General features: G+C 44.7%; 2 protein-coding genes across 7 annotated transcripts; one reads left to right on the forward strand and one right to left on the reverse strand.

Annotated features, from left to right (window-relative positions):
* Positions 1-5,787: 5,787 nt before the first annotated feature.
* Positions 5,788-55,367, forward strand: LOC148048838 (merlin; the record flags this gene model as incomplete). 4 transcript variants are annotated; one of them, XM_087705610.1, is given in 12 exon segments in its annotated part: positions 5,788-5,870; positions 6,949-7,024; positions 9,121-9,255; positions 14,080-14,154; positions 17,725-17,838; positions 23,354-23,476; positions 24,359-24,576; positions 26,213-26,318; positions 30,792-30,922; positions 33,071-33,230; positions 39,844-39,904; positions 53,010-55,367. In XM_087705610.1, coding segments are annotated over 11 exon segments (1,257 nt in total), but the record flags the coding sequence as incomplete, so codon positions are not given.
* A 45,609-nt stretch (positions 55,368-100,976) lies between these two features.
* CIDEC (cell death inducing DFFA like effector c) lies at positions 100,977-114,762 on the reverse strand. Of its 3 annotated transcripts, none has more exons than XM_087705612.1 (6): positions 114,690-114,762; positions 109,836-109,916; positions 108,767-108,908; positions 107,320-107,469; positions 103,309-103,496; positions 100,977-101,567 (listed from the first exon to the last, which is right to left on the reverse strand). In XM_087705612.1, exons 2-6 carry the CDS (start codon positions 109,886-109,888, stop codon positions 101,387-101,389), a joined length of 714 nt encoding a protein of 237 aa, XP_087561738.1. In that variant the 5' UTR covers positions 109,889-109,916; positions 114,690-114,762; the 3' UTR covers positions 100,977-101,386. The 3 variants fall into 3 exon arrangements, with proteins under 3 accessions (XP_087561738.1, XP_087561741.1, XP_087561739.1); XM_087705615.1 differs by having other exon boundaries at positions 114,677-114,739; XM_087705613.1 differs by lacking the exon at positions 114,690-114,762 and adding an exon at positions 111,158-111,394.
* Between the last annotated feature and the right edge of the window lie 29,417 nt (positions 114,763-144,179).

The raw sequence follows: 144,179 nt of genomic DNA on the forward strand, positions 1-144,179 counted from the left end.
GTGGGTAAAATGAGGACCCAGATGTTGGGGGCAATATGCTGACTCTCTGTAAACGCTTAGAGAGGGCTGAAAGCCCTATGAAGCGGTATATAGTCTACTGCTATTGCTATATTGCTATGAGCATTTGTCTTCTGCTTTTTGCTACCTGCACATCGTGTCCTTGAGCGAGAAGGGGTGTCAAGCAGCTTTAATTGGCAAAAAGCCACTTCGAGGAAGGTGCGGGGGGGGGGGGGGGAGGCAGGCTTCCGTTGCCTCTACCTGTCGGATTCAGAAGTGATGATTTCTGAGTGTATAACAGCGTGCAAGTTACATAAGCTCCTCTTTTTTTCCTTTCTTTCTTTGTCCTTTTTATAACCACATCTTTTAACCAGCTAAAAACTCAGGTTATCACCATCCCTTTGTATTAACCTCTTGGCTGGGGGGGGGGGGGCGACCGGCGTGTTTCATTTGAACGGGGTGGGGTGGGGGGGTTTCCTGTGGCCCGGATGCTTTAATTTTTAATGAATGGAGCATCCCTTTCGCTGAAGGGTATCCGATCTTTTGATGACGGATCGTACGAACGCACCGGAATATTGATTCGGTACTACTCCGTAACCCAATTTAGGTAAAAGAGCTTTTGGCAGCCAGACAAATGGCTGTCGGAGGGGTTTCCGGCCTGCCCCCTCTAAATCTTGCGGTGGAAGACCTTCACACGGCATTCAAGTTAATTAAGCAGAATCCACCGCAGGAAAGGATGGAGAGTTGACCTCCGAAGCTGTAAAAGGGACCCCCGGAGAGGGTGTGGGGGGGGGGAGGCTTACTTCTTAATGCTTTCTGTTGGAAATGGAGAGAGAAACCAACATGAGGGCATCTTTGTGGTTCAGAGGAGGTAGGCTGCAGGATCTGACTCAGGAAGACAATGTTGTCAGCAGATTCGGAGAGTGAGGAGGGTTGGGGAGGAACCGGGGCCAGTCCTGGAGTCTGGGGAAGGCTCTGAGGAGGGCTCGGTGTCGGAGGCAGAGAGGGGGCCAGGGCCGTCCGACAGTTATCAGCTGCCTTCGGAGTCGGACATCAGTGAGGCAGAAGAATGTCTGGATTAGAACTCACTGTCTCCTAGTGATCGGCCCAAAGTCATCCAGCTACCTTTTGTGTCTAAGGCGGGACTAGAACTCCCCATCTCCCAGTCATTGGCTCAAAGTCACCCAGCTTCCGTGGCTAAGGCAGAACTAGAACTCACGGTTTCCTAGTGATTGGCCCAAAGTCACCCAGCTGGCTTCCGTGCCTAAGGCGGGACTAGAACTCCCTGTCTCCTAGTGATCGGCCCAAAGTCACCCAGCTGGCTTCCATGCCTAAGGTGGAACTAGAACTCCCCATCTCCTAGTGATTGGCCCAAAGTCACCCAGCTGGCTTCCGTGCCTAAGGTGGAACTAGAACTCCCCGTCTCCTAGTGATTGGCCCAAAGTCACGCAGCTGGCTTCCGTGCCTAAGGCGGAACTAGAACTCCCCGTCTCCTAGTGATTGGCCCAAAGTCACCCAGCTGGCTTCCATGCCTAAGGCGGGACTAGAACTCCCCGTCTCCTAGTGATTGACCCAGAGTCATGCAGCTGGCTTCCATGCCTAAGGCGGAACTAGAATTCCCCGTCTCCTAGTGATTGGCCCAAAGTCACCCAGCTGGCTTTCATGCCTAAGGCGGAACTAGAACTCCCCGTCTCCTAGTGATTGGCCCAAAATCACCCAGCTGGCTTCCATGCCTAAGGCGGGACTAGAAACTCACTGTCTCCTAGTGATTGGCCCAAAGTCACCCAGCGGGCTTCCATGCCTAAGGCGGAACTAGAACTCCCGTCTCCTAGTGATTGGCCCAAAGTCACCCAGCTGGCTTCCATGCCTAAGGCAGGACTAGAACTCACTGTCTCCTAGTGATTGGCCCAAAGTCACCCAGTCGACTTCCATGCCTAAGGCGGAACTAGAACTCCCGTCTCCTAGTGATTGGCCCAAAGTCCACCCAGCTGGCTTCCAAGCCTAAGGCGGAACTAGAAACTCACCATCTCCTGGTGATTTGGCCCCTAAGCCACCCAGCTGGCTTTCATGCCTAAGATGATACTAGAACTCACCGTCTCCTGGTTTCTAGCCTTTAACCACTACACCAAACCAGCTCATCGGATTGATCTTTTTTTAGGCGCCAGCAGGCTGGCAGGAGGAGTCATTATATATACATGGGTCCCCTGTTTGAGACCTAATGTGCTATCTGGTACAGCTTGCCCCTCCCTGAAGGAGAGGGAGAGGTTGGGGAAGGGCAGGGTGGGGTGGGGGTGGTACTTGGCAGCGAATTCAGCTCCTTTCCACTTTTGTCCCCCCTCATTCTGAATCCAGCCACGGTTATCTTTTCGTGTTAAATCAGGTCTTAGATGTTCGTTTTTTTCCCCGCAGATCCCATTAATTTTTTCCAAATCTTCCTCCTTTCCATAAGAAAACAAAAAAAGAAGAAAACGTCGGATCATTTCCTGGGCCGTTTTCTTTCGTGCTCCAGTTCCGCAGCCCTGCCATAAATATTGCCTTGACGGGAACGGTCCTACTTCTATTTTAATTCCCTTCCCAAAGATCTAAGGGTTATCCCAGGAATGTTTCACAGCTGGACCCGAGGAGCCTTGATAGAATTTCAAAGGATGGGGGTTTTCTCTCTCTCTTTCTCTCTCTCTCTTTCTCTCCCAATTGGAATTCGGTTACATAATAGAGATTTGCATGCCGAATTCATTCCGTGAACCGCTGAACGCAGCTATTTTTCCTCCCCTTCCCAATTTTAGTTAGCTGGATTAAGAGCCCAATGAAGCAGCATTAGCCTCTCTGCTTTTTGTCCATTGGTTTAAAAAAAAACAAAACCCCCGAATCCACGCACACTATGCTTTTAATGGCTGGCGTCCTTCAAATCGGATCTTGATTGTGGAAATGAGGAGTGTGTTCAGTTTTATAGCAATAGCCCTTGGACTTATATACCGCTTTACAGAGTTTCACAGCCCTCTCTAAGCGGTTTACAGAGTCAGCCTCTTTCCCCAACAATCTGGGTCCTCATTTGACCCACCTTGGAAGAATGGAAGGCTGAGTCAGGAGGAAGGAAGGAAGGAAGGAAGGAAGGAAGGAAGAAAGAAAGGAAGGAAAGCCAATAGCAATAGCCTTAGACTTATATACCACTTCATAGTGCTTTTAACAGCCCTCTCCAAGCGGTTTACAGAGTCAGCCTTTTGCCCCCAACAATCTGGGTCCTCATTTTACCCACTTTGGAAGAATGGAAAGGCTGAGTTAACCTTGAGATGGATAGGTGGATGGGTGATAGGTAGATAGAAGATAGATAGAAGATGGATGGATGGATGGATGGATGGATGGATGGATGGAAGGAAAGAAGGAAGGAAGGAAGGAAGGAAGGGAAAAGGAAGAGCAAAGCAATAATAATAGCACTTAGATTTATATACCGCTTCACAGTGCTTTCCATCTCTCTCTAAGCAGTTTACAGAGTCAGCCTCTTTCCCCCAACAATCTGGGTCCTCATTTTACCCACCTTGGAAGAATGGAAGGCTGAGTCAGGAGAAAGAAAGAAAGAAAGAAAGAAAGAAAGAAAGAAAGAAAGAAAGAAAGAAAGAAAGGGAAAGGAAAGAAAGAAAGAGGAAGGAAGGAAGGAAGCAAGCAAGGAAAGCCAATAGCAATATCCCTTAGACTTTATATACCACTTCATAGTGCTTTTACAGCCTTCTCTAAGCAGTTTACAAAGTCAGCTCTTTCCCCCAACAACCTGGGTCCTCATTTGATCCACATTGGAAGGAAGAAAAGCTGAGTCAACCTTGAGCCTGGTGAGATTCGAACTGCCAAATTGCAGTCAGCTGGCAGTCAGCAGAGGTAGCCTGCAGTACTGCCCTCTAACCACTGCGCCACCAGGACAGATAGATGAGTGGATGGATGGATGGACGTTGTCAGGGTTCCAAATAGCATCCAAAATTAAATCAGAGTCCAAGGCAAAGTATTGCTCAAAGTTCCAATTTATTAAGAGAGCCATGTTGGCACATCTGGGAAAAAACCGAATCTGAAAGCTTCCCGATCCCGTCCCCCCCAGTTGAGCGTTCAAGATCTTGCCTGCCCTCCCACACACCCACAAGTCCATCCCATGGTCCAATCTTCCATTGCCTATATAAATACTATAGCCCTGGAGTCTTAAGATTTTTTTTCACCTTATAATGTGTTTCCCCTTCTATAATAGAGGGATGGATGGATTGATGGATGAATAGGTAGGTAGATAGAGCAATAGCAATTAGTAATAGCAATAGCAATAGCATTTATTTATTTATTTATTTATTTATTTATTTATTTATTTATTTATTTATTTATTTATTTATTTGACTTATATACCGCTTCATAGGGCTTTCAGCCCTCTCTAAGCGGTTTACAAATTTTTTTTAGCAAATTGAGTCAGCAACTTGCCCCCACAGTCCGGGTCCTCATTTCACCCACCTCGGAAGGATGGAAGGCTGAGTGGAACCTTGAGCCGGTGAGATTAGAACCGCTGAACTGCAGATCACAGTCAGCTGAAGTGGCCTGCAGTACTGCACCCTAACCACTGCGCCACCTCGGCTCCTACTTAGTATATACTTAGGCTTATATACCACTTCACAGGGCTTTATAGCCCTCTCTTAAGAGTTTACTCCTCCTCTTCCTCCTCCTCTCTATTCTAGCCCTGATGATGTTACCTAGTTGGGTAATGGAACGTCTGTAAGAAAACAAGCAAGCTTAGGGAGCACTAAGGATCCCACAGATGCCGCCCTTTTCCTCCCTCCTCCTCCTCCTCCTCCTCCTCCTCCTCCTCCTCCTCCTCCTCCTCCTCCTCCTCCTCCTCCTCCTCCTCCTCCTCCTCCTCCCCATTCCATAACAGAGAAGACAAAAGTGGTCCACAAGGATTTGGCAGCTATCTCGGGCTTTCAATTTCACAATTGTTCTAACTCCAGAAATTCCCTCTCTTTTCCCTCCGCAGTATGGAGATTATGATCCCAGTGTTCATAAACGCGGCTTCTTGGCTCAAGAGGAGTTGCTTCCAAAAACGGGTAAGGACGATGGGTTTCCCCGCTCCCTTCCAGCTTGACTGGGTCTTAGTCCAAGGGGTCTGCCCTTGCTGGGAAAGCAGGAGGCTTTTTTCCCCCCAAAGCACCAGAAGGCAAGGCAAGAAACTACTCAAAAAGAGAAAAGTAACTTGGAATTAAAGAGAAACTTCCTAACATCGAGTGCAATTAACTGGTGGAACAACTGGCCACCAGAAACTGTGTGCTATATCAGTGGAGATTTTCAAGAAGAGATCGGAGAACCGTTTGTCTGAAATGGTACGGGGAGTTTCCTGCCTAAGCAGGGGGTTGGCCTAGAACAGTGTTTCTCAACCTTGTCAACTTGAAGATGTCTGGACTTCAACTCCCAGAATTCCCCAGCCAGCGAATGCTGGCTGGGGAATTCTGGGAGTTGAAATCCAGACATCTTCAAGTTGACAAGGTTGAGAAACATTGGCCTAGAAGACCTCCAAGGTCCCTTCCAACTCTCTTGTTATTCCGACTCTATTCTGATTCTGGAGGTGGGATTTTCTAAACTTCATCCAGCTTTGATTGTGGCGCTGTGTCTCCACTTTAAGGCGTGAGGACTTCCAACTCCTAGGATTCTGGGAATTGAAGTCCACACGTTCCCAAGAAACGTTAGATTATATGGGACTGCAACAGCAGAGAGGAACTCACCACCAATCAAGGTTGGGCTGTGAATTAAAGTTATTTTTTTTAAAAAAAATCCTAGGTGATAAATCTCTACCAGATGACTCCAGAAATGTGGGAAGAAAGGATCACCGCGTGGTATGGGCAACATCGAGGCAGAGCCAGGTGAGTGACTTAAAAGGGACAGGTAAACACAGGTAGCCCTTGGTTTGCCACCATTATTTTAGCAACTGTTTGAAATTAACAGTCACCGAAATAAGTGACCCATGGCCGAGGTGGCGCAGTGGTTAAATGCAGCACTGCAGGCTACTTCAGCTGACTGCAGTTCTGCAGTTCGGCTGTTCAAATCTCACCGGCTCAAGGTTGACTCAGCCTTCCATCCTTCCGAGGTGGGTAAAATGAGGACCCGGATTGTTGTTGGGAGCAATATGCTGACTCTGTAAACCGCTTAGAGAGGGCTGAAAGCCCTATGAAGCGGTATATAAGTCTAACTGCTATTGCTATTGCTATTTAAAGAAATAATAATTTTATTTATAGTGTCAGGCCTGCAGCCATCTTTTCTTTTGGGTCTTTGGCCTGCCACACTTTGTACTATTCTACTATGCATTTTCTGTTGTGGGAAAATGGGATTGTACGGAGTTAGATGATACGCAGCCATAACAACATTCTTTCTAGAAAGCCAAGGTCACCCTTTGTTCTCTGCACCTCAGCACCTGACCGGAATTGGATGGGTGGAAGCTGCCAGCATGGCAGTGGGAGATTGGACCATGGGATGGACTTGTGGGTGTGGGTGTGGGCGACAAGATCTCGAACTTTCAACTAGGAGGGGAAAACCGGGAAGCTTTCAGATTCGGGTTTCCCCAGATGTGCCAACATGTCTCTCTTAATCAATTGGAACTTTGAGGAATGCTTTGCCTTGGACTCTGATTTACTTTTGGATGCTCTAAAGATAACCTTCCATGAATTGGGTTTGGAATGAAGGATGATAGTGAGGGGAAATTATTTGGGGTGGGGATTAGTCATTTTTCAGTTTTAGACGCTGGGCTTAGCATAAACCCGCCGCTTGAACTTTCGCTGCAAAGCTTTGTCACCTTGGCAGGGGAAAAAAATATATCAATCTTCGGAGAGATTATTGGATCTGCTACACCTTGTTTGATTTCTGTTCTTGGGTGCCTGCCAGATGCTTTCTCTAAACCGTCGCCTAAACTTCCTTCCCACACACCCCTCTCCCTTTGCTTTGCAGGGATGAGGCAGAAATGGAGTACTTGAAAATAGCGCAGGATCTAGAGATGTATGGCGTGAATTACTTTGCCATCCGGGTAAGTACATTTAGAAATTCACAGTGGGAATCACTCTGCGGTTCGGGGTGTTTTTTTTGGGGGGGGGGCATGGCAGTGGTAAATGTTTTTTACTACTGGTTCTGTGGACGTGGCTTGGTGGGTATGGCAGGGGAAAGATACTGCAAAATCCCCATTCCCTCTCCACTCCTGGGGGAAGGATACTGGAAAATCCCCATTCCTCTCCACTCCAGGAGAAGGATACTGCAAAATCCCCATTCCTCTCCACTCCAGGGGAAGGATACTGCAAAATCCCCATTCTTCTCCACTCCAGGGGAAGGATACTGCGAAATCCCCATTCCTGTCCACTCCAAGGGAAGGATACTGCGAAATCCCCATTCCTGTCCACTCCAGTGGAAGGATACTGCGAAATCCCCATTCCCTCCCCACTCCAGGGAAAGGATACTGCGAAATCCCCATTCTTCTCCACTCCAGGGGAAGGATACTGCGAAATCCCCATTCTTCTCCACTCCAGGGGAAGGATACTGCGAAATCCCCATTCCTGTCCACTCCAGTGGAAGGATACTGCGAAATCCCCATTCCCTCCCCACTCCAGGGAAAGGATGCTGCAAAATCCCCATTCCCACCCCACTCTGGGGCCAGCCTTAGGCGTTATTTGCTGATTCTCTGAGCTACTGAAAATTTCCGCTACCGGTTCTCCAGAACCTGCTGGATTTCACCCCTGGGGGGACGGGACGAAGCATGCAGACCGAACCGTGATCCCATTCGTGGAGAAGCATTCTGTGGCTTTTCGAGTAGCATTTCCCTTGTCGCTTCACCTGCGGGCCAGAAGGAGATTTCTGAAGGGGAACAAATGAGTCATTTGGCACTGCGGTCCACACGCCGATTTGGAAAGCTTCTCTATCTCTCTCCTTCCTCCCCCCCCCCCCCCCCCCAGCTCCTCCTTTCAACCAGGTTATTGCAGCAGAACCTCCGGGCCAAAGTGGGAGAGAGTTCAGGTGCAAATCCGTGGGGCTGATTTGCTGTACGGCTCTGAGTGGAATTAATTCTCTCCATCCCACTCCCCATTTCCCCCCCCCAAAAAAAAGAATTTGTATTTTTTTAAATTCTCTTACGTAGCATTTTAAGCATACATTCACATAATTGTTTTTCTTCTTTACATTTATCATTCTTATACATTTATTATTTCATTTAATAAGTTATAATTCACCATCCCTTCCTCCTTTTGTAACACCTCCTTCTTTTCTCCCTCCCTTCTCTACTTTCTTCCTTCCTCCTCTCCTTCCCCTTCCTTCTTCCCTGACCTTTCTCCTAATCCTGCTCTTCCTCTTCCCCTTCCTACCCCCTCTCCTTCTCTTCCTCTCCCTTCCATCCTCCTCTCCTTTCCCTTTGCTTTTCCCTCCCTCCCTTCCTTCCTCCTCTCCTTCTCCTTCCTTCTTCCCTTGCCTCTCCCCTACTCCTACTCTTCCCCTTCCTACCCTCTCTCCTTTTCTTTCTCTCCCTTCCACCCGCTTCTCCCTTTCCTTTTTCCCTCCCTCCCTTCTCTACTTCCTTCCTTCCTCCTCTCCTTCCCCTTCCTTCTTCCCTGACCTTTCTCCTACTCCTGCTCTTCCTCTTCCCCTTCCTACCCTCTCTCCTTCTCTTCCTCTCCCTTCCATCCTCCTCTCCTTACCTCTCTCTTCTTTCCCCCATCTTCCTTTCTTTCTCTCCCCCTCTCTCCCTTTCTTTTTCTATTATTGGTATATATTTCAAAACTCAGTTTATATTTCCTTGGGATGATATTTCCGTCAGCCCAAATATAGTTTAATATCATTTCTTATTCCCTTACCTTCACTAGTCTACCCTTAATATGTCTCCCCCCTTTATATCTCATTCTTGAATATATACATATATGTTTAATATTTTCTTTTCTGTTTTCCCCTTCTCCCCCTCCCTCTTTTCCATTTAATAGTGCGTCATCTGGGTACTTTATCTTCTCCTTACTTACTTTCTTTTTTAATTTGCTTTCTCTAGCCAGTCATAGAACTTTCCCCACAACTTGAAGTACTCTGATTCCTCTTTCTCCTTTATTTTCATTGTCAACCTAACCACTCCTCGTTTTCTTCTTCTTCTTTTAGAACAAGAAGGGGACAGAGCTGCTTCTGGGAGTTGATGCGTTGGGCCTCCACATATACGATCCAGAAAACAGGCTGACCCCCAAAATCTCCTTCCCTTGGAACGAGATCCGCAATGTCTCTTACAGCGATAAGGAGGTAGGCTTAAGCTATGTAAGCACAGAGAAAGCAACAGTAGTTTAGGCCGTTGTTTGAACACCTGCCACGTGGTGGTCTAGAGGTGGGTGCTCTCGCATCACCATCAGGAGGCTGTGAGTTCGATCCTAGCTAGAGGCAGAGATTCCGTTCTCTTTGGGCATGGTGAGAATATATCTGCTGAATGTAACTCCGTACTGGCAACAGGAAGGGCAGTAAACACTCAGCTCCATTCAGTTGCTCAAGACTCCATCCCGCTACGGAGCCTTTAAAAGATGATGATGTGCTTTGAACATCTGCCTGGCTAAAATTTATCAGAAGCCTCCTCTGGGGTTGGCGCCATCGAGACGAGCAATAATACAGGTAATCCTCAACTTATGATCACAATTGAGCCCAGAAGCTGTGTTGCTAAGTGAGGAATTGGTTAAGTGAGCCTTGCCTCTTTTTTACTTTTTTCTTGCCACGTCTGTTAAGTGAATCACTGCAGTTGTTAAATCAATCACACCGTTGCTAAGTGAACCTGGCTTCCCTGTTACCTTGGCTTGTCGAGGAGGTCGCAAAAAGGGATCACATGATCACCCCCTCATGATCAAAAAAGGGATCACATGATCACGGGGATGCTGTGACGGTCGTAAGTGTGAAAAAATGGTCCTAAGTCACTTTTTTCCAGTGCCATTGTCACTTCAAATGGTCACTAACCAGATGTCAACTCGCAAAGCATCCCTGGCCTGCTCTCGAGTTGCCATAGGCAAGAGGGGGGGGGGAAACTGACGGAGTAGCACCAGCCACAAACAGAAACACATTCCACACGTATCTTTCTCAAGGCTGTCTCCCAGGTTACCTGCAACAGCCGGAGGGGCATGATCTCTACAGCCCGGAGAATTGTGATTTATGACATACCCTGGGGGGAGGGGTGGGAAACAGGGTCATAGTTGGGCCCTAAATTACGTGGGGGGTCAGAGCTGGCTTCACTTGGGTACTGCCGATACGTTGCTTCTAATAAATAATTGGGCTTCTTTTGAAGCTTGGCTCGAGGCTCATGATTTAATTAGGGCATCCGTCGGAACCCTGACACCTGGCTGTTATAGTCAAGGACTACCTGTGTTTGTGTTAGGTTGAAATCCCACCACGGGGGGGCACTTTGAATGAAAAGAGTTTTAATCCAAAACTTAAAAGTGTATAAAGGAAATTCAGAAGCTCTCTCTCTCTCTCTGCTGGAGGTATTCTCGATTTTGGGTCACTGTGAATTTTGTTCTCTTTGTCTGTATTTAAATAAGCCTTGGGCTTCTCGTTTGGAACTGATGAACTGTTTCCTGGCTGTGCTTAAATGAAGTTGACCTCCATTTTCCCAGGTCTCCCCTCGAGTTTCTAATTGCCCTTTCTGCTGTGTTTATGGACAACGGCACCATTGGAGTCCTGCCTGTCCGGCAGCCCTTAAGTGAAATTTCTAAGTGCTGCATTTAAAGGCACTGACTGAGTGTTAGGAATGTGAATAGGAGCCTCCATGTGCTGGGTTGAGCCTTTTAAGATAAGCCGAATCACTAATTTGTAGCAGGACTTGTTCCCTTAGCCATAGGAAAAGGATAAAGAGGACTGTGAGAGATAAAGGGCATCTAAATAGGGTTGTTGTGAGTTGCGAAGTTGTGTCCGACCCATCGCGACCCCCATTGACCACGTTCCTCCAGGCCTTCCTGTCCTCCACCATCCCCTGGAGTCCCTTAAAGCTCATGGCAACTGCTTGGGTGACTCGATCCAGCCACCTCCTTCTCTGCCGTCCCCTTCTAATTTTGCCCTCAATCTTTCCCAGCATGAGGCTCTTCTCCAGGGAGTCCTTCTTCCTTCTCATCAGGTGGCCAAAGCATTTGAGTTTCCTCTTCAGGATCTGGCCTTCTAAAGAGCAGTCAGGGTTGATCTCCCCTAGGATGGCCCAGTTGGATCGCCTTGCAGTCCATCTTTATCTATCTATCTATCTATCTATCTATCTATCTATCTATCTATCTATCTATCATCTATCATCTATCCATCCATCCATCCATCCATCCATCCCATCCCATCCCATCCCATCTTTTCTATGTTGTTGTTGTTGTTGTTAGTTGCGAAGTTGTGTCCAACCCATCGTGACCCCATGGACAACATTCCTCCAGGCCTTCCTGTCCTCCACCATCCTCTGGAGTCCATTGAAGCTCACGGCAATTGCTTGGGTGACTCCATCCAGCCACCTCCTTCTCTGCTGTCCCCTTCTTCTTCTTTTGCCCTCCATCATTCCCAGCATGAGGCTCTTCTCCAGGGAGTCCTTCCTCCTTCTTAGGTGGCCAAAGTCTTTGAGTTTCCTCTTCAGGATCCGGCCCTCTAAAGAGCAGCCAGGGTGGATCTCCTCTAGGACTGACCGGTTGGATGGCCTTGCAGTCCAAGGGACTCAATGCAGGAGTCTTCTCCAGCACCAGAGTTCAAAGGCCTCCATTCTTTGGCTTCCTTCCTTCTCATTAGGCGGCCAAAGTCTTTGAGTTTCCTCTTCAGGATCTGGCCTTCTAAAGAGCAGCCAGGGTTGATCTCCTCTAGGACTGACTGGTTGGATGGCCTTGCAGTCCAAGGGACTCAATGCAGGAGTCTTCTCCAGCACCAGAGCTCAAAGGCCTCCATTCTTTGGCTTCCTTCCTTCTCATTAGGCGGCCAAAGTCTTCAGGATCTGGCCTTCTAAAGAGCAGCCAGGGTGGATCTCCTCTAGGACTGACTGGTTGGGTGGCTTTGCAGTCCAAGGGACTCAATGCAGGAGTCTTCTCCAGCACCAGAGCTCAAAGGCCTCCATTCTTTGGCACTCAGCCTTCCTTATGGTCCAACCTTCACAGCCATCCATTGCAACTGGGGAAACCATAACCTTGACTAGATACACTTTTGTTGGCAGGGTGATGTCTCTGCTTTTTAGTCTGCTGTCTAGATTTGCCATCGTTTTCCTCCCCAGGAGCAAGCGCGAATGCTTTAAGCACTGAATGTGTGCATTTTCCCCACCCCCTCTTTGAAAGAGATTTTTGCATCTCACCGTAATATGTCCTTGACTTAACAGCCACAACTGGGCTCCAAATTTTCCATTGCTAAGTAAAAAAACCAAAACCACTTACTAAATGTCTCACTTAGCAGCAGAAATGTCAGGATCCAATTGGGGGGGGGGTCGTAAGTCAAGGACTGCCTGTATAATACCTGTTTCACATGCGTGCATAATTGTAAAAGGCTAAAACGAAGCCAATCAGACCTGGGTCTCCTTCATTTCCGAAAGATAATAGAAAGCTGAATGTCTCTCCCACAGCACTTAACAGAAAACCCATCTTTTGAGTGACGCTGCTGTCACCTTTGATCATGACAATGAAGCCTGGTGATGAGATGATGGGCAGATCGGACATGATGGGATGTACAACCTTAAGAAGGGCCCCCTTGACGCAGGGGAGGTGTTTAATCTAGTATAGGCAATACTGAACGCTTGGCCGGAATTGAAATATCCTTTCTCTGCCCATTGTTGGCAGAAAATTCAAGAGGTGGGATTAGTTTGGGGGCCGAAGGGGGGGGGGGATTTCCTCTCAAGGGAGCCAGAATCGAAGGCAGCATCTCATTCTTCAACTGCCAGCTAAATGACAAAGCGTCACTCTTTTTTCCCCCCCGCCCTGTAAAATGAACCATTGCTGATCCTTTCTCTAAGCGCTAACAATTGGAGCATTTTCTTTGCCCCTGGCAAAACCTTTGTCAGTGGCAGAGGGATTTTTTGGGTGTGGGAGAGAGAGGGGGGGGAGAGAGAGAGAAGTGGGGGAAAGGGAGGGAGAAAGTGACAGTGAGAGAAAGAGAAGAGAAAAATAACAGAGAGAGAAAAAGAAAGAAAAACAGAGTGAGAAAGAAAAGGAAAAAGAAAGAAAAACAGAGAGAGGGTAAGAGAAAAGAGAAAAAATAAGGGGCAGAGAAAAAGAAAGAAAAACAGAGAGAAAGGGAGAAACAGGAGAAAGAGGGAGAAAGGAACAGTGAGAGAGAGAGAAAAAAGAGGAGAGAGAGAAAAAGAAAGAAACAGAGAAAGGGAGAAAGAGGAGAAAGAGGGAGAAAGGGACAGTGAGAGAGAGAGAAAAAAAAAGAAGAGAGAGAAAAAGAAAGAAACAGAGAAAGGGAGAAAGAGGAGAAAGGGACAGTGAGAGAAAAAGAAGAAAAAAGAAGAGAGAGAAAAAGAAAGAAAAATAGTGAGAAAGAAAAAGACAGATAGAAAGAAAGAAAAACAGAGGGAGAGAGAGGGAAGGAGAAAGGGATAGAGTGAGACAGAGAGAGAAAGAGAAGGGAAAAATAAGAGTGAGAAAAAGAAAAAGACAGAAAGAGAAAGAAAAACAGAGGAAGAAAGAGAGAGAGAGAGAGAGATAAATGAAGTAAGGATTTTTTCCCCACTGTTGTTGGTTTCTTCAATTAAATGAATTCCCTCGTTGGGCCTTTGCTTCCCTTTCTGTACGTTTCCAGCATCAACGTGGTAGGAACAGGCATCTCCCTACATCTCAGCATTTGCGACGCTTAATTTTCGCAGTGTGGCCCAGGAGGAAAAAAATAAATAAAGGCAATTCAGGCTGATTCTTTTTTTTTTTTAATGGACCAGCGCCCAATATTTTGGAAGGAACGGGAAACGTTTCCCGTCTGAGGTCCTGGAAAGTTAGTCCCAGTTGGAAATTTCTCAGCCAGATGAATCAATGATTTAACTCGAGATTGAGCTTCCCATTTTCTGTCTAATCCTTACGCCTTGGTTAACGCCTTTATCTCTTGTGGCTCTAAAAAAAAATAATGTACACAAAGCTACTTTTGTTTTCCACCTAGTTTACAATCAAGCCTCTGGACAAGAAGATTGACGTCTTCAAATTCAACTCCTCAAAGCTGCGGGTCAATAAACTGGTAAGGTACCGCGTCCTTATTACATGGGAGAAATTTCACCTGAGCAGAGAAAGGTACTCATTTCCCTTTCCTGCTACTGAGGCATGCTTGTATGCTGTGAGAGCCGAGGTGGCGCAGTGGTTAGGGTGCAGTACTGCAGACCACTTCAGCTGACTGTTATCTGCAGTCCAGCGGTTCAAATCTCACCGGCTCAAGGTTGACTCAGCCTTCCATCCTTCCGAGGTGGGTGAAATGAGGACCCAGACTGTGGGGGCGATATGCTGACTCTGTAAACCGCTTAGAGAGGGCTGAAAGCCCTATGAAGCAGTATATAAGTCTAACTGCTATTGCTATTGCTGCAGGTACAAACAGGTACACCTGTGGTAGGATCCAGAGGTTAGCAAGTGATCTGGCAAGCTACAGCCAAAACTCAGCGGCGTAGGGAGTCTTTCTCATATGCCAGCTCAGGGTTGGACTCACAGGTGGGTTCCTACCGGTTCGTCAAATCTACCGAACCGGTTAGAAGAGATTCCACCAGTGGACCCGGAAAGCAGGCCACACCTACAGAAGAGGTTCCAAAAAATTTTGAAACCCACCACTGGTTGGACTAGAAAATCTCGTGAGATCCCTTTCCAGCTCTTATGATTCTGGGCTGTATGTTCATAACAAACCACCCCACCCACACGTTGTTTTCCCCTTGGTGTCAGACCTGCCCCAGTCTGATCTCCTAGGAAAGTGAAACCCTCGACTCCATTCGATGGGAGTGAAAAGGCACTTACACTAAGAGATGCTCATTGCAGCAGAGTGGGGCGGGATCTGAAGTCCCTGCACGGCAATACAAAACTAACCCCTTCGTTGCCCCAGCCCTACCCCCCATAGTCCATCTGGGTGTAACAAATTTGGCGCCCCTGAGATTTTTTGGGGGAAGCGCTGAGGTGTTACAGGCTGGTGAAATTCCAGTCCCAGGGTAAGTGGCCTCGAAGATTGAACAGGTTAACAGAGTTGGAAGGGACCTTATAGGTCATCTAATCCAACGCACAGACCCCTTCTCAAGCAGGAGACCTTACACCTGTGATGGCAAACATATGACATGCGTGAGCCTCTTTGTGGGCAAACACACCGTTGCCAGCTGCTCTTCTGGTTTCCAATGCGCCAGCCATCTGGTCTTCGCTGGCCCCGGACCACCAGAAAAACGGTCTAGAAATGGCTATGATATTATTTTTTCTGGCGGATTAGGGAGAGCGAGCGAGAGACAGGACAGGGTCTGTTTGGATTTTGGGTAAAGTGGCTCTAAATCTTGAGCGAAAGGCCAACTTGACAAGGCGTAATCCACTGTTGGTTGAAGCAGCAGGGCTTTGTTTGAGAATCCTTTCCGAAATTGGTCTCTTGGAGAGCTGAGAAAACAACAGGCTTTTCGATGAAAGATTTCTAATAGCGGCTGCTTTATTTCTCTCGCTCTTGGCTCCCGGCTAGCGTCGTTAGACACCCACCGGTGACCTTTTGTTTTAAGCCCGTGCCTTTTTAGCCAAGGTTTTTTGCAGGGTCTCCTCGCCTGTTGATGGATTGAAGACTTTACAGGAGGTGTTGACCAGTCTCGGCTCGTCAATTTTATCTTCTTCTTCTTTTTTACCTGTGCAGTTTGAATCCCGGTGTGCAAAAGCCGGAGGGGTTATTCAGAACACAATCTCCAATCGCTCCTTCTGTCCTTCTCTTGCCAGCTTACCTGGGGAATTCAGTGGCGTTCCTCCACTGTCTATGATTTCTAACATTTATCCTGAAAGCGGGTAGCTGAAGATTATTATTATTATAATAATAATTATAATAATAATAATTATTCCAGTCGTAATTGGCACACTGGGTGCTATTCCAAAAGCACTGGAATTACATTTAAAACAGTTAAAAATTGACAAAATCACCATCAGTCAAATGCAAAAAGCCGCACTGCTTGGATCTGCACCCATATTACGAAAATACGTTAGGACGTCCTAGGCCCCTGGGTGGGGCCTGACTAGTAACCAATGCCAAATCCGGCGAAACAACTGGCCGCTGTAATACAATTGTATAATAATAATAATAATAATTGCAGCACAATTCAGTAGCACAAATGATCCATTGGAATTTGTGCAAAAATTATAATATTAAAACACCAGCAAACTGGTGGGAACATCAGCCTGAAAAAGTCACCGAAAATCAGATGGTCAAGATCTTGTGGGACTTCCGTATACAAACGGACAAAATACTGGCGCATAATACACCAGACATCACACTGGTTGAGAAAAATAAGGTCACAATCATAGACATCGCAATACCAGGTGACAGCAGGGTTGACGAGAAGGAACATGAAAAAATCGCAAAATACCCGACTTAAAAATCGAAATTCAACGACTATGGCACAAACCAGCAGTGGTAATTCCAGTGGTAGTCGGCACACTGGGTGCTATTCCAAAAGCACTGGAATTACATTTAAAACAGTTAAAAATTGACAAAATCACCATCAGTCAAATGCAAAAAGCCGCACTGCTTGGATCTGCACGCATATTACGAAAATACGTTATGACGTCCTAAGCCCCTGGGTGGGGCCCGACTAGTAACCAATGCTAAATCCGGTGAAACAACTGGCCGCTGTGATACAATTGTTATAATAATAATAATAATAATAATAATAATAATAATAATAATAATAATAAAAAATTTATATGCCGCCCAATCCCGAAGGACTCCGGGTGGCATATAAAGAGGGAAAGAAAAAAAATAAAATAAAATAAAAAGGATAGTTTAAAATACACAACACGCATACGATCTAATCGGGGCTGGGCCTTAACAATAAGGTCAACAGCCCCAGGCCTGCCGGAATAGCCAGGTTTTTACAGCTTTCCTGAAGGCCATGAGAGTGGGTAAAGTCCGGACCTCTGGGGGTAGCTGATTCCACAGGGTCGGAGCAGCCACAGAGAAGGCCCTTCTCCGGGGAGCCGCCAGCCGACATTGTCTGGCTGACGGCATCCGAAGGAGGCCCATCCTGTGGGATCTTACCGGCCGTTGGGAGGTATGTGGCAGTAGGCGGTCTCGCAGATACGCTGGCCCTAAGCCATGTAGGGCTTTAAAGGTAATAACCAACACCTTGAATTGCATCCGGAGACCAATTGGTAGCCAAGATTCAGGAAAAAGAATTGGGAATGTTGTTAGTTGCGAAACCTAGCAGGTCGAAAGCATGTTAAAAAAAAATGCAAGTAGAAAAATAGGGACCACCTTTGGTGGGAAGGGAACAGTGTTCCGTGCGCCTTCGGCGTTGAGTCATGCCGACCACATGACCACGGAGACGTCTTCGGACAGCGCTGGCTCTTCGGCTTTGAAACGGAGATGAGCACCGCCCCCTAGAGTCGGGAACGACTAGCAAGGAGGGGAATCTTTACCTATACTATAGAATTCGATATAGCTACTGCCCTGGGATAGAAGCTGTTTTTCAATGTATGGCTCCTTGTTTTTATTGTCCTGTACCGGCTGCCGGATGGTAATAGTTTTTAAAAAAATAACATGGTGTGGTGTTTAACAAGGACTTAGCCTGCTTTCTCCCTTTCTTGTTGGCTGCAACAGATCCTTCAGCTCTGCATTGGCAACCACGACCTATTCATGAGGAGACGGAAGGCCGATTCCCTCGAAGTCCAGCAAATGAAAGCCCAGGCGAGGGAGGAAAAAGCCAGGAAGCAGGTGAGAATATTCCCAGTTCCAAACACATGAGGTCTGCATTCACAAGACATCCTAGGCAAGAAAAGCGAAATGCACAGGTACAGTATAAGTGGTACGTGGCTCAATAGTAGTAACTGTGAGAGGGATCTTGGAGTCCTAGTGGGCAACCGTTTAAATAGGAGCCAGCCGTGTGCAGCAGCTGCCAAAAAAGCCAACACAGTTCTAGGCTGCATCAACAGAGGGATAGAACCAAGATCGCGTGAAGGGTTGATACCACTTTACAAGGCCTTGGTAAGGCCACACTTGGAATACGGCATTCAGTTTTGGTTGCCACGATGTAGAAAAGATGCTGAGACTCTAGAAAGGGTGCAGAGAAGAGCAACAAAGATGGTTAGGGGACTGGAGACTAAAACATATGAAGAACAGTTGCAGTCCTGAAAATTCTCTTCTTTCTCTTTCACACAATGATTTTTCTTTTTGATTGAAAAACAAAGCTAAAATATAAAGCTCTCCAAAAGGTAAAAGACCATTCATGGGAATTAACAAACAACAACATCCTCCAAAAACATTTACCACTTTATGAGGCCTTGGTAAGGCCACCCTTGGAATACGAGATCCAGTTTTGGTCGTTACGATGTAAAAAAAAAGATGTGGAGACTCTAGAAAGAGTGCAGAGAAGAGCAACAAAGAGGATTAGGGGACTGGAGGCTAAAACATATGAAGAACAGTTGCAGGAACTGGGTATGTCTAGTTTAATGAAAAAAAGGACTAGGGGAGACATGATACAGTCTTCCAATATCTCAGGGGCTGCCCCAAAGAAGAGGGAGTCAAGCTATTCTCCAAAGCAGCTGAGTGTAGAACAAGAAGCAATGGGTGGAAACTAATCAAGGAGAGAAGCAACTTAGAACTGAGGAGAAATTTCCTGACAGTGAGAACAATTAATCAGTGGAAAACTAGCCGAACACTAGAATTTGGGTCTGCTTTTGTCACCCTTGGTTTTCATACGCAGGTATCCCTCAAACGGAGGAGGAAATGCTCTCTTGACCAACCCTGGTTTCCTTCTTTCCTGCTGAATAGAATAGAATAGAATAGAATAGAATAAAGGGATAGAATAGAAACAGAATAGAACACAACAGGAATAGAATAGAAATAAAGTAGAATAGAATTATAATAGCAATAGAACAGATACAGAATAGAATAGAATAATAAAAGGAGTAGAATTCGAACAGAACTGGAATAGAATAGAAACAGAATAGAATCGAAAAAAGGAATAGAATAGAATAATGAAAAGGAATAAAATAGAAACAGAACAGAACAGAAATAGAACAGATATAGAATAGAATAATAAAAGGAATAGAATAGAAACAGAAACAGAATAGAACAGGAATAGAATAGAAATAGAACAGAACAGAACAGAAATAGAACAGATACAGAATAGAATAGCATAGAATAACAGAGTTGGAGGGGACCTTGGAGGTCTTCTAGTCCAACCCCCTGCCTAGGCAGGAAACCCTATTCCATTCCAGACAAATGGTTATCCAACCTCTTCTTAAAGACTTCCAGTGTTGGGGCATTCACAACTTCTGGAGGCAACTTCTGTTCCACTGGTTAATTGTTCTAACTGTCAGGAAATTTCTCCTGAGTTCTAGGTTGCTGCTCTCCTTGATTAGTTTCCACCCATTGCTTCTTGTCCCTTTGTCTTGTCTCTTTGCTGACACGTCCCTTCCACCTGCTTTCGGGCTAAAGGTTTTGAGTATATGCGTTTGCGTCCAGGCAAGCATGTGCTACAGTGTGCTCTCTAAATGGGTCTCCTCTTTCTGTTACTCTTCTCCAGATTTTGGAGTGTGTGTGTGTGTGTGTGTGTGTGTGAGCGGCAGGGAATCAGTTACCAGGAAAACGGGACCGAGAAGGAGGAGGAGGAGGAGGGAGGAGCTGTGCCCTCCTCTCTCCTAATTAAACCATAACGAACTGTGTGCCGATGTGCGGCTTGCATGCTGCCTGCATGCTAATGCGTGGCTTGGCCTCCTTTCTCCCATCTGGCCGACGCAGCGCATCGCAGTCTGCAGCAGGGAGCCAGGGAGTGCATCTCTGCAAATTGGATTGTATGAATCATGCGCGGAGAGCTTTCCTCGTGGCCGAAACCCATACAGCTAATCTGTAGGGTGACAAGCGGAATATTGATGGCCACTTCTGGATGCGCTGCTAGAGAGCGGGAAAAGAAGAGCCTCTTGGGTCAAGGGGGGTCCCCCCAAGCTGTGGGCTGCAGTCCACTAGCCGCCTGTGAAAGATTTGCCACTGGGCCCTGGAAATGGCCAGTGAGTGCGCGCACGTATGTATCCTCACAGCACACAGGCGGGCACACATGCTGCTTGCGAAAACGGAGCTGCACACGCTTCCCAGCCGCTTGCACGAACCATCCCTCCCGCCTCCGGCCAGTCCGCGAAGCCAAAAATGCTGGGGAACTCCGCATTGGGTTTTAGAGATGCCCCAAAAGGTTACAGAAGTCTTATATCCTGGATTTCCTTAGGCGAAGTCCTTAAACTCGTCTGGCCTGAGAACCTAACTCAGCAGGCACCGGTTAGGTCCTTCTAGCAGGTCTGATTGGGCTATAAAGGTAAAGCAATAGCAATAGCAGTTAGACTTATATACCGCTTCATAGGGCTTTCAGCCCTCTCTAAGCAGTTTACAGAGTCAGCATATTGCCCCCCAACAATCTGGGTCATCATTTGACCCACCTCAGAAGGATGGAAGGCTGAATCAACCCTGAGCCGGTGAGATTTGAACCGCTGAACTGCTGATAGCAGTCAGCTGAAGTGCCCTGCAGTACTGCACTCTACCCACTGCGCCACCTCGACTCTCTAAAGGTTCCCCTGGCACCTATGTGCTAGTCGTTCCCAACTCTAGGGGGCGCTGCTCATCTCTGTTTCAAAGCCGAAGAGCCAGCTCTGTCTGAAAATGTCTCCGTGGTCATGTGGCCGGCATGACTCAACGCCAAAGGCGCACGGAACGCTGTTCCCTTCCCACCAAAGGTGGTTCCTATTTTTCTACTTCCATTTTTTGGGGCGTGCTTTCAAATTGCTAGGCTGGCCGAAGAGTTGGGTTTAAACAATCCCTTTGATCAACTGTTGTAGGAGTTCAACTCCTTCAACGCCTGTTGTGAAAATCTTTTGTTCTACTTCCTATCGACAGAAGCAGGCTTCCTTCTTCTCAAAGACCATTGGGCGAGGTTCTTGCCAATAATTTGCTCCTCGTGAGACCTACCTTAAGTTCAAGGGAGGTTTGAAAGCATCCTCGGGGTTCATAATTGAGCCGCAAATTACCTGGGGTCAGAGTTGGCTTGCTGCCAGGGTTCCAAGGGATGCCCCCACAAGCTAAGCTTCAAAACAAAATCCAGTTATTTATTAGGAGCAACATGTCGGCACATACCCAAGCGAAGCCAGCTCTGACCCCACATAATTTACGGCCCAATTATGACATTGTTCCCACGCCTCCCACCCCCCGCAACAGTTTGTGTCATAAATCACATTCTCCAATGGAGCACTTTCCCGGGCTGTAGAGGTCGCTCCCCTCCGGCTGCTGCAGGTAACCTGGGAGACATCCTTGAGAAAGATATGCTTGGAATGTGCTGCTGTTTGTGGCTGCTGTGCTGCTTTGTCAGTGTCCCATCCCCCTTGCCTAGGGCAACCCGGGAGCAGGCCAGGGATGCTTTGCGAGTTGGCAAGCATCTTGATAACTTGTCTCGGGTGTCTTTGCCAGCCTGGCAACCTGATTGAAGATGAGCACAATTCTCCTTCCAGGATCCAATCTGAGTCGGTCCCTGGGATCAGAGGTTTAGTCTTCCGAGCTCTTGGATTCGTGCCAGAGCTCATCCTCAGATAGCTTCTCTTTCTTTCTCTCTCTCTCTCTCTCACCAGAATGATTTAATATGACTTAATAGCCGACCATTAACACCCTAATTAAAAAGCCACAACACAACCAAGCACCACATAAATACTACGCACCGAACAACTCAGTGCAGACATGCTGGAGAGGGAGAGAGAGAATGAGGATGGGCTTCAGCACCAGTCCGAAAGCTGGGAAGATTAAATCTCTTGATCCCTGCGATCGACTCAGATTGGACCTTGGAAGGAGGAGTGTGCTCATCTTGAGCCCAGGTTGCCAGGCTGGCAAGGACACCCGAGACAAAGCTCTTGAGATGCTTTCAAACCTCCCTTGAACTTAAGGTGGGTTTCGCGAGGAGCAAATTATTCGCCAAAGAACTCGGCCAATGGTCTTTGAGAAGAAGGAAGCCTGTTTTCTGTCGATAGGAAGCAGAACAAAAGCTTTGGGAACGAATGAATTTGGCAACGGCGCTGTTGGCTGGCTCCTCGGAAAGCCCCTGGAGATCCTCCCCCTCTTCGTGCCATGTTGCAAAGAAGGAAGAAGGCCTCTCAAATTCTTGAAAACATTGGACGCCCTGCAATTTTAACTCTTTTAACAAAAATACCGTATTTTTCGGAGTATAAGACGCACCTTTTCTTCCCCTAAAAGAGGGTGAAAATGTGGATGCGTCTTATACACTGAATGTAGCCCCACTCACCTACCGGCCCCAACCCTTTGGCCTCTGCCTCCCAGCCATTTACCTCTTTGCAGCAAACGGGGGCTTGCGGAGGCTTCGATAAACTATAGTAATCCCTGCAGCCTGAAACAACTGACGATCGGGAGAAATTGAAAGTGAAACTTGCTGTTTGCTCCACATGGCAAATTGCTGGGAGGCAGATTTTTTTCCCTTGTGCTAATCAGGCTGTTTACTGCAAGGAGGTAAGTCAACAACTATAAATGCCTATAGAATGTTCAAATTATTAGACTTATTTTTTTAAAGGCTGCTTTATTATTGTTCTAGACAACGACAAAATGAAGAAGCTTTTTAAAATAGCAGTAGACTTAGCAATAGCAGTAGACTTATATACCGCTTCATAGGGCTTTCAGCCCACTCTAAGCGGTTTACAGAGAGTCAGCATATTGCCCCCAACAATCTGGGTCCTCATTTTACCCACCTCGGAAGGATGGAAGGCTGAGTCAACCCTGAGCCGGTGAGATTTGAACCGCTGAACTGCTGATCTAGCAGTAGCCTGCAGTGCTGCATTTAACCACTGCGCCACCTTGGCTCTAAATAAATGCTTGATCTGAAGAGGCCCAGTGCGATTGTTTTAAAAAGTGCTATTCTTTTAGAATAACTATACTCCCAGAAAGTACATCAATTTTAACAGCATCTGTACAAGTGTAGTCTGAAATATAACACTACAAACGGTGTATATCATCGGTACTGTTTACTGCAAGGAGGCAAATTTCTGAGAAGCAGAGGCAGATATTTTTCCCTTGTTTTCCTCCTCAAAATCTAGGTGAGTCTTATACTTCGGAGCGTCTTATACTCCGAAAAATGCAGTCATCAAAAAAGTTGCTGCTATTACGGAGAAATGCTTCCCCTGTGGAAGCAAAAGAGGTAGCCATTTTTTAAAATTCTTCTTTCCCCACCCTATCGCTTGCTTCCTCCTAGATGGAGCGCCAGCGTTTAGCCCGAGAGAAACAGATGAGAGAGGAGGCTGAGCGCACGAGGGATGAGCTGGAGAGGAGACTTCTGCAGTTGAAAGAGGAGGCCACCATGGCGAATGAAGCTCTGGTAGGTCCTTCAGATGCTCTTCTACAGGTAGAAAGAACACGAGTGCCTCTCGGTGGAAGGAATGTTTCATCCAGGATAGTTGGTGGAGGTGCATTGCTCATCTGAGGCTCCATCACTGTTGTAACATCGAACGGTCCGTAAATGAACTGTTGTAAGTCCAGAACTACCGTGTTTCCCCCCAAAATAAGACCGGGCCTTAATTTTTGCTCGAAAAGTTGCATTAAGGCTTATTTTCCATTTAAGTCAGTGATGGCGAACCTGTGGCATGCGTGCCCGAGGTGGCACATAGAGCCCTCTCTATGGGCACACATGCCATCGCCGGCTGGTATTCGCGGGTCCTGGAGCGCTGGAAAATGGCCTGAAAATACCCCAAAAAATGCCCCCAAAACAGGCCGTTTGGGGGGCTGTTTTCAAGCCATTTTCAGACCAAAAAACCAGACATGCGCATGCCGAGTTTCCAGTGCTTCTGCACATGTGAAGACCAGTGGCTGGTGTGCATGCGCATGCCGGAAACACCAGGTGGCCGATGTATGCATGCACACCGGCCAGCTGGTTTTTGGGGTTTTGGCACTCCTGCGCATATGGACATGCATTCCAATGTGGGCACTCAGTGCCAAAATGTTGGCCATCACTGGTTTAGGTCTTATTTTTGGGGAAATACGGTACTGAACGCATCCATCTGGTTGGCTGGGTCTTATTTTTGGAGTGGGGCTCATATTATAAGCATCACGCTGGGGGTTATTTCCCAGTTGAGTCTTATTTTGAGGGAAAACAGAGTATCAATCTGCTAAACCTTTGGAACCCATTCACGGTTCCCCAGCTTTGGGGTTCATCCAAACGTCCATTTAAACTGTGTCTTAATTCTCCATCCTTCTCGCCCAGATGAGATCGGAGGAAACCGCCGACTTGCTAGCTGAAAAAGCTCAGATCACCGAAGAGGAAGCCAAGCTCCTGGCGCAAAAGGCCGCTGAGGCGGAGCAGGAAATGCAACGGATTAAAGCCACGGCGATACGGACGGAGGAAGAGAAGCGGTTGATGGAACAAAAGGTGTTGGAGGCTGAGATGCTGGCGCTGAAAATGGCGGAGGAGTCTGAACGAAGGTGGTACCCTAGGAGGAGCTTGGATCTGCTTGGTTTAACCCAGGGATCAGCAACCTGCAGCTCTGGAGCCGCATGTGGCTCTTTCATCCCTCTGCTGCGGCTCCCTGTCACCAGTCGAAACCACAATTGATAGGGCTTTCAGTTAGGACAGGTAGAGGAAAAAGGACGCCGTGCTAGGAAGAGACTCTATGGTGGGGGAACTGGGCTTCCGGTCAGCTCCGAAATTGAACGGGGGACTTCCAGTTAGGACTTTTGTGGCTCTTTCAGTGTTTAAGGTTGCTGACCCCTGGTTTAACCTCCCTGATATGCCCCCATGGGCTTCTTATGTAGGGGATACTTACTGGTCTGTTTAACTTCAGGGATGGCACAATCTACCCCGTTTCCTTAGAGCAGTATTTCTCAGCCTTGGCAGCTTGAAAACACGTGGAATTTCAACTCCCAGAATTCCCCAGCCAGCATGTAGCATTTATATAGTATTGCTTAGTTAGTATCCATGCCTATCACGAAGTGTTGTTTGTAATGTTTCAGGTTGCAGGGATTGCCATTGCCTATTGCCGCCTCCGTGCCCGTTTTTGGCCTCCGCATCTTGTTTTTGACATCTGCGCGGCCTGTTTTCTGCCTCCGTGTGCCCCATTTTCCACCCATTCTGATCCCCGCCTCCCAGAACAGGCGGAAAATGAGGCGCCCGGAGGCCGAAAACAGGGCATGCGGAGGCCAAAAATGGGGTGTTCTGAGGCGGCAATAGGCTATGGCAATCCCTGCAGCCTGAAACAGCTGATCCAACCAACAATCAGCTGCTTGTGCTAATCAGGCTGTGTTGAAACTGAAACTGAAACGGGCTGTTTGCTGCAAGGCAAGGGAAATTGCTGGGAGGCAGAGCCAGATTTTTCCCCCCTTGTGCTAATCAGGCTGTGCTGAAACTGAAACGGGCTGTTTGCTGTTTGCTGCTTGCTGCAAGGAGGCAAATTGCTGGGAAGCAGAGGCAGATTTTTTTCCCCTTGTGCTAATCAGCCTGTGCTGAAATTGAAATGAGCTGTTTTCTGTTTGCTGCAAGGAGGCAAATTGCTGGGAAGCAGAGGCAGATTTTTTCCCCCTTGTGCTAATCAGGCTGTGCTGAAATTGAAATGAGCTGTTTGCTGTTTGCTGCAAGGAGGCAAATTGCTGGGAAGCAGAGGCAGATTTTTTTCCCCTTGTGCTAATCAGGCTGTGCTGAAATTGAAATGAGCTGTTTGCTGTTTGCTGCAAGGAGGCAAATTGCTGGGAAGCAGAGGCAGATTTTTTCCCCCTTGTGCTAATCAGGCTGTGCTGAAACTGAAACGGGCTGTTGGCTGTTTGCTGCAAGGAGGCAAATTGCTGGGAAGCAGAGGCAGATTTTTCTTCTTGTTTTCCTCCCCAAAAGCGGGGTGTGCCTTATACTTTGGAGCGTCTTGTACTCTGAAAAATACGGTACTTTTCAAAATCAGCTACCAGAGAAAACAATACTCCCCCTTTGCTGGCTTTTTTTATGATATTGATAGGACGTGGACATCATTTAGCCTTCGGAGGGTTGACGCCTTGCCCCCCTTTCGTCTTTTTGGGGAGGATAAACACTGGTTTGGGTCTGACTGTGGATTCTTCTCTTCTTGACGGCCTGCAGGGCAAAGGAGGCCGATCAGCTGAAGAACGACCTGCAAGAATCTCGTGACTCTGAAAGGAGAGCCAAGCAGAAACTTCTAGAAATCACCAGCAAGTCATCCTACACCGTAAGGAAATTCTGAATTACTGCATTTTATTTTCCTATTGAGGACTCCACAGACTTTTCAGTCTTATGGATAAGCCTCCGGATCAGTGTTTCCCAACCTTGGCTACTTTAAGATGGGTGGACTTCCAATTCCCAGAATTCCCCAGCCAGCTACTTTAAAGTTCCCAAGCGTGAGAAACACTGTTTGAGATGAGTGGACTTTTAGTTCCCCAAAATTCTTAGCAGTGACCATGTTGGCTATGTTGGCTAAGAAATCCTGGGAGTTAAAGTCCACCCATCTTAAATAACAATAACACTTACGGTAGACTTATATACTGCTTCTCTGGCAGCGTTTCGATAAAGGTGGGTGCTTATCAGACTTATCGCGAAAGACTTTGGCAGACCTCTGTTAGACTCTTCACAAACTATTTGTGACTCATTACAGGCTGTGAATGAACCCACAGCTGTTGAAATAAAAAGAGAGGTTTTTTGGGGACTAAGCGTGTGCTTTTTACTGTCTCAAGAAGCCTAGCTCAGAACAGCAACGGACTTTAAAGAGGAGCAAAAAAAGACTCCCAAACACCCCAGTTTCCCGTCTTGAAAAGTATTGTATTTTATTAGCTCGGAGAGTCCCTCGTTGTGGAACGGTTTCGTGCTGCCTTTTGCAATTCTCACTCTCCGTTTTGTTCTGGCGCATGAATCATTCCGGGTCTCGCTTTAAACAGCCAGAGTGCGATCGCCCAGGGACTGCGTTCTCTCATAAAAGAACATCTCATCTGAGTAGGAGAGGAAAGATGAGTGCAAAAAGGGAAGGAGGGTAAAATAAAATTAAGAAAATGAAAAACAGTAAGAGTGCCGTAAAATTAATGTTCTTTGGTAACTGCTGGCAGGAGAGGGAGAGCTTCCCAGGGTGGAATTCCTGGGCCGAGAACATGTAAACAAAGTTTTTAAAAAAAATCTGGAAAAGCTTGTTAAAGAAAGGTATTTATTTATTCATTGATTCATTCAGAATCGCTCTTGCCTCCAGAGGTTTAGACTGGATTTGGCCATTTTTATCCACCCGCCGATTCCTCCCCACCAACCTGGGAGAGGCAGGTGGGGATGGTTTGAAGGGCGGTTGTGGATATTGTGGCAGAATGTAAGCGGTGCCGAGGGAAGCGGCCTTTCACAATTGACCGATGGGGATTTTGTCAGTGCCGATGGTGTTCAAAGGGGGCTCCAGAGGTTTGGGGATTGCATCCCAGATGCCTATTCCCATTGGCACTTCCTTTGCTTTCTTATTATTGTGGTTCTTTGCACTGTCCGCCAGATGTTTAGACTGGATTTGGCATTTTTGTCTACCTGTCAAGTCCTTCCCAAACTCTAACCTTAACCCCTCCCTCTCTAACTCTCTATCTCCATCTATCATATCCTTTATCTACCATCTATATCATCCATCTATTTATCTGTCTGTCTGTCTGTCTATCTATCATCTATCTATCTATCATCCATCTATATTTATCTCTGTCTGTCTTTCTGTTTATCTATCATCTATCATATTATTTATCTACCATCTATATCATCTATCTATTTGTCTGTCTGTCTGTCTGCCTGCCTGCCTGCCTGCCTGTCTACCTACCTATCTTCCTATCTATCTATCTATCTATCTATCTATCTATCTATCTATCTATCTATCTATCTATCTCCATCCATCCATCCATCCATCCATCCATCCATCCATCCATATCTATCATCTAGATTATCCATCTATATTTATCTCTGTCTGTCTGTCTGTCTGTCTATCTATCTCCATCCATCCATCCATCCATCCATATTTGTCATCTATATTATCCATCTATATTTATCTTTGTCTGTCTGTCTGTCTGTCTGTCTATCTATCATCCATCTATATTTATCTCTGTCTGTCTGCTTGCCTATCTGTCTTTCTATCTCCATATCTATCTATCTATCTATCTATCTATCTATCTATCTATCTATCTATCTATCTATCTATCTATCTATCATCTCCATCCATCCATCCATCCATCCATCCATATCTATCTATCATCTAGATTATCCATCTATATTTATCTCTGTCTGTCTGTTTGTCTGTCTGTCTGTCTATCTATCTCCATTCATCCATCCATCCATCCATCCATATCTATCATCTATATTATCCATCTATATTTATCTTTGTCTGTCTGTCTGTCTGTCTGTCTATCTATCTATCTATCTATCTCCATCCATCCATCCATCCATCCATATCTATGTATCATCTATATTATCCATCTATATTTATCTTTGTCTATCTGTCTAATCTATATCATCCATCTATTTGTCTCTCTGTCTACCTACCTACCTACCTACCATCTATATCATACATCTATTTCTCTCTATCTATCATCTACATCATCTATCTATGTATCTCTCTGTCCATCCATCCATCCATCCATCCATCTCTGTCTATCCATCTGTCCATCCGTCTGTTGATCATCTCAGTCTCTCTGTCCATCTATTCATCCATCTATCCATCTGTTGATCCTGTCTGTCTGTCTGTCTTGGGAGCTTGGTGACCCCCTTAAGATTGTCCTCCATTTCCCCATTTCATCTTCTCCGGGTGGACACGTTCATCCTGAAGGCTGATTTCCGACGATGGGTGTTGCCGATACGAAGATGTGTCTGACAGTGACAAAAAAAAACAACCCCAAACCCCAGCTAAGTCTTCCTGATCGAAAGGCGGAAGAGTTTTTCAAATGGGGGATCAAGCTCACTTCAATCAGGAGCCATCAAATGCTACACGCCCTTTGCCCCTCGCTTGCCCTCCATTTAATCAAGATTTTGAGGAGCCATTTATCAACTCCTGTTATGGGGAGGTGCGGGGAGATCTCTCTTGGTTAAATAAGATCTGTAAGCACTTTTACAGCTGTTTCCCAGCCCCTCCTGCTCTTACCATTCGTCCTCCGTGCTGCATCACCCTGAGCAAACGTTTAAACAAGCCGGGCCCAAAGTGGCTGGAATTTAATGGGTTTTTCCCCGCTTCCAGATTCCTCCCCCCCCCCCACAGCTCCATTTTAGCTGGCAGAGAGCTAGCAAAAGAAACTAAAAGCAAAACAAAAGGAGAAACGGGTTTTTTCCCTTTTGCATTTGAGCACGCAAGGAGGGACAGGAAAGGAGAAAAAGAAAGATGGAATAAAAAGGAAAAAGAGGGGAAGAGGGCAAGGAAGGAAAGAGGGCAAGGAAGAAGAAAGGAGAAGGAAAGAAAAAGAAGAGAAGGAAAAAGAAGGAAAGAGGGGAAGGAAGAAGAAAGGAGAAGGAAAAAGAAGAAAAGGGAAGGAAGAAGAAAGGAGAAGGGAAAAGAAAAGAAGGAAAAAGAAGAAAAGGGAAGGAAGAAGAAAGGAGAAGGGAAAAGAAGAGAAGGAAGGAAGAAGGAAAGAGGAAGGAAGAAGGAAAGAGGGGAAGGAAGAAGAAAGGAGAAGGGAAAAGAAGAGAAGGAAAGAAGAAGGAAAGAGGGGAAGAAAGAAGAAAGGAGAAGAAAAAAGAAGAGAAGGAAGGAAAAAAGGAATGAGGGGAAGGAAGAAGAAAGGAGAAGGAAAGAAAAAGAAGAGAAGGAAGGAAGAAGGAAAGAGGGGAAGGGAGAAGGAAAAAGGGGAAGGAAGAAGAAAGGAGAAGGGAAAAGAAGAGAAGGAAGGAAGAAGGAAAGAGGGGAAGGAAGAAGAAAGGAGAAGGAAAGAAAAAGAAGAGAAGGAAGGAAAAAGAAGGAACGAGGGGAAGGAAGAAGAAAGGAGAAGGGAAAAGAAGAGAAGGAAAATAGGGAAGGAAGGAAGGAGATTATAATGTGAGGGAGGGTCTGAGAGACGTCCTGCCTTAGCACTTGGCCCCCACATTTGCCCCCAATACAAGTGGAGCTGGCCACGCCCACCCAGGTCAAACACAACCCTGATGTGGCCCTCAATGAAACCGAGTTTGACACCCCCGCTCTGAGTCGCAGCTTCTTAGCAGCTTTCACAGAGCAAGCCCGGATGCGCCATTCACAGGGCCAGCCGCGGGGAGCAAATTGCTCTCCCCCCAATAGGTGAGCCAGCCACTTTCTCCAAAGGGGGTGTGAGCCAGCAGCTGACGTGCGATCTTCCCCTTGTGCGACAAATTGGCCGGGCGCGTTCCCTTGGCTTCCAAAAGCAGCTTTGCCTGCCGTAACAAGTCCTCCTTTGTCCAAGCTGTCAGGGAAATTTTGGCCTTTGTTCTAAGTACAGGGTACTTAGACAGCACATCTGTCCTTTGCCAGTTGGAAATGCTTCCATGTTGCTTTTTAAAAAAATAAACTTGTCTCCTTGATGGAAACTACCGTATTTTTCGGAGTATAAGACGCACCTAAAAGAAGGTGAAAATTTGGGTGCGTCTTATACACTGAATGTAGCCCCACCCACCCGCCGGCCCCAACCCTTTGGCCTCTGCCTCCTACACCCGGAGCTACAGATATTTGCCCCCTATGGTGATTAATCTCTTCTTTTGTCCTCAGCAGCCCATGAACGCCAGCACAACCGCCTTACCGGCTGACATGTCAGCGTTTGGCGTAATTAGCGAAAGCCTCTCCTTCGACTTCAAGGATAACGACATGAAGAGGCTGTCCATGGAGATCGAGAAGGAGAAGTGAGTCCTCTTATTACTTCGTCCCAGGTGGGAAGGATGAAGGAAGGTTTCCACCCGTGTTCAGAGGGTATGCGGGAAGTTGAAAAGCCAAAGATTTGCAGAGCAGCTGCGTGACGAATCCCGCCTCTTGATTTTGATGTTAGCTTCAAATTATTGGCTTTCTCGGATCGTTTGTCCCTCTGCTCAGTCACTCACGCCTGGGTCATCTGGTGTTTGGACTACTGCAATGCGCTCCACATGGGGCTACCATGAGGCAGACAGACAGACAGAGAGAGATGACAAAAGATACATAGATGATGGATGGATAGATGGATTAGATGGATGGATGGATTAGATCTAGAGATGGATAGATGAATTAGATATAAAGATGGAAGATGGAATAGATAGATGGATAGGTAGGTAGGTAGGTAGGTAGGTAGGTAGGTAGGTAGGTAGGTAGATGATAGGTAGGTAGGTAGGTAGGTAGATTAGATAGATAGATAGATAGATAGATAGATAGATAGATAGATAGATAGATAGATGATAGATAGATAGATTAGAAATAAAGATGGATAGATGGATTAGATATAAAGATGGATGGGTAGATGGGATGGATGGATGGATAGATAGAGATAGATAGATAGATAGATAGATAGATAGATAGATAGATAGATAGATATAGATAGATGGATTAGATATAAAGATAGAGGGATGGATTAGATAAATGGATGGAAGGCTGGATGGAGAGAGAGGGGGATGATAGGTAGATGATAGATATTGATAGATGGTGGATGGATGGATTAGATAGCTGGATTGGATGGATGGATGAGATATAAAAATGATTAGATGGATAGGTGGATTAGATACAAAGAAGGATGGATGGATGGATGGATGGATGGATGGATGGATGGATATAGGAAGATGATAGATATTGATAGATGATGGATGGATGGATTAAATAGATGGATAGCTGATGGGTTAGATATAGATGGATAAGATATAAAGATGAATGGATTAGATGTGAAGATGGATGGTTGGATTAGATGGATGGATGGAGAGAGATGATAGGGAGATGATAGATATTGATAGATGATGGATGGATGGATTAAATAGATGGATAGCTGATGGATTAGATATAGATGGATAAGATATAAAGATAGATGGATAGATGGATTAGATATAGATAGATGGATTAGATATAAAGATGGATGGTTGGATTAGATGGATGGAGAGAGAGAGAGATGATAGGAAGATGATAGATACTGATAGATGATGAATGGATGGATTAAATAGATGGATAGCTGATGGATTAGATATAGATGGATAAGATATAAAGATAGATGGATAGATGGATTAGATATAGATAGATGGATTAGATATAAAGATGGATGGTTGGATTAGATGGATGGAGAGAGAGAGAGATGATAGGAAGATGATAGATACTGATAGATGATGGATGGATGATGGAAGGATGGATGGATGGAGAGAGAGAGATGATAGGAAGATGATAGATACTGATAGATGATGGATGGATGGATTAAATAGATGGATAGCTGATGGATTAGATATAGATGGATAAGATATAAAGATGAATGGATAGATGTATTAGATATAAAGATGGATGGTTGGATTAGATGGATGGAGAGAGAGAGACAGATGATAGGAAAGATGATAGATATTGATAGATGATGAATGGATGGAGGGGTGAGTTCTGATATTTCACATCCTAGAATTTGGCATTCAGGTATGTGGTAGAGCTGAAGATCTCCAGGGCCAATCGTCGTTTCCTGCCCATCACATCATTGGTTCCAATGCTCTCATTCTCAGCAGGTGAGAGACATGAGTGAACTGCTCCCGACCTTCACTAACCCTGTAAAGACACACACACATAAAACACCCTGTGGCTGACCATGGCTGATGTCCTCCTGTCTTACCCACCCCGTGTTGCTTTTAAGGCCATTGCCCAAAACAGACTTACAAAATAAATATTAAAAAATAAACTGGACAGCCGTTGGACTGGGATGGTAGAAGGCGGGTGCCTTGAGCAGGGGGTTGGACTAGGAGACCTCCAGAGGTCCCCTTCCAGCCCTTGGATTCTACCTCTGCCGCCTAGTTTTATCAAAGTCCTGCAAAAATCACTTCACGGCGGTTCCTTTGCCCTCTGCCCAGGGTGGAATACATGGAGAAGAGCAAGCATCTCCAGGAGCAGCTGAATGAGCTGAAGACCGAGATCGAAGCTCTGAAGCTGAAGGAGAGAGAGACCACCATGGACATCCTGCACAGCGAGAACCACGACCGGGGGAATAGCAAGCACAACACCATTAAGAAGGTAACGGCTCACCTGGCTCTTTCGAAATGCCCAATCACCGTACTGCCACACTCCTCCCAACGGCCGGTGAGATCCCACAGGGTTGGCCTCCTTCAGATGCCGTCAGCCAGACAATGTCGGCTGGCGGCTCCCCGGAGGAGAGCCTTCTCTGTGGCGGCCCCGACCCTTTGGAACGAGCTACCCCCAGAAATCTGGACCTCACCCACTCTCATGGCCTTCAGAAAAGCTGTCAAGACTTGGCTTTTTCGGCAGGCCTGGGGCTGTTGACCTCACTGTTGAGGTCCAGCCCCGACTGAAATGAATGTATCTGTGTTCTTTTTAACTTGTCTTATTTTATTTTTATTTTCTTTTACTTTTCTTTCTTTCCTCTGTCTGTAAGCCGCCCGGAGTCCTTCCAGGATTGGGCGGTTCTATAAATAAAATTAAACTTGCAAACTTGCAAACTAGCCTTTTCCGATGTGGTGTCCCCAAGCTGGGTAGGAAAACCCCTTTCAGGCTAGCTGGGAATTCTGAGGATTGCACGCAGGAAGGAGGATATTCCGCGACCCCCCCTTGGCAATTCTGACTAGCCTGGAGCTTTTCCATCATCCAGGCCAAGGTTGTCCCCAAAGGTGCTTTTTGCAAGAGGCCACTGGACTTTCTGGGTTTTTCTTTTTCCTTCCTTTAATTTCTTTTTTGTTGCATATTTAAAATTCTTTTGTAAACAGAATGCTGTCCGGTTTCCCCCCTTTAACATTTTCACATATATACATAATTCATTTTACGTTATATTTCCATTCCCCATTTTAGCCGTGTTGTTTTCTTCCCATGTTTCCCCAACTTTAAAAAAAAATTTTTTTTACATAAAACATTTCGTTTTCATCCCTTTAGAAATAAACCACATTTCTCATTTCCATCTATTTTCTATAAGTAACACATACCTTCAAATTCAGTATTGCATATAATCAACATTTTACTTAATAATTTGCACACTTAATAACATTAGTATAGCTCAATCACATCTTACTTAGCTACATACCATTATCATGATTAGCATATTTCAGTTAAAAAAAACGACAACACTGGTTCGGTGTATTTTAAAACCCTGGTGCCAGAAGCGTGTGTAATCAGGTTCCATGTCCTTTTGCCTCTTAACTTTCCTGTTTAGAATCATCATTCCGTTAGGAGCTCCCTCCTTCCCACCAAGATGAAATCATGTTTGCAATCTATCTATCTATCTATCTATCTATCTATCTATCTATCTATCTATCTATCTATCTATCTATCTATATCTATCTATCTATCTATCTATCTATCTATCTATCTATCTATCATCTATCTATCTATCTATCTATCATCTATCATCTATCATCTATCTATCTATCTATCTATCTATCTATCTATCTATCTATCTATCATCTATCTATCTATCTATCTATCTATATCTATATCTATATCTATCTATCTATCTATCTATCATCTATCTATCTATCTATCTATCATCTATCTATCTATCTATATCTCTATCTCTATATCTATCTATCTATCATCTATCTATCTATCTATCTATCTATCTATCTATCATCTATCTATCTATATCTATATCTATATCTATATCTATCTATCTATCTATCTATCTATCTATCTATCTATCTATCTATCTATCTATCTATCTATCTATCTATCTGCTGGAATAGAGAAATTCAAGGGTGGCTTTCAGGATCTCAAAAATCTCCCAGGAATTTTGTCCCTTTTAGCAGGTAGCTATGCCTTTTGTGAAACGAATCCCGTAAAAATCCAGTGGAAAATGGTTATCTATGAAGAAGGAGAAGAATTTCATTTTATTTCTTTTCTTTTCTTAAGGAAAACCACTTTCCCCTCTAAAGAGCTTGGGGCTTGTGATGTAGCTTATTGATATTTCATGTATTATCCCCAGAGGCCAGGGATGTAGGTCAGGCCCACCATCTCAGCCTTTTCATAATCGGGAACCAGAGGATTTTCATCTGGTTTTTATTGCAATTATAACCAGGTGACCCCTGCAAAAGGAGAGGGCTTTGGATGGTTTATTTGCTAGAGTGGGGGGATATTAAGAGGCCGTATTGTCATGCAGATATGAAGGAAGATAGATATGCCATTTTTTCCGTCTGCCTTTTCATTTGCTTGTATATGTATATATGCATGCTTTGGTAAGTGCTTTGTGTGTTTGCGTGTGTGAGAGAGAGAGGGAGGGAGAAAGAGGGGGAGAGGGGAGGAAACAGAAGAGATAGAGAAAGACAGAAAGAGAGGGAGAGAAAGAGAGATGAGACAGAGATAGAAGAAATAAAGAGAGAAGAAATATAGGAGAGAAAGAGAGAGAGATGAAACAGAAGAGATAAAGACAGAAGGAGGGAGAGAAAGAGATAGAAGAGATTAAAGAGAGAGAGAAAAAGACAGATGAGAGAGAAGAAATATAGGAGAGAAAGAGAGAGAGATGAAACAGAAGAGAAAGACAAAGAGAGGGAGAGATGAGACAGAGAGGAGATAAGAGAGAGAGAAGATAGATAGGAGAAAAAGACACAGAGGGAGAGAGAAAAAGAGAGATGAGACAGAAGAAAGAGAAATGCAGACAGAGATAGGAGAGGAAGAAGTGATAGGAGAGAAAGATACAGAGAGAGAGATGAAACAGACGAGATAAAGACAGAAGGAGGGAGAGATAGAAGAGATTAAAGAGAGAGAAAAAGACAGATGAGATAGAAGAAATATAGGAGAGAAAGAAAGAGAGATGAAACAGAAGAGAAAGACAAAGAGAGGGAGAGAGAGATGAGACAGAGAGGAGGTAAGAGAGATAGAAGATAGGAAAGACACAGAGGGAGAGAGAAAAAGAGATGAGACAGAAGAAAGAGAGAGAAATACAGACAGATAGGAAAGGAAGAAGTGATAGGAGAGAAAGACACAGAGAGAGAGAGATGAAACAGACGAGATAAAGACAGAAAGAGAGGGAGAGAAAGAGATAGAAGAGATTAAAGAGAGAGAGAAAAGACATGAGATGGAAGAAATATAGGAGAGAAAGAAAGATGAAAGAAGAGAAAGACAAAGAGAGGGAGGGAGAGATGAGACAGAGAGGAAATAAGAGATTAGAGAGATAGAAGATAGGAGAGAAAGACACAGGGGGAGAGAGAAAAAGAGAGATGAGACAGAAGAAAGGGAGAGAAATACAGACAGAGATAGGAGATGAAGAAGTGATAGAAGAGAAAGAAAGATGAAAGAAGAGAAAGACAAAGAGAGGGAGGGAGAGTTGAGAGAGAGAGGAGATAAGAGATTAGAGAGATAGAAGATAGATAGGAGAGAAAGACACAGAGGGAGAGAGAAAAAGAGAGATGAGACAGAAGAAAGAGAAATACAGAGATAGGAGAGGAAGAAGTGATAGAAGAGAAAGACACAGAGAGAGATGAAACAGAAGAGATTAAAGAGAGAGAAAGACAAATGAGATAGAAGAAATATAGGAGAGAAAGAGAGAGAGATGAAACAGAAGAGAAAGACAAAGAGAGGGAGAGAGAGGAGACAGAAAGGAGATAGAGACAGAAAAAGACAGAGATAAGAGAGATAGAAGATAGATAGGAGAGAAAGACACACACAGAGAGAGAAAGAGAGAGATGAGACAGAAGATAGAGAGAGAAGTACAGACAGAGATAGGAGAGGAAGAAGTGTTAGATAGAGAAAGAGAGAGATGAGATAGACAGAGGGAAATATATATATATATATATATATATATATATATATATATAGAGAGAGAGAGAGAGAGAGAGAGAGAGAGAGAGAGAGAGAGAGAGAGAGAGAGAGAGAGAATATTTTCTCTTCTTTTAAGAAAATAAAGTTACCAAGGCAGAGATCACCCCACCACCACCTCAGTTGGGGCAAGGTCCCCCGTTGAAGACAGAGGAGTGCAGTTAATTTCTTTATTGGATTTAAAAGTATTTTTAAACTGCAGGGTTTGCGCCAAAGAGCTCAGGAAGCATATTAGCACCGAGACTTCCCCTGCCCTTCAGGCTTACGGTCTTAAGGACGTGATGCACTTGGGCGAAAGGGACGAAGGGAAGGGAGAAGACGGCAGATTTAAAACAATACAAGTAATGCCCACCTTTATCAAAGATGGATTCCTCCCCCCCCCCAAAAAACCCATTGATGAAAAAGGGGACTTAAAAGAAGGGGGTGGCTCCTAAAAACCACACAGACGCCATATTTCCCAAGGAAACTCGCTTCCGACGGGCAGTTTGTGAGAAGTCTTCGGGATTTCGGGCCTGGCTTCCCCCCCCAGTGGTTGGCTAGATTTTATTTTTTATTTTTGTATTTCTCACCCACCTAAGAGCCTCAGTGGCGCAGTGGTCAGAGTGCAGTACTGCAGGCTACTTCTGCTGACTGCCGGCTGCCTGCAATTTGGCAATTTGAATCTCACCAGGCTCAAGGTTGACTCAGACTTCCAGCCTTCCGAGGTGGGTCAAATGAGGACCCGGATTGTTGGGGGAAAAAACGGAATATAAGTACTATTGCTATTACTCTATCTATCTATCTATCTGTCTATCTATCTATCTATCTATCTATCTATCTATCTATCTATCTATCTATCTATCTATCTATCTATCTATCTATCTATCTATCTATCTATCTATCTATATTATCCATCTATATTTCTCTCTGTCCATCTAGCAATAGCAGTAGCAATAGCAGTTAGACTTATATACCGCTTCATAGGGCTTTCAGCCCTCTCTAAGTGGTTTACAGAGTCAGCATATCGCCCCCACAGTTTGGGTCCTCATTTCACCCACCTTTGAGCCGGTGAGATTTGAACTGCCGAACTGCAGTTAGCAGTCAGCTGAAGTGGCCTGCAGTACTGCACTCTAACCACTGCGCAACCTCAGCTCATTTTAGCCGTCTGTCTGTCTGTCTGTCTATCATCTATCTATCTATCTATCTATCTATCTATCTATCTATCTATCTATCTATCTATCTATCTATCTATCTATCTAATCCATCTATATTTATCTCTGTCCATCTGTCTGTCTGGCTGGCTATCTATCGATCTATCTATCTATCATCTCTCTCTCTCTCTCTCTCTCTCTCTCTCATCTATCTATCATCTATCTATCTATCTATCTATCTAGCATCTATCTATCATCTAGCATCTATCTGTCTGTCTATCTATCTATCTATCTATCTATCTATCATCTTATCCATTTATATTTATTTATGTCTGTCTGTCTGTCTATCTATCATCTATCATCTATCTATCTATCTATCTATCTATCTATCTATCTATCTATCTATCTATCTAATCTAATCTATATCATCCATCTATTTATCTATCTATTCTTCCATCCATCCATCTATTCTGTGCGCCTGCCTATCTATCTGTCTGTCTGTCTGTCTGTCATGGTGGCACAGTGGTCAGAGTGCAGTACTGCAGGTTATTTCTGCCGACTGCCGGCTGCCTGCAATTTGGCAGTTCGAATCTCACCAGGCTCCAGGTTGGCTCAGCCTTCCGTCCTTCCGAGGTGGGTCAAGGGAGGACCCAGATTGTTGGGGGTAAATAGGCTGACTCCGTAAACCGCTTAGTAAAAGCACTAAGAAAGCGGTATATAAGTCTTAAGGGCTGTTTAAAAAAAACAAAACAACTCTCACAAATTATACTTTTAATCACTTTTTTTCCCTTCTCCCCCTTTCTCCTAACTTCTTCTTTCCCTTCTTCCTGTTGTTATTATGGTTGTGGTATCTTTTCTTCAAGGTGTTCATTTTTATTATTCTGGTATAAAATGTTATGTCCCCCCCCCCCAACCTGAATCGAAAGAAACACCCCCAGCATCGCTCAGCAATAGCAGTAGCAGTTAGACTTATATACCGCTTCATAGGGCTTTCAGCCCTCTCTAAGTGGTTTACAGAGTCAGCATATCGCCCCCACAGTCTGGGTCCTCATTTCACCCACCTCGGTAGGATGGAAGGCTGAGTCAACCTTTGAGCCGGTGAGATTTGAACCGCCGAACTGCAGCTAGCAGTCAGCTGAAGTGGCCTGCAGTACTGCACCCTAACCACTGCGCCACCTCGGCTCTTAGATAGATAGATAGATAGATAGATAGATAGATAGATAGATAGATAGATAGATAGATAGATAGATAGATAGATAGATAGATAGATAGATAGATAGGTAGATAGGTAGATAGGTAGATAGGTAGATTAGATAGATAGATTAGATAGATAGATGATAGATAGATGATAGATAGATAGATAGATAGATAGATAGATAGATAGATAGATAGATAGATGATAGATAGCAATAGCAATAGCAATTAGACTTATATACCGCTTCATAGGGCTTTCAGCCCTCTCTAAGCGGTTTACAGAGTCAGCATATCGCCCCAACAATCCGGGTCCTCATTTCACCCACCTCGGAAGGATGGAAGGCTGAGTCAACCTTTGAGCCGGTGAGATTTGAACCGCCGAATTGCAGCTAGCAGTCAGCTGAAGTGGCCTGCAGTACTGCACCCTAACCACTGCGCCACCTCGGCTCAGCATTTAATTAATGCACAAAACCGTAGTTTTGAGCCACCGATGCTGCCTTGAATTCACGGAGGACTTTTCTGTTTCTTATCGTTGCCGATTTTAGCCTCAAGCCCAAGGCAGAAGACCTATCTGCATTTGAGACTTCCCAAGTAGCTTGTTGCAAGGTATTTCGTGTCGGGTGTCGGGGATGGGTGTCTCCCTTACTAACGTCTGCATGGCCTTGCGGGTGAGCAGATTGCGACTACTACGCCAGCTTTCCGCCTTGCACCACACAACGGTGTGTGCGCGCGTGTGTTTATGTGTGTGTTTGTGTGTGTAAAGGCTGAGCCACTCTGGTGGACAGTTGGACCCCGGGACTCGCTAAGAACCTCACCGTTTCGAGAGGGCTGCTCCTTCTCACGCAGCACCCTCAGTGTCAAAGCAGCATCGATTGTCGAATTTGAACACAACAGAATATTCTTTTGTTGGCCACTAAGTGTGTGATTTGGAACAGCCAAGGAATTCGTCTCCCGGGGCACAAACTCTTCAGTTGCACAGGCAAACAAGAGTGATAGATCGTAGACCCTGAATCATAGTTACAAGCATTCGTCGTAAGAGAACGGGAAGCTTTCCCCCAATTGGTGGGGAAATCTAGAATGCGGCAGACTACTCACAATCCTGCATTTCTATTTCTCTCTCTCTCTTTTTTTTCTCTTTCTCCCTTTCCCGCCTTCTCTCTCTTTCTCTCTCTTTCTCTCTCTCCCTTTCCCCCCCTTCTCTCTCTCTCTCTCACACGCACACACACACACACATACTTCTGCAAAACTTTCATAAGATTAAAGGCTGCAGAAATCAATGCAATAGCAATAGCAGTTAGACTTATATACCGCTTCATAGGGCTTTCAGCCCTCTCTAAGCGGTTTACAGAGTCAGCATATTGCCCCCAACAACAATCCGGGTCCTCATTTTACCCACCTCGGAAGGATAGAAGGCTGAGTCAACCTTGAGCCTAGTGGGATTTGAACAGCCGAACTGCAGAACTGCAGTCAGCTGAAGTAGCCTGCAGTGCTACATTTAACCACTGCGCCACCTTGGCTCTATGCCTCTGTACCTCCCTCTCTCCCTCTCTTTTTTCTCTCTCTCCCTTTCCCCCCTTCTCTTTCTCTCTTTCTCTATCTCACTCCCCCTTTCCCTCTTTTCTCTCTCCCTCTCTCTTTCTCTCTCCCTTTCCCCCTTCTCTCTCTTTCTCTCCCTTTCCCCCTTCTCTCTCTCTCTCTCTCTCTTTTCTCTCTCCCTTTCCCCCTTCTCTCTCTCTCTTTCTCTCTCTCTCCCTTTCTCTTGCTCTCTTTTTTCTCTCCCTTTCTCTCTTTCTCTCTCTTCTCTACCCCTTCTCTCTCTTTTTTTCTCTTTCTCTTTCTCCCTCTCTCTCTCTCTTTTCTCTCTCCCTTTCCCCTTTTCTCTCTCTTTCTCTCTCCCTTTCTCTCTCTCTCTCTTCTCTCCCCCTTCTCTCTCTTTTTTCTCTTTCTCTTTCTCCCTTTCTCTCTCTCTCTTTTCTCTCTCCCTTTCCCCTTCTCTCTCTCTTTCTCTCTCACTTTCTCTCTCTCTATCTCTCCCCCCCTCCCTCCCTCCCTCTCTCTCTCATGCACACACACACACACTCCCTCCTCTGAACCAGTAAAAAAAGGCTTTAAAAAAGTTTTCGAAATGGTTCCGATGATCGCGCGGCACAGCTGATTGTGACAGCTGAACTTTAAAAAAAAACTTTTAAATCATTTTTTTTTTTTACTACTGGTTCGGGTGAACGGGTAATTTAAAAAATGCTTTAAAAAAGTTTTTTAAAAAGTTCCGACGATCAGCTGTGCCGCGCGATTTCTGTTCGCTAGAAAGCAGGAAATCCACTTTACCTCTGCAGACTCAGAAAAGGCTTCTCGGCACCTGTGCGGAAAGCACACCTTCGATGCCCATGCATGAGGTAGGCGTGCGCGGTTCCACCACAAAACCGCGTTTGACTAAAGCGCGCTCGAAACCGCGTAGCTGACGTCATCACAGCGCGAAAACAGCGCGGAGAAAAAAGCACGCTGTAAACGCTAAACCTAAAATTAACACCTAAACCTAAACCTAACCCCCCTAAACCTAATCCTAAACCTAACCCTAAACCTAACCCTTAACCTAACCCTAAACCTAACCCTTAACCTAACCCTAAACCTAACCCTAAACCTTAACCTAACCTAACCCTTAACCTAACCCTAAACCTAACCCTAAACCTAACCCTAAACCTAACCCTTACCTTAACTTGAATCGGCTTGCTTTCAAAGCGCTATTTAAAGCGCCCTTCTTTCTCCGCGCTGGCTGTTGTCGCCCTGCTGATGACGTCAGCGACGCAGTTTAATCGGGCGCGCTTTAGTCGAGCGCGGTTTTGTCGTGCCACGGTTTCGCGTGCTCGAAGCAAACCAGTATGACTTCAGAGCATTTCACTGCTCTGGAAACACCCCCCCCCTCTCTCTCTCACACACACACACACACTTCTGCAAAACTCATGACGAACGGCTCACGAAGTTAGCTTCCCTGTGTCGATTTTAATATTTTGCTTTGTTTAAGAGATCTTTTTTGTCTCGGTTTCCGCAACCTACGAGCTGTTTTAGATTCCATCATCCACAAAACTGCATCGAATCCCCCTCCCTCCCTTCTAGATATTAATTTCAGCCCTGCGTTGCGCTGATTAACCTACTGGGATTCAATAATTCAATATGCATCTCAGTGGAAGCCACACTGAAGTTCACCATCGAAAGAGGGGGGAGGGAGGGGGAAACCTATTGTATTAGCCATAAAGGTTCCCTTCTCTCTCTCTTGACACCAAAGTCAGCATCAGTAATGAGTTTGGAGTACTTGATGGGAATCTGCATGGAGCTTTTGCGGTTAACCTCCGAGCAACAATTAAATAGTGGAAATTGTAAATGGCCTGAAGCCACTCCGTTCTTTGAGATTAAAAAGAAGGAGGGGGAAAAAAACCCATCTTGCCATGCTAACCTTTAGACTAGAATAAGAGAGTTGGAAGGGACCTTGGAGGTCTTCTAGTCCAACCCCCTCCGCTTAGGCAGGAAACCCTATACTGTTTCAGACAGATGGCTATCCAACATCATCTTAAAGACTTCCAGTGTTGGAGCATTCACAACTTCTGGAGGCAATTTGTTCCACTGATTAATTGTCCTAACTGTGAGGAAATTTCTTCTGAGTTCTAAGTTGCTTCTCTCCTTGATTAGTTTCCACCCATTGCTTCTTGTCCTGCCCTCAGGTGCCTTGGAGAATAGCTTGACTCCCTCTTCTTTGGGGCAACCCCTGAGATATTGGAACACTGGTATCATGTCTCCCCTAGTCCTTCTTTTCATTAAACTAGACCTACCCAGTTCCTGCAACCGTTCTTCCTATGTTTTAGCCTCCAGTCCCCTAATCCTCTTTGTTGCTCTTCTCTGCACTCTTTCCAGAGTCTCCCCTACTCCTTCTTTTCATTAAACTGGACATGGAAGGAAGAAAGGAGAGAAAGAAAGAAAGAAAAAAGAAAGAAAGAAAAAGAGAAGGAAGGAGCATGAGAAAGGGAAAAGGAAGGAAAGAAGGGAAGGAAGGAAAGAACAAAAGAAAGAAAGGGAAGGAAGGAGCATGAGAAAGGGGGAAGGAAGGAAAGAAGGGAAGGAAAGAAAGAAAGGGAAGGAAGGAGCATGAGAAAGGGAGAAGGAAGGAAAGAAGGGAAGGAAGGAAAGAACGAAAGAAAGGGAAGGAAGGAGCATGAGAAAGGGGGAAGGAAGAAGGGAAGGAAGGAAAGAATGAAAGAAAGAAAGGGAAGGAAGGAGCATGAAAAAGGGGGAAGGAAGGAAGGAAGGGAGGAAGGAAGGAAGGAAGGAAGGAAAGAGGAAAAAGAAGAGCAAAGTAAAAGCACATAGATTTATATACCGCTTTGCTTCACAGCCCTCTCTAAGCAGTTTACAGAGTCAGCCTCTTGCCCCCCAACAATCTGGGTCCTCGTTTTACTGACCTTGGAAGGACGGAAGGCTGAGTCAACCTTGAGCCTGGTGAGACTCGAACTGCTCACATATTTACTAATCTCACCGATATCCTATTATTATTATTATTACTTCCTCCCTCTAGGGAAAGGCCAAGGAGAAATAGAATCCGCTCTGATGCTACCCACCCCTCCAAGGTTTCCCCTGTGTTGAATTTTGGAGGCCCACAAGCAGAGCCTCTCTCAGTCGAGCTGGCCTTGAGGTGTCTCGAACCCAAAACTTCAGCCTCTCTCGGGCCAAGCCCTGCGACCCCCACTCCCCCGAGACAACCAGCTGTCTTGGCGTCCTTTTGAATTTCCAATCCCTGCCTTGGGATGGCTCCTTTGAAGTTCTCCGCGTTTAATGATGTGGTTAACATGCTAATCCCTTTTTATGAGCTCTGTGGGTTCATCGCAGGTATCTCTTCCTTAAAAAATGATCTCTCTCTCTCTCTCTCTCTCTCTCTCTCTCTCTCTCTCTCTCTCTGTCTGTCTCTCTGTCTCTCTGTCTCTCCTCTCTCTCTCTGTCTCTCCTCTCTCTCTCCTCTCTCTCCTCTCTCTCCTCTCTTCCCCCTTCCCACTCTGCCAGCTGCACTAATTTCATCTGATTTGAACTCCAAGTAATCTCATTGTTCTTGCTTCAGTCAAAGAGATGGGACTGGCTTGTTATGTGGTTCGGTTTTGTTTTGAACACTGTCTTCTTCCTGCCTCTGATTTCAGGGTTTCTCCTAGGCCAGCAGTCACCAACTGGGGAGTCCGTGGACCACTGGTGGCCCGCGAAAAAGTTTTGGTGCTCCGCAGAAAAATTATTGGCGTTTTTTATATTGCACTAAATCAGGAGGTCCTCAAACTACGGCCCCTGGGACGGATACGTGCAATGAACGCTTGTGTTGCTGCAGGGAGTCTCCCCCTTCGGGGTCTTTTGGGGGGGTCAGAAATTCCCACTTGGGGTCTGCTTTGGCCTCCTGGTGGGGGGCTTTGGGCGAAGGCTGGAGGGACGCACCGCTGGTGGGGAAGAGCCAGAGGGCCTCGTTCCAGTGGGACTGCATCCTGGCCTGGAACTGGCTGACCATCTCAGCCCGCTGAGCTTCCAGGCGCCGGCACCTGGCCTTGCACTCCCGCAGGTCTTCCCTCTGCTTGGAAAGCCCATGCTCCTAGTCCTCAGTGAGGTGCTTCTGCTGAGCCTCCTTCTCGGCCAGATCCAATTTGAACTGAGCTGTTTTGCCAAGTCTTTCTCCTGGGGGCTGCTTCGCTCCAGCAACTGCTTCCTATTGGGGCCCTAAGGAGCCCGGGCGGGCAGGCGAGGAGGGGCTGGGAGGGGAGGGGCCAGTAGAGGCTGGCGAGGCACCCCTTGACATGAGTGACATTGAGTTGGTCACGCCCTCCCAGTCACATGACCACCTAGCCACGCCCAGCCAGCCGGTCATTAGGCAGATCATATTAGTGGTCCGCGGGATTTAGAACTATGAATTTATTGGTCCCTGAGGTCCGAAAGGTTGTGTCCGAAACCCTGTCCCAGGCCTAGTTGAAACTCACACATCTGAGAGTCATCTGAGCTGGGAAGCACCCACAATTTAGGAAGGGAAGCCGTTCCACTGAGAAAAATGAACCAGTGGAACGACTTGCCACCAGAAGTTGTGGGAAAACCTGGAGGTTTTCAAGAAGAGGCTGGACAGCCGTTTGTCTGGCCTGGGGATAGGGTCTCCTGCTTGAGCAGGGGGTTGGACTAGAAGACCTCCAAGGTCTCTTCCAATCCTGTTTTCTGTATTATGATCATTGGAAATGTTTCTCCTCCCTTATTTGCAGGGATAAATGCAGATAAATTTCCGGAGAGTACAATCCCTTAAAGCAGTGTCCCCCCCCAACGAGCCTTTTGGGCACCTGGGACCAATTCCTTTTTATTTTTATTTTTAACTTTCATAACTTTCAAATAAGGGAAAAAAGAAAAAAGAGAAAGAGAACCAGGTCATCCCCTGAAGAGGAGAATATGTAAACACAACAACGGTTAGAGTGGATGGAGGGAGGAGTAGAAGGAAAGATAGGAAGGAAAGGAGAAAGGAGAGGAATAGGAGAAAGGGAAAGGCAGAGGAAGAAGGGGAGGGAATGTAAGAGTAGGAAAGAGGGGAGGAAGGGGAAGAAGAGGGGAAGGGTAAAGGGGAGGAAGGGAGGAAGGAGAGAAGAAAGAGAAGAAAGGGGTAGGAAGGAGGGAGGGAAGGAGGGAGGGAAGGAAGGAGGGAAGGAAGGAGAGGAGGGAAGGAAGGAGAGAAGAAAGGAGGGAAGGAAGGAGGGAGGGAAGGAAGGGGGGAAGGAAGGAGGAAAGGAAGGGGAAAGGAAGGAGAGAAGGAGAAAAGAAAGGAGGGAAGGAGAGAAGGAGGGAAGGGGAAGGAGGGAGGGAAGGGGAGTAGGAGAGAAGAAACGAGGGAAGGAAAGAGGGAGGGAGGGAAGAAGAAGTAGGACCGTTGTAAAATAAGATGGATCTATGGGATGATAAAAAAGCAATCTTCAAGGATATTGTCAACAGTAGGGAAAAATTGTTATAAATACATATTATTAATAACAGTTGTATATGAATGTATATATGAAATTGATAAAATAAATTTAAAAAAAACAAAACCTGGGACCAATTCCGTAGAGGGAGGGGTTTTTTCCCCCACTGACCGGAGGGGGGTGGAGGCTGGTTTTGCATGCTGCCTGCCTCCCTTCGCTTGTTTGCACAGCCCGGTTTCTGCTGTGTCTCGGATAAAGGTTTCCCATCGAAAGATAAACAGGGATTTTAAATCATACGCCCTGTTAGATAAGATGAGGCAGACTATATCATGTTACCTGCAGAGGTGGATTTCCCCCCTCCAGGCTCACCTGCATTTTGCTGATAAGATGGCTCCGTTTCGCACGCAGAAAGAGGTTAATAAAACACAATGCAGGCGAGCGTTTCCAGATATAGTGGCGGAAGCAGGACAACCTGTTGAGGGCAGGCTAGAGGCCATTTGAAAATAAGCCCTCCCCGGATAATAAGCCCAATCAACAAGCTTTTTTGAGCTAAAATAAGCCCTCCCCAAAAATATTGCAACACAGCAGCAGCCATGAGCTGACCACGCTCGCCGCTTCCTGCACCTCAAAAGTAATAAGACCTCCCCAAAAAAATAAGTCCTAGCGCTTATTTCAGGGGGTCAAAAGAAAATAAGACCCGGTCTTATTTTCAGGGAAACACGATATTTCTAAGAGGACAAAAATAAGACCATCTTGTTTTAGAGAACTGTTTTTTAAAATAAAAAAAAATCCAGGGGCCATAATTCCTCAAATCCATAGTTACTTTAGACAGGGTCAATCAAGAGTTTTGCCCTCGAGGTGGCTTAATTAGGGTGCCAGCGTTCCAAATATCCAGAATTAAATCAGAGTCCAAGGCAAAGTGTTCCTCTAAGTTCCAATTGATGAAGAGAGACATGTTGGCACAACTGTGGAAAACCCGAATCTGAAAGCTTCCTGGGTTTTCCCACCCAGTTGAAAGTTCATGATCTTGCCCCCACATACCCACAAGTCCAATCTTCCGTTGCCACGCTGGCAGCTTCTACCCATCCAGTTCCGGTCAGGTGCAGAGGTGCCGAGACGAAGGATGACCTTGGCTTTCTAAAAGGAATGTTGTTATGGCTGCCTATCATCTAACGCCGTACAATCCCACCTCCCAATTACCCCACTAATGAAACCGCATAGTAAAATAATAGCGTGTGTGGCAGGCCAAAGATTCTAAAAGGGATATGACTGCAGGCCTGACAGGGAATAACACAGGGGCGAAGCATCTGAGCGTGTTTCCCCAACGAGGGATTTTGCATGGATGCCTTTCAAGGACAAGAGATCTTGCTTTCTTCCCAATTATATTTCAGAAGGCAACCTTAACCAAAAGCTTGCTTTGAAGGGGAGGACCCGTCGAAAACGTTGGCGGGCGAGCGAGCTTTTTGTGAGTGTCACGGTGACTTTGTCTCTGCAGTGCCCTCCCTTCTTTCCGTTTCTTAGCGTGCCAGGCCCAATTTATCATTTTTATGCTGCCGAAAATCTAAAGGCAAGAGGGGAGCAGCGCCGATAACGGATGTTATTCATCTTATATATATATATATATATATATATATTCCCACTTGGCGTTTTGCGAGGCCGATCTAAATTGTTTCCGCGCCAATCTAAATGGCGTGGCTTCGCTTTTTTGGGAAGAGATGCGGCGGCTCGGGGGCTAAGACGCTGAGCTTGTCGATCAGAAAGAGGGTCGGCAGTTTGGCGGTTCGAATCCCCAGCGCCGCGTAACGGAGTGAGCTCCCGTGACTTGTCCCAGCTTCCGCCAACTGAGCAGTTCGAAAGCACGTTAAAAATGCAAGTAGAAAAACAGGGACCACCTTTGGTGGGAAGGGAACAGCATTCCGTGCGCCTTTGGCGTTGAGTCATGCCGGCCACATGACCACGGAGACGTCTTTGGACAGCACTGGCTCTTCGGCTTTGAAACAGAGATGAGCATCGCCCTCTAGAGTCGGGAACAACTAGCAACCTATGTGCCAGGAGAACATTTACTGAGACCTGCTGGAAGGACCTAACAGCTGCCTGCTGAGCTAGGTTCTAAGCCCTAAGGAAATCCATCCCTGCATCCGTGCTTTTCCTCCTCCTGTTTTTAAAACCCAGGACCTTATTGGGAAAGGCACAGAAAAATCCATTTAGCGGGTCGCTTCAATTCTACCAGAGTTTGCGAAGGCAGCAGAAGTTGCTCGCCTCCAGTTATTGAGTTAGCAGCTGCAAAACTGATTTGGCTGCAATGGAGTTTTCAGGTAGTGGGGAAAAAAAATCTAATAACCATCCAGTTCATGGGAAGAATGCAGAACATCTGGCGGGAGGAACGTTCTCCTTGTCGCTCTTCCTCATCTCCAGATTTCCTTTGAGGTCTGGCTGCTTAATTATCACCATCTGCCTTTTTTTCTCTCCCCACCCACTCTTTCTCTCTGTCTTTCTTCTCCTCATCTCTCTCTTTCTTTCTCTCTCATCCCTTTCTCTCCTCTCCTTTCTGTCTTCTCTTTCTTCTTCCCCTCCCCCTTTTCTCTCTGTCTTTCTGTTTCTCTCTTCTCTCTTTTTCTTTCCCACTCTATTCACTCTTTCTCCTCTCTTTCTCTTTTTTCTTTTTGTCTCTTCTCTCTCTCTTTAGCTCTCTCTGTCTCTCCCTTCATCATTTATCTCCTCTCTCTCTTCCTCTCTTTCTATTTCTCCCTTCATCTTCCTTCTTTCCTTCCTTTCTTTCTTTCCTCTTTCTTTCCTTTTCTTTCTTTCCTTCTTTCTGTCCTTCCTTCCTAATTTCCTTCTTTCTTTCTCTTTCTTTCTCTCTCTCTTTCCTTCTTTCCTTCCTTCTTTCCTTCCTTTCCTTATTTCCTTCCTTCTTTCCTTCCTTTCCTTATTTCCTTCCTTCTTTCCTTCCTTTCTTTCTTTCCTCTTTCTTTCCTTTTTTCTTTCCTTCTTTCTGTCCTTCCTTCCTTCTTCCTTTTTTATTTCTTTCTCTCTCTCTTTCCTTCCTTCTTTCTTTCCTTCCTTCCTCCCTCCCCCCTCCTTCCTTCTTTCCTTCCTTTCTCTCCTTCCTTTCTTTCCTCTTTCTTTCCTTTTTTCTTTCCTTCTTTCTGTCCTTCCTTCCTTCTTCCTTTTTATTTCTTTCTTTCCTTCCTTCCTTCCTTCTTTCCTTCCTTCCTCCCTCCCCCCTCCTTCCTTCCTTTCTTCCCCGTATCTAACATCAGGTTTACAGAGTAGCGCAGGTTGTGTGCCGAAATCTACCTAACAGATTTTTTTCTTTTCTTCAAGTGGCAGTGGGGGACACAGGCATTGTGTGTCTTTAGGCAATTTCCTCACTTCACACCTAGCAAAAGCCACATGCTTTATGGGCAATGGCGCTGCGGAACCTTATTGCTTTTTAACAAACTGCTGGGATAAAATTAAAAGCTGGCTGAATTATGCAAAAAGCCAGTGAAATCATGCAAATTTATTTATAATTATATCCATAATTTACAGAGACAGGAGAATTCCACTGCTCTGGGGGTGGCAGGATTTGGATCCGCGTAGGACTTTTCTCGCTGCAGAACAAAAAGGGAAAACAGTGTTGGAGCATTCACAATTTCTGAAACCCAAGTTGTCCCACTTATGAATTGTTCTCACTTTCAGGAAATTCCTCCTTAGTTCTAGGTCGCTTCTCTTCTTGATTAGTTTCCATCCATTGTTTCTTGTCCTCTGACCTCTGGTGCTTTTGGAGGAGGGGTCCCCAACCTTTCGGACCTCAGGGACCACCAAATTCATCATTTTAAATCTCGCGCACCATTAATATGATCTGCCTAATGACCGGCTGGGTGGGCGTGGCTAGGTGGTCATGTCACTGGGTGGGCATGGTCAACTCAATGTCACTCACGTCGAGGGGCGACTTGCCAGCCTCTACTGGCCCCTCCCCTCCCAGCCCCTCCTCGCCTGCCCGCCCGGGCTCCTTAGGGCCCCAACAGGAAGCAGTTGCTGGAGCTAAGCAGCCCCCAGGAGAAAGAGTTGGCAAAACAGCTCGGTTCAAATAGGATCTGGCCGAGAAGGAGGCTCAGCAGAAGCACCTCACTGAGGACCAGGAGCATGGGCTTTCCAAGCAGAGGGAAGACCTGCGGGAGTGCAAGGCCAGGTGCCGGCGCCTGGAGGCTCAGTGGGCTGAGATGGTCAGCCAGTTCCAGGCCATGGTGCCGTCCCACTGGAACGAGGCCCTCCGGTGTTCCCCACCAGCGGCTCTTCCCTCCAGCCTTCGCCCAAAGCCCCCCACCTGGAAGCTGAAGCAGACCCCAAGTGGGAATTTCTGCCCCCCTCCAGCCCCCACAAAAAGACCCCAAAGGGGGAGACTCCCTGCAGCAACACAAGCGTTCATTGCACGTATCCATCCCAGGGGCCGCAGTTTCAAGGAGCCCTGATTTAGTGCAATATAAAAAACGTAAATAACTTTTCTGCGGACCACCAAAATTTTCTCGTAGACCCCCAGTGGTCCACGGACTCCCCAGTTGGTGACCTCTCCTTTGGAGAAACAAGTTGACCCCCTTTGCCCCTCAAACATTGGAACACTGTTATCATGTCAGGCCCTTTGTTTCATTAAACTAGACATCCCCAGCTCCTGCAATCGTTCGTCGAAGATTTTCGCCCTCTGGCTTCTTAAATCGGGGAAAGACCACCGAGCTCTTATTTGCGGTTTGATTGCTTTTGTACTTTTTATTGTGGGGTTTTTTTTTTTGAGGGGGGGAGTGGGGGAAGCTTAGCCTCTGATGTCGCCAAGCACTTGGGTGGTTTCCGGCCTGTGCAGCTGCAGGAAAAACTAGACCCCTTAATATTGGCAGCTGTTCGTTTCTGAAGGGGCCGGCGCGAGCCGATTTGAAAGCCCCTCTTCCTTTAGCTTCCCTGTCAAGGATGGTGTGTGCACTGTGCGTGTTGCGTGCCTGTTGCGGGTCCAACCAAAGCTGGCCGAATGAAGATGAGTTTCTCTGGCTCGGCTCCCCGGTGAGCCTCTGCAGCTCGGAGCGCTTGGCTGTTCTGTCCTGTCCCTCTAGGGTTCGGTAACCATAAATATTTCAGCGAATTGCCCATCCAGGGATGATTCATTGTCTTTTTAGACAGCAGAGAGGGAGAGGAGGGGGCCCGGCCACAGAAAAGGAGAGAGGAAACTGGAGGGGCCGGGGGTGGGTGGGTGGGAGGTGTTGGCTGTTATCTGGCTGGCTGGAGGATCTCAAACAGCTTTGCAGAAGCTGGAATGCGCCGGTAGAGCTCTATCTCTTTAGGTGTGTGTGTGTGTGTGTGTGTGTGTGTGTGTGTGTGGCGAGGGGGGGACTAAAGATAAGCCCCACTGGGTCTGGGGTATGCTGGGGGGTTCTTCACTTGCTCTTCATTCTTGACAGGGCCACATATTTAATTATGGATTTGGTTTTTATCCTGCCTGTCTTGCTTTGACTGCATGAGTACTTCGAGGCAGGAAACAGACACAAGATTTACCCACCACAACAACCCTGGGAGGTGGGCTGAGAGAGAAGGATTGGCCTAAAGTCACCCTGCTGGCTTTCCTGCCTAAGGCGAGACTAGAACTCACCGTCTTCCTGGTGATTGGCCCAAAGTCCCCCCAGCCATCTTCCATGTCGAAGGCGGGACTAGAATTCCCCATCTCCTGGTGATTGGCCCAAAGTCCCCCCAGCCATCTTCCATGTCAAAGGAGGGACTAGAACTCACTGTCTCCTGGTGATTGGCCCAAAGTCCCCCCCCAGCCATCTTCCATGTCGAAGGCGGGACTAGAATTCCCCATCTCCTGGCGATTGGCCCAAAGTCCCCCAGCCATCTTCCATGTCGAAGGCGGGACTAGAACTCACTGTCTCCTGGCGATTGGCCCAAAGTCCCCCAGCCATCTTCCATGTCGACGGCGGGACTAGAACTCACAGTCTCCTGGTGATTGGCCCAAAGTCCCCCAGCCATCTTCCATGTCGAAGGCGGGACTAGAACTCACTGTCTCCTGGTGATTGGCCCAAAGTCCCCCCAGCCATCTTCCATGTCGAAGGCAGGACTAGAACTCACTGTCTCCTGGTGATTGGCCCAAAGTCCCCCCAGCCATCTTCCATGTCGACGGCGGGACTAGAACTCACTGTCTCCTGGTGATTGGCCCAAAGTCCCCCCAGCCATCTTCCACGTCAAAGGCGGGACTAGAACTCACAGTCTCCTGTTGATTGGCCCCAAGTCCCCCCAGCCATCTTCTATGTCGAAGGCGGGACTAGAACTCACCGTCTCCTGTTGATTGGCCCAAAGTCCCCCCAGCCATCTTCCATGTCAAAGGCGGGACTAGAACTCACTGTCTCCTGGCGATTGGCCCCAAGTTCCCCCAGGTATCTTCCATGCCTAAGGCGGGACTAGAACTCACTATCTCCATCTCCTCCTCTTCCTCTCCCTCTTCCTCCTCAAACCCCATTCACTTCTAACACTGATGATGTTGCCTAGTTGGGTCGTGAAACTTCCGCAAGAAAACAACCAAGTTCAGAGAGCAAGGACCCCTCACCTATCCATGGCCTTTTTTTTTATGGCAGCACATTTCTCCATAAACCATAGTTTGCCCCAAGCAAGCTTTTCAGCCGGACTTTCTCTCTCTCGTTCTTCGGAAGGCCCGAAGGAGCCCTGACGACGGAAGCCGTCCTTCAGCAAAGTCGCCGAGATGAGCCACCGTCGTCCCCCTAACCCTCTCTTTCCTTTTGTCTTCTCAGCTCACCTTACAGAGCACCAAATCCCGCGTGGCCTTCTTCGAAGAACTGTAGGAGAAGACCGCCAAGTCGCTCCTGGGATGGCCTTTTTTTTTGCCTTGGGAGGACCAGCCATAAACCGAGTCACATTGCTTCTTCCCGAGCCAAGAGTTTGCAAGAGCGACTTCCCCTCAAACGCGTTGCAGTGACTCGAGCCGGAAGACTTCGGTGTGAAACTTTGTAGATCTTTATAACCTCTCTAGAGCCAATAATTACCGTATTTTTTGGAGCATAAGACGCATCCTCCCTACCCCTAAAAGAGGGTGAAAATTTGGGTGTGTCTTATACACTGAATGTAGCTCCCTTGCCCCACAAGACCAAAAATGCCAGGCATGGAGGCAGCGATGGTCTGTGGCAATCCCTGCAGCCTGGAACAGCTGATCGGAGGGTGTTCCGGCAGCCCAATTCCCCCCGCCGATCAGCTGTTCATGCTGAACCAGCCTGCAATAACTGCTCTGAAGCTGAGCTGGCTGGTCAGAGTCTGCAGCAGCGATCACATTCAGAAAGCACAGTAACTGATTCCGCAGGGTTCAAAATCAGAATCATATACCAATGATGGCGAACCTTTTTAGCACTTAATTGTGGAAACTGGGACTTCCGTGCATGCCCAGTTTCCTAAACAGCTGGCCGGTGCTCATGCGTACGCTGGCCAGTTGGTCTTTGGGTTTCCTGCGCGGGCTTGTGGGCCATAGGTTCACCCACAGTAATATACAATACATTACCAAAAGCAGGTTTTCCAAGGTAGCAGTCAATACAAGCAAAACACAAGCAGTTTCACTTTCAGTTCTCGGCTAAGCCAGGCTTCTTCCTGTCTCCTTGTTGCTCACACAGCAAAGACTGTTTCAGAGTCCAAATAGCCCTCACTGGCTGACTTAGTTGCTGTGCCTATTCATTGGCTGACCTTGTTACCATCTGTCAGCTGTGTTACCATGGATGCTGGTAGGCAGAGGCGGAATTTGTTTTCTTCTCATTTTCCTCCCCCCAAAAAACTAAGGTGCGTCTTATACTCCGGAGCGTCTTATACTCCGAAAAATACGGTGCCTTTTCGCTTTCCCCTTTTTTTCTCCTCCTCTCCGTGTTTGTATGGGTTGCGGGAGGACGGATTCCCTAATTTTTTTTAATTCCTTCTCTCTCCCCCTCCCCCTGGGTCTTTGAACATGGCTTTCTGCGCGAGACCAAGAGCAAAAGTTCCTTTCCCGATCGCCCACAAAACGTTTGCCGTTTTTCAAGCACTTCTGGAAAGCATGCGGTCTGCTTCCACGGCACAATTTTAAGGGCTCACGAAATTCCTCGCCGAACCGTATTAACCTTCGTTAAGTTTCAGCGGGAGTTTTGGTGGACTTTGAAGGGTTTTTTTCCCCTTCATCCCGGAAACGAAGCAGGAGATCGCTTAAGGATTCCGGCTTAGTGTATCCAAAACTTTTTGTTTTTAAAAATATCACATTTTTAGGCCTATCGTTTTAATTTTGGGAGGTTGGTAAAGTGAGGATCGAGGGAATTTTAAACGGGCGGGTGGAGTTTAAAGGCCTAGAGTAGGGATGTCTCTCTATATTGAGGGGTACTGGTCTATTTAGACGATATCCTTATATATACCAAGACAATGGAGGAACGTGTCTTAGCAACTTTTAAAGACTTGTGGACTTCAACTCAGGTGGCGCAGTGGTTAAATGCAGCACTGCAGGCTACTTCAGCTGACTGCAGTTCGGCTGTTCAAATCTCACCGGCTCAGGGTTGACTCAGCCTTCCATCCTTCCGAGGTGGGTAAAATGAGGACCCGGATTGTTGTTGGGGGCAATATGCTGACTCTGTAAAACCGCTTAAAGAGGGCTGAAAGCCCTATGAAGTGGTATATAAGTCTAACTATTACTAGCAATAGCAATAGCAATTGAAAGGAGTTGAAAGTCCACAGATCTTCAAAGTCGGACACCCCGCCTAGCCTAAAACGAATCCCACCCCTCAGAGGCCATATCTTCACTTCCCTCTGGGATTTTAAACATTTTGATAGCTTTGGCATGCCTTTATACATTTTTCTATCCCACCTCAACGGTTGGAAATACTGCTTTTTCAAGAACCAAATTGAGCACAATACTGTATTGGCTTCATACTGCCTGGGAAAAAAGAACATACATATATACAGTATATCTTATCATGCGGGGCATACACGTGCCATTCTAACTACAGGGAGGATCTTTGCATACGGTCCATTTCTGTACGGCTTCTCCTCGCCCTTCGAACTTTGGTCGTTTTGAAATGTAATATTTGTACAATACTGCTGCCAGGCGTTTTCTCTTTTTATTAAAGTCTCCGCTATTTTTAAAACTGCCCAACGTTTATCATTTTCTTTTTAGGGGGAGGGAATAATTGTTTGCTTTCTTTCTGCCTCTGCCTTTCTGTTTGTTTTTTTTCCTCCTATGATTAGCAAGGACTACACAGGTCATCCCTGACTTACAATCATTTGTGACCATTTGAACGGCACCAAAAAAAAAAAAAAGGGACTTACGAACATTTTTCACACTTAATGACCTTTGCAGCATCCCGTCATCCAAATTCGGACAATGCTTGGCAACTGACTCATATTTATGATGCTATCCCTTTTGGCAACCTTTTGACAAGTAAAGCCAATGGGGGAGGCCAGGAGAATAGAATAGGAGTTGAGTAGAGTAGAGGAGTAGAGTAGAGTAGATTGATCTGATAAGAATTGAGTAGAATACAACAAAATAGAATTAGAATAGAAATTAAGAATAGAATAGAATGGAATAGATTGATCTGATTAGAATAGAATACAACAGTAGAATTAGAACATAATAGAATTGGAATAGAATAGAAATTAAGAATAGAAATGGAATGGAGTAGAGTAGATTGATCTGATAAGAATTGAGTAGAATACAACAAAATAGAATTAGAATAGAAATGAAGAATAGAATAGAATGGAGTGGAATAGATTGATCTGATTAGAATAGAATAGAATAAAACAGTAGAATTAGAACACAATAGAATTGGAATAGAATAGAAATTAAGAATAGAAATGGAATGTAATGGAATAGATTAATCTGATTAGAATAGAATACAACAGTAGAATTAGAACAGAATAGAATTGGAATAGAATAGAAATTAAGAATAGAAATAGAATAGAATGGAATGGAATAGATTGATCTGATTAGAATAGAATACAACAATAGAATTAGAACATAATAGAATTGGAATAGAATAGAAATTAAGAATAGAAATGGAATGGAATGGAATAGATTAATCTGATTAGAATAGAATACAACAATAGAATTAGAACATAATAGAATTGGAATAGAATAGAAATTAAGAATAGAAATGGAATGGAATAGAATAGATTAATCTGATTAGAATAGAATAGAATACAACAGTAGAATTAGAACAGAATAGAATTGGAATGGAATATAAATTAAGAATAGAATGGAATAGATTGATCTAATAAGAATAGAATACAACAATAGAATTAGAATGGAATGTAATAGAAAATAAAAATGGAATGGAATGTAATAGATTGATCTAATAAGAATGGAATAGAATACAACAATAGAATCAGAATAGGATTGGAAAGGAATGGAATAGAATAGAAATTAAGAATGGAATGTAATAGATTGATCTAATAAGACTACAATAGAATACAACAATAGAAAGAACAGAATAGAAATTAATAATAGAATATAACAGAACAGAACAACAGATCAGAACAGAATAAGGAAAGAAGGAAGGGGAATGGAATAATAGAACAACTGCAGTGATTCACTTAATGGCTGTGGCAAGAAACGTCGTATACGTGGGGTAAAGCTCACTTAGCAAGTGTCACACTTAGCCACAATTGTGTTCTTAAGTTAAGGGACTGCCCATAATAATCTAAAGCAGGGGTGTCCATTTTTGGCAACTATACGATCTGTGGACTTCAACTCCCAGAACTCCCATAGCTGGCTGGGGAATTCTGGGAATTGAAGTCCACAGATCTTAACAGTTGCCAGGGATGGACACCCTCTACAAGATTGGCAGTTCTGAGGATGGATTTATTGATCCAGAGTCTTGTTCCCATTACATCCTGGCCTTGTTCCCAGATGCGGCTACTCTTCCTACTGCCCTTTTAATCTCTTCTCCATTTTGATGGGATTCATGTACCAAATTTATGCCTTTACGGCGGTTGGGGGGGGGGGAGAAAGCATCAGATAAATGAAGGACGCAGGAAAGAAATCATGGCTGAAAAGAGGATGATAGGGGCAGGATTAGCCGCATCCATGTGACGCCGTTTAAAACCTGGACGGTGTAATGTTCTCATCGTGGACTCTCTGAAACTCCCGCTGAGTTCAAACACCACCTTCGCTTCTGTCCTGTGTCCTCCGGCTCTCTTGTCTCCATCCCTTCATCCGCCCACCTGCCTTTTATCAAAAGGCTTCAGTGGCAGCGATGTGAGATTTCGGAATAGCATTAAAAAGAAGAAAAAACAAAACACCGCAGTGGAGATGTTTGTATGAGACATATATAATTTTTCAGGTAGTCCTCAACGTACAGCCACAATTCAGGCCCAGGTTTCTGTCGTTGCAGGAGACCCTTCCTTGGTACGTTTGTTTATAGTAACAGCTCTTATATACCGCTTCACAGTGCTTTCCTGCCCTCTCTAAGCGGTTTATAGAGTCAGCCTGTCGTCCCTGTCCCCCCCCCTAGCAATCTGGGTCCTCATTTCACCGACCTCGGAAGGATGGAAGGCTGAGTCAACCTTGAGCCGGTCAAGATTTAACTGTTGGCAGTGTCACTCTGCAATAGCAATAGCACTTAGCACTTAGCACTTATAAACCGCTTCACAATGCTTTATAGTCCTCTCTAAGCACTTTACAGAGCCTGCAATACTGCATTCTAACCACTGCACATCTGGGAAGGATGGATGGATGGATGGATGGATGGAAGGAAGGAAGGAAGGAAGGAAGGAAGGAAAAGCACTTACACTAGCAATAGCTTTTAGACTTATATACTGCTTCATAGTGTTTTACAGCCCTCTTTAAGCAGTTTACAGAGTCAGCTCTTGCCCCCAACAATCTGGGTTCTCATTTTATCCACCTCGGAAGGATGGAAGGCTGAGTCAACCTTGAGCTGGTCAGGATCGAACTCCTGGCAGTTAGCAGAGTTAGCCTGCAATACTGCTTTCTAACTACTGGGAAGGAAGGAAGGAAGGAAGGAAGGAAGGAAGGAAGGAAGGAAGGAAGGAAGGAAGGAAGGAGAGAAATAGCAATAGCAGATTTATATACCACTTCATAATGCTTTTATCTATTTCAAGCTATTTAGCTCTCATCAGCTAGCCATACCCTTACTGGGATTAGAACCTGTGCTGTATTGCATCTTAGGCAGATGTGTTAACCACTAAGCCACAAGGTCCTTCTTGAGAGACCGCCTCCTGCCAATTACCTCCCTGCGACCAATTAGATCACATAGATTAGGCCTCCTCCGAGTTCCATCTGCCAGTCAGTGCCGACTGGCAACTACGCGGAGGAGAGCCTTTTCAGTAGTAGCTCCGACCCTCTGGAACGATCTCCCCGTGGAGATTCGTACCCTCACCACCGTCCAGACCTTCCGCACAGCCCTCAAGACCTGGCTATCCCGTCAGGCCTGGGGACAAAGATAATTGCCCCCACCCGAATGATGAATGAATGTTGCTTATTATTTTACTTCTATGTATTGTGTGTGTCTAATGTTTGTATACCCCCTCCCCTCATTTTATGTAAGCCGCCCTGAGTCCCCTCAGGGAAAAGGGCGGCCTATAAGTATTAATAAATACTCAAATACTCAAATACTCCTTATCAGCTGAGCCAGGGAAATAGGTATGTATTTAAAGTCACAACCCCTGGTATGCCCAAATCTGGGAGGAAGTTTACTGCTTCCAAATATATATATATTTCCCCGTCCTCCTGTCTCCTCATCCCAACCTCCAGGACCAGGCAGGTAAGAGGCCAGGATTTTCCTGAGCCAGCAAAAACGCCGTAAGTGGCTCCTCTCCTAATATTTACACTTTAATGAGCCGTGAGACAAACCGAGCAGCTTGTTTGCCCTGCTGCTCTGCGAAAACCCAGACTCCCAGATTTCCATGTGGGTCACTGGACGAAGGCACCCGCCACCGACAACTGTTGTTTACCTTCTCTTTGGTGAGTCGGCTGTCTTTCCCGCCGACTCCTCTTACCATTCCACTTTGGGGGGGGGGAGAAGAGGGAGGTGGAGGGAATCTCCGACGCACGATCTGCCCTCCCGGGAATTCAATTCATTAGAAGTGAACAGCTGGACTTCCCCCCCTTTGCCGGAGAGAGATGGGAGGTTTTGAAGCAAAGCAACCCAAAGCCAAAATTCACTTTTGTGTGTGTACGTGTGTGTGTGTACGTGTGTGTGTGTGTGGGTATGTGTGTGTTTTGATGCTGGCGAACGACGGGGAGAGGCGAGAGCGACGTCTGTGGGCTTCTGAGAACAAGCAAGGGGGGAGGGAAGGAGACAAAGAGTCCAAGAAGAAGAAAATCCTGACCTAATTTCATCTGAGCTGCCAGAGAGAAGAGAGAAGGTATCTGTGAACAAAATGCCACAGGTTTTGCTGCGGTCGTCTTGCGGTGGGAAGCGTGCACCTAGTGGGGTTAAGGCGCCAGGCTAAAACTGGAAGAGGGTGACTTAGGAATGGTGAAAGTCGGTGACTTTGGGCCAATTGCCAGAAGACAGTGAGTTCTGGTCTCCCCTTAGCATGAAAGCCAGCTGGGTGACTGTGGGAACAATCACCAGGAGATGGTGAGTTCTAGTCCCATGTTAGGCAGGACTGAGTTTTAGGTATCCTTTTTATACACTCTGAGCATGGTTGAGAATAGAAATAGTCCTCCGGGATTGGGCGGCCTATAAATCCATTAAACAATAATAACAATAATAATAGTCCCGTCTTAGATATGGAAGCCAGCTGGGTAACTTTGGGCCAAACACCAAGCGGTGGTGAGTTCTAGTCCCGTGTCAGGTAGGGCTGAGTTTTAAGTATCCTTTTTATACACTCTGAGCATGGTTGAGAATAGAAATAGAAATTGAATAAATATTAGAATAGAATAAATATTAGAGTGGACTGGACTGGAATAAATATTAGAATAGAATAGATAGAATAAATATTGGAATAGAATATTAGAATAAATATTAGAATAGAATAAATTTTAGAATAGAACTAGACTAGACTAGATCAGAGTAGAATAGATAAGGAAGGAGAATAGAATAGAATAGACCAGAATAAAATAGAATAGACCAGAATAGAATAGAATAGAATAAGGAAGGAGAATAGAATAGAATAGACCAGAATATAATAGAATAGACCAGAATAGAATAGAATAAGGAAGGAGAATAGAAGAGAATAGAACAGAATAGAATAGACAAGAATAGAATAGAATAGAATAAAGAAGAATAGAATAGGGAAGGAGAATAGAATAGAATAGACCAGAATAGAATAGAATAAGGAAGAATAACAGAATAGAATAGATGAGAATAGACCAGAATAGAATAGAATAGACCAGAATAGAATAGACAAGAATAGAATAGAATAGAATAAGGAAGGAGAATAGAATAGAATAGAATAGGGAAGGAGAAAGAGACTAGAATAGAATAGGGGATAATAGAATAGACCAGAATAGAATAGAATAAGGAAGGATAATAGAATAGAATAGACGAGAATAGAATAGACCAGAATAGAATAGAATAGATGAGAATAGAATAGAATAAGGAAGGAGAATAGAATAGGGAAGGAGAAAGAGAATAGAATAGAATAGAATAGGGAAGGACAGTGTTTTTCAACCACTGTGCCGCGGCACACTAGTGTGCCGTGACATAGTGTAAGGTGTGCCGTGGGAAAAACACTTTATATATAGTCAATATAGGCACAGAGTAATTTTTTTTTAACATTTTCTAATGGTGGTGTGCCTCGTGATTTTTTTCATGAAAAAAGTGTGCCTTTGCACAAAAAAGGTTGAAAAACACTGGGGAAGGAGAATAGAATAGACCGGAATAGAATAGGGAAGGAGAATAGAATAGACAAGAATAGAATAGAACAAGGAAGGAGAATAGAATAGAAGAGAATAGAATAGAATAAGGAAGGAGAATAGAATAGACGAGAATAGAATAGAATAGACGAGAATAGAATAGAATAGACGAGAATAGAATAGAATAGACCAGAATATAATAGAATAAGGAAGGAGAATATAATAGAATAGGGAAGGAGAAAGAGAATAGAATGGACGAGAATATAATAGAATAAGGAAGGAGAATATTAATAGAATAGGGAAGGAGAAAGAGAATAGAATAGAATAGAATAGACGAGAATAGAATAGAATAGACCAGAATATAATAGAATAAGGAAGGAGAATATAATAGAATAGGGAAGGAGAAAGAGAATAGAATGGACGAGAATATAATAGAATAGGGAAGGAGAAAGAGAATAGAATAGAATAGAATAGGGAAGGAGAATAGAATAGAATAGACCAGAATAGAATAGAACAGAATAGAATAAAATAGAATAAGGAAGGAGAATAGAATAGACGAGAATAGAATAGACGAGAATAGAATAGAATAGACCAGAATAGACTAGACTAGAATAGAATAAGGAAGGAGAATAGAATAGAATAGGGAAGGAGAAAGAGAATAGAATAGACTAGAATAGAATAGGGAAGGAGAATAGAATAGAATCTTTATTGCCACTTTAAATGTACACATTAAAGTGAAATTGCGTTGCATTCAGCTCTCAAAAGATACCCATTAGACATATCCCCACGTACCCACACGTATATTACACAGGGAAACAACACAGTCTAGTTCAAATGTACAAATATCCGTGGCGGGGAGAAGGAAAAAAAAGAATCCTGGGAGTTGAGAAACCCTGGGGAAACCTGCCGGGAGAGAACTCTTTCCCCAGAGTTTTGGAGTCTGCTTCTCAGGTCGGCAGATCCAGCAACCGGACCTAAAGATTCACCTCTGTCTGCGGTGACAAAGGAGCCGGAGACGATCTTTGGAGCTCTGCCTATTCATGACATTAATCCTAATTGAGGCTGCGCTGTTCATTTACTCAGCAATTTACACCCTCGGATTAAGCTGAGCCCTTCACGAAGGAGGTTTTGTATTGCAGATAAAGCGAAAACAAATATTTTCCCAGGTTGAAGACGAAAAGGAGGAGGCCAGGGGATTCACCTGCAGGAGTCTGGTTTTCTCGTTGTGCTTGCCTGGATAGCCTCTCGGGTTATTCTTCCTTCCCGTAGTTCCAAAGGTGGGTTTTTTTTCAGAAGGCAACTGGACTTTTCGTGCGATCAATTTTTGCTCATGGGATGCTGTAACGGCCATAAGTGTGAAAAATGGTCCTAAGTCACTTTTTTTTAGTGCTATTGTAACTTCAAATGGGCACTAAATAAACTAGTATAAGTTGGGGACTACCATGTTGTAAAATGTTATCTAAATCTATCTCTATCTCTATCATCTCTATATCTATCTATCTATCTATCTATCTATCTATCTCTATCTATCTATCTATCTATCTATCTATCTATCTATCTATCTATCTATCTATCTATCTATCTCTCTTATCTCTCTCTCTTATCTATCTATCTCTACCCCCCCCTCTCTCTACCTCTCTCTCTATTATCCATCTATCCATCCATCTATCTCTACCTCTCTCTCTCTCACTATCTATCTATCTAATCTATCTATCTATCTATCATCTATCTATCTATCTATCTATCTATCTATCTCTCTTATCTCTCTCTCTTATCTATCTATCTCTACCCCCCCTCTCTCTCTACCTCTCTCTCTATTATCCATCTATCCATCCATCTATCTCTACCTCTCTCTCTCTCACTATCTATCTATCTATCTAATCTATCTATCTATCATCTATCTATCTATCTATCTATCTATCTATCTATCTATCTCTACCTACCTCTCTCTATCCTATCTATCTATCTATCTATCTATCTATCTATCTATCTATCTATCTATCTATCTATCTATCTATCTATCTATCTATCTATCTATCTATCTCTACCTACCTCTCTCTATCCTATCTATCTATCTATCTATCTATCTATCTATCTATCTATCTATCTATCTATCTATCTATCTCTACCTACCTCTCTCTATCCTATCTATCTATCTATCTATCTATCTATCTATCTATCTATCTATCTATCTATCTATCTATCTATCTATCTAACCTATATCTATCTCTATCTACCTCTCCCTATTATCTATCTATCCATCTATCTCTCCCTCTCTCTCTCTCTACCTCTCTCTCTCTCACTATCTATCTATCTAATCTATCTATCTATCTATCATCTATCTATCTATCTATCTATCTATCTATCTATCTATCTATCTATCTATCTATCTATCTATCTATCTATCTATCTCTACCTACCTCTCTCTATCCTATCTATCTATCTATCTATCTATCTATCTATCTATCTATCTATCTATCTATCTATCTATCTATCTATCTATCTCTACCTACCTCTCTCTATCCTATCTATCTATCTATCTATCTATCTATCTATCTATCTATCTATCTATCTATCTATCTATCTATCTATCTATCTATCTATCTAACCTATATCTATCTCTATCTACCTCTCCCTATTATCTATCTATCCATCTATCTCTCCCTCTCTCTCTCTCTACCTCTCTCTCTCTCCATCTACCTACCTCTCTCTCCTATCTATCTATCTATCTATCTATCTATCTATCTATCTATCTATCTATCTATCTATCTATCTATCTATCACATATAATATGAGTGGTGTGGTGGCCTAGAGGTGGAGCTCTCGCCTCACCATCAGGAGGCTGTAGTTCAATCCTAGGTAGAGGCAGATATTTCTCTCTCTGGGCACAATCTGCTGAACAAAATTCCTCATTGGCGACAGGGAAGGGCATCCGGCCAGTAAACACTCAGCTCCATTCAGTTGCCCAGACTCCACCCTGCAAGGGGTTTACGGGGTCGTTACAAGAAGAAGATTTATAATCCATATAGTCAGAGGTGGGTTGCTACCTGTTCGCACTGGTTCGGCCGAGTGGGTAGTGGAAAATTGCAACTGGGTCGCCGAACCAATAGGGATGGCAGGCCTGCCACGCCCCCACGAATCGGTTCCCCGGTTGCTGTATTTTTTTTGACACTTCTAATGTTCTGCGCATGTGTAGACCTATTTACAGACAACTCTGCATGCATGCAGAGCGCACGTCAGGTGCGCAGGCAAATCACACCACACCGAACCGGCAGTAACACTGGCAGAAACCCACCCCTGCATATAATATGTATGTGTGTGCATATGTGTGTCTCTCTCTCTATCTCTATCCCTCTCTGTGTGTATAAATCTATGGCCTAGTGGGTCTCCTGCTTGAGCAGGAGTGGGTTGGACTAGAAGACCTCCAAGGTCCCATCCAATTTTGTCCCTCTGTTATTCGGTATTCTGCTGGTCTCTAGATCTTTGGACCTCCAAATCCAATCATCCTTAGCCAGGACAGGCTGGCTTAAATCTTGCTGTTCTCCCGCTTTGTGATGAGCACAGATGAACACATTTTATTATGTGCACAGAGCAAGGATGGGTTTTGCGCAGCACAATTAACCGCTCCCCCCCCCCAAAGCCTGCAGCCGAGTTGTCCAACAGGTATTTCTCACCTTGGAATTTTCCGATCTGGTTTTGTGCCAAAGGGGATGAGTTTCTACTCTGCCATATGATGCAAATCCAAAATAATGGTTGGTTCAGTTCCGGGATGATGTGTGTTTTGCTAAACAGGGTTTAGCATTTAGCATGCTCTGTTAACTTGGTTAATTGCGTTCTGGGTGAATCCGGTGACATTCATAGACAGGCCTTATAGTCAACGCATTACGGGACCATCTGCTCAAAAAGGACCATCGCCTTCCCAAACCTTAATACGCTCTTCTGTCTCCATAAACCCGTAAGCCAATGGGCAGAAAGAATGAGAAACATGCAGAATTTAGATAGTCAAGAATCCTTTCCTATCCTATCCTATCCTTCCCCGTTCCTCCTTTCCTTTCCTTCTTCCTTTTTTTCCTTTTCTTTTTTCTTTTCCTTTCCTTCTTCCTTTCCTATCCTATCCTTCCCCATTCCTCCTTTCCTTCTTCCTTTCTTTTCCTTTCCTTTCCTTCTTCCTTTCCTATCCTATCCTTCCCCCTTCCCTGTTTGTCCTTTCCTATCCTATCTTTCCCCATTCCTCCTTTCCTTTCTTTCCTTCTTTCTTTTCCTTCTTCCTTTCCTATCCTATCCTTCCCCCTTCCCCACTCCTTTCCTTTCCCTTCCCTTCTCTTCCTATCCTATCCTTCCCCATTCCTCCTTTCCTTTCCTTTCCTTCTTCCTTTTTTTCCTTTTCTTTTTTCTTTTCCTTTCCTTCTTCCTTTCCTATCCTATCCTTCCCCATTCCTCCTTTCCTTCTTCCTTTCTTTTCCTTTCCTTTCCTTCTTCCTTTCCTATCCTTCCCCCTTCCCTGTTTGTCCTTTCCTATCCTATCTTTCCCCATTCCTCCTTTCCTTTCTTTCCTTCTTTTCCTTCTTCCTTTCCTATCCTATCCTTCCCCCTTCCCCACTCCTTTTCTTTCCCTTCTCTTCCTATCCTATCCTTCCCCCTTCCTCCTTTCCTTTCCTTCCTCCTTTCCTTTCCTTTCTTTCCCTACCCTATCCTATCCTTCCCCCTTCCTTTCCTTTCCTTTCCCTTCTCTTTTTCTCTTTTCCTCCCTCCCTTCATTCCCAGTGTTTAAATTGCACTATTGCAGGCTAATTCCTCCCAGTGCCAGGAGTTAATCCCCCACTCCTCCCACCCAAAAAAATCTTAATTGTTTATAAATATTCCTGGGGAAAATAAGCTCACTTGTAGAAGCTCCAACGACTGACATTTTGTCCCAGCAGGCTGTGGCTAGCCCTCTGCCGCCCACCATTTCTGTAATTTCTAGGATGAAAGTGGTCCACAGAGGGTTTTTTTCCCCTCTGTAAAATAAAAAAATGAAATAAAAATGCTGCCTACTTCATCAAGGGACAGGGTTTTTTTTTTGGGGGGGGGGTGTTGAGACCAAAAGGTTTCAAATCAGTGAATGTAACAGATCTGATTAATTTGTTGCAGCCCATTTAAGCATCCATCAGTCTAGAGACCAATTAGCAAGCTGTGTTGGTTGTTCAGAGGCTCTGTGTGTGTGTGTGTGTGCGTGTGTGTGTGTGTGTGTGAGAGAGAGAGAGAGAGAGGGGGGGGGAAGAAAAACAGAAAAAAAGAAAGAAAGAATGAAAGAAAAAGAAATAAGGATGGATGGATGGATGGATGGATGGATGGATGGATGGATGGATGGATGGATGGATGGATGGATGGATGGATGGATAGATAGATGATAGACAGACAGACAAACAGACAGACAGACAGACAGACAGACAGACAGACAGATAGATTTCTTTATGCAAAAAGCTTGTAAATTATTAAAAGCATTTATGGAAAAATATAAACGAAGAATCTGAATAATTCCGGGAGCTGAAGTCCACGGATTTCAAAGAACAGAAGAAGCTAAGCTTCTTGGATGAGAAGCAAAACATTTTCAAGGAAGAAAAAAACCTCAAGGAAGTCCATTTGCTTTTTGGAAAAGCACCTTCAGGGCAACCATGAAGGCCTGAAGGGTCGGACATGACTTCACAACTAACAACAATACAGAGAGGAGGGGGCCAAGCTATTCTCCAAAGCACCCAAAGGCCAGACAAGGAAGAATGGATGGAAGCTGACCAAGGAGAGATTCAACCTGGAAATAAGGAGGGACTTTCTGACATTGAGAACAATCAACCCATGGGACAGAAGTTGCCTTCGGAAGTTGTGGGAGCTTCATCACTGGAGGCTTTCAAGAAATAGTGTGAGGTCTCCTGCTTGGGCAGTGGGTTGGACTAGATCAGTGTTTCTCAACCTTGGCAACTTGAAGATGTCCAGACATCTTCAAGTTGCTAAGGTTGAGAAACACTGGACTAGATGACCCCCAAGGTCCCTTTTAACTCTGTTAATTTAATCTGAATCCCGCCCATCCAAGAAACCCTAATCTTGCAGAAATATGCGTGTGAGTTTGAGTTTTATTTCATTTGTATGCCACCCTTTTCCCTAAGGGGACTCAGGGCGGCTCACAACTCAAAAAGGGAAGGGGGGGGATACAAACAGTTTAACAAGAACACAAAACTATACATAGTTAAAAAGCACAACAATCATGCCATTCGAGATAGGGACAGCGAATCTTTAGCCCCAGGCCTGAGGGCTTTGCGGAAGGCCTGGAGGGTGGTGAGGGTTCGAATCTCCACGGGGAGTTCGTTCGAGAGGGTTGGAGCAGCCACAGAGAAGGCTCTCCTCCGGGTAGTCGCCAGTCGACACTGGCCGGCGGATGGAATTCGGAGGAGGCCTAATCTGTGGGATCTAATCGGTCTAGTGGGGGTAATTGGTAGCAGGCGGTCTCTCAAGTACCCAGGTCCACTACTATGAAGGGCAAACTTGGTCCAAACGGCTTTCCAGCACTTGATGAGAGGAACTGATTCAAGGCTGGGTGTAAAATCGGCAGCCCCCTCCCTCCGCGCGGAACAAAAAAAAAATATTCAAGGTGCATTGTGTCCGCATGTCGCAAACCTTGTGCCAACTGTGTTTCCTTTTGGATATTGTTGCCTATCGATTTCTCCTTGCCCTTGAGTGGCAGGACGAAAGTCTTTGAAGAGTGGAGGTCACGAGATAAATTCTCGAGTTAGAAAAGTCCCAGCCAAGGAGAAAAGCTTCTGCATGAAACTTTACAGGCTGATCAAACAAAAAGAGAAGCTCAAATGTTTTTATAGAGACTTCAGAAGTGACAGAGGAGAAATGGGGTCAAACAGAAAGCTGCTTTTCCAGAAAAAGACAGCCTGGAAAATAGAATCACAGGCTTGGGAGGGATCTTGGAGGTCTTCTAGTCCAGCCCCCCTGCTCAGGCTGGAGACTGTCTATCATTTCAGACTAAATCAAGGAGAGAAGCAACTTAAAACTAAGGAGAAATTTCCTGACAGTGAGAACAATTAATCAGTGGAACGACTTGCCTCCAGAGGTTGTGAATGCCCCAACACTGGAAGTTTTTAAGAAGATGTTAGATATCTATTTGTCTGAAGTGGTGTAGGGTTTCCTGCCTGGGCAGGGGGTTGGACTAGAAGACCTCCAAGGTCCCTTCCAACTCTGTTATTCTATTCTATTCTAAATATGGCAAAAAGAAAGTCGCAAGGGGGGTGTTGGATTTCTCAATTAAGCAATTTTGGGCTCAATCTAAGTTGAGAGCTACTTCTAGTTTGTTCTAAGAGGAGACCTGATTGGAGATACTCAATTCTGAAAGGGCTGTCACAGGGAGAGGATGTATAGTTACTCTCCGTAGTAACCAAGGATAGGACAAGAAGCAACGGAAATGGAAACTAATCAAGGAGAGAAGCAACTTAGAACTGAGGAGGAATTTCCTGACTGTGAGAACAATTAATCAGTGGAACTCCTTGCCTCCAGAAGTTGTGAATGCCCCAACACTGGAAGTCTTTAAGATGTTGGATAGCCATTTGTCTGAAACGATATAGGGTTTCCTGCCTAGGCAGGGGGTTGGACTAAAAGACCACCAAGGTCCCTTCCAACTCTGTTATTCTATTCTATTCTATTCTATTCTATTCTATTCTATTCTAAGAACCCAAAAAATGGAAGCTTTGCAGGAGATTCAGAGTCAAACTCAAAACCAGAAAAAAAATAAATGTTATTAATAACAATAACAATAAAAACAGCAAAATTAGACACATCTAAGTTTTAACTAATAGGGGGAAAATGTTATGATATAGGATATAGTTAAATAAAGAAAGGATAATGATAATAAATTATATACATGGAGGATTAGAAAATTTAGGTATTAAATATTATGGATGTTTAGCTAGAATAGGATATGAGGATTGAATGTTAATGGAGGATTTTATAAATAAGTAAATGAAATGCCAGTAGGTGGTTATGTATTAAATCTTGGTATGTTTTATGATGAAGGACGTTTAAATAATCATAGTCAAATAAAAGTGGAGGTATGATGAGGGTAATATAATAAATATCCGAGTTAAGATATTAGAGTTAATATGAATTATATTTGATGACGGTGGAAGAGATGCACAAAAGCCTTTTTGTAACCAACTGATACACTTTCTACAGTATGTAAAGAAGGAGGATTTGTATGTTTGTTTTGAAAAAAAATTTTTTTTTAAAAAACCCAGAAAAATCTCTTCATTAAGCAGAGAAACTCCTAGAGAGGTGAGCCCTCATCACCGGAGGTCTGCAAGCCAAGATTGGACATCCAAAGATCTGGGAAGGACAAGGATTACAACTCTATGATTCTACACAAAGAGAAAGTTATTTGCTCACAACCTCCAAGTGCTGAAGATTCAGCCATAACCAGGCTCATAATGAGACCAAAAATAGAGATTTCTAGCTTATAGCTGCCGGCTTTAAACCGGCGCTTTCAAATTTGCACGCAGGCCTTTTCTCTTTCATCCCACCTTATTAGTTTGGTTCCATGTGGCTGCCGATCAAGAGACTGGGGTCTCCTTCTAATCTTACGAGCCCGAAGACGGAGCGTTCCATTTCTTTGCGGATAATGGCGGGCGACGTTTGATAAATGAGCTTCAGCCATCACTTGAGAGGGCGAGTGTCACATTGTGGTTGTCTACTTTGAAAAATGGGACGGACCGATCTGAAACTGCCGAATGTGTCGAGCTACCAAATTATCACATTGCGTTGGAAGCCGAGGAAGGAAAAGGATGAGGCCAGAGGCAGCAGATGGCTTCATTTGAAGGACGCTAACCTTGGTGATACCACTCTTAATGGCAGAAAGCGAAGAGGAACGAAAGAGCCTCTTAGTGTGGGTGAAGGAGGATAGTGCAAAAGTTGCAGAGGTGGGTTCCTACCAGTTCGCACCTATTCGGTAGAACCGGTTCGTCAAATCTACCGGTTAGAAGAGGTTCCACCAGTGGCCCCGGAAAGCAGGCCACACCTACAGAAGAGGTTCCAAAATTTTTTGAAACCCACCACTGGTCCTTGGATATGATTATTCTACACTATCATGCTCCTATTTATAAAACTCAGTGCCTCTGTGAAAGGTAAGGATGACGATTGCGTTTGTGGTGCAATCAGAACATTGCGTGTGTTGAAGTTGTTTTAACGCAAACCAAAGATGCCTTTTAAAAAACAAGTTTACATCCTATTCTTATGTATGCCAGTGCTGTGTGAGAGGTAATTTAAGGTGGTTCTGACAAGTGTCGTCGGCATCTTCATATCTGGTCACATGGGCGGCAAGCCACTCCCACAAAGGAGGCCATACCGACAGAGTAGGTTCGAACAATTTTTGAAACCCACCACTGAAAAGTTGTCTTGAAACTCAACATTAAGAAAACTTAAGATCGTGGCATCCGGCCCTCTCAATTCCTGGCCAATAGATGGGGAAAGAAATGGAGGTAGGGACAGATTTTACTTTCCTGGGCTCCAAGATCACCGCAGATGGGGACGGCAAGAAATTAAAAGACGCTTGTTCCTGGAGAGAAAAACAATGGCAAATTTAGACCTGGTTATGTTTCAGGCGTCATTTGCCAGCAATACATCATTTTATCAACATTATTTTAAAATTATGGTGGGGCATTTGATCCCTTCAAGCACGTGTTTGACCACTGTTCCAGCAATACGTTGTAACCTTAGTTCTTGGTCCATTTTATTATATATTCTTTCACTTGTTCTTCCGCGGTTTCAAGTTTCAACAAGAGCTTATGCGTTTTAGCAATTCTGTGTTCGTTGAGTATATATTAATCAATTATTAATCGAACTTATATAACTGCCCATCTGTACCAAAGACTCAGAAACAATTAAAAAGCAGTATTAAAAAAAAGCAATCCAACACAGCAAACCAAAGCAATAAAAGCCGTATCAAATCATAAAGCAATAATTATTTATTAATCACATTTAATTATACAATATACAATCCTGGCTCTAGCTGCATGGCTTTGTTCTTCATTTATGATTTTTCTTTTTGTGTTTATTTTTCTATTCTATTTGTTAAATAAATAAAAGCCCTCATGAAGAACTGCACTGTGGAATAGATGTTGACAAAACTCCAGATGATGAATATTAGATGTCTATGGAGAATCTCCAGGTCATGGTTCTCCCGAAGGAGCTTTTTTCAAAAGGCAACTGGACTTTCTTTCTTTCTTTCTTTCTTTCTTTCTTTCTTTCTTTCTTTCTTTTTCTTTCTTTCTTTCTTTCTTCTTTCTTTCTTTCTTCTTTCTTCCTTCCTTTCTCTTTCTTTCTCTCTCTTTCTCTTCCTTCTTCCTCCTTTCTTTCTCTTTCTCTTTTTCTTTCTTTCTCACTTTCTCTCTCTTCCTTCTTCCTCTTTCCTCCTTCCTCCTTTCTTTCTCTCTCTTTCTCTCTCTCTTCCTTCTTCCTCCTTCCTTCTTTTTTCTTTCTTTTTCTTTCTTTCTCTCTCTTCCTTCTTCCTCCTTCCTTCTTTCTTTCTCTCTCTCTTCCTCCTCCTTCCTCCTTTTTTCTCTTTCTCTTTCTTTCTCTTTCTTTCCCACTCTCTTTCTCTCTCTCTTCCTTCTTCCTCCTTCCTCCTTTCTTTCTCTTTCTTTCTCTCTTTCTCTCTCTCTTCCTTTTTCCTCCTTCCTCCTTCCTTCTCCATTCTTTCTCTTTATCTGTTTCTTTCTCTTTCTTTCTTTTTCTTTCTCTTTCTTTTTCTTTCTCTTTCTTTCTCTCTTTCTCTCTCTCTTCCTTCTTCCTCCTTCTTTCTTTCTCTTTCTCTCTTTTATACTTTCTTCCTTCCTTTCTCTCTCTCTCTCTTTCCTTGAAGACATTTAGCTTGTCAACCAAGAAGCTTCTTCAGTTCTGTGTCGGTTCCAACGGATGCCCTAATTAAATCATGAACCTCGAGCCAAGCTTCAAAAGAAATCCAGTTATTTATTAGGAGCAACATGTTGACACCTGCCCAAGTGAAGCCAGCTCTGACCCCATGTAATTTATGGCCCAATTATGACCCTGTTTACCCCTCCCCCCAGGGTGTGTCATAAAGCACATTCTCCAATGGAGTACTTTCCTGGGCTGTAGAGATCACACCCCTCTGGCTGCTGTGGGTAACCTGGGAGACAGCCTTGAGAAAGATATGCCTGGAATGTGCTTCTGTTTGTGGCTGCTTCGTCAGTTTCCCATCCCCCTTGCCGATGGCAACTCGAGAGCAGTTATTCCGAACGTCCTGTTGGAAGAAACAATTCTCCAATTGCGGTCTGGCTAAGAATAGGTTGAATTTGTCTTCCCTGAATCCTCCACTTTAAGGACCAGTTGACATAAGAGCACAAACCGTTTTCATGATAGGCTCCATCCATAAAGCTTCTCTTCGGCTCATTTTCCCTGGCTTGAATCATTAACCTCCATCCAAAAGAAACATGACCGGAGAGGAGAGGATGCTGTCCCTGCTCATCCATCTCAACTAGGAGAAACAGGCGCATTTTAAAGGCAATTAATACCCCTTCTGAAAAATTGTTAACTTTTGACTATCCAGAAAAAACCGAGGACAGCCCGAGAAGTATTAGGATGTTTTGCCACCTCTGTCTTTCTTGTTCTCCTTTTTTTTTCACAGCAGGAGGAAGCTGGTATGGAGAATACAAGAAAGGGCAGAAGGGAAAGGAGGCCGTGAAAAATTGGGCGGGGCTGTTTAACTCTGTACACAAACTCCGGGCGTGCCTCGTTTAACCGTTGTCGAATCCGCTGCTCTTTCTCCTGTCTGCCAAGGTCATTCCACCACTCATTGTAACATATCTCAGTGGTCACCAACTGGTCGTCATCCATGAGAAAATGTTGGTGGTCGTCAGAAAAATTATTTGCATTTTTTAAATCAGGGGTCCTCATTTTTTTCCCCAACGGGCTATAGGAAGCTGACGGCGACGTCAATTAATTGCCTTTGCAATCGATTCCGCTGTTTTACATTGGTTTTTATCGGGTGCCTCTCGTTGCATTGAAAATCGCCTTGGGTCTTGCAAAAGTGGAGCTGCGTACGAATCTCTCCAGAAATAAATGAACAGGGGTTTCCCTCTCCCTGACTGATTTATGGGGGCGATCAGCCAATGATCCTTCGATTCGCATCTCATCGCTAGCACCCGAAAGGGGCGATCACACATTGGGCTAATAATAATAATAATAATAATAATAATAATAATAATAATAATAATAATAATAATAATAATAATCCACAAGCGAAGTGTTTTATTATTTTGCACGTTATGCTTTTCTGGCCTCTCTTGACGGTTATATATTTGGAGTTTTTGCACTGCAGGACCGGGAGAAAGAGTCTTGTTTTCTTGCTCAGTCATTCCGTTTGATGGGGAAAGGAGTTGTTGTACGCGTTTGTTCCTGGGGGGGAGGACGTTTTGCCGAGTGTCAGGGCAGTGATCAGACGTCTCAGCGATTGGTTCCTTTGGATCCAGAGACAATGTGCACACCGGTGAATAAAAAGGATTTTCAGCTTCATGATTAGCTCAAGCAAACAGATTTAAAGGCATAACATTAAAAAAAAAAAGCAGAGGGGTACCAAACAAGATAAGGCTCAAACCTCTTACAGGCTGTCAGGACCTCCTTAACGACAGCAAGAAAAATATCCCAAGGGCAGCCAGTTTCCCACAATAAATGTTGTGGCCCGCCAGCGGCCCACGGAGCTGGCAGCAGATTCAGACAGTGAGGAGGGTTGGGGAGGAAGATGGGCCAGTCCTGGAGTCTGGGGAAGGCTCTGAGGAGGGCTCTGTGTCGGAGGCAGAGAGGGGGCCAGGGCCGTATGCCAGTTATCAGCTGCCTTCGGAGTCAGACATCAGTGAGGCAGAAGAACAGCTGGAGCCTGTTCCCGAGGTGGGCACGCGCAGAATTGCCAGGAGAAGGGAACAGCTAAGGGACAAGGGTCGACTCGGTTGTAAAGGCACAGGCACAGTGAATGGCCCCTCCCATAGGGAATAAAGAGGAGCGAAAGGGGAGGGGAGTTTTCAGGAGACAATTACCGTATTTTTCAGTGTATGAGATGCAAGGTTTTGAAGAGGCAAATTTTTTAAAAAAATGTTTGCACTCTGCGAACCTCCCAGAAACGGGTCCGTGTTTTTTTTTTTCTTCAAAAAAGGGGCATGAATAGCCTTTAGGCGGCTTGTAGAGTGCTCCTGGGTGGGGGTGGGGGTATCCACCATCTTCTTAAAGACTTCCAGTGTTGGGGCATTCACAACTTCTGGAGGCAACTTCTGTTCCACTGATTAATTGTTCTCACTGTCAGGAAATTTCTCCATGGTTCTAAGTTGCTTCTCTCCTTGATTAGTTTCCACCAGTTGCTTCTTGTTCTACCCTCAGGTGCCTTGGAGAATAGCTTGACTCCCTCTTCTTTGGGGCAGCCCCTGAGACCCCTTATACTTGTTATGTTAAATAGTTAAATGCCACGTCACCTGTTTTTCACCCCAACTCACCTGTATCTTGCAAAGTGTGCCAACTCTGTGGGTTTTGGGGTTTTTCTTATAACCGAGCTATTCTTGTTCCTAATATCCCGGCTAGTGGTTTTAAGGTGCTAACTTCTGCCTAGCTGTTAATGTGCAGCCCCCGCTTCCTATTGCAGAGCAGAATAAAAGAACAGTTTTATCTGAGGCAGCTCCCCCCGCGACCCCCTTCCCCTTCCTCAGTGATGAGCAAAGCTCTTAATTGCCAAGGCAAAGAAATGGAGACAAAAGAAAAATGTTTTACCAGAATTCATATTCCTCACTCTCACGTCCATTCCAGCCACACCTGGATCCAGAGGTGGGTTCCTACCAGTTCGCACCTATTCGGTAGAACCGGTTCGTCAAATCTACCGAACCTGTTAGAAGAGGTTCCACCAGTGGACCCAGAAAGCAGGCCACACCTACAGAAGAGGTTCCAAAATATTTTGAAACCCACCACTGCCACACACAGACAGACAGACAGACTGACTGACACAGAGAGAGGGAGAAAGAGAAAGAAAGGAAGAAAGAAAGAAAGAAAGAAAGAAAGAAAGAAGAAAGAAAAAGAGTGAGAGAGATGAAAGAAAAAAGAAAAAAGAAAAAAGGGACAGAGACAAAAGGAAGGAGAGAGAGAGAGAAAGAAAGAAAGAAAGAGAAAGAAAGAAAGAAAGAAAGAAAGAAAGAAAGAAACACATGGCCGACAAGCCACTCCCACCAGGTCACATGGCCGGAAAGCCACTCCCACAAAGGCCACACCTACAGAGTAGGTTCCAAAAATTTTTGAAACCCACCACTGCCACACACAGACAGACAGACAGACAGACTGACACAGAGAGAGGGAGAAAGAGAAAGAAAGAAAGAAAGAAAGAAAGAAAGAAAGAAAGAAAGAAAGAAAGAAAGAAAGAAAAGAAAAAGAGTGAGAGAGATGAAAGAAAAAAGAAAAAAGGGACAGAGACAAAAGGAAGGAGAGAGAGAGAGAGAGAGAGAGAAAGAAAGAAAGAGAAAGAAAGAAAGAAACACATGGCCAACAAGCCACTCCCACCAGGTCACATGACCGGCAAGCCACTCCCACAAAGGAGGCCACATCCACAGAGTAGGTTCCAAAATTTTTTGAAACCCACCACTGCCACACACACACACACACAGAGAAAGAGAAAGAAAGGAAGAAATAAATAAATAAAAAAGAAAAAAGAAAAAGAGTGAGAGAGATGAAAGAAAAAAGAAAAAAGGGACAGAGAGACAAAAGGAAGGAGAGAGAGAGAGAGAGAGACAGAGAAAGAAAGAAAGAAAGAAAGAAAGAAAGAAAACACATGGCCGACAAGCCACTCCCACCAGGTCACATGGCCAGCAAGCCACTCCTACAAAGGAGGCCACACCCACAGAGTAGGTTCCAAAATTTTTTGAAACCCACCACTGCCTGGGTCCTATCTCCTCTGATCTCCAGGGCCTCATCTGGGCACACATCCCATCATCTGATCCTTCACTGCTATTGCGCTGTGCCCGGGACAGAACAGCTAAAGGGTGGCATTTAGAAGATATTGGCCTGGCAGCTCTCCAAGCCCGATAAAGGTCTGTAGTTGTGAAATCTCATGAAAGACTGCTGGCTGGGACTTGGCTGGAGAGGAATTCCCTTGAACCTAAATAAAAGGGGTTTTATCGGGACGAGGAGGAGTCGGCTCCATGATCTTGGGAAGCCTAGGTCAGAACAAGAACTAATGCTAGGTTCTGTGCAGAAGCTCCCAACAATAACACGGTGTTTTGCTTTTTTAAATCAAAATTTGGCATCGGACTTCATGGTCAGGAGACTTCAAGACCTGATCTTGATTGAGTGGCTCCATGGTTCTGGGACGGGACTCGAACGTCCAAGATTTTCAAAGGTGCTTTATTGTTCAGCTACCTGGAGCAATCGCCTACCCCATGGAAGATGGGCTGAGTTTTGGTGGGGCAGGGAGAAAGTCTCAGGAGGCCATTTCAATATAGCTCCAGTTGGGACTCTGGGCCAGATGTTGCCCTGGGAGTTCTGATCCACTCAATAAATTCTCCCTGGCAGGGAGGAAGGGGAAGGAGAGAAGGGAAAGGAGAGGAGGAAGGAAGGAAGGAGAGAAGAAAGAGAAGAAAGGGGGGGTAGGAAGGAGGGAGGGAAGGAGGGAAGGAAGGAGAGAAGGAGAGAAGAAAGGAGGGAAGGAAGGAGAGAAGGAGAGAAGAAAGGAGGGAAGGAAGGAGGGAATGTAGGAGAGAAGGAAGGGGGGAAGAAAGGAGGGAAGAAAGGAGGAAAGGAAGGGGGAAAGGAAGGCGAGAAGGAGAAAAGAAAGGAGGGAAGGAAGGAGGGAAGGAGAGAAGGAGGGAAGGGGAAGGAGGGAGGGAAGGAAGGGGAGTAGGAGAGAAGAAACGAGGGAAGGAAAGAGGGAGGGAGGGAAGAAGAAGTAGGACCGTTGTAAGATAAGATGCATCTATGGGATGTTAAAAAAGCAATTTTCAAGTATATTGTCAACAGTAGGAAAAATTGTCATATAATTGTGAATGTATATATGAAATTGATAAAATAAAATAAAATTTAAAAAAAAATTCTCCCTGGCAGCCCATTGCCTCATCCTCTCCTTGTCTGGGAATCTTTTGTGCAGCTGCGCTAAAATTAGCTGGAGATTTTTGCTCACTGAGATGTTTTAAAATGTCTGGATCGGTGACATCTGTCTGCCTTCCAGGAGTGTGTCTCCAGAAAGAAAGGGCCAAAAAGCCAAGATGGTGGCCACAGGATGGATGTAGGACTTCGAATGCATGGTTGATGCCACCGTCTTGACTATTTTTGACACACCCCTTCAGTCGGCTCTCTTTTCATCTTTTGCCTTGGTTCATGGTCGTCTGTCTCGCAATGGCAATATTGGCAAACCGAAGAATGGTGTGGTCTTCTACAGCAGGAGCCCCCAACCTTTTGGGGAACCAGAAGCAGACCCCAAGTTGGAATTTCTGCCCCCCCTACCCTCGTCTCTGTTTTTTAGGATGCGGTCTAAATTTGCCATAGCTTTCCTCCCCAGGAGCAAGCGTCTTTTAATTTCTTTTTTTTTTAATGGAAAATTTTTAGAAAAAAAAAATGTTTGCAAATATTTACCTCCCCCCCTGCCCTCCCCACCCAAATCCCCCCCCCCAACATCCCAGAACAATTACAGGGTATAAATCTTTAACAAAGATGTTCTAAAATAAACTTAAACAAAGTTAGTATCATCTTTCATTTGAGCTTTAACTCCTCTTTGCTAGGCTAACTCTAAACAGATCATTCCTTGTTTCTTCAGTCATAAACTATCTGGAATTTCTTAGTCCCATATTTATTTTGAGTATAGTCAATCCATCTTCTCCACTCCAGTTTATATCTCTCATTTGAGTAGTCCTTGAGATATGCAGATATTTTAGCCATCTCTGCTAGGTTTGTGACTTTTAATGTCCATTCTTGAATAGTAGGCAAATCTTCCTTCTTCCAGTATTGCGCCACCAACAGTCTTGCTGCCGTTATTAAATACAAAATCAAGTTAGTCTCTATAACAGTACAATCAGTAGTCATACCTAACAAGAATAACTGGGGGGGTAGCGTCTTTTAATTTCTTGGCTGCAGTCCTCATCTGCAGTGATCTTGGGACACCAAATAGTAAGAGAGAAATAATATAAATAAGAAAAGGGAAACATACGCATTCCGTAAAATACATATTTAAAAAATCCCGGAGCTTTTTTAAATCAATATTTAAAGTTTGGACACATTGCATTGATTGTTTTTTCTCCAATATTTATATTAAAAAAAAACAGGAGGCAGCCAATGCCTTCCATTTCATTTGTCTGCAGTATTAACTTGGATACGGCATTTTCGGGTTCCTGTTATTATTTCACGCTTTCCTTTTTTTGCAAGCCCTCCAAGAAGATATATTTCGAACTGAGCAATATGACATACATATTTTATATCAATCGATGAATATCTGAGTCAATAATGCTCACTCAGAAACGATGGATGGCATAGTACAATATTTATTTAACGCTTCCAGAGTGTTTGGAGAAAGAAGCAATGGAATCTTTCCAGAACTAGCGTTCCAATGCATTTGAGCTACTTCTGTTATCCCCCGAGGCTACGCCCAGAGCCATCATTTATTTATGATGGATGATTAAATAAACCAATGTATCAGGGATGATAGCCTGAACCTGTTAAGCCTCTCGTAAGCAACCCAAAATTTAAGATTTCAACCAAAGCCTCCGATCTTTTCTGCTTTTAAAGATCAACCAACGATTATTATTTTCATTCTGCCAGTACGCTTGGATTGATAACATTCTCAACTTCAGGAAAACCACTTAAAGAATACAGAATAATAGGGTTGGATGGAACCTTGGAGGTCTTCTAGTCCACCCCCCTGCTTAAGCAGGAGACCCTGCATCATTTCAGACCAGCAACTGTCCAGTCTCTTCTTTAGCAATAGCAATAGCAGTTAGACTTATATACCGCTTCATAGGGCTTTCAGCCCTCTCTAAGCGGTTTACAGAGTCAGCATATTGCCCCCAACAGCAATCCGGCTCCTCATTTTATCCACCTCGGATGGATGGAAGGCTGAGTCAACCCTGAGCCGGTGAGATTTGAACAGCCGAACTGCAGAACTGCAGTCAGCTGAAGTAGCCTGCAGTGCTGCATTTAACCACTGCGCCACCTCGGCTCTTTAAAAAAAATAAAAAAACCTGGAATAAGGAGGAATTTCCTGATGGGGAGAATAGAAATTGCCTGGATGCTCCATCAGTGGAGGTTTTTAAGGAGAAAAAACAGACAGCCCTTTGTCTGGAATGATATAGGGGCAGTGATGGCAAGCTTTTTCAGCACCAAGTACCCAAATTAGAATTTGTGTGCTTTATACAATAGCAGAGTTGGAAGGGACCTTGGAGGTCTTCTAGTCCAACCCCCTGCCTAGGCAGGAAACCCTATACCATTTCAGACAAATGGCTATCCAACATCTTCTTAAAGACTTCCAGTGTTGGGGCATTCACAACTTCTGGAGGCAACTTCTGTTCCACTGATTAATTGTTCCCACTGTCAGGAAATTTCTCCTCAGCTCTAAGTTGCTTCTCTCCTTGATTAGTGGTTAAGCAAATCCATTTTAATCAGTGGTGTTTTTTAAGTCAGAAATAAAAATGTATGTCAAAAACTGGCAAAACAAACCTCATTAAAAAAAAAGAAATGTCCTTCTGGCTTCAGTTCCAAGTAGGGAAAAAGACAATGAAAACATGGAGGCTGCATGGAAAGATGGTTTAATCGTGGATAAGACCACGTGGCTTGAGCTCCTGAATGGAAAAGGGGGATCCCATGCTTCCCATGTGCCCTGTGGTGAGATGGGTAAAGGGCTAAGCACTATCATGCCTTAACCCCATCACCTTGGAGCTGAAGGAGGGGAACTCTTTGTTATGTAGAATAGACTGGCTTGGGCATTTTAATTGACAAAGGTGAGGGCTATTAAGAGTGAGTCTGTTTCCTGCCTAAAAACATGTTTCTCCATTTCTGATCCAGAGAAAATATAATATTCTGCCTTTTCAATATTTCCTAGGATATTTCATTTTTCTAGTAGAGGGGGTGTGCTAACTTCCTACAATCCCTTTTTTAAAAAACATGCAAGTGGGGCACACACGTTCTTAGCAAGAGATTAAAATTGGTCAGATCAGGGAGATTTATTTATTTTTCTGATGCAAAGGGAGAGGCATTTAGAGAGGCAGCAGGGGAAAAAAAAATTCCTTCAGTGGCTCCCAGAGAGCTTTCAACTATGAAGGTCTAACAGCCAGGGCAAAAGTTCTGGAAAGAAATTTACAGTACCCAATTTTCTGAGTCAATTATATTTTCAGATGTTTGCTATCATTTTCTGTGAGCTTTCAAGAAAAGGTTACAAGCAAGCAGAAGTCCCATGGTTTTTGCCTTTTAAATAACTACAGGCTGCCCATTTCCAAGGAGTGGTTCTTGAAACTGGCTCAGCTCTTACTTTAGTGAGGCCAAATTGTGTTTAGCCAGCGTGCAATCCAGGCTACTTAATATTTTTACAATTATACCCGATGAGCCCTGGGACTCCTATTCATGAGACCACCAGTTCAACATACCCTGCTTCACTGGGCAAGCATCCTTTGTGAGTCACAGTCAGGGTTTGGGGTTTGGGAGATCCTTTTTGCTAGATCTTCAAGTGGGGGAATTGCTCCTCCCCCATGGAATTAGCAGGGAGAGATGACAGCTTGGACTTTAGTGCCACAGAACACAAATCAATCTAGGAGCAGCTTTGTATGGAGGTAGGTGAAGGGAATAAAATCCAATCACTCACTCTCTCTCTCTCATATCTCTCTCTCTCTTTCTCTCCTATCTATCACTTCTTCCTCGTCTGTCTGTATTTCTCTCTTCTGTCTCATCTCACTTTCTCTCTCCGTCCTTCTCTCCTATCTTCTCTCTCTCTTATCTCTGTCTTTCTGTGTGTCTTTATCTTCTATCTCTCTTATCTCTATCTTTTCTGTCTTTCTCTCCCTGTGTCTTTCCTATCTACCTTCTATCTCTCTTATCTCTGTCTTTTTCTCTCTCTGTCTCCCTCTCCGTGTGTCTTTTTCTCCTATCTTCTATCTCTCTTATCTCTTTTTCTGTCTCTCTCTCTCTCTCCGTTTCTTTCTATCTTCTATCTCTCTTATCTCTCTCTCCCAGTCTTTCTCTCCTATCTATCTTCTATCTCTTATCTCTATCTTATTCTGTCTCTCTCTCCGTGTGTCTTTCTCTATTTATCTTCTCTCTCTCTTATCTCTATATTTTTCTCTCTCTCCCTGTCTTTATCTATCTTCTATCTCTCTTATCTCTTTCTCTCTCTCTGTTTCTTTATCTTCTCTCTCTCTTATCTCTCTTTTTCTGTCTCTCTCTCTCCCACTGTGTCTTTCTCTCCTATCTTCTATCTCTCTTATCTCTGTCTTTCTCTCTCTGTGTGTGTCTTTATCTATCTTCTATCTCTCTTATCTCTCTTTTCTGTCTCTCTCTCCGTGTGTCTTTCCTACCTTCTATCTCTCTTATCTCTGTCTTTTTCTCTCTGTCTCCCTCTCCCTGTGTCTTTCTCTCCTATCTTCTATCTCTCTTATCTCTTTTTCTGTCTCTCTCTCTCTCCGTTTCTTTCTCTATCTTCTACCTCTCTTATCTCTCTCTCCCACTGTCTTTCTCTCCTATCTATCTTCCATCTCTCTTATCTCTATCTTATTCTGTCTCTCTCTCCGTGTCTTTCTCTCCTATTTATCTTCTCTCTTATCTCTATCTTTTTCTGTCTCTCTCTCTCTGTCTTTCTCTATCTTCTATCTCTCTTATCTCCGTCTTTCTCTCTCTCTCTCCGTTTCTTTCTCTAACTTCTATCTCTCTTATCTCTCTCTTTTTCTGTCTCTCTCTCTCCCACTGTGTCCTTCTCTCCTATCTATCTTCTCTCTCTTATCTCTATCTTATTCTGTCTCTCTCTCTGTGTGTCTTTCTCTCCTATTTATCTTCTTTCTCTTATCTCTATTTTTCTGTCTCTCTCTCTCTCCCTGTCTTTCTCTCCTATCTATCTTCTATCTCTCTTATCTGTCTTTTTATGTCTCTCTCTCTTTCTCTCCTATCTATCTTCTATCTCTCTTATCTCTTTTTCTGTCTCTCTCTCTCTCCGTTTCTTTCTCTATCTCCTATCTCTCTTATCTCTCTCTCTCCCACTGTCTTTCTCTCCTATCTATCTTCTATCTCTTATCTCTATCTTATTCTGTCTCTCTCTCCCTGTGTCTTTCTCTATTTATCTTCTCTCTCTCTTATCTCTATCTTTTTCTGTCTCTCTCCCTCTGTCTTTATCTATCTTCTATCTCTCTTATCTCTATCTTTCTCTCTCTCTGTTTCTTTCTCTATCTTCTATCTCTCTTATCTCTCTTTCTGTCTCTCTCTCTCCCACTGTGTCTTTCTCTCCTATCTTCTATCTCTCTTATCTCTGTCTTTCTCTCTGTGTGTGTGTGTCTTTATCTATCTTCTATCTCTCTTATCTCTATCTTTTCTGTCTCTTTCTCTCCGTGTGTCTTTCCTATCTACCTTCTATCTCTCTTATCTCTGTCTTTTTCTCTCTCTGTCTCCCTCTCCGTGTGTCTTTCTCTCCTATCTTCTATCTCTCTTTATCTCTTTTTCGGTCTCTCTCTCCGTTTCTTTCTCTATCTTCTATCTCTCTTATCTCTCTCCCACTGTCTTTTTCTCCTATCTTCTATCTCTCTTATTTCTATCTTAATCTGTCTCTCTCTCTCCGTGTGTCTTTCTCTCCTATTTATCTTCTCTCTCTTATCTCTTTTTCTCTCTCTCTCTCCCTCTCTGTCTTTCTCTATCTTCTATCTCTCTTATCTCTATCTTTTTTTCTCTCTCTCTCTCCGTTTCTTTCTCTATCTTCTATCTCTTTTATCTCTCTCTTTTTCTGTCTCTCTCTCTCCCACTGTGTCTTTCTCTCCTATCTTCTATCTCTCTTATCTCTATCTTATTCTGTCTCTCTCTCTCCGTGTGTCTTTCTCTCCTATTTATCTTCTCTCTTATCTCTATCTTTTTCTGTCTCTCTCTCTCCCTGTCTTTCTCTCCTATCTATCTTCTATCTCTCTTATCTGTCTTTTTATGTCTCTCCCTCTCTCTCTCTCTCGCTCTCTCTCTCTGTCTGTCTTTCTCTCCTATCTATCTTCTCTCTCTCTTATGTGTGTGTGTGTGTGTGTGTGTGTGTGTGTGTGTGTGTAGCTGCTTCTACAATTCAGAAAATACAGACATTTTGGATAAATTTCCCTCCCACCAGACAGAAATCTAAGGTGTTCAGAACTTGCTGTGCTAGCCACTCTCAAATACAATTCTTACATGAGTACATTACACTGACTACAATATAAATGAGGCAAGAAAGAAAACCTTACAATGAGAATTTATGTGAATGAAGCAAAGAAAGAAAACCTTACAATCAATTCCCACCCCTCCCACCCCACAGTCTTTAGAGCTGTCTTCTGGGGATTGAAGAGAGTCCTTTGGTCTTTACTTCTTCATCTCGGGGTCCTTTCTTTCATGTCTGGCAGGATGGCATGCTGGGTGGCAAGGAGAGGTCAGTCGGGCTCCACTCCGGTTGCTGCGATGGCTTTCTAGTGGAAGGCTGGATTCGAACCCAATTCCTGGCTCAGTGAATGGAATGCTCTCCTCGGGCGGGATCTGGATCCACATCCTCTGCTCATCTGTGCAGGGCTGAAAGACATGAGAACAGGGTCCCCTCCCCCACAGAAAAGTGAGGGAGTAAGGGGGGGGTTAGATAGCTTCCAGGCAGAGTTTGGAAAAAACAACAACACATCAGTGTTGCAGATACTAAACAGGTAAACTGGTAAAGTGGTGGGTTCCAGCCAGTACGCCCTAGTACGAGCCACCATACTGGAATGGTGGTTTGGAGGGCCCACCCACCCGCCCTTGTTCCTCACCTGTATTTTAAGCCAACTGGGCCATTTGCGCACGCATGCACAGCGTATGACGCCTGTGTGACTCCGCCAAGCAGCTGGAGCGTCACAGAGCGGTGAGTTTGCATGCATGCATGCCCGTGGTGGAAGCCCGGCCCCGTCGCGCATCCACCACGTACTTCTCTTTACTCTGTTTTGGCATGGGAGGCTTACCTGGGAGGCTTACCTGGGCCATATCCATTGGTTAGGTTAGCTGGGAGTCCCATCTCTGGTGTGCCAAATTGTTGGAAGAAACGTCCTTCTGAGTTCAGCTCCAAGTGGGGGAAAAGGCACTGGAAACATGGAGGCTGCTTGAAAAGATGATTTAATGGTGGACAGGATCACATGGCTCGAGCTCCTGAACAGAAAAGGGGGATCCCATGCTTCCAGATTTTGGGGGAAGAAGGAAAAAAAAGAAAAGAAGGGGCTTGCTGCGTTTTTTTATAGCCCCTTTGGCATCTGATGCACATATCACTAAGGTTTTGACCAACTCCCCCCTTCATAGGCTGGAAGGGGACAATTGATCGCAGCGAGATTTTTGCAACCACGCTCCCCCATAGCATCTGACCTAGCTTGGGCAATCATTCTCAGCTGGCCCTCTGCCAGCAGCCCATCCCTGGCCACTGGGGTCTACCATCCTCCCCCCCTCCCCCACAGCCGCATGATCAAAACCGGTTTACAGCCAGGGAGACTTCATAATGGCCAATTCGCAGTGCAGGAAAACCAGATGCCAGCCAATACCTGCGCCAAGAGATTGGTCTCTGCCTTCTCAATGGATGGTAGAGGCCTCGGGCACCGGAGAGCCAGGGGACAGAGCGTCGGGGCCTGGAAAGGCCCGCAGGGGGCAGTCTGGCACCACACGTCTCCCTCTATTGCCTTGCACTTTGCACGAGCCCTGAAACACCTCCAACCCAGCACAGGAGACCTTGAGTGGGGGGCAAGGTGGCCTGCAGTGTGGGAAGTGGAGTTCAGGGCTAAACGCAAAGGACAGGACAGCAGTGGCAGAAGCATGGTGGTAGAACACCACCGGCGGGCTTTCCAGATCCCAATGTTCTGTCTCCCGCCTCTCTGGTACCCGAGACCACAGCCATCCACCGAGAAGGCAGAGGCCAATCCCTTGGCATAGGGATTGACTGGCATTTAATTCTCCTGCTCTACCAATTGGCCAGGAGTAAGTTTCCCTGGGTGATTGTGATCATGTAGCAGGGGGAAAGGATAGCTGATCAGTGGCGAGGGGGCAAGTGCTGGCACAGGGCCAGCTGAGAAAGAATGCCCAGGATAGCTCAAGCTAACGTGGGCACAAAAAACCTAACTGCAATCAATTTGAGTTGGGAGGCCCTCTCAAGCACTGAGAATCATCGGCAGGGCCAAATTACAGCCGGCAGTAAAACTAAAAAATCTATAATCCTTCAACAGCCACAGCTAGCATTAAAATGGGCCATTGAGGTTTTCTGTCTGGTTCCAAGAACCATCGCCATGGCCAAATTAACCAGGCAAGGAAACTAAAAAATGTACAAGCCTTCAACAGCCCCACCTAGAGCATTAAAATGGGCCATTGAGGTTTTCTGTCTGGTTCTAAGAGCCATCGCCATGGCCAAGTTATGCCAGGCAAGGAAATTATAAAATCTATAATCCTTCAACAGCCCCAACTATAGCATTAAAATGGGCCATTGAGGTTTTTTCTGCCTGGTTCTAAGAACCATCGCCATGGCCAAGTTATGCCAGGCAAGGAAACTATAAAATCTATAATCCTTCAACAGCCACAGCTATAGCATTAAAATGGGCCATTGAGGTTTTTTTCTGTCTGGTTCTAAGAACCATTGCCATGGCCAAGTTATGCCAGGCAAGGAAACTATAAAATCTATAATCCTTCAACAGCCCCAACTATAGCATTAAAATGGGCCATTGAGGTTTTTTTCTGTCTGGTTCTAAGAACCATCGCCATGGCCAAGTTATGCCAGGCAAGGAAACTATAAAATCTATAATCCTTCAACAGCCCCACCTATAGCATTAAAATGGGCCATTGAGGTTTTTTTCTGCCTGGTTCTAAGAACCATCGCCATGGCCAAGTTATGCCAGGCAAGGAAACTATAAAATCTATAATCCTTCAACAGCCACAGCTATAGCATTAAAATGGGCCATTGAGGTTTTTTTCTGTCTGGTTCTAAGAACCATCGCCATGGCCAAGTTATGCCAGGCAAGGAAACTATAAAATCTATAATCCTTCAACAGCCCCAACTATAGCATTAAAATGGGCCATTGAGGTTTTTTTCTGCCTGGTTCTAAGAACCATCGCCATGGCCAAGTTATGCCAGGCAAGGAAACTATAAAATCTATAATCCTTCAACAGCCACAGCTATAGCATTAAAATGGGCCATTGAGGTTTTTTTCTGCCTGGTTCTAAGAACCATCGCCATGGCCAAGTTATGCCAGGCAAGGAAACTATAAAATCTATAATCCTTCAACAGCCCCACCTATAGCATTAAAATGGGCCATTGAGGTTTTTTTCTGCCTGGTTCTAAGAACCATCGCCATGGCCAAGTTATGCCAGGCAAGGAAACTATAAAATCTATAATCCTTCAACAGCCACAGCTATAGCATTAAAATGGGCCATTGAGGTTTTTTTCTGTCTGGTTCTAAGAACCATCGCCATGGCCAAGTTATGCCAGGCAAGGAAACTATAAAATCTATAATCCTTCAACAGCCCCAACTATAGCATTAAAATGGGCCATTGAGGTTTTTTTCTGCCTGGTTCTAAGAACCATCGCCATGGCCAAGTTATGCCAGGCAAGGAAACTATAAAATCTATAATCCTTCAACAGCCCCACCTATAGCATTAAAATGGGCCATTGAGGTTTTTCCTGTCTGGTTCTAAGAACCATTGCCATGGCCAAATTAACCAGGCAAGAAAACTATAAAATCTATAATCCTTCAACAGCCCCACCTATAGCATTAAAATGGGCCATTGAGGTTTTTTTCTGTCTGGTTCTAAGAACCATCGCCATGGCCAAGTTATGCCAGGCAAGGAAATTATAAAATCTATAATCCTTCAACAGCCCCACCTATAGCATTAAAATGGGCCATTGAGGTTTTTCCTGTCTGGTTCTAAGAACCATTGCCATGGCCAAATTAACCAGGCAAGAAAACTATAAAATCTATAATCCTTCAACAGCCCCACCTATAGCATTAAAATGGGCCATTGAGGTTTTTTTCTGTCTGGTTCTAAGAACCATCGCCATGGCCAAGTTATGCCAGGCAAGGAAATTATAAAATCTATAATCCTTCAACAGCCCCACCTATAGCATTAAAATGGGCCATTGAGGTTTTTCCTGTCTGGTTCTAAGAACCATTGCCATGGCCAAATTAACCAGGCAAGAAAACTATAAAATCTATAATCCTTCAACAGCCCCACCTATAGCATTAAAATGGGCCATTGAGGTTTTTTTCTGTCTGGTTCTAAGAACCATCGCCATGGCCAAGTTATGCCAGGCAAGAAAACTATAAAATCTATAATCCTTCAACAGCCCCACCTATAGCATTAAAATGGGCCATTGAGGTTTTTCCTGTCTGGTTCTAAGAACCATTGCCATGGCCAAATTAACCAGGCAAGAAAACTATAAAATCTATAATCCTTCAACAGCCCCACCTATAGCATTAAAATGGGCCATTGAGGTTTTTTTCTGTCTGGTTCTAAGAACCATCGCCATGGCCAAGTTATGCCAGGCAAGGAAATTATAAAATCTATAATCCTTCAACAGCCACAGCTATAGCATTAAAATGGGCCATTGAGGTTTTTTTCTGCCTGGTTCTAAGAACCATCGCCATGGCCAAATTAACCAGGCAAGAAAATTATAAAATCTATAATCCTTCAACAGCCCCACCTATAGCATTAAAATGGGCCATTGAGGTTTTTTTCTGTCTGGTTCTAAGAACCATCGCCATGGCCAAGTTATGCCAGGCAAGGAAATTATAAAATCTATAATCCTTCAACAGCCACAGCTATAGCATTAAAATGGGCCATTGAGGTTTTTTCTATCTGGTTCTAAGAACCATCACCATGGCCAAATTATGCCAGGCAAGAAAACTATAAAATCTATAATCCTTCAACAGCCACAGACAGCATTAAATGGGCCATTGAGGTTTTCTTTCTGGTTCTAGGAACCATTCCTATTGCTAAAATTAACCTGTGGAGAAAAGTTATTAAAATTTATTATCAATCATAGCAACAATTACTGCACGAATCAATCTACAATGGGAAAACTCCTTAGCCTCACAGCCTGTTAAGACACTCAACCATAGCTACAGCCGGGAAACTTACCATCGTATATTAAGCCAAGTGAAACAACGTTATGAAATTTCTAAACGCCGGACAATCTGGCATATTCACCATCAGTACGCACACAGAGACATAAACAATATCTATATCTGTGCACAAGTGACAATCAACAAGCCGAAAAGGAACCAGAAGGACCGAAACACCTCAACAGCAACCAACACGTATATGAGCACAAATTTACCCCAAGATTAACGTCAGACCGACAGAGTCAACAATACCCGAATCAACAAGTAGTCCAATCAAAGAATCTTTAAGACCATTTTCAACAACACTGAAACTACAACACTAGAAAGCAAGTTGCGAACAAAGCCCTCTCTCTCCTAGCACTGATATTCCCTAAATAATAAAACATTTGCCAAAGAAACTACCAATCTTCGAAAACACTAAGGACCTTTCAACCGCAAGCCTTCTCATTTGTATACGGCGCCAACTTTCAGTTATAAGAAGTCTGACTGGTACTGTGGCCTTCTAAGAAAGAGGAGTTGGGAGGGAGGTGATCCAGAAGGATCCCCTTCCAGTCCGAGTACTGAGGGGGTCCTCAGGGTCTGGAGGCGGCTTGCAGCTGAGCGCTCTTTGACGCCTCCAGGTTGATTCGCCCTCGCTACTCGCTCAGGGACTGAAAGGGTCACCCAGTGGAAACTGTCCAGTATGAGTCCGTCAGTGTGGGTGTTCAGGCACTGAATGACCTCCACAAATGGGGGGGCATCACCCCTATCTCCACACTGCTTGTTGGGGGGGCGGGGGCTCTGGTTCTACCACAGCCAATGGCTAAAACGATCTCACATCAGAAACTGTTTATATGTTTTACTTTTGTTACATTTTTTTTTAACCATCATTACTTTGTATTTCTCCGCCCCCCCAAAAAATCTTAGCTAAAGCATGCCTTAGGGCTCAACCTCTGCAAACCGAGGGCATGCGTGCCTAAAGTGCCACATGGAACTATGTTGCTTGGCACGTGCAGTGTCCCCCGTTCCTCTTCCGGTTTCCAGCGGGCGCATGCGCACCAACCAGCTAGATTTCCGGGTTACTGGCACGCGATCAGCTGGCCAGGGTGCGTGCTCACGCCGGAAAACGGAAGCCCCGTTCTTCCAGTTTCCGGCACTGCCACATGCGCGAAGGCCTGCTGATCATCGTGCCCGCATGTGCGGCAGAAACCCCAAAAGAGAAACGGGCAATGCCACCCGTGCCAGCCGCTTCAGGCATACACGCCATAGGTTCGCCATCACAGCCTTAGGATAAGCTTTAGCAAGCCCCGAAGGCTTTTGCAGTAATTAAGCACATGTTGCCGATAGTACCTGTCAGGCTCCTTGGTTAAACACAGCACTGAAAAGTTAATAAACCTTTGTCTTATCTTTTGATGTCTTCGACAGCTTGTCTGTTGTTATGCCCTTCAGGTAGAGTGCCTCTGAAATAAAAAATTTAAAAAAAAAATCAACATCACCTGATGTTCGTAAGAGTAGAAAACAAATCCATCAATTTTACAAAGGTGCTTTTCTGTTCTTTATCCTATGAGTGAAAGAAGGCAAGATACAATGAATTGGAAGGTTGTGCCCTTGAGAATACCACAAACCACTGGTTTTTATTGTTCGCAAAGATATGACCTACGGCTCCAGGAGTTTCTCTTCTCTTACTGAGGACCCAGATTGTTGGGAGCAATATGCTGACTCTCTGTAAACCGCTTAGAGAGGCCTGAAAGGCCTATGAAGCGGTATATAAGTCTACTGCTATTGCTATTGCTATTGCTATTGCTACTCTCCAGGAACAGGGAGGCATCCCTAAAATTGCCTCAGGCCCTGAGAGTTTACCTTCCTGCAAGGACGACAGGTCAGTTCCCCGACCTGGCGCAATTTTAGGTAACTTTTGCCATTAGTTCCTTGAAGTAGCTAGTCCTCAATGTGTTTTAAGGACTTGAGCCTTGGCTAAAATTACCTCAGGTCCCAAGAATGGACTATTTCAGAGAACAAGGTCAACTCCTGGACTTGAATGTATTTTAAACCTTTTGCCTTTACTTGAAGTTGCTAGTCCTCTACGTGTTTATGTATACTTTATTTGGCCAAGGAATTTTAAGAACTTGAGCCTTGACTTAAATTGCCTCATGTCCTAAAAAAAGTCACTTTATTCCTGAAAGCAAGGTCAGCTCCTAAGGTAATTTTTAATTATGACTCACCTGTGGTGGTTTGGTCCTTTTAAAAGGACATGGCTGAGATTTCCTCAGGTTCCACTAGTATTTTATTCTAAGAAATTAAACTTTAACTAAAACTTAACTAGTCCTCCAGATTGGACTATTTCAAGAAAGCAAGGTCAACTCCTGGACCTGAAGTAATTTTAGTTCACTTTTACCCCTTTAGTTTCTTGAAGTAGCTAGTCCTCTTTATGTTTTCTTTTAAGAACTTGAACCTGGGCTAAAATTTCTTTCCTTGGGTCCCAGAAGTTGAACTTTATTGAAGAAAGCTCAACTGCAGAGACTGAAGCAATTTTGCTAATTCTAACACATTCACCTGTGGTAGTTTAGCCCTTTTAATTGCACCTGACTAAAATTGCTCTCAGCTTTTATTTCTCCTTTTAAGCTCCTTTTAACTCTTATTCATCTGTGATGGTTTGGTCCTGGCTGAAATTACTTCAGATTCCACCCATATTTTACTTTTAAAAACTCCAGCCTTGGCTAAAATTATTCAGGACCCAGAAATTTGCCTTATTTCTCCTGAGGGAAAGTGGGACTAAGGTAACTCACCATAGGTGAGCTGTGGCATTGGGAGTCTTTTAAATAAAATGCCCTTAGGGTATTACCTCAGCCACCACTGGGATTTTATTCCTGAGGAAATATATGGCCTGGTTAAAATTACCTGAGTTCCCATCCTTACTCCCTGAGAATGGGCTAAAATTACCTGAGGTGCCATCCTTACTCTCTGAGAAAAGGCTAAAATCACCTCAAGGCCGTTCTTACCCCTTGAGAAAAGGACCTCAAGGCCGTTCTTACCCCTTGAGAAAAGGCTAAAATTACCTGAGGTGCCATCCTTATTCCTTGAGAAAAGGCTAAAATCACCTCAGGTGCCGTCCGTACTCCCTGAGAAAAGGCTATTCATTAGCTCCCCTCAACATCCCGCAACGTCTAAGAGCCTCAAACTAGGGTTACCTCATCGTGCAAGAGGCCACACCGCAGCTTCATCTGCGAAGACTTCGGCTGCGGAGGCGCCGTAGGGAGAGGTGGGCTTTGCTCTCCCCGCGGCCCGCAGCGCCGTCTCTTTCGAGGGTACGGGGAAAGAGACGAAGAAAAGGCAGCGCCACGTGCTGCTTCTGCACCGCGCTCGCGCTTTTGCCTCGGCCCGAGGAGCCCGCCGGCTTTTTAAAGTGGGCCCGCCCCTCGAAGGGGGGGAGAGAAATAGATGGGTCGCTCAGCCAATCCGAGGGAGGGGATTTCAAAAGCAGCCAATCGCAGCCGAGGTGGGCGGGGAGAGCGTTTGGCGGGAAAGGCACGTGGCTCACCACGGACAGGTGTGCCGTATCCTCACAGGTGAGGGCGGTTGGAGACACGCACGCGGTCTGTGCAGGTGTGTGTAAAATAAGATAATGGCAACCTTGATGGTCTTTTTTTTACTGCGGGGACATTGGCCCACGTTAAAAATGAAATTCTGTTGCCTGCTCTCAAAAGAATATATAATCTATACATTTTAATCCGATAATACTATTGCTTACTAGATAGATAGATAGATAGATAGATAGATAGATAGATAGATAGATAGATAGATAGATAGATAGATAGATAGATAGATAGATAGATAGATAGATAGATGATAGATAGATATAGATAGACAGACAGACAGATATAGATATAGATACATATACACATACACATACACACACACACACACACACACACACACACACATATATATATAAGAGAGAGAGAGAGAGAGAGATATGATGGATGGATGGATAGATAGAGATAGATAGATGATAGATAGATAGATAGATAGATAGATAGATAGATGATTGATAGATATATAGATGATAGATAGATAGATAGATAGATAGATAGATAGATAGATAGATAGATAGATAGATAGATAGATAGATATAAAAGCAGTATGCCTCCCATATTTGGGCATACCAGGGGTTGTGACACAATAAATATAGATATATAGATATCTATATATATATAGAGAGAGAGATTTGTTATATTTATGAGAGATATATCTTTATACCTGTATTTGTTTCTACTTTGTTAATCTTTCATTCTTAATTTTCTAATCTCTGCACCTATTATCTAGCCATTTATACCATAAGTCCCATATTGAGTAATATTCTGTTTCTCCTTTATGTTTAACCTGTCCATTTCAGCACACCCTAATATTTTCTTTATTACCATTTCATCTGTAAGGGCACTTCCCTTTGTATAGAGGGATAAAGGTATGGAGAGTGTTATGGCACAACTATGGAAATAATGGACATAACTGTGTCATACAATATCATGCATTTAAAAAAGAGATTATAGTATAGGGTTAAGAAGATAATGGTTGCAATTAGGGTGTAGAACGCCATGTAGTATATATATATTTAAAAAGGACTTGATACAACCAGTATACCCCTTTTGCAAAATTGAAATTGTGATGTAGAATAAAGGAAAATGTACAATAAAAACATTTATTTTTTAAAAAAATATCTAATCTAATCTCTTTATTATCTATCTATCTATCTATCTATCTATCTATCTATCTATCTATCTATCTATCTATTATCTAGCTTCTATCTACCTATCATATCTATCTATCTATATCTATTATCTAGCTTCTATCTACCTATCATTATCTATCTATCTATCTATCTATCTATCTATCTATCTATCTATCTATCTATCTATCTATCTATCTATTATCTAGCTTCTATCTACCTATCATATCATATATATCTATCTATCTATCTATCTATCTATCTATCTATCTATCTATCTATCTATCTATCTATCTATCTATCTATCTATCTATCTATCTGAGAGCCGAGGTGGCGCAGTGGTTAGAGTGCAGCACTGCAGGCTACTTCAGCTGACTGCAATTCTGCAGTTCGGCTGTTCAAATCTCACCAGCTCAGGGTTGACTCAGCCTTCCATCCTTCCGAGGTGGGTAAAATGAGGACCCAGATTGTTGTTGGTGGCAGTATGCTGACTCTGTAAACCGCTTAGAGAGGGCTGAAAGCCCCATGAAGCGGTATATAAGTCTAACTGCTATTGCTATTGCTATACACACACACACTCACACATTTATGCATGCTACACACACACACACACACACACACACACACACACCACTGTTCATTTTGAATACATAGTATTCATAGTGTAATGCCTTCTCCTCTAGGTTTCATCCCATCTGGGGAACCCTTTGGACTACAGATCCCATTTGCCTGCCAGCCAATGATCACCTCTTTTGCTTGAAAGGTAATTTTATTTTTAATTTTTTTAAAGTTGGAGGCTGCCTCACAAAAGCACTGAAAACAATGTTTCACTTAGCAACATAAATTTTGGGCTCAATTGTGGTCGTAGCTCGAGGACTACATATACTGGGGGGGTGCTTTGGATGACAAGCCCCATCATCAGCCACTTCCAGGGTGGAGGTGTGGATAGGGATTATCCCTTCTTGCAACAGGTTGACCCCCCCCTCCTCAAAATGCTCGTTTAAAGAAAGTCTGAAAATTGAATAAATAAAATAAAATTATGGTTTCTTTTTACACACATACACACACACTATAGGAAATGCTTTGGACGTCAGATCCCATTAACCAGCTCTGTGGGGGGAGGGGGAGGCGCTGATGGGGATTACCTAACACTGACTAGGTGGCTCAGTAACTGAGACACTGAGCTTGTTGATCAGAAAGGTCGGCGGTTCGACTCCATAGTACAGGCCTCCTGTGTGGGCAGGGGGTTGGACTAGATGACCTCCAAGGTCCCTTCCAACTCTGTTACTGTTTACCTCTCCCCATCAGACCCCCACCTAAAATTCATGCGTCTTTTTCTCTCTTTTTGTGTGTGTTTCGCTTGCACCTTTCCTGCCTTGTTACAATCTTGCCAAAGGAGCCTTTGGTTTTATTGTTTTGTGCAAATATTGGATTTGTTTTTTTTTTTCCAGTTTCTTTTTAAGGAAAAAAAAAAAAGAAATTCCAGGTCTGGTTTGTTTTGCTTTGCTTTGCTTTTTAAGAATTCTCCTTCAATGTTGAAAAACGTTACAAAAGGTTTGATACATGATGTCCTGAAAGTGAAAGAAATAAAGGCTTGAAACTGTTTCCTTCTTTATTACACCCCCCAGTTGAATGTTTTCAGAGGGGGTTCTTGTCCAAAAGTGCAAAATAATAGATGGTTGTCTTGGCTGTGTTTTTTTGTTGTTAGTTGCGAAATCAAACAAACAAACACAGTAACAGAGTTGGAAGGGACCTTGTAGATCATCTAGTCCAACCCCCTGCTCATGCAGGAGACCTGTACTAGGGATTCGAACCACTGAACTGCCAACTTCTATTCCATTCTGTTCTATTCTAGTCTAGTCTATTCTGTTCTGTTCTTTCTATTTCTATTCTATTCTTTCTATTTCTTAATTCTATTCTATTCTTTATTCCATTCCATTCTATTCTTTCTATTTCTATTTCTATTTTTTAATTTTATTCTCTTCCTATTCCCATTCCCATTTCTATTCTATTCTTTCTATTTCTATTTTTTAAAATTATATTCTATTTATACTCTATTCTCTTCTCTATTCTATTCTTTCTATTTCTATTTTTTTAATTCTATTCTATTCCATTCTTTATTCCATTCCATTCTATTCTTTCTATTTCTATTTTTAAAATTATATTCTATTCTCTTCTCTCTTCTGTTCCTATTCCTATTCTATTCTATTCTATTCCATTCCATTCCACTTTTATTTTACTTTATTCTTTCTTTCTTAATTCTATTCTATTCTCTCTTTTCTTCTTTATTCCATTCCATTCTATTCTTTCTATTTCTATTTCTATTTTTTAATTCTATTCTCTTCTCTTCCTATTCCCATTCCCATTCTTATTCTATTCTTTCTATTTCTATTTTTAAAACTATTTATACTCTATTCTATTCTCTTCTCTATTCTATTCTTTCTATTTCTATTTTTTAAATTTTATTCTATTCTCTTTTCTCTTCTCTTCTTTATTCCATTCCATTCTATTCTTTCTATTTTTTAAATTCTATTCTATATTCTCTTCTCTCTTCTGTTCCTATTCCTATTCTATTCCATTCCATTCCATTCCACTTTAATTCTATTCTGTTCTGTTCCGTTCCAGTCCGTTCTGTTCTATCAAACACACACACACACCTTAAAAAAAGAAAACACAAATTCAGATGCTTCCTGACCTCCGAAGCCACAGGACTCGGCCATGAAAACAGCCTTATTAAACTTCCCTGGTTTTCATATGGTTCAGGCCATTTAAGCTCCTTTAACTGGTCCCTGGAGAATCTTCAACTATCTCGTAACGGCCACGGGTTTTTAATATTGCAAGAGTGCCAGAGGTCTACAAATAGATTATATTGCAAAAGAACATTAAAAGTTGCAGATTTGCCGGGCGGTGAATTTTAGTGGGGATGTTGCACAGCAAGGCAGTGGTAAGTTGCTTTTTCAAGTTTCTAGCCCTCATGGCTTGGGTTTGTTCGGATCGTGTTAATTGTCCTCACTGGCAGGAAATTTCCCCAAGGTTGGGATCTCTCTTTAATGATCTTTCACACCCCTAACTTCTTGTCTGTGTCTCAAGCGAAAAATAAGTTTGACCCCTTTTCTCGGTGACAGCCCCTCAAATAGTGGAAGACAGCTATGCCCCCCCCCCTTACTCCTTCTTTTTGGTAAACCAGGTGTATCTAATTCCCTCAACCATTCATCACATGGTTTCCCCCCCCCCCCCCGATATATGGGATCCCACCGCCAAGGCAATGGCGACATCAGTGGTGAGGTGTGATCAGATGACAGATTAACAGAGTTGGAAGGGACCTTAGCAATAGCAATAGCAGTTAGACTTATATACCGCTTCATAGGGCTTTCAGCCCTCTCTAAGCGGTTTACAGAGTCAGCATATTGCCCCCAACAACAACCCGGGTCCTCATTTTACCCACCTCGGAAGGATGGAAGGCTGAGTCAACCCTGAGCCGGTGAGATTTGAACAGCCGAACTGCAGAACTGCAGTCAGCTGAAGTAGCCTGCAGTGCTGCATTTAACCACTGGGCCACCTCGGCTCTCTAGATCAGTGTTTCTCAACCTTGGCAACTTGAAGACGTCTGGACTTCAACTCCCAGAATTCCCCAGCCAGCATTTGCTGGCTGGGGAATTCTGGGAGTTGAAGTCCAGACGTCTTCAAGTTGCCAAGGTTGAGAAACACTGATCTAGATGACCTTGTAGGTCATCTAGTCGAACCCGCCACCCAAGTAGACCCTACGCCATTTTTGGAGGCAGTGGAGGAGGAAGGAGGAGGGAGGAGGAGGAGGAGGAGGAGGAGGAGGAGGAAGAAGAAGAAGAAGAAGAAGAAGAAGAAGAAGAAGAAGAAGAAGAAGAAGAAGAAGAAGAAGAAGAAGAAGAAGGAAAGAAAGAATGACATGTTTTAGCCTCTAACACCCTTTTTATCTATCTTGCTCTTCCCTGCATCCGTTTTTTAGCGTGGTACCAACAGTAAATCATTTTTTAAAACGTTTTCTTTTCCATTGTAGATTCAAAAGCAAGTCAGTAAATTTAAAAGTAAGAGTAAGGCAATGTAAACTCCAGAACTTTTAAAACCACATTTCCTTCCGCTGATTCCTTTGAAGGCAGGTCAATCCTCGACTTATGACTGTTCACTTAGCAACTGTTTGAAGTTGCGACAGAGTTCCTTGTGGGTACTTATGACTCGGATTCAAAGTTCCGACAGTGCGGGGTGGTCAAAGCGGGGGGAGACATGACTGCTCATCAGGCACTCAGGAGGGGGGGGATTCACATTTACTGCTGTTCGCTGGCTTGGGGGATTCTGGGAGTTGAAGTCCACACATCAGTCCATGAAGTCCACAGAGAAGAGCAACCAAGAGGATTAGGGGACTGGAGGCCAAAACATATGAAGAACGGTTGCAGGAACTGGGGATGTCTAGTTTAATGAAAAGAAGGACCAGGGGAGACATGATAGCAGTCTTCCAATATCTCAGGGGCTGCCCCAAAGAAGAGGGAATCAAACTATTCTCCAAGGCACCTGAATGTAGAACAAGAAGCAATGGGTGGAAACTAATCAAGGAGAGAAGCAACTGAGAAATTTCCTGACAGTTAGAACAATTAATCAGTGGAACAACTTGCCTCCAGAAGTTGTGAATGCCGCAACACTGGAGGTTTTTAAGAACTGGTTGGATAACCATTTGTCTGTAGTGGTGTAGGGTTTCCTGTCTAAGCAAGGGGTCAGACTAGAAGACCTCTGGGGTCCTTTCCAACTCTGTTATTCTATTCTATTCTTAAAGCTGCCAAATTTCAAAAACCTTGGGCAAGATGTTTGGCTGCTGGTAATTTTTTTTCTGCAGTAAAATAAAATAAGGAGGGGGAGCAAGGAACATTAGCCTACGAGGAAAATATGTTAATCTTCTTTAAATGAAGCAAGGCAGAGAGCTATTAACTCATTAAGCAAAAAAAAGGACACAATCAGCAGAGAATTTAGCCTGCCATAAAAGTGCTTATATAGCATCCCTCCAGACAGCGAGAAATGCCAGATACAGTTGTCCAAAGGAGGATAATCCTGGCCCGGTGCTGAGCTTTCAAATCTCAATCTATACCTCTCTCTATATAATCCCACCTATCTGTCCGCAGTTTGCATTATACTAATCCTAAATATATATAGATGGGTGTATGGATACATAGATAGATGGATTTATGAGCCAAACCATGGTTAGTTCCAAATCGTTTGCTTGATGTAATCAGAGGAACGGCTTGCCTTTAGAAATTTTGGGTTCTCCATCACTGGAGGTTTTCAAGAAGAGATTGGACAGGAACTGGTATAGGATCTCCTGCTTGGGCAGGAGGTTGGACTAGAAGACCTCTAAGGTCCCTTCCAACTCTCGTATTCCGTAATTATCATTTCTAATCAATCTGCCTGTTGGCACCCTGTCACCCTTCTCCTCCTGGATCACCAATTCCAACTGTGTTTTTATTTAATATAATTTAAAACCTAATCACTGGAGCTTAATTTCCTGACAGCGAGGACTCAAAGGAACAGCTTGTCTTCAGAGGTTGTGGGAGCTCCATCACTGGAAGCTTTCAAGAAGAGACTGGACAGACATATGTCAGAAATGGTGTAGGGTCTCCTGCTTGGGTGGGTGGGGGTTGGACTAGATGACCTCCAAGGTCCCTTCCAACTCTGTTAATCTATTACATTACATTCCAGTTGATTCCAGTCTATTCCAGTCCAGTCCACTCCCACATCCTATTCTCCTTCCTTCCTTCTTTCCTCCTCCTCCTCTTCTTTTCTCTCTTCTCTTCAATTCTCCTCTCCCCTCCCCTCTCCTATATTCACATGGTTGTTAAAAGAATCTGGCTTCCCCATTGACTTTGGTTGAAATTTAACCAGGATGGTATAAGGCCCCCTGCTTTGCGCAGGGGGTTGGACTAGATGACCTCCAAGGCACCCTTCCAACGCTGTTATTCTATCCTCTACCTTACCTATGGCGAGGCGGAGAGTTTTGAAAACGAACCTTCCGATGAAACCAAATTCTTTCTTAGTAAGGACTGATGGACACTCAAATACAAAAAGCTCCTGGCCGATTGATTTCATATATAGTAAATGTGCGAGGCCATTATACGCACACAGATGGAAAACTGCAGGAAGACCAATAAACGGAGGGCTGGATTGCGAAGCCGGTTGAGTTTCCAGGAATGGCTAAGTGGACTTCTCTGATTAAGGAGGACAATTACTTTTTTAATATATATATAAAGACCTTTGCAGACTTTTTTTTGCTGGAAATGGATAAAAATGAACCCATTTCGGGATATATTGATGAAAAAACGGCTGTTTATGGGAAGAAGGGAATAATAATATGATAGATGGGAGAGGGAAGATGGTAAGTGCTCTGGGTGTAGATCGCTTTTTCTTCTTTTATTACTCAATCTTTGCCTTTTTTTAGAATTTCCTTTCCTGTGTCTTCTTCTACAGGTAGTCCTCCACTTACGGCCACAATTGATCCCCCCCAAAAAATTTAGGTTGCTAAGCGAGGAATTTGTTAAGGGAGTTTTGCCCCCATTTTACGACTTTCCTTGACTGAGTTGTTAAGGGAATCACTTCATCTTCTTTTAATGACCCCCATAATTCCTTGCGGGGTGGAGTCTGGGCAACTGAATGGAGCTGAGTATTTATTGGCCAGATGCCCTTCCTGTTGCCAATGCGGAGTTATATTCAGCAGGTATATCCTCCCGATTGTGAGGCGAGAGCTCCACCTGTAGGCCATAGCACCACTCAGCATTTAGGCTTATATCATCATTTTCTTTTAACGACTCCATAATCCCTTGAGTTGTTAAGGGAATCACTTCATCTTCTTTTAATGACCCCCATAATTTCTTGCGGGGTGAAGTCTGGGCAAGTGAATGGAACCGAGTGTTGACTGGCCAGATGCCCTTCCCTGTCGCCAGTACAGACTTCTATTCAGCAGATATATTCTAATTGTGCCCAGATAGAGAAATATCTGCCTCTACCTAGGATTGAACTCACAGCCTCCCGATTGTGAGGTGAGAGCTTCACCTCTAGGCCACCGCACCACTCCTCTTAAGTGAATCCCTTAAATTAGTGACATGGTTGTTAAGCGAATCCGGCTTCCCCATTGACTTGGCTGGTCAGACGGTCGCAAAAGGAGATCGCGTGACCTTGAGACAATGACGGTCATACGGATAGAACAGTTGCCAAGAATCTGAATTTTGATCACGTGGGGATGCCTGCAACACTTCGTCGTAAGTGTGAAAAACGGTCCTAAGTCGCTTTTTTCCATGCCGTGGTAAGTACGAGCGGTCTAAACGAACTCCTTGTTGAGTGCAAAATCTCCCTTTAATTAAAAAAAAAATATGACCCAAAATAAAGTGATTAAAGGGACCAGAATGACAGTACAGGCAGTCCTCAACTTATAACCGTTCATTGAGTGACCATTCAAAGTTACAACAGCGTGGGGGAAAAGTGACTTACGACCGTTTTTCACACTTAACGACCGTTGTGGCCTCCCTATGGTCACGTGATCAAAATTCAGACGCTTGGCCACTGACTCGCATTTATGACGGTTGCAGGGTCCCAGAGTCACGTCATCTCTTTTTTTGCAACCTTTGGCCCGCAAAGTCGACGGGGGTGGGGTGGGGGTCAGGTTCACTTAACAACCAAATTGCTAACTTAGAAGCTCGGTGATTCACTTAAAAACGGCGGCCAGAAAGGTTGTTAAGGTAGGGCATTTTACCATCGTCTTAATTAGCAGCTGAAATTTTGTGGTCTCAAGTTTGTGGACGTAAGTCAAGGACCCAGCTCTGTTTCCTTCCGTTCCATAAAGCAACTGCAAATGTATTTTCTATTAAACATTGGAGAATAAGGGCAGGAGAAAGGAAAGGATCCGTATCACGGTGTAAGAAAGCGTTTCTTTTTTTAATTCACACATTTACAGTGCAATAATATTAGTCAATGAGGCATCATGCTGGCTGTGTATTTTACCTGTGCGTGTTGGGGGAAAAAAATTCATATACATATATATAGATATAAATAAGGAAAGGTGAAAACCGTGGCGTTTTTCAGCACAAATTCTGGCTGCAAAGCCGGACAAGAAGAAAAAATGCACATTACAACTTACAAAGTGACCAGTGAATTGGCCTAAAATCCGATTACAAAGTCAAAATGTCTTGAGGGTGGCTGTGCCCTTGGCTCCCTCTGGGATCTCTGTGGGTGCCCTGTGTGGTAGGATGTCCATCGTCCCGGGGTTTCGGAGTCCGTAGCAGCAGGGGAGCAGAAAAATATCTCTGTCCTTTAGACACGCGCATCCGACATTCATTGCAACATTCTCCGGGTGAGAGAGGAGGGGAGAGGGATAGAAGGAAGGAACAGCGAGGGCAATGCTTCTTCCTTCTGTCCTTCTGGAGTGTCCAGCAATTGCTGCATGTAACAGGAAGTGCCCAGCAGGATGTGACCCGTGGTTTGCATGGTGAAAAGGGTCCAGCGGAGAGCTTCCCTGGGAAAACCAGGAGAAATCGGGGAGAGAGAGAAAGAGAGAGAGCGGGTTAGGGAGCAAGAAGGCCATATAGACGGTTTACACTCCAGGGGAAGGATACTGCAAAATCTCCATTCCTTCCCCACTCCAGGGGAAGGATACTGTAAAATCTCTATTCCCTCCCCACTCCAGAGGAAGGATACTGCAAAATCCCCAATCCCTCCCCACTCCAGGGGAAGGATACTGCCAAATCTCCATTCGCTCCCCACTCCAGAGGAAGGATACTGCAAAATCTCCATTCCCTCCCCACTCCAGAGGAAGGATACTGCAAAATCCCCATTCCCTCCCCACTCCAGAGGAAGGATACTGTAAAATCTCTATTCCCTCCCCACTCCAGAGGAAGGATACTGCAAAATCCCCAATCCCTCCCCACTCCAGAGGAAGGATACTGCAAAATCTCCATTCCCTCCCCACTCCAGGGGAAGGATACTGCAAAATCTCCATTCCCACCCCACTCCAGAGGAAGGATACTGCAAAATCCCCATTCCCTCCCCACTCCAGAGGAAGGATACTGCAAAATCCCCATTCCCTCCCCACTCCAGGGGAAGGATACTGTAAAATCTCTATTCCCTCCCCACTCCAGAGGAAGGATACTGCCAAATCCCCATTCCCTCCCCACTCCAGAGGAAAGATACTGCCAAATCCCCATTCCCTCCCCACTCCAGGGGAAGGATACTGCCAAATCCCCATTCCCTCCCCACTCCAGGGGAAGGATAGTGCCAAATCCCCATTCCCTCCCCACTCCAGGGGAAGGATACTGCAAAATCCCCATTCCCTCCCCACTCCAGAGGAAGGATACTGCAAAATCCCCATTCCCTCCCCACTCCAGGGAAAGGATACTGCAAAATCCCCATTCCCTCCCCACTCCAGAGGAAGGATACTGCAAAATCCCCAATCCCTCCCCACTCCAGGGGAAGGATACTGCCAAATCTCCATTCGCTCTCCACTCCAGGGAAAGGATACTGCAAAATCTCCATTCCCTCCCCACTCCAGGGAAAGGATACTGCAAAATCTCCATTCCCTCCCCACTCCAGGGGAAGGATACTGCCAAATCCCCATTCCCTCCCCACTCCAGAGGAAAGATACTGCCAAATCCCCATTCCCTCCCCACTCCAGGGGAAGGATACTGCAAAATCCCAATTCCCTCCCCACTCCAGGGGAAGGATACTGCCAAATCCCCATTCCCTCCCCACTCCAGGGGAAGGATACTGCCAAATCTACATTCCCTCCCCACTCCAGGGGAAGGATACTGCAAAATCCCAATTCCCTCCCCACTCCAGGGGAAGGATACTGCAAAATCTCCATTCCCTTCCCAATCAGCTGGGACTCGGGACGCAGAGAATAGATGGGGGCAGGGCCAGTCAGAGGTGATATTTACCGGTTCTCCAAACTACTCAAAATTTCCGCTACCTGTTCTCCAGAACTGGTCAGAACTGGCTGAATATCACCTCTGTCTTACAGCCTGCAAACGTTGGGGTCTGAACAATAAAATCTGGCAAAGTTGGTTGGTGGTTTAATGTGCCATCCATCTCATCAGAGAGAATGCTGGGCGCATTAAAACTAGCACAGGTTAAAATGATAGAACAATAAGCAATAATAAAATGGGATACGCCTGTGAGTAATTTGTGGGTGGATCCGCCAAAGGATTATTGATGGCAAATGATGATGGGAAGGGCCAAGCCAGTGAGACAAAGAGTCTTACTTCATGAGCCTCTTTGCCCCATAGCATTGCATGTCGTAGGACATGCTGTAGGTCCCATAGAGAGTAGCTTTGATGTTCAAAGAGCCAAGGAAATCCTGGGGGTTGGTCTTGTACAGATCGAACGTGATACAGGCCACATCAATCCGACGACGAGGCTTGTGGGACAGCGAGAGCTGGTAGCCGGCTTTCTGGGGACAAAAAAAAAGGGGGGGAAAGGATTAATGTCAGGGTTCCAAATAGCATCCAAAATTAAATCAGAATCCAAGGCAAAGCATTCCTCAAAGTTCCAGTTTATTAAGAGAGCCATGTTGGCACATCTGGGAAAACCCGAATCTGAAAGCTTCCCGGTTTTTCCCACCCCGTTGAAAGTTCAAGATCCTGCCCCCCCCCACACCCACAAGTCCATCCCATGGTCCAATCTTCCACTGCCATGCTGGAACTTCCACCCATCCAGTTCCAGTCAGCCGCAGAGGTGCAGAGATAAGGGATGACCTTGGCTTTCTAGAAAGAATGTTGTTATCGCTACATAGCGTCTAACTGCTTGCAATCCCATTTTCCCACAATAGAAATGCATAGTAGAATAATGGAAAGTGTGGCAGGCCAAAGATCCAAAATAAAAGATGGCTGCAGGCATGACAGACACTTTAATAACAATCTAACAAAGAGAAGGACTGGGGGAGACATGATAGCGGGTCTCCAATATCTGAGGCTGCCACAAAGAAGAGGGGATCAAGCTATTCTCCAAAGCACCCGAAGGCAGGACAAGAAGCAATGGGTGGAAACTAATCAAGGAGAGAAGCAACTTAGAACCAAGGAGAAACTTCCTGACAGTGAGAACAATTAACCAGTGGAACAGCTTGCCACCAGAAGTTGTGAAATGCTCCAACCCTGGAAGTTTTTAAGAAGATGTTGGATAGTCATTTGTCTGAAACGGTATAGGGTCTCCTGCTTGAGTAGGGGTTGGACTAGAAGACCTCTGAGGCCCCTTCCACCTGTATTCCGATTCTGGTTTTCTGTGCCTTGTGAAATCAGATTCCAAGTGACACATCTGAGGTTGGAGGAGCTGGGTATGTCTAATCTAACGAAGAAAAGGATTAAGAGGTGACATGATAGCAGTCTTCCAATATTTGAGGGACTGCCCCTATTTTCCAAAGCAGCAGAAGGCAAGGCAAGGAACAATGGATGGAAACTAACCAAGGAGAGAAACAGCCTGGAATTAAGGAGAAACTTCCTAACAGTGAGGACAATTAACCAGTGGAACAGCTTGCCACCAGGAGTTGTGGGTAGTCCATTCATGGGGGGTTTTTTAAGGAGAGATTGGACAACCATTTGTCTGAAATGGCATAGGGTTTCCTGCTTGAGCAGGGGGTTGGACTAGAAGACCCCCAAGGTCCCTTCCAACTTTATTATTCTGTATTCTGTAATGAACACCATCGAGCAGTGTCTCTGCATCCAAAGCTTTGCACAGCCTCCCTTTCCAGTCAAGATTGTACTTTGCTGTCGGTTTTCCGCTCCTCAGGATTCTAGTCCTCATGATGAAAGGCCAATCAATCCACGACTTCATGACATTTATAGCCAAGAGAGAAAAATCTGGTTTTCCTCCCCTTTCTCTTCACCCGAGATGAGCTTCTCATAACATAAACCCCGAGAGTTATCAATTTCGGCACTACGTCTTCCATTCCCTTTAATACAGTTTTCTGGGAATTGCCCTTATCGCGATGACACTTATTTAAATGGCTCTTCCCTGCCCTGATCACAGGGAACCTGACAAGGAGAATAATAAAACGGTCAGGCATTTCAAAATCAACTTTCAAATGTTTCATTTCCATAAAAACCGATAGGGAGCGTGTCGTTTTTTTCCCCCCTTTTCAGAACAGAATTCTGGATGACCCACCCTTCGCATCACAGGAGCTAACAATAGCATCCTTGGATACGTTCACACAACCTAATGACTCAAATTCACTAATTTGCAATGCGCGCAGAACAGGCAGAATCCGTTTGCCGCCCATATGAGATGGGCGGCTATTCGCAGTTACCAAATAAATAACTTAAAAATAAAACTTTTGGGTTTTTTGGAAACACCCATAATTCCGAGGTGGCGCGGTGGTTAGGGTGCAGTACTGCAGGCCACTTTAGCTGACTGTGATCTGCAGTTCAGCGGTTCAAATCTCACCGACTCAAAGTCAACTCAGCCTTCCGAGGTGGGTGAAATGAGGACCCGGACTGTGGGGGCAAGTTGCTGACTCAATTTGCTAAAAAATTTGTAAACCGCTTAGAGAGGGCTGAAAGCCCTATGAAGCGGTATATAAGTCTAATAAATAAATAAACAAATAAATAATAAATAAATAAATTCCAACTGAGAGTTGGGTCACTTCCATCTCATGGCTGTCCTTCTCTGGCTAGCCAATGGTGGCTTATTCGAAAAGCCATGTTCCAAGACTAATGGGAAAGAAATAGGAAGTTAGCTTTAGCCACCTCGTATGAGGAAAACGTATACCAAATGTTCTACAGGTGGCACATCCCACCCACAAGATTAGCTAAAGTTAACAAAAACTTATCACCACGATGTTGGAACTGTAATGCTGCACTAGGGACCTTCTACCATATGTGGTGGGAGTGCATGAAAGCTCCGGCTTTTTGGTACCAGATAGGAAAGTATTTGGTAAGAGATGCTAAATTAAAGGATGGAGTTGAGGCCAGAATTATATCTACTAGGGATCACAAAAGAAAAACACGGCAAAGGTGGGCTGTATTTAATGCTGCCTATTTTAACAGCGGTAAGACTGGTTTTTGCACGAAAATGGAAAAACAAGGAGACTCTCTAAGAAATAATAAATAAGACACTGACGTGTGCAGAGATGGACAGACTGATTCTAGAGCTTAATAGAGAAGGGTGAGACGGGATATCACGAAATCTGGGGCAAATGGTATCGATGGTTAGAAATGAGGGGAAAAGGCCAGGACAGAAAAACACAGACAAGTTAAGAATTGGAAAATAGGGTATTAAGAATGTGTGATAGGTAGGAATTGGATATGTATTTGTATGATTAGTAATTATATAAAAGAAAGGATCGACTGACTACATACACCTATGTGGTGGCTTATTCAAGAGGCAATGGTTAAACTCCAACTTAGCTGTGGATGACTGACCCTGGGAGAAAGCCAAACCAATGGTGGCTTATTCAAGAAACCATGGTTCAATGCCAACTTAGCTGTGGATGACTAACCCTGGGAGAAAGCCAAACCAATGGTGGCTTATTTAAAAAAACATGGTTAAACTCCAACTTAGCTGTGGATTACTAACCCTGGGAGGAAGCCAAACCAATGGTGGCTTATTCAAGAAACCATGGTTAAATGCCAACTTAGCTGTGGATGACTGACCTTGGGAGGAAGCCAAACCAATGGTGGCTCATTCAAGAAACCATGGTTAAATGCCAACTTAGCTGTGGATGACTGACCCTGGGAGGAAGCCAAACCAATGGTGGCTTATTCAAGAAACCATGGTTCAATGCCAACTTAGCTGTGGATGACTGACCCTGGGAGGAAGCCAAACCAATGGTGGCTCATTGAAGAAACCATGGTTCAATGCCAATGTAGCTGTGGATGACTAACCCTGGGAGGAAGCCAAACCAATGGTGGCTTATTCAAGAAACCATGGTTAAACCCAACAGCTGAAGGCTTCCAACCTAGATGTAAATTACCATTCTTGGGAAAAAGCCAAGCTGATGGTGGCTTATTCAAGAAGCCACGATTAAACTCAACAGATGAGCGCTTCCAATTTAGCCAGGGATGACCATCCCTGGGAGGAAGCCAAACCAACAGTGGTTTATTCAAGAAACCATAGTTAAACCCAACAGACAAGGGCTTCCAACATAGTCCAAGATCCCTTGATCTTCCTTTCCTGCGACGAAGCAGATTCCTGTGGTTCTAACCTAACTGGACGACAGCATGTCCTTGAAATGAAGATTATCAAACACTTCTGGCTTAAGTCTTAAAATCTGGTTTCCTCACCTTGGCCGGACGCCACACCTGTCCCTCCGTTAAGGCCAGCAATACCGTCCCATCTTCCAGGCTTTGGAAAAACTCCTCCGATTCTATGCTGGTGCCATCTTCATCCAAGACAAGGGAGATGGGCCCCACCAAGTCCAGAGCAGTTCGTACCTGCGGTAACAAATTGGATCGGATACCTTGCCATTCCAGACAACCTAGGAATCAGGGTTCGTTAACCAGGGAGCATCTCCTGGACCAAACTGGCTTAGAAAGGAAGCTTTGACACTAATAATAGTTTTTCTTCGGATAAGGTGATGAGAGATCATCACCCAGGAGCCATCGGTCTCCATTTAAAAAAAACAAAACAGATGGCATTCTGAAATATTTAACATTGATGATGTTACCTAGTTGGGTGATGAAATGTCTGCAAGAAAGCCGCCAATTTCAGAGAGCACCAAGGATTCCACAGTCCCTCCCTCCCTCCTTTTCCCCTTCCGCCTTCGCCGCCTCCTCCTCCTCCTCCTCCTCCTCCTCCTCCTCCTCCTCCTCCTCCTCCTCCTCCTCCACTCCCTTCTAGCACTGATGATGTCCCCTAGTTGGGTAATGAAACATCTTCAAGAAAACAACCAAGCCCAGAGAGCACCAAGGACCCCACAGTTACTCCTCTTCCTCCTCCCACCTTCTAGCACAGATATTATTACCTAGTCCGGTCATGAAACATCTGTAAGAAAACCACCAAGGATCCCACAGTGCTTCTCCTTCTTGTCCTCCCCCTCCACTCTGCAAGCCTCCTAGCACTGATGATGCTACCTAGTAGGGTCGTAAAAATGTCTTCAAGAAACCCACCAAGCTCAGAGAGCACTAAGGACCCCATAGTCCTCCTCCTCCTCCTCCTCCTCCTCTCCTCCTCCTCCTCCTCTTTGCAAACCCCACTCCCTTCTTGCACTGATGATGTTACCTAGTTGGGCCATGAAATGCCTCCAAGAAAAAACACCAAGCTCAGAGAGCACCAAGGGCTCCACAGTCCTCCTCCTCTTCCTCCTCCTCCTCCTCTTCCTCCTCCTCCTCCTCCTCTCTGCAAACCCAACTCCCTTCTAGCACTGATGATGTTACCTAGTTGGGCCATGAAACGCCTCCAAAACAAAACCACCAAGCTCAGAGAGCACCAAGGACCCCACAGTCCTCCTCCTCTTCCTCCTCCTCCTCCTCCTCCTCCTCCTCCTTCTCCTCCTCCTCCTCCTCTCTGCAAACCCCACTCCCTTCTAGCACTGATGATGTTACCTAGCTGGCCCATGAAACGCCTCCAAGAAAAACCACCAAGCTCAGAGAGCACCAAGGGCTCCACAGTTCAACCCTCAGCGGCGAATATTCTCTTCTATCCATTTGCAAAGACTTTAAACTTTTTAAATATTGTGGCGGGGAGCCCATTGTGCCCAGAATTTGCCCGTCCCCCCCCCCCCACACTTACTTTCTCAAGCAGGTCGTCCAAATTCTCTGCCATGATGCCTTTCCGCAGCGTCCGCTCACGGTTGTTAACGCGGTACGGCCTGGGGCGGGGGGCGGGGCCAGCCAGCAGCTGCTGGGTCACGGAAGCACTGGCCGACACACATCTGGAAGAGGGGGGAACCTCACTTGAAGGAGGGGGGAGGATAAAAACGGCCCACGCTTTGCAAGCCAGATTTGGACAACCTTCATTCCCTTCTTTGGCTCTTTCTCTCCCTGCGAAGAGCTTTCGCCCCTGTGGTTCTGCAAAATATACTTGGCTATTGGTAGCTCCAGTTGGTAGCCAGGCTGTTCGTTTGAGCTCTGAGCTTGGCAATTCGGTTGCAACCCAGTTGCCAAGCTCGGAGCTCAAATCTGTTCTGACCGAGGCTTCCCAAACTCCTAGTCCTGGCAAAAAAAAAACCTTTTATTAACTGACTGTGAATTCTGCTCATTCACATCCAGCAAAGTCTTTCGAGGGAGGATTTACGGTCACAGACCTTATCTGGCTTGGAGAGCTGCCAGGCCGAGATCTGCAGAACTTGGCAAGGAGTCTCGGAGAGTCACGAACCAATGAAGCGAACTAATTGTCTCCTGCAAACTCCACTCCCCTTTCGCTCCTCTTTTATTCCCTCTGGGAGGGGCCATTCATCGTCCACCTCCCAAGTTGACCCCTGTTCTTTAGCTGTTCCCTTCGTCTGGCAACTCTGTGCATGCGCACACTGGGAACAGGCACCTGCTGTTCTTCTGCCTCACTGATGTCTGACTCCGAAGGCGGCTAATAACTGTCAGACGGCCCTGGCCCCCTCTCTGCCTCCGACACAGAGCCCTCCTCAGAGCCTTCCCCAGACTCCAGGACTGGCCCACGTTCCTCCCCAACCCTCCTCACTGCCCAGCTCTTCTGGCCGCTGGCAGGCCACAAACAGCTACCTACATTTCCTTCTGAAGGAACCCAAGGGTGTTGAAAAATAGAGCAGAGAATCCAAACTATCTGTAATTCAAGACGAGAGGACGGGGTGGAGGTTGACCATTGCTGCTTATCGATCGATACTTACTTGGAAAGTGATCGAGGGTGGAAGAGACCCAAAGATTTCTTGGCATAATCCATCAGGTGGCAAGAGGATAAGATTCAAGCTCTAAGGGAATAGAAAACTGGGTTAAGGGGTGTCCTTTTCCTCGTTTCTTTCTTTTTTTTAAGAAAGTGACATCTTGATGAATGGGGAAGATAGATAAAGAGGATTATTATTGATTTTATGCTTTTATTTTCCTTTCTTTCTTTTCTTCCGTTCGTGCGCCTTTCCTCCTCCTTTTTTGAGTTTTTCCAAATACTTCCCTGCATCTGAGCAAGCGATCCAAAACCGCTTTTTATCTATTCTATGAAAGAGAGAACTCTGCACATGAGGTGATTTGGCAAATCACAGTGATGGAAGCAGTGGTAGGATTCAAATCATTTAACAACCAGTTCTCTCCCCTAATGATTTCTTCCAACAACCAGTTCACCAAACGGCTCAGAAAGGTAACAACCGATTCTCCCGGAGTGGTGCAAACTGGCTGAATCCCACCACAGGTTGGAAGGGACCTTCGAGGTCTTCTAGGCCAGTGTTTCTCAACCTTGGCCACTTGAAGATGTCTGGACTTCAACTCCCAGAATTCCACAGCCAGCGAATGCTGGCTGGGGAATTCTGGGAGTTGAAGTCCAGACATCTTCAAGTGGCCAAGGTTGAGAAACACTGTTCTAGGCAACCCCCTGCTCAAGCAGGAGACCTTACATCATTTCAGACAAATGGTTGTCCAATTTCTCCTTAAAAACCTCCATGAATGAAGCACCCACAACTTCCGAAGGCAGTTTAGAGAAGGTAATTGACTGGTTAATTAAATTTAGTAGTTAATTGACTGGTTAATTCTGGGATAACAGAAGAATAGAGTTGGAAGGGGCTTTGGGGGTCTTCTAGTCCAGCCCCCTGCTCAGGCAGGAAACCCTACACCACTTCAGAGAAATGGTTATCCAATCTCTCCTTAAAAACTTCCAGTTACGGAGTATCCACAACTTCTGGAGGCAAGTTGTTCCACTAATTAATTGTTCTCCCTGTCAGGAAATTTCTCCTTAGGGAAGGTAGAAAGCTTCCATCCATTGCTTCTCCTGCACTGAGGCCCTTTGGAGAATATGAGACCCACACCCCTTCTCTGTGATAGCCCCTCAAATATGAGAAGACAGCTCTCGTGTCTCCCCTAATCCTTTTCTTCAATTCAAGGGGAGTTGACCTGCCCATCAGTCTAAAGGAGCCCCCTCCCTTCTCCCCCCCTCTTTCCTCCCCAGTCAGGACCCCCACCTCAAACTTTTCCCTCCCCCGCCTTGCAAACAAAACTCCAAACTTGCCTTTCCAGCCGATCAGCTAACCCTGATTTCTCTTCCGCTGGGCTGACGTGTCTCTTGACTTTATAAGAGCCCGTCCCCCGCCGCCCTTTGGACAGGGAAGGGAAGAATATGTCAGCAACCACAAGGGTCAGGCCATGTGTCAACTCCAGTGGGCTGTTGCATCAGGCGGGATAAGGTCTGTGGGCGCTCAGCGGCTCTTGAGCAATTGGGACAAAGGAGAATGTTTTGACACCACCGCCATAGGCAGAAACACGCCCGGATTTCTGGCTATCCTTAAAGCTTGGATGCCAGGTGGGTTGGGCTAAGAATGATAGTCCCAAAGTCACCCAACTCGCTTTCATGGCTAAGGCTCTTACGGGCTCTCACCATTATTCTTAATGTCCCTAAGCTTTGAGCAAGCAAAGCAAGTAGTAATTAATAGAACGAGGGACGTGGAGTTCCAAGAAGAACTAAATAGGTTGCCTCTCCACAGTAGGGACAGAATCAAACAGGGTGTGTGGGAATCGGCAAGATTTCTAAATGACCTGATCTCCCCAAAACAAAGAATAGCTTTCTTCAGAGCCAGATTTAACATTCTTCCTTCAGCACTCCTCCATAAGAGAACACCTATAGCAGAACAGGTTTGTATATGTGGTAAAGGAGAAGTGGAAGATAATTCACATGTTCTATTACACTGCGAGCTAAACAGAGCTTGTAGGTCTGCACATATCCTCCCCTTATTAGAGAGATTGCCAGGGAGGGCAGACCATTTTTATCTAGGATTCCTCCTCCGGGACACTAACCCGGTTACCACGTATGCGGTGGCAAAGTTCTGTGTGGCTGCAATGTCCATAAGAAAAAAATTGGCTACAGAAGTATAGCACCATCTTGTACCAATTATCTGGACATACCTTTAACAATCTTTGGACCATTATGTTATTATCCACTTTTAATGTCAATACTTTTTTAATTATATTTTCTTAGTTCAAATGTTTTATTTCATTTTCATTTCATACAATCACATATATACTGTGCATGATTGAGGCCATATAACATTGAACAATAAACACAACCCTCCTTGTATTCCCCAAAATACAAAACCAATATAGCGCTTCAACCCTCCATACACCCTTTCTTTCTCCCCCCTCCAACTTTCCTTTCTCCCCTCCAACATTCCCCTCTTCTACTTCCCCTCCCCCTCTAACGCTCCTTTCTCCCCCTCCCTTCCATCTCCCCCTCCTTCCATTCCTCTCTCGCTCCCTCTCTACCCCTCTCTCTTCTTTCCCTCTACTCCTCACTTCGGTGTATTCGGTGTATTCTACTATTCATCGATATATTCAGCTTCTTATTTTATACTACTTTTTAAATTATATTTTAATGTTAGTATTTTTTTGATGTAGTGTAAAAACTAACGTGTATTGCTGGTCTTTGACCGTAATAAAGATTTTACTTACCTACATGGCTAAGTAGAACTAGAACTCCTGGCCATTGGCCCAAAGTCACCCAGCTGCCTTTCATGCCTAAGGTGGAACTAGAACTCAGTCTCCTAGCTTTGAGCTTGGAGCCTTAACCACTAGACCAAATATTCCCCCCACCCCAAAAGAGTTTTCTGTCCATAGCCTTCCAACTCTCCACCTTCCCTTGAAGCAGTCTTACGCAAGATGCTCTATTTTCGGCGGTTTGCGAAACCGACGCTGTGCGTGAGAACGAACCCAGCAAGAGCTATTTCATATTACGGATGTCACAAGGGACAACCTTGGTTTTGTTACACAACAACGCCCAAGGTGTGTGAGCCTTTCCATTCCTGCTGGACTCTGTACTCTTCACCTTTAGCCAGAAGTTGTCACTCCAAAGAGTCACAGCAAGCCATCATTCTCAGTTTATGGACTCTTAATGCAACAGTGCATCTGTGGCAGGAATTCTGAATCTCGGCTCTTATGACTTAATTCTACCTTGCTAGGTTTTAAGAAACCCTTAAGAGGGGGGGGAAAATCTATTTCAGAGATTGACTGCAATCATTTATTTATTTATTCGCCAGCTATTTGCTTTTGTTCAAAACCCAAATTTTGGATACAAACTTAATTTTGGAGCACTGCTGGCGGGCACGATATTGCCAACAACAACAACAAAAAAAGCAATTTTAACCCATCCTGATGGGATTGGCTACAGTGGACTAAAATTGACTAAATAAATTAAAGCAGGTTTCTGGTCCTTATGGGGAAGCAGTTATTCAGTTCGCACCCGTTTTCAATTGTTATTTAGAGTTTTTAATTAGCCATGATAGTGAGACTGTGAGGGGGATTCGATACAAATCAAATTCCTAATAAAATCAGTTGAGGTTCTACATCACGTTTTTCCCCTAAGTTGACCAGCCCCCAAAAAAGCAATGTTGACATAATATAGTATGTACAAGAAATAAACCAGGTTAGGTTTCACACAATATGCTAAGCCAATGTGTCTTGGAAGTGGGAGATACTTCTAATATATTCTACAGCTAGCAGGATTCCCACAACACTGACTAGAAACCATGCTCACCTCAACAAACCATGCTAAAGCAAAGCCAAAACCTTTTGTATGGCTTTGTAACAAGCCATGTTTAAAGCCACACTTGGAATACTGAATCCAGTTTTGGTCACCACGATGTAGAAAAGAGATGGAGACTCCAGAAAGAGTGCAGAGAAGAGCAACAAAGAGGATGAGGGGACTGGAGGGTAAAACATATGAAGAACAGTTGCAGGAACTGGGCATGTCTAGTTTAATGAAAAGAAGGTCTAGGGGAGACAGGATAGCAGTCTTCCGATATCTCAGGGGCTGCCCCAAAGAAGAGGGAGTCAAGCTATTCTCCAAAGCACCTGAAGGCAGGACAAGAAGCAATGGATGGAAATTAATCAAGGAGAGAAGCAACTTAGAATTCAGGAGAAATTTCTTGACAGTTAGAGCAATTAATCAGTGGAACAGAAGTTGCCTCCAGAAGTTGTGAATGCTCCAACACTTGAAGTTTTTAAGAAGACGTTGAATAACCATTTGTCTGAAGTGGTGTAGGGATTCCTGCCTAAGCAGGGGGTTGGACTAGAAGACCTCCAAGGTCCCTTCCAACTCTTCTATTCTATTCTAAGCCACAGAACAAACCATGGTTAGAACAAAACCATGGTTAGAACCAGGTCCTGTAGCAAGTAGAAAGAAATTAGCTGACCCACAGAGAGACTTATCAACCCTGCTGTCTCCAGATCCAAAATTATGATGGGTTAATTCCTAGCCAGGTAACTTTTTAATTGTACCTAATTGAATTGAGTCATAAACTAAGTAAATGGATGTCATGGCACCATTCACTCAACCCCCTCCCAAAACTAACACTCAAAACTTAAAATCAGGGAGGGGCAGCAGGAGAGCTTTAAGAAGAGGCAGGACCGCCGCTTGGCTGAAACGGTGTAAGGTCTCCTGCTTGAGCAGGGGGCTGGACTAGAAGACCTCCAAGGTCCCTTCCAACTCTGTTAAACAGGCAATGAAAAGGCCAAAGTCATTGAAATCCAGTCTTCTCACCTTGTCTACTTACCAGAGATCTTCTCCCCTCCTTTCCCACTTAACAATCAGCTGCGGTAACTCAAACTCGCTTCTGTTGTTTTCAGAACTGGAAGTGCTCTGCTCTTATAGCCGGACACACCCCATCTCCTCCCCCTCTTCCCCTCCCCTCAGTCTCCTCCCCCAGCCCTCCTGACCAGGGGAAAGGATCATAGGACCGCCCTGTAGCACCACACGTGGAGTACGGCATTCAGGTTTGGTCACCAGGATGCAAACAAGGGGGTTGGACTAGATGACCTGCAAGGTCCCTTCCAACCTCTGTTAATCTGATGCTAGAAAGAGGGCAGAGAAGAGCAACCGCAATGATTAAGAGGGCTGGAGGCTAAACCGAGGATGAAGGGTTGTGGAAACTAGTTTAGCAAAGAGGAAGACTTCCCCCGACAGTTAAGCGTTGCTTCCCCTTGACCCTTTCATGGACCTCCCTGCCTCGTTGGTTAGATGAGTCTTGGTCAATTAAATAAACAAATAAATAAAATATTCTCCTCAGCTCCGGGCAGTGAAATGCTGGTTGGTTTGATTAGGATCAAACTTCTGCTGTAAACCTCCTTTGCTCCCTCCTCCTCTCCTTCCCTTTCTCCTTTTTGCTTCCTTCCTTCCCTTCCTCAATCCCTCGTCATTCTCCTTCCTTCCTCTGTTCTATTCCTCCTCCTTTCCTGCTTTCCTTTCTCCTGCTCTATTTCCTTCCTTCCTTTCTCCTGCTCTATTTCCTTCCTTCCTTTCCTTCTTTCCTTCTGTCCTTCCTCTGTTCTATTCCTCCTTTCCTTCTTTCTTTACTTCCTTCCTTCCTCTGTTCTACTCCTCCTCCTTTCCTGCTTTCCTTCCTTCATCCTGTTCCCTTCCACTCTCCCTCCCTTCCTCCCTTCTTCTGTTCCATTCCTCCTCCTTTCCTGCTTTCCTTCCTCCTGCTCTATTTCCTTCCTTCCTTTCCTTCCTCTGTTCTATTCCTCCTTTCCTTCCTTCTTTCCTTCCTTCCTCTGTTCTATTCCTCTTCCTTCACTTCCTTCTTCCCTTCCTTTCCTTCTTTTCTTCTATCTTTCCTCTGTTATATTCCTCCTCCTTTCCTTCCTCCCTTCCTCCCTCCCTTTCTCTTTTTTTTTTAAGGTTCAAAAGTTTTATTTCTTTTAAAACAAACATTTCATCATTCCTCAATCAGTAAGACATCGGATACAATTTTTTGTGTGTCAAAATAGTTCTAGTTTACCACCAAATTCTTGTCTAGCCTAATGTATGCCCCTCCCTCCCTCCCCCCTCCCCCCTGACTTCCCAGAACCCGTACACGGTATGGATTTTTAACAAACACACTGAGAAAAAAGAAATAAAGAAATTAATGACATCTCTACATTGATCTTAGCTTCTTCTTGCTGAACTAACTTTAAACAATTTAAATCATTTCTGATCTTAAGCTTAGGCTAACTGGAATTTCTTGGTCCCGTATTTATTTTGTATATAGTCAATCCATTTTTTCCCAGTCTCGTTTATATCTCTCATTTGAGTGATCTTTAAGATATGCCGATATTTTAGCCATCTCGGCTAAGTTTGTGACTTTCAATGTCCATTCTTGAGTTGTAGGCAAGTCTTCCTTCTTCCAGTATTGCGCCACCAACAGTCTTGCTGCCGTTATTAGGTGCAGAATCAAGTTAGTCTCTACCACTGTAAAGTCAGTACTTATACCTAGTAAGAATAACTGAGGAGTAAACTTTATCCTTCTTTTAAAGATATTTTGCATAATCCACCATATTTTTATCCAGAATGCTTTTAACCTTTTGGCAGGTCCACCATATATGAAAATATGTAGCATCGAGAGAACCACATCTCCAACATTTAGGCTGTAAATTCGGATAAATAGAAGCCAGCTTTTTAGGATCTAAATGCCATCTATAGAACATCTTATAAAATTTTTCTCTCAGGTTTTGAGCTTTTCCAGTCTTTCTCTTAATCTCTCTCTATTACTTTCTACTCTTCCCCTAAATCCAGCCAGTTTTCTGTCTTAATTACTAGGGCTGCAATTCCGTCTGTCCTGTAAAAAATGTTTCCTCCAGAAGGATCCATTGGGGAAAAACTGTCAGTCTTCAAGATCTCCTAACGTGGCAAACTCTAGATTCACAGCGATAACTTTTGTCAGCAAAATTGTCTTTCACATCACAGGGGGAGGTGCTGACCCAAAATAACCTACCTCTTTATTGTACAGGTAGTCCTTAATTTATGACCAAAACTGAGCCCCAAATTTCTGCGGCTAAGTGAGGATTAGCTATCAAGTGAGTTTTGCCCCATTGTACGAATTTCCTTGCCACCATTGTTAAATGAATCGCTGCAGTTGTGTTCTGATCAAGGCTCCCCGAGAGCCTGAAGCCAAGTCCAGGTCCCGACAAAAACCCCTTTTATTAATTGACTGTGAATTCTGCTCATTCACATCCAGCAACGTCTTTCAAGGGAGGATTTACAGTCACAGACCTTATCTGGCTTGGAGAGCTGCCATGCTGATCTCTGCAAAACTTGGCAAGGAGCCTTGGAGAGTCACCAACCAATGAAGCGAACTGATTGTCTCCTGCAAACTCCACTCCCCTTTTGCTCCTCTTTTATTTCCTCTGGGAGGGGCCATTCACCATCCACCTTTGACCTTCCTCCCAAGTCAACCCTTGTTCTTTAGCTGTTCCTTTCGTCTGGCAGCTCTGCACATACACACACTGGGAACAGGCTCCAGCTGTTCCTCTGCCTCACTGATGTCTGACTCTGGTGATAACTGGCATACGGCCCTGGCCCCCTCTCTGCCTCCGAGACAGAGCCCTCCTCAGAGCCTTCCCCAGATTCCAGGACTGGCCCAGGTTCCTCCCCAACCCTCCTCACTGTCTGAATCTGCTGCCAGCTCCACTGGCCACTGGCTGTTTGCCGCTGGCAGGCCATACGGACTTGTCAGGAGGTTGCAAAAGGGGAACACGTGACCCCGGGATACTGCGACCGTCATAAATAGGGGCCCGTTGCCAAGCGTCTGAATTTTGGTCACGTGACGATGGGGCTGCTGCAACCGTCGTAAGTGTGAAAACGGTCATAGGTTGCTTTTTTTCAACGCTGTTGGTCACTAAACAAACTGTGGCAAGTCGGGGACTTCCTGTATAGTGTAGAAATGCAGCTTATGCTATGCAAGCCAGGCTGCTATGAACTCCTTCTGAAGATATCGCTGGGAAAGAGCTGTCAGCCAGAGAATAAGGCTATAATTCTACCTGAAGGCAGGTTTTTTTTTCCCCTTTACTTTTCTCGCCAGTCTTCTACCCCCAAGGCTATATAAGAAATGATAAAGATACTTTTGCTTCATGTTTCATCTCCAAGAATTGTGGTATTTTTTTTTTCTTGCGGTATTCTTGGCAGCTTTGCAAAAAGTGATTTATTTATTTTTTTTGGCAAGGTGTTTGTTCAACTTTCCAGTTTAATCAACAGCCCAGGGGGTATCCAGGGAGATCTCCATCCAAACGCCAGCCGGGGCTGGTCCTGCTTAACCTTTGAGAGCAGCCAAGCACGAGAACAGCAGCAAAGGGGCAATGAAATCAGTCAATCGGAATAGAGCTGGAAGTTTGGAGACCCCCTGATACAAAACACCGTTTCAGTACACAGTGACGTTTGGATGCTAAGAGTGTTAGACTAGAATAGATTAAGAATAGAATTATAATTAGAATAGAATTAGAATAGAATAGAATAGAATTAGAATAGAATTAGAATAGAATTAGAATAGAAATAGAAATAGAAATAGAATAGAATAGAATAGAATAATGAAAGAAGGAAGGAGAGTAGAATAGAATTAGAATAGAATTAGAATAGAGTAATGAAAGAAGGAAGGAGAATAAAATAGAATTAAAATAGAACATAATGTAGAATAAGAATAGAATACAGAATAGAATAGAACAAGAATAGAATAGAATTAGAATTACAATAGAATAGAATAGATTAGAATAATGAAAGAAGGAAGGAGAATAGAATAGAATTAGAATAGAATAGAACAGAATGTAGAACAAGAATAGAATAGAATACACAATAGAATAGAACAAGAATAGAATAGAATTAGAATTACAATAGAATAAGAATTAGAATAGAATAGAATAAGGAAAGAAGGAAGGAGAATAGAATACAATAGAACAGAATGTAGAACAAGAATAGAATATAACACAGAATAGAATAGAACAAGAATAGAATAGAATTAGAATTACAATAGAATAGAATAGATTAGAATAATGAAAGAAGGAAGGAGAATAGAATAGAATTAGAATAGAATAATGAAAGAAGGAAGGAGAATAGAATTAGAATAGAATAGAACAGAATGTAGAACAAGAATAGAATAGAATACAGAATAGAATAGAACAAGAATAGAATAGAGTAATGAAAGAAGGAAGGAGAATAGAATGGAATAGACCTTGTAGGTCATCTAGTCCACCCCCCTGCTCAAGCAGGAAACCCTATACCATTTCAGACAGGTGGCTGTCCAGTCTCTTCTTAAAAGCCTCTAGTGATGGAGCACCCACAATTTGGAGCACCCAGAACTGTGGTGATTCACTTAACGACTGTAGCAAAATGGTCCCAATATCAGATGCCACCACTTTAGAACCACCACCACCCCCGCTTAGCAACCGAAATTTTTTCCACCATGGGTCGTCGTGAGTGCAACAGTCATTAAGCAACCCATCCTAAAGCGAGAACTCTCCCTACCTCTTTTATTCCCATCTGATTTTGAAGCTGTCTTTATTTCTATTCTCTTTCTTTTTATCGCCTGCTTCTTTGTTCTTCCAATCAATGCTTTGCTGGCCATAAAAAGAGACATAAAGAAACAGTTGAATTGATTTATGGATTAAGTGCTCTGCACCCTACTGAAAAATGTCTGGATGGAGAGACAAATTTTCATCGGAAAAAGGATCCTGGCTATATTCCTTATAGCACATTTTTCAACCTGGGTGTTGTGGCCTGACGGAGGCAGTCAGTGGAGCTGGCAGCAGAGTCGGACAGGGACGAGTTTGGGGAGGAGCATGGGCCAGTCTTGGGGGCTGAGGAAAGCTCAGACGAGGGCTCCGCATCGGAGGCAGAGAGGGAGCTAGACAGCAGTGAGGCAGAAGAACAGCTGGAGCCTGTTCCCAGTGTGCCCATGCGCCAGTGGTGGGTTTCAAAAACTTTTGGACCCTCTTCTGTAGGTGTGGCCTGCTTTCCGGGTCCACTGGTGGAACCTCTTCTAATCGGTTCGGTAGATTTGACGAACCGGTTCTACCGAGTAGGTGCGAACTGGTAGGAACCCACCTCTGCCATGCGCAGAGTTGCAAGAAGACAAGAACAACTAAGAAAGCAGGGTTGACTTGGGAGTAAAGCCACACCTTGGCCCATCCTTCCCATTCTATGCAATTGAATTGAAAACCTCCGACGTTGCATTCAAATGGCACTGATATTGTTCACCGTACGATTTAACCTAGTTTCCTCCAGAAAGCCCTCCACGACATGCCAGTAGCCCAGCTCCCAGAATCCCAAGCTGCTTTGCTCAAGAAGGTGGACAGCCGTGGCCCGAACCCACCTTAGAAGGGACAAAATGTTGCAAAGCATTTGCCAACAGCTGGCTGTTTCCCCCCCCCCCCACTTCCCTCTGACGGATCACGTCCCTCCCATTATGCAGAAAGAAAAGAGAACGGCCTGTTCTGTTCATGTCAGCCCAGCCAAGGGAGGCAGGCAACGTGTCCGCGTGTCTGAAGGAGAGAATGCAAGAGGATTTTCTGAAGAAAACACAAGGCGGGATGCCAGCGTTCTCCGTTCTTCTTCTCTTCATTATGTGGGACAGGACTGGGGCGTTCCGGGGAATGCTCCCTTCGGAAGACGTCACCAGGTGTTGCGTAAAACCGAGAGAAGCAGGAGGAAAGGAGGGTTCCACCACAAAACCGCGTTCGACTAAAGCGCGCTCGACGAAACCACGTAGCTGACGTCATCACAGGGCGACAACAGCGCGGAGACAGAAGCACGCTGTAAACACTAAACCTAAAATTAACCCCTAAACCTAAACCTAACCCCCCTAAACCTAATCCTAAACCTAACCCTTAACCTAACCCTAAACCTAACCCTTAACCTAACCCTAAACTTAATCCTAACTCTTAACCTAACCCTAAACCTAACCCTAACCCTTAACCTAACCCTAAACCTAACCCTAAACCTAACCCTAAACCTAACCCTTAACCTAACCCTAAACCTAACCCTAACCCTTAACCTAACCCTAAACCTAACCCTAACCCTTAACCTAACCCTAAACCTAACCCTAAAGCTAACCCTAAACCGAACCCTTACCTTAAGTTGAATCGGCTTGCTTTCAAAGCACTATTTAAAGCACCCTTCTTTCTCCGCGCTCGCTGTTGTCGCCCTGTTGATGACGTCAGCAACACGGTTTAATCGGGCGCGCTTTAATCGAGCGCGGTTTTGTCGTGCCACGGGAAAGGAGAAGAGTCGCTGCTCAACATCTGCTCACCTCTTTGCAGGTCCAAATATCATGACAATTTGGGCATGGGATCTCCTTGCCTCTCATTCGTGCCCCTCCAAGCCAGGACTATCAAGGGACAGGTTGGATCGGTTCAGGCGAATCGATTGTCCCGATTTTGCGCAGTTCGGAGAATCGGTAAAACCGACCTTAGGTGGCGTAGTTCCAGGTTGTGTAAGCCCAAAATTTCAAGCCTGATGGCATCAGGGATTCTGTTGCGAGCAGAGGAGTGGAGGACTCTTCCCGTGAAATACACGCTCAATCGTATTCATAACCGATACACAGTGCGGATCCCAGGCAGACGAGCTGTATTCAAGAATTGGTCCGGCAAAGGTTTTGCATGCCCTAGTTTGCAGTACAATATAACCGGAGAAGAAGCTTTGCAAGATTAGGTTGACAAACTAGTTCAGGAAACTTATCTTGGGTGAGTAGGACTGCTGGCAAAATATTTTGCATCCTCATTCCACTTTTGCTAGCATTTTCACCTTTCAGAGCAGCGGAATTATCAACGGAATGTCTACTAAAGCAGTGTTTCTCTACCTGGGTTCCTTTAAGGTGGGTGGACTTCAACCCCCAGAATTCCCCATGCCGGTTGGGGAGTTCTGGGAGTTGAAGTCCACCCATTTTAAAGCTGTCGAAACTGAGAAACGCAGCTCAAAAATGTCACTAGGAGCCAATAATAATAATAGGCTTAGAGTCAAAAAACTAGTTCTGAATGGCAGAAATGCTTCTTTCCCAAATCCTTCAAGAACCGATTCATTTAAAATGACAATAATGGGAAGTTTATTGAATTCTTTGTTTCCGGCCATTTTGGAAATGTGATTAAATGTCGCTGATACTTAGAGGTCAATAATAATAATAATAATAATAATAATAATAATAATAATAAGCTGATGAAACTGTTGATCACATACTCAGCTGCTGTAAAAAAATCACGCAGACTGATTATAAATTGTGGCACAATTCAGTAGCACAAATGGTCCATTGGAATTTGTGCAAAAATTATAATATTAAAACAGCAACAAACTGGTGGGAACATCAGCCTGCAAAAGTCACCGAAAATCAGATGGTCAAGATCTTGTGGGATTTCCGTATACAAACAGACACTGGCGCAGAATACACCAGACAACACACTGGTTGAGAAAAATAAGGTCACAATCATAGACATCGCAATACCAGGTGATAGCAGGGTCGATGAGAAGGAACATGAAAAAAATCGCAGAATACCAGGACTTAAAAAAGGAATGGAAAATAGAATAGAAAAAGGAATAGAATAGAATAGAATAGAAAAAGGAATGGAAAATAGAATAGAAAAAGGAATAGAAATAGAATAGAAAAAGGAATGGAAAATAGAATAGAATAGGAATAGACTAGAATACAACAGAACAGAACAGAACAATAGAATTGAATTCTTTATTGGCCAAGTGTAATTGGACACACAAGGAATTTCTCTTTGGTGAAGATGCTCTCAGTGTACATAAAAGGACAAGATACATTCGTCACGAATCATAAGGTACAACTTAATGACCGTTATAGAGTACAAATAAGCAATCTACTAGGAAACAATATAAATCGTAAGGATACAAGCAGCAAAGTTACAGTACTGCAGTCCTAAGTGGGAGGAGATGGGTGATAGGAACGATGAGAAGACTAATAGTAATAGTGATGCAGCCTTAGTGAATAGTTTGACAGTGTTGAGGGAATTAGTTGTTTAGCAGAGTGATGGCGTTCGGGGGGGAAAACCTGTCCTTGTGTGTCTTGTTGTGTTGGTGTGCAGTGCTCTTTAGCGTCGTTTTGAGGGTAGGAGTTGAAACAATTGATGTCCAGGATGCGAGGGGTCTCTAGATATTTCCACAGCCCTCTTTTTGACTCCTGCAGTGCGCAGGTCCTCAATGGAAGGCAGGTTGGCAGCCATTGTTTCTTTCTGCCGTTCTGATTCTCCTCCGAAGTCTCTGTCTGTCTTGTTAGGTTGCAGAGCCAAGCCAGGCAATTATAGAGGTGCAGATGACAGACTCGGATGACAGAATGCTGTTCTTGAACTCGGCTGTTTCCTTGGGGAACAACAAAACGGGACTGTGAGTCAATTTAATTCACTTAGCAAACTCTAAAACCAACTCTCGTTGGATGGTTAGTTATGAACTTTCTGCTGAGCGGGGTGAATGGAAACAGTCGCAATAAGAGCGCCTGATAAAGGAGCAGGTTTATGGCAGGAAAGGTTGGCAAGAGATGAACGTGTTACACCCTGGGTTACCACATGTTTACGTGTCCCTTTCCTGTAAAATAATTAAACATGACCTTTGGTGCTATGCATTTCTAGAAGATGGGCATGGTTAAAGATACAGGTGTTTAAAAGGCAATCAAAGATTTAAAAGTAGCAAGGCAATAAAAATACTTTGAGCTGTATTTTCGGTGTATAATGATCAATTGTCAGCTAATGTTGAAATATGTAAAGAATGTGAATGTTGGGTGGATGGATGGATAGACGATAGATAGATAGATAGATAGATAGATAGATAGATAGATAGATAGATAGATAGATAGATAATAGATATACATGATAGATAGATAGATAGATAGATAGATAGATAGATAGATAGATAGATGATAGATAGATAGATAGATAGATAGATAGATAGATAGATAGATAGATAGATAGATAGATATAGATGATAGGTAGATAGAAGATAGATAATAGATAGATAGATGATAGATAGATAAATAGATAGATAGATAGATATGATAGGTAGATAGAAGCTAGATAATAGATAGATAGATAGATGATAGATAGATAGATAGACAGACAGACAGACAGACAGACAGACAGAGACAGATATAGATGATAGGTAGATAGAAGATAGAAGATAGATAGAGAGATAGATAGATAGATAGATAGATAGATAGATAGATAGATAGATAGATAGATAGATAGAGATGATAGGTAGATAGAAGATAGATGATAGATAGATAAATAGATAGATAGATAGATAGATAGATAGATGATAGATAGAGATGATAGGTAGATAGAAGCTAGATAATAGATAGATAGATAGATAGATAGATAGATAGATATAGATGATAGGTAGATAGAAGATAGATAATAGATACATAGATGATAGATAGATAGATAGATAGATAGATAGATAGATAGATAGATAGATAGATAGATAGATAGATGGATAGATAGATATGATAGGTAGATAGAAGCTAGATAATAGATAGATAGATAGATATAGATGATAGATAGATAGAAGCTAGATAATAGATAGATAGATAGATAGATGATAGATAGATAGATAGATAGATAGATAGAGAGAGAGAGAGATATAGATGATAGGTAGATAGAAGATAGATAATAGATAGATAGATAGATAGATAGATAGATAGATAGATAGATAGATAGATAGATAGATAGATAGATATGATAGGTAGATAGAAGATAGATAATAGATAGATAGATAGATAGATAGATAGATAGATAGATAGATAGATAGATATAGATGATAGGTAGATAGAAGCTAGATAATAGATAGATAGATGATAGATAGATAAATAGATAGATAGATAGATAGATAGATAGATATGATAGGTAGATAGAAGCTAGATAATAGATAGATAGATAGATAGATAGATAGATAGATAGATAGATAGATAGATAGACAGACAGACAGATAGATATAGATGATAGGTAGATAGAAGATAGATAATAGATAGATAGATAGATAGATAGATAGATAGATAGATAGATAGATAGATGATAGATAGATAGATAGATAGATATGATAGGTAGATAGAAGATAGATAGATAGATAGATAGATAGATAGATAGATAGATAGATAGATAGATAGATGATAGATAGACAGACCGACCGACAGATAGACAGACAATAGATACATTTAGAAAACCTGTGCTTCATTTCCGGGATTGCGTAAATAATTCCATTAGGCTGGCATTAAATTTTTGGTATATTTTCTGCCTTAAGTGATAGAAATTTTTGCCAATAATTCTTAGCAATCACATCACTGCAATTCAATAAAAATTTGTGGGGTGGAGAGATTTGGTTCATATTCTTGATTTCTTGCTCTCTCTCTCTCTCTCTCTTTTTCTATTTAGCTGCTGGCAAATCACTGCCTTTTTTTTCTTGATTAGAAAGTGCAAAAAGATACTTTCTATTCCAGTTTTCCTTCTGCCTGACACCATTATGTCTCGCTCCCGTCCAAGATGTAATTTTAATTTAATTTAATTTTAATTTCTCACAATTCTGCAGAGGAATGTTACATCACAGGCCATCGTAGGAAATTAAAATGTAAGTTCTCCACCCCTGCTACTTCATCAGTCTCATTGCAAGGCTGAGATGCAACAGAAATTTGGAAGAGTCCTTTTTTGCATGAAATCCATAAACAAACAAAAAACAGTCTAGGTACCAGCGCCAAGATTGGACAAAATCAATTACCATCCTTTAATTATCCTTGGGTTAAAAATTGGCCAAAAGAAATTGCAGACTTCTGTTGTTGCAGAAAAGAATTTCTCTCTTTCAGGGTTCTGCAACAGAGCTAAGAAAGCAAACAATTTTAGTTATGGACCAAAAGAACAGGCAAATTAGTTGTATATAAGCGGAAATTAGGGAACGGTGGCTCAGTGGCTAAGATGCTGAGCTCGTCAATCAGAAAGGTCGGCAGTTGGGCAGTTCGAATCCCTAGCGCTGCCTAACGGAGTGAGCTCCCGGAACTTGTCCCAGCTTCTGCCAAGCTAGCAGTTCAAAAGACGTAAAAAATGCAAGTAGAAAAATAGGAACCACCTTTGGTGGGAAGGTAACAGCATTCCGTGCGCCTTCGGCATTGAGTCATGCTGGCCACATGACCACGGAGACGTCTTCGGACGGTGCTGGCTCTTCGGCTTTGAAACGGAGATGAGCCCCACCCTCTAGAGTTGGGAAAGACTAGCACATATGTGCGAGGGGAACCTTTACCTTTACATAAGGGGAAATTATGATTAACAAACAAATAATAAACAAACAAACTCAGAAGAAACTCCTGAAACAAACAAAAAAACTCAGATGAAACTCCCGTTGCATTTAATGGTGCTTCCTGGGGCTTCCTGCCATGTTCATTTTCTCTCTCTTTGCGAGCATCATTTCCGAAACCGGCCAGCTTATCTTTTCCTAGGGCACTGCAAGTTTAAATATCCCATTAATCAGCCGATTAATCTACCACAATAAAAGAGTGCTTTTGTTGATTAATTGGCAGGGGAGTCTATTAATTGGTGAGGCTGCGATGGAACTGGAGGCTTGTTTATTTCCTGGGACTCTCCCTACCGAGTGAGTGAATGCAACCGGGAATTACTCCAGTGAGTAACGGTGAAGGAATGCAATTGCAAATGACCTTTCTCTTTTTAATAAGGACTGGCAATGCTGCTAATTATGTTCTTCCATCGACATCAAGTCGATTCTTCTCTATCAGCATGATGAGCTGAGAAGATGGATTGTCCAGGGGAGAGTTTCCCAAATCTTAGCCACTTTAAGACAAGAGGAGTTCAACTCTCAGAAGTCCCCAGGCAGCCATGCTGGATGTGAGACATGAAAAATCAGGGCCATTCCATTAAGTTGCAGTCCGGAAGATTTATTGCTTGTAAACAAGACAGAGGTGGTATTCAGCAGGTTCTCACCAGTTCTGGAGAACCAGTAGCGGAAATTTTGAGTGGTTCGAAGAACCTGTAAATACCACCACTGACTGGCCCCTTGTCCATCTATTCTGTCTCCCAAGTCCCTGTTGATAGGGAGGGAATGGGGCTATTGCAGTATCCTTCCCCTGGAGTGCGGAGGGAATGGAGATTTTGCAGTATCCTTCCCTTGGAGTGGGGAGGAAATGGGGATTTTGCAGTATCCTTCCCCTAGAGTGGGGAGGGAATGGGGATTTTGCAGTATCCTTCCCCTGGAGTGGGGAGGGAATGGGGATTTTGCAGTATCCTTCCCCTGGAGTGGGGAGGGAATGGAGATTTTGCAGTATCCTTCCCTTGGAGTGGGGAGGAAATGGAGATTTTGCAGTATCCTTCCCTTGGAGTGGGGAGGGAATGGGGATTTTGCAGTATCCTTCCCTTGGAGTGGGGAGGGAATGGAGATTTTGCAGTATCCTTCCCCTGGAGTGGGGAGGGAATGGGGATTTTGCAGTATCCTTCCCCTGGAGTGGGGAGGGAATGGGGATTTTGCAGTATCCTTCCCCTGGAGTGGGGAGGGAGTGGAGATTTTGCAGTATCCTTCCCCCTGGAGTGCGGAGGGAATGGAGATTTTGCAGTATCCTTCCCCTGGAGTGGGGAAGGAATGCAGATTTTGCAATATCCTTCCCCTGGAGTGGGGAGGGAATGGGGATTTTGCAGTATCCTTCCCCTGGAGTGGGGAAGGAATGCAGATTTTGCAGTATCCTTCCTCTGGAGTGGGGTGGGAATGGAGATTTTGCAGTATCCTTCCCCTGGAGTGGGGAAGGAATGCAGATTTTGCAATATCCTTCCCCTGGAGTGGGGAGGGAATGGAGATTTTACAGTATCCTTCCCCTGCCATGCCCACCAAGTCACGCCCACCAAGTCACACCCACCAAGCCATGCCCACAGAACCGGTAGTAATTTTTTTTTAATCCCACCACTGCAGAAGACTCTAGTCAACTAAAGTTCAACACGAAATTGGCGCCGAGAAGGATCAAAGATTCCAAAAGGGGTTGGACGCAGAGCCGTTTATCAGAACATAATGACTCTTGGCTGATGACTTGCTTAACTCCACCCTTCTTCTGGCTGGGGAATTCCTGGGAGTTGAAGTCCACACCTTTTAAAGTCAGTAAGATTGAGGAAATCTTGGTCCTGGTCCAGAGGATGCGGTTGAAAAAGTCAAGAGAGTGAAGCTTCAAGTGGACCATTGATGCTGTCATTGTGACATTTTAATCACCCCTTGTGGTCACCCCAAATTATTGAGTCTTATCCACAGCATGAAAAGGCTTGTTGGCTTGCTGGCTTGCTGGTTAATTAGACAGTGATAGCAATAGCACTTAGACTTATATACTGCTTCACGGTGCTTTCCAGCCCTTTCTAAGCGGTTTACAGAGTCAGCCTCTTGGCCCCCAACAACCTGGGATGGATGGATGGATGGAAGGAAGGAAGGAAGGAAGGAAGGAAGGAAGGAGAAAAGGAATAGCAATAGCACTTAGACTTATATACCACTTCACAATGCTTTCCAGCCCTCTCTAAGCAGTTTACAGAGTCAGCCTTTTGCCCCCAACAATCTGGGTCCTCATTTTACCCACCTCAGAAGGAGGGAAGGCTGAGTCAACCTTGAGCCGGCCAGGATTGAACTCCTGGCAGACGGCAGAATTAGCCTGCAATACCGCGTTCTAACCACTGCGCCGCCTCAGCTCTTAATAGCAATAGCCCTTAGACTTATATACCGCTTCACAGTGCTTTTACAGCCCTCTCTAAGCGCTTTTCAGAGTCAGCCTCTTGCCCCCAAACAATCTGGGTCCTCATTTTACCCACCTCGGAAGGAGCGAAGTCTGAATCAACCTTGAGCCTGGTCAGGATCGAACCTCCTGGCTGCGGGCAGAGTTTGCCTGCAATACTGCATTCTAACTTCTGCGCCACCGCAGCTCTTGATGATGACGGTGATGGGACATGGGGGACAAAGCTGGCGTGCCACGGTGTTCTGGGTCTTACACCAGTGTTTATCCCGGCATCCACTGGCCCCCCAGGAACCATTCCTGAAAGCACAGTGATTTTGGGAAGGCCTGTGCTGAACTAGATTAGATTGTAGATTTAATTTATTTGTATGCCGCCCTTCTCCGGGAGGGACTCAGGGCGGCGAACAACTCAAAAGGGGAAAAGGGGATACAAACACAATACACGTAATTAAAATACACAAGAGTCATACAGCCATACAAGTCGAGAGGGGAGGGGAACTCATCAACCCCAGGCCTGCCGGCACAGCCAGGTTTTGACGGCTTTCCGGAAGGCCTGGAGAGAGGTGAGGGTCCGAATCTCCGCGGGGAGTTCATTCCAGAGGGCTGGAGCTGCCACAGAGAAGGCCCTCCCCCGGGTGGTAGCCAGGTGGCATTGGCTGGTAGACGAAACCCGGAGGAGGCCGACCCTGTGCGATCTAACGGGTCTGTGGGAGGTAATTGGCAGCAGGCGGTCTCTCAAGTACCCAGGTCCAATACCATGAAGGGCTTTATAAGTTACGACTAGCACTTTGAAGCGTATCCGGAGACCGATCGGTAACCAGTGCAGCTCGCGGAGGATAGGTGTAACGTGGGTGTACCGAGGTGCACCCACAATTGCTCGCGCGGCTGCATTCTGGACGAGTTGTAGTCTCCGAATGCTCTTCAAAGGCTGCCCCATGTAGAGCGCATTGCAGTAGTCCAGTCTTGAGGTCACGAGGGCACGAGTGACTGTCGCGAGTGCCTCCCTGTTCAGGTAGGGGCGCAACTGGTACACCAGGCGAACCTGGGCAAATGCCCCCCTGGTCACAGCCGACAGGTGATGTTCTAAGGTCAGCTGTGGGTCCAGGAGGACTCCCAAGTTGCACGCCCTGTCTGAGGGGCGTAAATTTTCACCCCCCAGCCTGAGTGATGGAATACTGGCCAAATTCTTGGGAGGGAAACACAACTGCAAACTGCAACCTTTTATTTTATTTTATTCCATTTTATTTGCAGGGGTGGGGGGAAATCGTCACAGGATAAAACCAACGGAGAGGCCTCCCGAGCTGAATGGCTGGTGAACATGTCCCTGACGGGAGCAAAACAGTGACTCACCTACCTGCTCTTTCCGCAGCCTTAAGCTCTTTTCTATTAGCTACTTTGCAGCCCGGGAGAAAAATTGATGTAAGAGCTCTGACAGGTGAGCTATTGTTAAGTACAGTTTTAAAAAGAGAATAAAATTGGAACACAAGCGACCGTTTTAAGTCCCCCATTGCAAAAATGCCGGACCAATAGCGCAGCTTCCATCACGTTTGCAAGTCAAAGGGGCTCGGGTTGTTTTTCTGCTCGCGAGGATCTGCGTAAAAGATTTCTCTCTGCCTCTTTCTTCTTTTTTTAAGTACGGCGCCATAGTGATAATAATGCGGTTGGTTCAGGGGTGAAATTCAGCAGGTTCTGACAGGTTCTAGAGAACCGGTAGCAGAAATTTTGAGTAGTTCGGGGAACCGGCAAATGCCACCTCTGGCTGGCCCCAGAGTGGGGTGGGAATGGGGATTTTGCAGTATCCTTTCCCTGGAGTGGGGTGGGAATTTTGCACTATCCCCAGGAGTGAAAAGGGAATGGGGATTTTGCAGTATCCTTTCCCTGGAGTGGGAAGGGAATGGGGATTTTGCAGTATCCCCAGGAGTGCGAAGGGAATGTGGATTTTGCAGTATCCTTTCCCTGGAGTGCGAAGAGAATAGGGATTTTGCAGTATCCTTTCCCTGGAGTGTGAAGGGAATCTAGATTTTGCAGTATCCCCAGGAGTGGGAAGGGAATGGGGATTTTGCAGTATCCTTCCCCTGGAGTGGGAAGGGAATCTAGATTTTGCAGTATCCTTCCCCTGGAGTGGGAAGGGAATGGGGATTTTGCAGTATCCTTCCCCTGGAGTGGGAAGGGAATCTAGATTTTGCAGTATCCTTCCCCTGGAGTTGGAAGGGAATGGGGATTTTGCAGTATCCTTCCCCTAGAGTGGGGACGGAATGGGGATTTTGCAGTATCCTTTCCCTGGAGTGGGAAGAGAATGGGGATTTTGCAGTATCCTTCCCCTGCCATGCCCACCAAGCCACACCCACAGAACCGGTAGTGAAAAAAAATTGAATTTCACCACTGCCTTACGTTTTCAGTGCCGTTTTAACATTGAACAGTCACTAACGGAACTGTTGCACGTCAAGGACTACGTTTCTGGGTGAAGATAGATAACATCAACTCCCTGGTTTCCAAATCGGCATTTTAGCCAACCCCCACGGCGTGCCTGACCTGGATGAGACCCTTTGCGCAGACAACGAAGCATCTTAATTTACCGTTATAAATGGCAGGTTCTGGAAAGGTGACACATTTCCTGCCTTCTCCCTCCTGATAATTTTTCTGCACATGCAACATGGCTCCATTTGTACGGGGCTGTCACTTCCTCCCGATCACCCCATATTTCACGAGAGATAAATTCATTTTTTATGCCTGACCCATAAATCTCGCCAGCGGCTGTCGGCTGTGGTGGGGGGAAGAGAGGGCAGGGAGAGGGCACTCCGGCGTTTGTCACTTTTCACAAAGGATAAATGAATGGAAAAATTTGGGGTGCGACACTCCCGGAGGGGTATAGGGAAGTAGGAAGGGGAGGAGGAGAAGAAGAAGAGAAAAAGAAGAAGAGAAGAAGAGGAGGAGGAGGAAAAGAGGAGAAGAAGCTAAGAAGAAGAGGAAAAGAGGAGGAGGAAGAGGAGGAGGAGAAGAAGAGGAGGAGAAGAAGAGAAGAAGAGGAGGAGAAGAGGAAGAGGGGGAGAAGAGGAAAAGAGGAGGAGGAAGAGGAGGAGGAGGAGAAGAGACGAAGAGGAGGAGAAGAAGAGAAGAAGAGGAGGAGGAGAAGAAGAGGAAGAGGGGGAGAAGAGGAGAAGGGGAGGAGGAAGAGGAGGAGGAGGAGGAGAGAAGAAGAGGAGGAGAAGAAGAGAAGAAGGAGAGAAAGAGGGGGAGAAGAGAAGAAGAGGAGGAAGAGGAGGAGAAGAAGAGAAGAAGAGGAGAAGAGAAGAAGAAGAGGAAGAGGAGGAGAAGAGGAGGAGGAAGAGGAGGAGGAGGAGAAGAGAAGAAGAGGAGAAGAAGAAGAGAAGAAGGAAGAGGAGGAGAAGAGGAGGAGGAAGAGGAGAAAAAGAAGAGGAGAAGAGGAGGAGAAGAGTAGAAGAGGAGGAGGAGAAGAAGAGAAGAGGAAGATGGGGAGAAGTGAAGAAGAGGAGGAGGAGGAGGAAGAAGAAGAAGAAGAAGAAGAAGAAGAAGAAGAAGAAGAAGAAGAAGAAGAAGAAGAAGAAGAAGAAGAGGAGGAGATGAAAAAAAAACCCACAGGAAAAAGTGACCCGTGGAAAAACGGGGAATGGCTAAAAGATAAAGCAGAGTCATTTAAAAGCTATCCAGGTCTTCGGGTTTCATGATAAATCTAATTAAGAAATCTATTAAGATAATGGAACAGAACATCGTAATAGGATGGTCTAGGAAGGAGTTAGGCACTTTGCATGATTAGGGGACCTCCGGCTCAGTTCAACAATGGAATTTTATTGTTTCGGTCCCAACCTGGATTCTGGAAAAAGGATTCCAAACACTTGGACTTGGGAAATTGCAAGGGGGGGGGTTCATTTCCCACCCACCCCTTTTAATGATTGTTCGTTAATTTAAATATAACCTCCTTGCTTAACAACAGAAATTCAGGTACTAATTGGGTTTGTAAGTTGAGGACTACCAGTATTAGAGATTTCACCAAAGATCACATCCTTCCTCTCCCAGTAATGCAATGCAATGCAATACAATACAATACATCACACAATACAATACTAAATACAATACAATACATCACACAATACAATACTATACACAATACAACACCATATAGAGTACAATACAATACACATTGCAATACAAATACAATACACCACAATATAATACTACAATACAATGCAATACAATATATAATACATTACAATACAATATACAAAACAATACAAAATATAACACACAATATAATACAAAATACAATACAATATAGCAATAGCAATAGCAGATTTTTATATACCGCTTCATAGGGCTTTCAGCCCTCTCTAAGCGGTTTACAGAGTCAGCATATTGCCCCCAACAACAATCCGGGTCCTCATTTCACCCACCTCGGAAGGATGGAAGGCTGAGTCAACCCTGAGCCGGTGAGATTTGAACCGCTGAGCTGCTGATCTAGCAGTCAGCTGAAGTAGCCTGCAGTGTTGCATTTAACCACTGCGCCACCTCGGCTCTACACTACATTACAGTACAATACACCAGAATACAATACAATACAAATACAATATACCACAATACAATATACCACAATACACACTACAATACAATACAAATACAATACAATACCATGCAACCCACCACTATATAATACAATACAATGCAATGCAATATGCAACACAACACAACACAATATAATATTTGGACCACCACTGCCTTCCAAACAAACAAATAAGTGATGGGAAAATACCTATTGACAAAGAGGCAGATTTTAAGCATTACAAAAAGGAGGGGTTCTATTTTTCATCTCCAATTTTAAAATAAGCCACACATGAACATTCAGCTAAGTGAAAGTTTAATGACAATTTTTTTAAAAAAGTAGATCTCTCTTAATGGGGCAAAGCCCTCTGCGCGGAGATAGATTTTGCTGCATTGGCAAAAATCTATCTTCCTTCTGTTTAGTCAAAGCACTTTTATCTCATATCTTCAAACACAGTCAATGGGGATGAAAAGAATATAGTTCGCTCTGTAGTCTGAAAGAAATGACACCAAAGGACAAAAGAGAGGAGGAGGAGGAGGAGGAGGAGGAGGAGGAGGAGGAGGAGGAGGAGGAGGAGGAAGAAGAAGAAGAAGAAGAAGAAGAAGAAGAAGAAGAAGAAGAAGAAGAAGAAGTAGAAGAAGAGGAAGAGGAAGAAGAAAGAGGAGGAGGAGAAGTTATTCAGAGAGGACGGATAGAGGATTAAAAGAAGTAAAGAAACTGCAAGAGAATTCTGTCATGGGTATCCATACAGTCCCTGGTTTTAGCTATCAACATCTTTCCCTTTTCCCCCCTACTGGGTCTCTCGGCTGAATCCATAAAACAAGGGTAACCCATAAGCAACTGAATCAATGTCCTGAGTTCGACCAGTTGGTCTTCTGCCTGATGGGTCTCTTGTTTCTTCCATTCCTGTTGAACTCTTAGTCCATCCAGGTTCAGAAAGAAATCATTCCCTGATCTCTTCTCTAGGGGTAGCAAGTAACCATTTCTGGACAAAGGAGGCCTTTCCTTCTTCCCTCCTTCCTTTCCTTTCTTTTCCTTCTCTTCCCTTCTTCCTTCCCTTCTTCTTTCCTTCCCTTCTTCCTTCCCTTCCCTTTCTTTCTTCTTCCCTTCCCTTGCCTTTTTCTTTCCCTTTTGTTCCATTCTTCCTTCCCTTCCCCCTTTCCTTCCTTTCCCTTCTTCTTCCCTTCCATTCTTCCTTTCCCTTTCCTTTCATTCCTTTCCCTTCTCTTTCCTTTTTCAATTCCCTTCCCTTCTTCCTTCCCTTCCTTTTCTTTCCTTTCCCTTCCCTTTCCTTCCCTTTCCTTCCCTCCCTTTCCTTCTTCTTCCCTTCCCTTCTTCCTTTTCCTTTCCTTCTTCTTCCCTTCCCTTCTTTCTTTCCTTTTCCTTTCATTCCCTTTCTTTCCCTTCCCTTCCCTTCTTCCTTTCCCCTTCTTCCTTTCCTTCCCTTCCCTTCTTCCTTCCCTTCCCTTCTTCCTTCCCTTCCCTTCCCCCTTCCCTTCCCTCCAAGGAGGGAAAACATCTAGGGACATTTTTAAACTGCTCTTAAATTATTTGTTGAACTTGGAATTTGCAGGAAGTCCAAATACTTTGGGGGAGGGAAAGCTTCTCCGCACCCCACAATCAGAAGTGCAGCAAATGAGCATGATGGAGAAGACCAGAGGGCCCTTTTTAATGGCCTTTGAAGGAAAGCTAATTAGGCGGAGAACTTCTTTTGTTTCTCATGGTTCATTTTGAGGCCAGCAGCTGACCAGGTTCTGTGGAGGATTCTAGTTGCCGCATTTAATTGGGAAAGTAGTTTACGGTTCCGTGTCAAATCCCAGCCCGGAAAATGGATTAATTTGGTCACCAGGTTAAGTGCATTCTTTGGGCACAACCAATGAAACGGCTGGCACCGCGTTCTACGGCCCAACTAGGTAACATCATCAGTGCTAGGAGCAACCCCATTCCCTTCAGAGGCGGATGATGTTACCTAGTTGGGTCAGGAAACGTCTGCAAGAAAATAACCAAGTTCAGAGAGCACCAAGGGCGAGTTCTCCTCCTCCTCCTCCTCCTCCTCCTCCTCCTCACTCCTCCTCTCCACAAATCCCACTCCCTTCTAGCACTGATGATGTTACCTAGTTGGGTGATGAAATGTCTGCAAGAAAACCACCAAGTTCAGAGGGCACCAAGGACACCACATTTCTTTCCCTCCCTCTCCTCCCTCCTCCTCCTCCCTCCACTCCACAAAACCTACATCCTTCTAGCTGATTACGTTCTGTAGTTGGGTAATGAAATGTCTGCAAGAAAACCAGCAACTTCAGAGGGCACCAAGGCCCCCTCAGTTCTCCTTCTCTTCCTCTTTTTCCTCCTCTTCCTCCTCTTCCCTCTACTCTACAAAACCCACATCCTTCTAGCACTGATGATGTTATCTAGTTGGGTAATGGAATGTCTGCAAGAAAACCAGCAAGTTCAGAAGGCACCAAGGACCCCACAGTCCTCCTCCTCCTCCTCCTCCCTCTACTCCACAAAGCCCACTCCCTTCTAGCAGGTACCGAAACATCTGCAAGAAAACCTCCAAGCTCAGAGACCACCAAGGACCCCCACACACACACAGTTCCCCTCTGTTCCCTATCAAAATTCTCTTCTATCTGTAATTGGTTTCATATTTCCCTGCCAGGGACCAAGATCCATCACATCCTCTTTTAACCCTGATCAGGATGGGATGGCGGTGGTTGGAAAACATTTCCATAATTCATCCCGCGGTCTGGAACTTTCCCACACAGAGTTGGCCGCATGAATACTTAATATATCGCCCTCCCCTGGGGGAGATGAGAAGAAGAGCGATATTATTCAGCTGCAGACTGGAAGAGAAGCGGCTGGAGGAGGCAGGAGAATTAGAAACAGAGAGAACTTCACTTTGCAGGGTGAAGAAGCCTCCAAGCATACCAGCTGAACTGAAAACGACCGGTAAATAGAGCCTCCACTGGCAGGAGTACTCTACCTCTATAATGCCCAGAACTACACTTAGGGCAGGGGTCAGCAACCTTAAATACTCAAAGAGCCACAAAAGTCCTAACCGGAAGCCCCTCTGCCCACCTCCCGTTCAATTCTGGAGCCAACTGGAAGTCCAGTTCCCAACACCACCATAGAGTCTCCTCCTAGCGCAGCATCCTTTTTTCCTCTGCCAACAGGAAGTCCGGTTCCCCCACCATAGAGTCTCCTCCTAGCGCAGTGTCCTTTTTCCTCTACTTGTCCTAACCGAAAGCCCTGTCAATTGTGGTGCCGACCGGCGACAGGGAGCCGCAGCAGAGGGATGGAAGAGCCACATGCGGCTCCAGAGCCGCAGGTTGCCGACCCCTGACTTAGGCAAAATAACAGAACGCTCCCTGTCCTGTGCTTGGATGCTCTTTGTCTCCAGATATTGATGGTTCTAGCTGTAAAACTGTTTCGAGCCGGGGCCTCTTAAAACAATTACAACCGTGAACGGAAAGTGGATTTATTTATTGACGGCAGATGCTGCCGTTTTAAGCTCATTGTCTCTCGAGATATAAATCCCAGGAACTTCAAGGAGAGAAAAGAGTACACAGCGACTCCTAAGCATGATCGTATTAATGCGCTATTCATACTTAACATTTAATTACCGAATTGGGAGAAACCACAGCAATAAGAATGGAAGTGTTTGGTTGGTTGGTTGATTGATATAATCCAATCCCAGAGGAATTCAGTTGGCTTTAAAAGAAAACTCTTTAAACCAGCAATGTTCTGCCTTCAAAACCAGGGTTAATACAGTAACCGGTTTGCTACTGGAAGGCCATTGAGGTGTATGATAGTTGGTCTGGTGTCAATCCTGGCGTTAATCCCTATTTATCTGGGTGTTGTTTGCTGGCCAGGGGATATCTTGAATCGTTTTCTTTTTAGGCTATCATTGTCGCATTCCATTTGTTTCATTTTGAATGGTGTGTAAATGTTGTTTATCCCCATGTGCCTGTTGATGGCTGATTTGTCTGAATGCCAAGCTGCCAGGAATTCCTTAGCAGTTTTGGACTTAACTAGATCTAGGATGCTTACAGTTTTCCAGCTGAAACCGGGGTTAAGTCTGTCCATGGAACTACCCAGAAGAAAACAACATTCCCACCCACACCGACAGGACAAGCTACTGGTACATAAAAAGAGAGCAAACCTCCCTCCCTTCTAGCACTGATGATGTTACCTAGTTGGGTGATGAAATGTCTGCAAGAAAGCCACCAAGCTCAGAGAGCTCCAATGAGTCCACAGTCCTCCTCCTCCTCTCCACAAACCCCACTCCCTTCTAGCACTGATGATGTTACCTAGTTGGGTAATGAAATGACTGCAAGAATACCCCCAGGGTCAGAGAGCACCAATGACTCCACAGTTGTTGTTGTCGTCTTCCTCCTCCTCCTCCTCCTCCTCCTCCTCCTCCTCCTCCTCCTCCTCCTCCTCCTCCTCAGTACAGATCTGAACCAAAGAAGCTTCTTGGATGTGAAGTGAAACGTTTTCAATTTTTTTAAAAAAAAACCCAAGAAAGTCAGTTTTGAAAAAAGCACTTTTGGGACAGCCATGACCTGGATGATTAAGAATCTCCATCGACATTTATTCTGGATTTCTTTTCTTTGGGCTTGAAGGTAAAGGTTCCCCTCGCACATCTGTGCTAGTAATTCCCAACTCTAGGGGGCAGTGCTCATCTCCATTTCAAAGTCGAAGAGCCAGCACTGTCCGAAGACGTCTCCGTGGTCGTGTGGCCAGCATGGCTCAACACTGAAGGCGCACCAAACGCTGTTCCCTTCCCACCAAAGGTGGTCCCTATTTTTCTACTTGCATTTTTTTTTACCTGCTTTCAAAATGCTAGGTTGGCAGAAGCTGGGACAAGTCACGGGAGCTCCCTCCGTTATGCAGCGCTGGGGATTCGAACCGCCGAACTGCCGACCTTTCTGATCGAGAAGCTCAGCGTCTTATCCACTTCTGGCTCCAGAAGCTCCTAAAACTACCCCTGAAATTTCACAGCAGAAACACCACCTTGAGCCAGCCTATCAGATACGGACATCTCAATAGCAATAGCAATAGTTAGACTTATATACCGCTTCATAGGGCTTTCAGCCCTCTCTAAGCGGTTTACAGAGTCAGCATATCGCCCCCAACAACAATCCGGGTCCTCATTTCACCCACCTCGGAAGGATGGAAGGCTGAGTCAACCTTGAGCCGGTGAGATTTGAACCGCTGAACTGCAGAACTGCAGTCAGCTGAAGTAGCCTGCAGTGCTGCACTCTAACCACTGCGCCACCTTGGCTCTCAGATAGATAGATAGATAGATAGATAGATAGATAGATAGATAGATAGATAGATAGATAGATAGATAGATAGATATGATAGGTAGATAGAAGCTAGATGCTCTGAGATTCTTTTCTTGATAGAATAACAATAGCAGTTAAGACTTATATACCGCTTCCTAGGGCTTTCAGCCCTCTCTAAGCGGTTTACAGAGTCAGCATATCGCCCCCACAGTCTGGGTCCTCATTTCACCCACCTCGGAAGGATGGAAGGATGAGTCAACCTTGAGCCTGGTGGGATTTGAACAGCCGAACTGCTGAACTGCAGTCAGCTGAAGTAGCCTGCAGTGCTGCATTTAACCACTGGGCCACTTTGGCTCTTTTTTTCCGCAAAGCTGACATTGGATTGCCAGGAAGGAGAGTCCAGGTTCGCTGGTGCAAAGTCACGCGAACAGTTCTTGCACACATCAGAATTCGGAACTTTGCAAAATCAGCATCGAGATTTGCCTGCCAGGCTGGGACGACCTTTAATTAGATTGCGCTGATTGTTCTGCCTGCTGACTTGATAGCCCAGGTTCCCATTTCCAGCAAGGAAATAAGGGTGGGTGGGAAACCTGGAAGGGCTTTCCCCCCCCCACCCCTCCCAGAACAAGCACATCCTTCTCCAAAGGCGCGTCCTGTCTGATTTTAAAAATAACCTTTTCGATGGTTCTCCCCTATTCGCTAAGGTTCTCCTCCATCCGTTGGGCGTGAAAGCTACAGCAGTGGAACAAATCCCAGTCCTTCTGGCTGGCTTTTTCCCTGCTCTCTTGTTTTCTTTGTTTCCCGTTCTTCCGACTTGCAGGGTTGAAAAGGAAGAATTACTGACTGTCCGAGGAAGGGAGGAAAAAAAAAAACGACCTTTAAACTCAGCCGAAATGGCTCACTTTGGTGCATTCAAAGGCTGTTTCCCCCCCACTCCAAAAAACAAACAAACTGTGTGAAGGATTTCTCCCCTGTGGGGAAACGATGATTATTTTGTGCAGCTTAAACTGCAGTTCTCTGTACCAGACCAAGGTCAGGAAAAGTTGTTTCCCCCCGGGGTGGGGTGGGGGTTGTTCCCTGCCCCTTCTTTCCTTCAATTTTCTTGGCAAGGCCTTTCCATCACAGGCAGCCCTTGACTTACAACAGTCTGTTTAGTGACCATTCATCATAGATTGTAGGATAAACAGCTGGCAAAATCCCCACTCGGTCCGCACTCCAGGGGAAGGATACTGCAAAATCCCCATTCCCTCCCCACTCCAGGGAAAGGATACTAAAAAATCCCCATTCTCTTCTGTCTGTCCTCTTTGAATAACTCCCCCCCCTCCTCCTCCTCCTCCTCCTCTTCTTCTTCTTCTTCCTCTTCCTCTTCTTCTTCCTCTTCCTCCTCCTCCTCTTCTTCCACCGGCTCTTCCAGCAGCCGAATCAGAGGAAGAGGAAGAGGTGTGGGAGTCAGGGTCAGCATCAAGGCAACCTGAGGGCTCCGTGGGGAAAGAGGGAATGGAGCTGGCAGAGAGAGAGACAGAGGCAGAGCCTGGGCTGTCCATCAGCCCTCAGGCAGAGAGTCAATAGCCCCCAGGTGTGGAGGTGGCTGATGAGGAAGAGGAGGAACAGCTGGCTCCAGTGCCTGATTAGCGAATGCGCAGAAGGCAGAGGAGAGGAGAGCAGTGGAAATCTATGGGCCGGTCAGCATCAAGGTAGTCTGAGAACTCCGAGGTGGAAGAGGGAATGGAGCTGGCAGAGAGAGCGAGACAGAGACAGAGGGGGAGCCTGGGCCGTCTGTCAACCCTCAGGTGGAGAGTCAACAGCCACCAGGTCTGGAGGTGGCTGATGAGGAAGAGGAGGAACAGCTGGGCCCATTGCCCAATTAGCGAATGTGCAGATGGCAGAGGAGAGCAGTGGAAATCTATGGGCCGGTCCTTGGGACAGAAGAATCACTGCTGCTAACGGAGCCCTACCCTAGCTCTGGGGATAAAAGGCAGGGGGCGGAGATGTATAGGTGGGGCAGAGGAGAGGAGAGCAGTGGAAATCTATGGGCCGGTTCTTGGGATGGAAGAGCTACTGCTGCTAGCGAAGCCCCATCCTAGCTGTGGGGATAAAAGGCAGGCGGTGGAGATGAATAGATGTGGCACACAACTCTTCATCTTCCTGCCGGACAGACTTGTGAGCCTGCGGTGAAAGAGAAACTTTTTTCCCGGGGCTGCCGGCACTCCTCATAAAGGAATCTTTGATGTAACTTCAGAAGGTTTGTTGAGTTTGGGGAACTGGGTCAAAACACTAGGTATGTCTAGCCTATCAGAGAAAGGTATTGGGAGGGGGATAGCATCTTCTAGTTCTTGAAAGGCCATAGCAATAGCAATAGCCTTTAGACTTATACACCACTTCATTCAGCCCTCTTTAAGTGATTTACAGAATCAGCCTATTGCCCCAAATAATCTGGGTCCTCATTTGACCCACCTTGGAAGGACGGAAGGCTGAGCCAACCTTGAGCCTGGTGAGATTTGAACCGCCAAATTGCAGGCAGCCAACAATCAGCTGAAGTAGCCTGCAGAACTGCACTCTAACCACTGAGCCACCATGGCCCTTCCTTCCTTCCTTCCTTCCTTCCTTCCTTCCTTCCTTCCTTCCTTCCTTCCTTCCTTCCTTCCTTCCTTCCTTCCTTCCTTCCTTCCCACTTAGCACTTAAACTTATATACCACTTCATAGTGCTTTTTCAGCCCTCTCTAAGCTGTTTACAGAGTCAGCCTCTTGCCCCCAACAATCTGGGTCCTCCTTTTACCCACCTCGGAAGGACGGAAGGCTGAGTCAACCTTGAGCCTGGTGAGATTCGAACTGCCGAACTGCAGCTAGCCTCCAAGGTCTCTTCCAAACCTATGGTTCTATGGGTGTAAACTTTGCTGATCGGCTTTGGCTGCCCTAACTTGGGTCCGTCTCTTATGCCAAGCCTTGTTGCACTAAATCAGGGTTTATTGACTAAACCACAGCCAACGAGGCCCACAACAATACCTTGAGGAAGAAACTGTGTGACAAGTTTTTTTTTCCTTTGGATGTCACCTGGATTTTCTGGGCTTTTGCCCTAGAAGATGCTAAATCTGTCCTTTGTTCTGTTTGTCATTTATATTGCAATTACGTTCTCCGTGTTATGTCAGAAAAGCTGCTTTCCTTCCCCCCTCTTAGATATGGACAGTTCTGGATGACTTTGTTTGTCTGCATTAATTCTGCTGTTTGATCAGGAGGGGGGAAAGGGCTGTTCGTCACCCTTCGGGAAGGGAGATGGCGCAAAGCATTTCATCTCAGATTAACAGAGTTGGAAGGCACCTCGGAGGTCTTCTAGTCCAACCGCCTGCTCAGGCAGGAAACCTTAGACCGTTCCAGAAAAACGGCTGTCCAGTCTCTCCTTAAAAGCCTCCAGGGATGGAGCGTCCACAACTTCTGGTGGCAAGCTGTTCCACTGATTAATGGCTCTCATTGTCAGGACATTTCTCCTGACTTCTAACTTCTCTCTGATGAATCTCATAGTGTATTTATTTTCTGAGAGAACACGCTTACACACAGAGAGATTCTATTTTATTGCATTTCATCACTCTGAAAAGGAAGTGCCTTCATGCAGTCTATTGTATAGGAACCTTTTGCCTCCATAACCAAATACATGTAATGCTCAACTTACAACACTTCGTTAATGACCGTTTGAAGTTACGGTGACACTAAAAAAAGTGACATAGGACTATTGCCCACACTTAATGACCACTGTAGCATCCCCATGGTCACGTGAAGGAAACTTCCGACACTGGGCAACTGACTCGTGTTTATAACCGTGTCCCGGGGTCACATGATCCCATTTTGCGACCTTCGGACAAGCCAATTCCCTGATTCACTTAACAACCGGTTTACTAACTTAACAAGTGCAGTGATTCATTTAACAAGGGTGGCGAGAAAAGTCATAACACGGGTGAAAATTCTCTGAACAAACCTCTTGCTTAGCAACCAAAGTTGTGGTCGTAAGTCGGGGGCTATCTGTACTTATAACGGTTGCAGTGTCCCCTTTTACGACCTCCGGACAAGCAAAGTCTGATTCTGGGAATCTGGGGAGCCAGGTGTTCACTTCACAACCGTGTTACTAACTTTGCTAGACTGTAATCTACTTCGCTTTTAGTAAAGTAGGCCCTTGGCTCGAAGTCGAATGGAGTCGAGGGTCTTCCTTGCCTGAAGGACCAAATCGGGGCGGGACTGACAGTCAGGTTGCAACAACGTGAGCAGGCAGAACATCTGTGCTCAGCGCCCCATCCCTCCCGTCGACCCTGGGAGGCGATCCGTGTGTTTGCAGAGTGTTAAATAAGGCAGAAAATGGATCGCGTCTCGCTAAGGGAGACAAATGAAGCCGATGGAGGAAAATAGTAACGGAAGGTTATAACAATGAGGCAGCTGTGGGAGCCATTGAGAGGACGTAGCCATTGTTGCAGAGACAAGCAGATGTTTGCTGGTTCACAGTTTTTCGTCTACACAACCTGTAGCGCCTGCGTTGCCACTGGGCATTCAAAGCACAAAAACTGGTCTTTATCGGCGGCCCCCTCACCTTACGGAGGGATGTAGAAGAATTTGGCTTCTCTGCTCATCGAATTTGAAAAATCTGGAGCTTTTCGGTTCGGCTAGTGGTTACCAATTGCCGAATTAATCAATCAATCCAAATAGAGCTGGAAGGGACCTTGGAGGTCTTCTAGTCCAACCCCCTGAAGCCTTCCGAGCCTGTAAAGGTTGGTAGAACAGCGAGGGGGGATGGGGTGAGGAATCTGCTGTGCCACATGATTTAGATTAGCTAGAAAGCAGGAAATCCGACAATTCTAGCTAATATAAATCATGTGTCACAACTGATTGCCGGAAATATCAGTTCATCCAAATCAGTAGCACTTCACCCCTGGTCCAGCCCAGAGGTGAGTTCCTACCAGTTCGCACCTATTCGGTAGAACCGGTTCGTCAAATCTACTGAACCGGTTAGGTTCCACCAGTGGACCCAGAAAGCAGGCCACACCTACAGAAGAGGTTCCAAATTTTTTTGAAACCCACCACTGGTGGGTGTGTAATGTCCCACAGTTATCTACGCATTAATAATGATCTAGTAATATTTCCTTATACATTTTAGGGACCTTTCCTTACATAATTGGTGTTTTCTTTCATACTTTTGGATTTCTAATTTCTGTTTCCGTTAGTAGGCAATTGCTAAAACCAATCCCAAGTATTCAAAGCCTTCTTGATTTTAATTGTCAATTTATTTATTCCTGCACATTGTAATATTTATTCATTTACATATCTGTGTTTTTCCACTGTTGTGCAAACACAATTCCAGCAGCTGCTAACACGTGTCAAATTAAATATATATTATACTCCCTTTCAAATAGCCAACAAAATATTTCTGGTTTTAATTCCATATCTTGCTTTACGATTGCTTCTGAACACTAACTTCTGAATAGCTACTTGGACCGACCTAAGTACTAATTCATAATTTCATATCCAGTCACATGGGCGGCAAGCCACTCCCACAAAGGAGGCCACACCCACAGAGTAGGTTCCAACAATTTTTGAAACCCACCACTGGTCCAGCCTCTTCTTAAAAATCTCCAGTGATGGACCACCCACAACTTCTAGAAGCAAGTTGTCCCAAGTTCTCTTCGCTGTTAAGAAGTTTCTCCTTAATTCCACATTGCTTCTCTC

This window comes from Thamnophis sirtalis, unplaced genomic scaffold (genome assembly GCF_051295495.1).
Source record: "Thamnophis sirtalis isolate CommonGarterSnake01/CBP01778 unplaced genomic scaffold, rThaSir2_p1.2 scaffold_2, whole genome shotgun sequence".
NCBI classification, from domain to species: domain Eukaryota; kingdom Metazoa; phylum Chordata; class Lepidosauria; order Squamata; family Natricidae; genus Thamnophis; species Thamnophis sirtalis.

Bases quoted from the DNA above. Each gene is read 5' to 3' on its own strand.
- CIDEC (XM_087705612.1), bottom strand. From the start codon at position 109,888: ATGGATTATGCCAAGAAATCTTTGGGTCTCTTCCACCCTCGATCACTT. The intron at 108,909-109,835 runs GTAAGTATCGAT...CCCCTCTTCCAG, and splicing joins CACCCTCGATCACTTTCCAA to ATGTGTGTCGGCCAGTGCTT. The intron at 107,470-108,766 runs GTAAGTGTGGGG...TTGTTACCGCAG, and splicing joins TGGACGACCTGCTTGAGAAA to GTACGAACTGCTCTGGACTT.